Source organism: Gallinula chloropus (genome assembly GCF_964237585.1).
Source record: "Gallinula chloropus genome assembly, chromosome: 1".
Classification (NCBI taxonomy): Eukaryota; Metazoa; Chordata; class Aves; order Gruiformes; family Rallidae; genus Gallinula; species Gallinula chloropus.
The window spans coordinates 207,173,891-207,318,069 of record NC_140085.1 but is presented as its reverse complement, the minus strand read 5'-3'; the positions used below and the strand labels follow the sequence as shown (position 1 = coordinate 207,318,069).

The 144,179-nt window shown below is 41.8% G+C and overlaps 2 protein-coding genes across 2 annotated transcripts; one reads left to right on the top strand and one right to left on the bottom strand.

Annotated features, from left to right (window-relative positions):
* Positions 1 to 7,592: 7,592 nt before the first annotated feature.
* On the top strand, positions 7,593 to 9,125 carry GJA3 (gap junction protein alpha 3; the record flags this gene model as incomplete). Its single annotated transcript, XM_084266580.1, has 1 exon — positions 7,593 to 9,125. One exon carries the CDS (start codon positions 7,593 to 7,595, stop codon positions 9,123 to 9,125), a length of 1,533 nt encoding a protein of 510 aa, XP_084122706.1.
* A 37,857-nt stretch (positions 9,126 to 46,982) lies between these two features.
* Positions 46,983 to 142,620, bottom strand: ZMYM2 (zinc finger MYM-type containing 2). The gene is made up of 25 exons (XM_084262831.1): positions 142,536 to 142,620; positions 141,478 to 141,535; positions 119,993 to 120,128; positions 116,020 to 116,864; positions 109,755 to 110,040; positions 106,209 to 106,374; positions 105,181 to 105,393; positions 92,984 to 93,134; positions 92,020 to 92,135; positions 86,473 to 86,589; positions 85,719 to 85,869; positions 73,472 to 73,644; positions 67,525 to 67,690; positions 66,580 to 66,614; positions 64,796 to 64,925; positions 64,510 to 64,625; positions 62,916 to 63,087; positions 61,133 to 61,240; positions 58,047 to 58,141; positions 56,656 to 56,824; positions 55,636 to 55,787; positions 52,056 to 52,170; positions 50,718 to 50,969; positions 50,231 to 50,351; positions 46,983 to 47,855 (listed from the first exon to the last, which is right to left on the bottom strand). Exons 4-25 carry the CDS (start codon positions 116,852 to 116,854, stop codon positions 47,663 to 47,665), a joined length of 4,032 nt encoding a protein of 1,343 aa, XP_084118957.1. The 5' UTR covers positions 116,855 to 116,864; positions 119,993 to 120,128; positions 141,478 to 141,535; positions 142,536 to 142,620; the 3' UTR covers positions 46,983 to 47,662.
* Positions 142,621 to 144,179: the final 1,559 nt, after the last annotated feature.

Below are 144,179 nucleotides of genomic sequence, written 5' to 3'. Positions count from 1 at the left end.
GCTGTTCATGTCTCAGGAAATCCCACCCTGGTCCGTGAAGAAGGATGGGTTGTCCGCGCCCGGACAGCGTTTTAAAAGTTAGGGAGAGGAAGGCAAACGCCCCGGTCGCTCCGCTTAGAGCTTCCCGGGTGAGGAGACGGCGCTGCAGCCCCTCGGAAGGGGGTGCGTCCGACGCCGTGGGCTCTGCCCGCTGCGGGAGGCGGGCAAGGGGAGGGGAGAGAGGGAGGTACGGGTGCCCGGCGCCTACAGGGGAGGCCGTCAGAGGGCCCCTGCTGCAGGCGGGCTGTGTTCAGCCGCCCACCCGCCCGCCCGAGGGGCGCGTTGCCAGCCGAGTCAGCAGGGAGGGCGTTGGGCATCAGCCTCCCGGCGCATCCCGGCCCGCCCCTGCACCCTTCGCTGCTGCTTTTTTCTTTAGCTCGGGCACAGTTTGGGGGCTTTTTCCCCTCTTCCCCCCCAAATTATATGAGCTATGCGCCAACAGTGTCTGGGCTCGTCTGGACGAGTTAGGCTTTTGCTACTTAAAATAGCCTTGCTCCTGCAAAGCGTAAGTACAGCGGCCCTGGGCTGTGCCGCTCGGCCCCCGGCTCCAGGGCACGGGCCCGCAGCCTGGGGAGGGGGGCTCGGCCAAAGGGGACGTGGCGGCCGGCAGAGTCGGAGCCTGCGCTGCGGACGGGAGGCGGGGGCCTGCCTGGGGCCTCTGCCCGTTTGCCGTGCCCCTTGGCGCTGGGCTGGGCGCCGTGGAAGGGCAGGGCGAGGCTGAGTTCTGCGCATCGTGCTGAGGAGGAACGGATAGTAGAAAGGGGATTTACTGCTTTAAATACCCCTCTGAAGGACCCCGGTGTAGGTGTCCGCTGATCCTGCTCCAGGGAGGGAACCTGCCGCTCGCAGATGGGACTGATAACTGAGCCTGGCAGGGCAGGAGCAAGTGTCCCGGCCTCAGAAAATTGCAGTGGAGGGGCAAGCACCCCATACTGTTTGCATCCAGCATTGTTGCAGCTCTTGCTCACCCAAGTGTGTATCTAGGGCCGTGTAATTCCTTCCTTAAGGGCTGCCACTAACATTGAACGTTTATGTGCATTTCAAGCCAGTTCTATACTGGGAGTAAAGTTAAACCTTAAATATAAAGCTAGAGCTAGAATTGCTTTCACCATTGTAAGTGATGACGTACAGAATGATGGAATGAGTGTAGCCCAAGATGGTTCTGGGGTTTCTTGAAGTGAGCACAGAGTTATCTGGTCCTTACAAATACTTTTTTTTATTATTATTATTATTATTTTTAGTGGGAAGAATAGCTATGTGGCCTCCCTGCACTGACCAGGCTTTTACCTCACTCTGGTCACACCTTTGGCCTGAGAGTTACAAAAAACCCATGCCAATTACTTGTTCACTTAAGACTCACAAGGGATGCAAAGTATTTGAGATGAATAAATATTTGGAATTATTTAGAAGATATTTATAGCTTGAGTAGGCAAAAGTTTGTCAGTACTATAGGCAAGAAAAGTTTGTGGGTGGATTTTGATTTTTGGTATTTTTTTTTTCCTTTAGGTAAAAAGAGTACCAGAAAAGTATTTGGGTTCATCCCTGATTCACTGAGGAAACCTCATAAGACTAGGATGTTATTAAGAATCCTGAGTGTGTGTTGGGTCCTTAAGACATTAACACTGATATGAAGAACTGAACTGGGTAGCCAGAATTACTGGAGTTTCCCTTTAAGGGAAGTTTAAAGGAAAAAAGGTACATCCTACTGGAACATTTTAGAATTAAGCTAGAAAAGATTTAAATGGCTTCCATATGAATAAAAACTTAGGTTAAGAAATCTGAACAGGGTGTACTGGACTGTCTCCCTTACAATTACTGTAACTTGCCCCAAGTCCCCTCAGACTGATAACCTGTCTTTTGGGGTAACTGCTTCTCTGTTGTGAAAACAGGTCTGAAGTCTTTGAATGCCAGAAGGGCTCATCTTTCCTGTGTATATCTGGGGTGAGGGGCGGGACACTCCTTACTGTGCAGTTTTTAGATCTGTGTGGCTGATCGTATGTGGGCACCTGACAGATCTGTCTCATTCATGCTTCACTCACTTGGGATGTAGGGACTGTGTTTGACGGCTATTCTGTAGTCCCCTGGTAGCTCCACACCACACCTTTCAGAGCTTTATAGGTAAGTCACTGTCTTTTAGTTCCACTGTAGAGCTCTAAGATGGCATTGGAGTATTGTGGGGGAAAAGAGGGTTACTTTTTGTTCCTGTTTTTTCTCCTGGGAGTAGCAAATCAGAGCAAAGGTTTGTTATGGCAGGGAACAGAGGAGTTTAACAGGTGGGGTGTAGCTTTCTCCTGGCTTCAGCCCTGAGCTCTTGCGTTTTTCCTTTACTCAGGCCAAACGTTCACTCAGAGGTCAAGTGAAGTCAAGAAGTCATCAAGCGAAGTTTTGCCTGGGATTTAAGGAAGAGGCTTCATAGCAGTAAAGTGAGTTTAAGGTAATGACAAGATCATCTAAGGCATTAATTTTTATCAAGAGTTTAAAATAAAATGCAAGTGATAATAGATTTGTCTGAAAGTTTGACACTGTGAGCAAGAAGGAAGGTATTTTTCAAGTCCTCATTTAAACATCTGTTTAGAAAGCGAATTATGAAACCTCAACCATTGTGTTTCATATTTATGTACATGACCAAATATCACTAGATTTTGCTGGAAATTATAGTAGCTCACCTGTCCTTCCACATCTGTCAGTTCATCTGGAATGACATGGTCCTGTTGCAGGTTTTGTGCAGGGTGACTACTTTTATCAAATGTACATTAGCAGAGTTAAAAACTTGGCAATAATGGAGATGCTTGATTGTTTGGTAGGAAATACAGCAAGTTGTTTTCTCTTTTAACAGCATTTTTTTTTCTCATACTGGTTTATAAAACCTAGATAGTTTTGAAGATAAAAAACTAAATCCCAAGGTTTTAGAAATTGTGGACTGAATTTATGAAATCATATTCAGACAAGGATGTTACATTTAAAAATAATTGCAAGGGGTAATTTTTAATATATACCAGTATAATAAAATCATAAATATACCAGGTGTCAATCTGGTAATGTATGTAACATAGCTGTGCAGTTACTTATTTGTGTCTGTGTGTATGTGTATATAAATGCATAAACCTGTAAAGTTATAAATAAAACTATTCTAAGATTTTAAGAAAATCATACATCATTAAAATATTGTATTTCATACACTTAATACATAGGGATGAACCTCTTTGGTGACATCACCAGACATAGAAATAACTGTCACGTTTATAGATGCCAGATGATATTTTTCTCCTGTAGAGGGATATATATGACATCACAGCTTTGAAAATTTATTTGTGCTCGTTCTCTCTGTCACCTATGTGCAAGCACACACAGAGACGATCCACAAAGTGTATTTGGGCACGGACCAATCTTAGTAAATGGCACAACACTGATTCTTAAACAGAATGCAATGTCAGTTTTTATGAAATATTAAAATATTATTAATATTTTTCAATATTTGCCTCAGAGGAATGATTTTCTACGTGACAGAAAGCAATATACGACTCCCAGTTCCTATTAAATGATCCCAAGGCTCATGAAGTCTTTGCTTTTTATACTGTTGCATGGGAATGCTTTCTGAGACAGACTCTTGGTCATTCCCTGTGGGTGTTTCTGCGTTAATGTAATGAAATACAAAGATGTTTCATTTCTCAATCTGCATTTTTTCCTAGCACAGAAAGGAAAAAAGTCTCCCTTCACAATCCATATGTAAGATTAGGGCTTAAAAATTGCCTACCTCTACTTCAGCAGCACTTAGAAGAGTCCTGTACAGCTGAAGTTTGTAGAACAATACAAAAGCAAGCTTGGGGTTGTTCTCAGCTAAAACATTGAGCTGCAGCTGTTCAAATTTAGATTTAGGTATTTTATGGTTGAACTTAATGGTGACAACTCAAATATTCTGTGAGCCCTCTGGTTTTGTTTGATGTCACTTAATCATCAAGCAATCCCTTTAAAATTATTGATGTGGTTTTTGGAATAGTTACGTTGGCTTTAAGAATTACTCACTGGAGAATATATTGACATTGAAGAAAGATACAGGACCTGAGTTTCTGCGACCCTCCAGACAGTGGAGATACATATCTTTGCATAGTCCATGGAAATTACACCCTTCCCATGTTTATGTATTATGGATAATACACATTTGTAGTGAAGGCAGTGACTGCTGCAATTCGTGCTAAGAGGAACACTGAGGTTTTCACCTCTGTAAAGTTAAGGTGCTGTGAAGTATCTGCTTGCTGCTTAAATGCTTTGTGTACAGGATGAATTTTTCAGACTCTGATATACAGAAATAAATCTTTTAATTAATGTAAGCAGTAGAATAGCTTTTTAAACGATATCCTTTGAGAAATGTGTCCTGAAGTATCTCAGCCTGAGCATTGTTAGCCTGTAGTAAAAAACAGCCCAACATCTTCAGTAGTATCACTGAATGGAGAGTGACTGAGAATAAATTAGATCATATTATTGTCATCTTTCCTTTACTTTTTACAAATTGTTATTTTTTTCCTTCCACTAATCACTATTTTTCTTCACAAAACCCCCTACTTTCATTGTAGTCAGCATAGTCTGTTGATCTCAGGAGGAGATACACTAAGTGTGCTTGTAGGGGAAAAAAAGAGAAAGATTGCTACCTCTGTTCACCGTACAGTGCAGGGGTTATAACTGTTCAAGAGAACAGATGGACTTCATTTTTTGAAACACTGGAAGGTAATACCTCTCTTAATGCAGAACAGTGTGCAGTCTCTGTGCCACTGAAGCAAACAAGGGTAGAGGCAACCATATAGATGATGGAACATAATTAACGACTCAAAGAAGGTTTCACATGCTAACCTCGTACACTTTGTATTGCAACTATTAGTAACAAAGGAACAAACTGTAACTCTGACTACTCAGTATCTGAGCTGCCTATTTTGCTTGATCTGGGTAGAAATCTAAGTGAGGCAGAGAGAACTGAACTGAGGCACAGAATAATGCAGAGAAGTGAGATTTAGGATTATGCTAAACTTCTTTAATCCATCAAATATCACATTGTTAATTTTGTTTTTTCTACATAACAATCTTCACTACTCAAGATCAGAACATTCCCAAACAACATTTTAGTTTTGTCCAAAGATGGAACCAAATATTTCATTGAATGGTTTTGAGCAAAAAAGATACAAAATTAGTTCATTATTCCCTCAAAAATTAATACTTCTAAAGGTTAAAATTATTTCACCGTCCAAAATATTGTAAACATCAAAAATATAATTGAGGATTAAATTTTAAAATCATACAAACAAATTAGGGTTCTAAAGTATTCTAATAAAATTTATTCTGCTTTGGGTTACTATTTTAAGAGGATAAAAAATATGCCCCTTTAAAAAACTCTTCATATATTAAAAAAAAAAAGATTAAAATTTATTTTAGGACCAGGGACATTAGGACACAAAATCAGTACTTCATTGTTAATATTGTCATTTGCAGTTTATTGTGCTATGCTGGGAAAATTGTATTAAAGGAAATGTGATTTTGCAGAGCATCAAAGATTTATTTTTGTTGGGGATTTTTTTTGTTGTTGTTGAATTAGCTTTGAGGGGATAAAAAGTGAATTAGTCTTCTAGGATTTACAAAAGTGCAAAATACTTATGGGTGTGGTGTTGCTTTTTGTATGGAAGTACACTGCTCTGCAGTTACAGGTATTTCATTGCCTCATAGTAAAATCAAGATATGAAAAAGGTAACTGAAATAACTTAAATTTCTCTAATTACCTTAACTAAAAGCCTGAGAGAAGTTCAGTGCAGATTTTGGAAATGCTTCCTCTGGAAATCAGAGTACATACAATACTGAGAGCAGTGCCTTTTCTCAGTGGTAAATTCCTACCTGTAACAATGAACGCCTTTTCTTCTTGGGAGTTGTAAGACACGTGGGTATTTGGACAAAAAGTATAAAAATGAAAAGAGTGAAGTGTAATTCAATCACATTTATAAAATCTACTGAGATTTTTAAATAAGAGGGTAATCTGGTAGTGGTTTTTTGCATGCAGATTGTTAGATCTAAATTATAATTATGAGCAACCTGGTCTAGCATAGGCTATCCCTGCCCAGGGCAGCGGGTTAGAACTACATCATCTCTGAGGTCCCTTCCAACACAAACCATTCTATAATCTAAGTATCTCTGAAAGTATACTTCAGTAGCTGAAGTAAAGTTCTGTAGTTTGTTCTCAGTTGAAGGGTGACATGTAAAATACAGAACACTGCTTGTTATGAGACTGATCACAGAATCACAAGGTTGGAAGAGACCTTTGAAGATCATCAAGTCCAACTGTTCCCATCCTATGCTAAACCATATCCCTAAGTACCTCATCAACCCTTTTTTTGAACACATCCAGGGAAGGTGACTCAATCACCTGTACTTCTGACATATATTCCAGTTAGGATGTATTTCTGACATATATTCCAATTAGGAAAAGGACAAGGTTAACAGAAGTGATACCAGCAGATAATAGCTTGTTTCTCAGTTGAAGGCAGCTTGTGAGGAATCTGATCTTAAAAATATATTTTATACTTTAAGCCTTTCCAAGTCAGAAATTGTGTTGCTGCCTAGCACTGGACAGGGAAAGCCCATCCTACAGGATTTGGTGGAAACCACTGAGAATACATACTGGTTGATTATCATAGAAGGTCACAGGATGCAGTTTTATTTTTCCAAGAAAATCTCTTTACACAGTTGCTGAAGTGCCCTCAAGTTGTTTGTTTGTTTGTTTGTAAATAATGTTGCAGTACATGCAGTTCAGTGACACCAACTGGCAGGACAGTAGGGGAAATGCCATAGGAACCTTTCCACCATTCCTCAGAATTTCTAATTCTTTCCTGTATTTCAAGCTGTTCAAATAATTCTTTCTCTTCAGAAAGGAACAGGAGTAGGCTTTGTGAATATGCTTGTTGTTGGTGTACACCTTCCAAAATCAAATTGTAAATTCCATAGATTTTGAGTAATAATTTTTCTGTGTTTGTACAGTATGATAGTAGTAGAGACCTGGGATGTTACTGACCTCCTGATTGCTGGAGTAAGTAAGTCCTGATAACAATAGAATTATTAGAGTTAGGCAAACTTTGTATCACACTCTGATACAAATGCAGTTACATTAGTAGTAGGAATATTCAGTTTAATTGAACTAATTTCCATCTATTCTTTTCTTAAAAAAGGCAAGAACAGTTAGAGGCATCTCAGGTGGATGAAACAGAGAAATCATCTTTTTAAAATATTTAAATCATGTGGAAATTCTGGAGATGAATCTTTCTTGCCTGTCATTGTGTATAGTCACTTGAAGCTGTGTTAGCTAGGTGAGAGCACTAAGCATGCCATTTCTATGCTCACTGAAACCCATGGCTACATGGTCGCAGGGTTATGTAGCTCTTAACACAGGTGTGCAGTATGCTGCAAAAGGAAGTGCCAAATGTCATTTGTTGAGCGTGACTCTGTTCTGCCCTGGCATTGTGTAATTACCAGATTTTTAACGTTGCTCTAATGTTCTTATTGTAGGTTAGAGATCTGAAACAATGGGTGACTGGAGCTTTCTGGGGAGACTGTTAGAGAATGCGCAGGAGCACTCCACAGTTATTGGCAAGGTTTGGCTGACGGTACTGTTTATCTTCAGGATACTGGTGCTGGGGGCCGCTGCTGAGGAGGTCTGGGGAGACGAGCAGTCAGACTTTACATGCAACACTCAGCAACCTGGTTGTGAAAATGTTTGCTATGACAAAGCCTTCCCCATTTCTCACATCCGCTTCTGGGTGCTGCAGATCATTTTTGTCTCCACTCCAACCCTCATCTACTTGGGCCATGTGCTGCACATTGTACGCATGGAGGAGAAGAGGAAAGAGAAAGAAGAGCTGAAAAAGAAGGGAAGTGGCAAAGACAGCAGCTACCCAGGGGCAGCAGCGTCTGGCAGTGGTGCTGGAGGGTGCAACAATAGCATCAAAGATCCCCTTGGCAAAAAGGGGAAGGAGAAGCTCCCAATCCGTGATGAACGTGGTAGAATCCGTATGGGGGGTGCTCTGCTCCGTACCTACGTCTTCAACATAATTTTCAAGACACTGTTTGAGGTGGGCTTCATTGTAGGCCAATATTTCCTATATGGCTTTGAGCTAAAGCCAGTCTACCAGTGCAGCCGCTCACCTTGCCCACATACTGTGGACTGCTTCATCTCAAGGCCCACTGAGAAGACCATCTTCATCATCTTCATGTTGGTGGTGGCCTCTGTCTCCCTGCTGCTGAATATGCTTGAGATATATCACTTGGGGTGGAAGAAGCTTAAGCAGGGCATGACAAGCCGGTACAGCCTTGAGATGCCTGTTGCAACAATGACACCAGTCATGGTAACGGGGGAGTCTAAACCTGTTGCTCTGCCACCACCAGCACCACCAGTGGTGGTAACCACCGCCGCGCCTCCCCCTGTTCTGCCTGACACCCGTGCTGTCACACCACTGCTGGCCCCAGTGACCATGGCACCATATTATGCTACAGCTGCTCCAAGACCACGGCCCCCCTCCAACACAGCCTCCATGGCCAGTTACCCTGTTGCTCCATCAATTCCTGAGGAGAGGCGTCGTGCTGTGACTCCCACACCCATCTCCACGCCTGTCACCATCCCAACTCCCATCCCCACACCCACGCCAGCTGTCATCAACTACTTCAACAGCAACAGCCATGTCCTGGCAGCTGGGCAGAACTGGGTCAACATGGCAGCTGAGCAGCAGGGGAAGGTGCCCTCCAGCTCAACAGGCTCCACAACTCCCAGCAGTGTCCGGCATGCCCTTCCTGAGCAGGAATTGCCACTGGAGCAACTACTGCCACCCCCAGCTGGGCCTCCCATTGCTGTGGCCAACAGTGGCAGCAGCACCAGCCTGAGTGGGGCAAGTGGTGGCAAGTGGGATGTGGAGGGTGAGGAGCTGCCAGAGGAACGGCCCATCTCAGCTGCCTGCACCACCGTGGAGATGCATGAGCCACCGCTGCTTGTAGATACACGGCGCTTGAGCAGGGCCAGTAAGTCGAGCAGCTGCAGAGCCAGGTCAGATGACCTGGCCGTGTAGTGCGGTCACCTCTGCTCAGAGGAGCAGGTGACGGAAGGCAGAGTGGGCAGGGGAGCTGCCCAGGGAGGCCAGGCCTGGCGTGGGTGGGGAGGCCTGGGTTTCAAACTTTGACGCTTGCTGTTTTTGCACTCTGTGAGTTGTAGTGGGGAAAAATATCAACATTTTCTAATAGGTCAGGGGTGGCCGAAGCGCAGCCCGTGGGCCTGGGGACCAACCCCACTTTCCTTCGTGTCCATGGCAAATGTCCTGAGGGCAGCCATAGGAGAGGCCTGCACAGGTAACAGGTGGTGATGGCATCTGGTATTGTGCCCTGAGGCTGATTTTCATCTGAGAAAAATCTTAATATCCCTTGCCTTCACTTCCACCAAGCTCTGCATGAGTGGATATGATCTTACTTTCTTCCTCTTAAATCTCACATAGACCTATGGCAAACATCAGGGTGGCAGATTGTCTGTTGGCACTTTGCCATCTCTGCGGACCACCTTGCCATATTAAAGGTGACCCAGTCTCTTTCATATAACATGACTTAATGAAGCCTTTTTACTCATGGCAAATCACCAATGTGGTCCTCGGCTGGGCAAAGTTTAGGTAACCCCTGAAATAGCTTTTTGAGGTTCATCTTTCTATAATTTGTTTTTACTCTTGACCTGTTAGGAAGTGTTTGGTTTGACCTTCTATCCAGTGTTAGCCAACCATGATCACACCATGTTTTTAAAGCCACAAATGTTTGAGCATGTTTGATTATAATTTTAGATGACTTCTGAAATTACTTAGAGGAGGACAGGAATTTAAACCACACCTCAGAAATTATTACACAGAACAATTTCTCTTCAGAGAGCAAGGATTATGATTTCAATACATTGTGGCCCCATACATTGCCCATGGACAAACAATAGGATAAAGTACAGCTCTGCATTTTAGACTATTAGGTATCAGCTTAAGTTTGTTGGAAAAATGCTTTTTAGAAGTGAACTTGAGTGCATATTTTTTGAATATTTGGAGAATAATTTTGATCTGTAGGTTTAAAATTATTTGACTGTGTACTTAATTATTTTAGTTTTATCTTTGATCTTACAAGAAAATGCAAGGGGAAAGAAACTTACTAATTGTAAATTTCCCAAAGTGACATTATTTCCTGTTGTGTTCTACCCTTTCCTTTAACAGAAATCTGTACCGTCTTACAGGTCAGTGAAAACAGATTCAGGCAATATCGTTTTGCAGAAAAGGGGGCTAAAATATCTGGGCTACATGCAGTGGCTGAAGGGTCTATTCTGATCCCACTGAAGTCACTTGCAGAATTTCTATTCAGTTTAACAAGGAGCAAGATTTGGGGACGGATCTTGCAGTGCTTATTCAAGCAAAACCAACATTCACGTGGAGTTTGGGGAGCCAGAAGGAATACATAAAAACATTAAAATCATGGTTTTGAAAATTGTTTCACTTTAAAATGGTGGAGCAAAGCACTGGGTATTTTTTTCTGAGTTGCAGCTTTCCTTACAACTGGCTCTATCCTTCATTGATTTGTAACAAGTATTCTCACAGACATCAGTTAGAATTTTGAATGCCTGATAAGGCTCGGGAGAGTTTGGGTAGAACAGGAATGCAGGATTAGGCCCAACTTCTGTTCTAAGCAAAAGCTAAAAGAACTGAAGCTCAGTCAATCCTATTCCTGCTATTAATCTAAATTGAAAGTAGTGTAATTGGAGAGGAGCAGTTAAACATTCTGGGATAGCCCTTGGCATCTTCAAAGTATTTGGCTTGGCAGTGCGGTTCTTACTCAGGCAAAGCAGGGTCGCCCTGTAGCAAGTGGTTACCATTGCCAGTTATCTCTGCTGTTAAATGTTTTCCTGAATGTGTTTATTTTATGCAACAGTTAAAATATATTCCCACCACTCAAGATTAAACATTTAGTTTTACTGTTTTCTGAGTAGACACAAATTGTTTCTCATGATCGGTGGCACTGTTCTGCAACCCTTAGGCACGTTGTCTCATTACTTCCTTGACCTGCTTGAGGTGAACCAGGTGATGAGAAGTCTTTCAGCTGCCACTGATCTTGGGAGCAGACACTGCAATAAAAGTCAAAGTACACTAGTACAATAAAGATACTGACTATTAGATGTTCAGCTTCAGGCATGCTCTTGTGAATGTTCTATGTTATAAGCCATAAAAACACTTGCTGCAAGAAAGCTAAAAGCTAATTTCTGCTTTCTGTTGTGTTGTATCCATGCAACTATGCTGAACTTAGCTAAATTTGATGAAGTTGTTAACAAAGGCACAGTTTAACACTCCAAATGTTTAGATTTGCTAGCATCAGTAATAGTGGTTTTGTAAGTTTTGCTGAATGCCAAGTAATTATCTTGCTGAAATAATGCAATATGCATCTCTGTATTTTAGAACATCAAAATTGGTGACCTGTATTTTATTTTTATGCTTCTGAAGAATTAAGTCAGTGTCTCTGACTTAAGTTTTTTAATTAGTCATGGGACCACCTCCTCAGCTGATTCAAACTGTTGTATTCCACTGAGTTTACAGCAGAGCATTGAGCCCCCAGGTCTTTTTGTTTAATGCAGACACTAACACCTTGGATTTGAACAGGCTGGGTTTTGGTTTGTTTTTTTTAATTCCAAATGTTTTTGTTTCATTTACTTTGATTTTTCTTGTGAAAAGTGTGCTCTTGTAATTTTGATTTTCTGAAGTTTACATTCAGGTTTTGATTTCAGATTGCACAGTTGGATGAAATTAACTGTTTTCAAAGTTTACATTTGTACAAGAAGTAAAAGAATGACTTTGCCAATATGTTAAACCTAAGAGAGAAATGCCTTACTATAATACAGGAACTCTTCAGACATAAGGTAGTACCATTAAAGACAATTTAATCTAATCACTGATCTATGATACCAGTTTCCTCTGTATATTTATAATATGGGAGCTGGCTATATGGGGAGCACATTATAGAAAAAGATACTTTTCATCATGAAGTCAGTTATTACTGAGGAAATTAAGGCTTATTATTACCGATATGCTTTCTTGTGTGTTTAGAGGTTTGATGACAAAAACTAGCTGTGACATGTCCTTTAAGAGCTAAATTTACAGCCTGGTTTAAAATGCCAAACAAATTATTGTAAAGAAACACTGCACTGTTACACTGTAGAAGATTTGACAAAAGATAAATGTTTTGATTTCTAGCCAAAGATATGGTTCTGAGCCTGCAAATACAATTTCATGCAAGTTATTTTTACTCTTGCAAATAAGTCTATTAAAGCTAATGGGACTGTTTGCATAAGCAAAATCTAGTGGTGTGAAAATGAAACTTGTAGGTTTGCATTTGTAGTTTGTTGTAAGATGCCAACCAAATTCCAGAAGTTTCAGTCCTTGAAGAGTTATGCAAGATATGTGAACATATTTTAAAGTGGAGAATATATTCCTATTCCCATTCACACTGTTTCTCACAGTTAAAGGGTTGTAAAGCGTAAGACAGCTTGCTCCGAGCTTTCTTGTTACTTACCAGATGTTTGTCTTTTGCATGACAGAATCTGACAAGAAAAAAGAGTTTTCTGGGCCATTTGGAACTTTTAATAACAATAAAACCAGCTGAAGAACAGTTAAAAGTGCTGTCTCCAAAGAAGTGCCTTGTGTATTAAATGCTGTAAGAAACAAGTTGATGTAAACGTTAATTTACCTCATATGTTTACAAAATTGTGACTAAATAAACTTTTTGTACCACAGCATTGTCTCTTTTAGATTAAATTTTAGTGGTTGTGCAGATGGTCTTTTAAAATACGAATGCGACGCAACAGTTACACCGAAGTCAGTTAGTGCTCACCCTTTACTCAGCTGCTGCTTCCCTCCTTCGTATCACTCAGCTGCATCTGTTGGAAAAGTGGCTGTTGAAACCCATCTCCATACAGGTTTCACTCTTGGCTCTTCTTTTGCCACACAAGTTCATCTCATGCCATGTCATGTGGTGTTAATGGTGAGACCAATCTTTTCCCCCAGTGCTGACTCGCTGTCAGATTTATCTGTCTAGCTGATGTGCCTAATGAGACTCTTACCTGTAAATGCACAAAGGATCTGAAATTTGCTGATTTGCCCCTTCTAGGCAAAGTTCACAGTTTAGCCCATGGAAGTGTCACCCAATTTTGTACTGAAAATGTATTGTGTACAATCAGGTATGGTGTAGTCCTGTGAAGAGGCCATGTCCTGGTTTCCAAGAAGCTGTGAAAAGCAGCAGTGTGGGCAAGGCTAAGAGACTTCTGCAGAAGTCTTAGATGCTAAGTGTGAATGTCTTGTAAAACTTCCATTTCATACGCAGCACGTACATGGACCTGGCAGGGCAGGAGAGTTTTCTACTGTAGTACTGTTTGTCTGTCATGTGTTAGTACAGTCGAGTGTGGGTTTTTTGGTGCCTCCTGTGCTCAGGAAACGCTGTTTCTGCTTTACATGATGTATCCATATGCTAAACCAGACCATTCACTGTTGTGGAAGACTGAGCAAGGGTAAAGCAAGCTGGCAGGAGGATAATAAGGATAGTACTAAGATGATGAAGCAGTAATAAGCTAGAGAAGAAAGTGAATAACGTGGTTATGGTGATACCAGCTGTACTGCAAAGATAATTCACTTGCCAGTTGAAGAACAGACAGCCCAAGTACTCCCAAGAGAGCTGAGAGCATCAGCTGGTGCGGATGCAACTGTGCACTGGGGTGTCCCTCCTTGGGAAGAGCCTCAGTGCCATCACCTTGCCTCCACTGTCTCCTGAAGAACTTCTGGCTGGAGTATGAAAGATAAATGATGAATGTTGCTATGCTTGAACTCTGAAGGAGGAGTGATGGCATGGGTACGTTTTGCTACCACATTGAGCAAGACAGCTTGATGTGAGCTTGTAGAGGAAAGGTGAGAGGTGTCCCTGCTCATTCACAGCTGCACAGTTCCTGATGGTAATGGGGACAGGCATCCTGGGGGGATGGGGGTGTCTCTCTGACCTCCTCTAGTAAATCTCCTCTGTACAGTTGTGCTGAAAGCCAAATGAGGAGTGTCCCGTCCCCCCTTCCTCCCACTCCTGTACTGCTGCCATCTCCAGGGAATTGGCACAGGAACAATCCCCTGGGCTTTAGTAAGTGATGTCACTGTGACTGCCCAAAGAATGGCATTTAACCTCATCAGAGCTTTCACACTCTGTAGCAGGGGTAGCAATGAAGGCAACACACCTTGCCTCCCAAGGAAACGATGTCCAACAGTAGGGCTGGCACCTATAATTTCTGGCACCCGGGTGTGCATTAGATGTAGACATCTCTGTGTCTGTTTTCAGCTGACAATAGAATAAACAGATGCTCATCCAAAATCTCAAAAACCGAAGAGAGAGCCTTCTCATAAAGATGGTCTAGGAAGAATGTGTTATTCCTGGAGTGTCATAGTCCAGGAAAACAGGGTGTTTGAGGAAATACACATTTTAGCACTTACAGGTATGTCAAAGAATTTGTTATGCCAGAATTACAGGCAACTTTAAGTACTGCATTGATTTGAACAGTTGGATTGCATCAGCTGCACTTCACTGTGTAAGTTTTTCTCATTTTTAGAAAGGAGTGGTGTATTGCAACAAAACATTGGCCTTCATGGATAGCTACCTCGTTTTCTTTATCTTGAGGCAGGTGATGTGTGTGTCTTTGTGTCACTAGCAGTAGTACAGGGTCTATCAGGACTATTTTTAGTATCTCAAGAAGGATTTCCAGTGTGTGGGTTCTCCCATACGTTGTATTTAAGAGTGACCCTCAGTGCTTATCAAAGCGGCTACAGATGTGGCTAAGGTGCTTGGTGCCATGGGGAGCAGGGATGAGTATGCCAACACCAAGGTCACAAAGAGCTGCCTGGGCTCACTGTGTTTGACTGCATCACTAAGGTAGGCAGCTCTAACCTACATCCAGACCTCTGCATTTCTATGTAGCGTGAGACAGCTTTTTTGAGAGTTCCTGTGCTATCTAGAGAATAGTTTTGAAAATACAAAGGGCTGAGCCATTTCAAACTCTCAAAAAGACAATGCGTCCTTCTATGAGATACATTTTTCTTGTGTTTGCAAAAATCCACCCAAGTCAGTGGATACATGGAGTAACATGAAATAAAACCTTACTTTCTATGTGAGAATGTGGGTTGTGTTTCTACAGTTGTCAGGTAAATGAAAACTAAAAAGGAGGAGCAAATAGTTACCAGCTGTCATATATCTCACTTCCCAGTTTGAGAAGATTAAACTTTCTAAAGGTTTTTGCTTTAAGGAATGCTGTGGTCTTCTGAGCAGAGACTAAGGGATAATTATGGTTGAGCTGTCCAGCCACAGAGAGGAACCTACTGTTTGCTTATGGCTTATGTAACGGGGTTTGCTGTGTAAATTCTGCACACAATGCAGAACTAAGCAGCTGAGGATGGCTTGCCTGAGCAAACTCTTTCATGTTTGGATTGTAGATACTTTGAGGTGAAAGTACCTTCTGCATTACGAGGGAGGGAAGATGAGAAAAGGCAGAGGCATGGGGTGTAGCGTAGTTACATTTCTTTCCAGTTCTCGGTTGAGGTATTTAATGCTGAATTGTACCAGGTCTCTAGACCAGAGGTAGCTTTCATCCCCCCATGCACCATCTCCCCTTTCTGTCTCTGCTCTGTAAGAGGCACTTACATTTTTCTTTTTAAATAATTTAAATTTTTCTTTAAGTTGCTTCTGTCTTTCAGACTGCAAATATGCCCTTTAGGGCCTGGTAGATGACACCAAATAGTCCTGTGACTGGAATTTGAACAAAATCAGGCAACAGCAGGACTGACAGCATTAGTTAAACTTACATTAACCACATTTCAGGGTGGCTTAAGTTTTGTCATGAGTAGCTGTCGCAGAGCTGAATGGGATCTGTCCTAATTTATTGCGACTGTGAAGCTCTACTCATCACTGTCACATGTGGCAGAAGTGCTCACACATGGTTTGCTCAAACAAAACCTTGATTTTTTTTTGTAAACCACACCAACTGTTCTCTTAAGAAGTCAGTCTCTGCTGGTGTGAGCTGGACAGAACTGAGAAACACCTGCAGCAAAGCCAGCCTGGCTGGGTTACCAGAAGCACACATGGCTGACTCTCTGGCTTTTCAGCATCCTGGAGTCTTTTAAACTGTTTTCACAAGTAAAGTAGTAAAGCCCAGTGCTTTGAGAGCAAAATTCTTGGCCAAGAGTCTACAAAATAACACGTGCATTGGGGTTTCTTTCTAAAAGCTCTGGCCTTCATTGTTTATGCATGAGCAGACCCTTTTTTCAGCGTATCTCTGGCTGTAGGTAGAGTTGTGAGTGCCTGCCTGTTGACTGACAGGAAGCAGTCAGTCCTTCAGAGCAGCTTGTTGGCACATGCTGCTCCCAGTTCATCCATGCTGTGTGCCTTCAGACTAGGAAGAAATTCCTGTCTTCCTGTGTAAGAAACACAAATGCCTGGAGGTCACAGTCCTCTGCAGTGTGCTGCAATTGCAGCTTCTGGCCATGGTGTTTGTGACATTTCTTCAAAGGGCAACAATCATCTGATCAGTCCCAGCAAAACTGTAAATTACAATACTCCATGGTTGAAAATTAATAAGCAAATTGCTGCCTGCTCATCACGCTGTTTTCATCAAGCAGGATCTAAAAGAGTCCCTGTTTGTCATTCATGAGGTTACAGAACAATAAAAATAGCAAGCAAATCTTTCCAAGCCTGTAAAAAGAAAATCTACCAATATGTCTATTCCTGTACAAGTAGTGGTTTGCTTGAAAAGTGCATTTTGAACCGGGAAAAGCCTTTGTACACTACACACAACTCCATGAGTTTTCCTTCATTTGGAACTGAAGTTTCTGGATGAAGTGAAAGAAGACAAGCTCAATACTATATTGGTTGTGAGAAGGCAGCTGAAAGCAAACCCAATCTATATTTTGGGGCCACAGAACTAGAAACTAAAGCTGAATCTGATAAATGACAATTATTTTTTTTCCCTTTTAAAGAAAAGCCTTGGATGTGGAAAGATCACTAGGAGTTGACATTTCACCACCCTCCAAAATGGAGCAAATGGTTAGTGAGGAATAGAACAACCTGCAGCCCCAGTGCTGACAATGAGTTTCCCTCACCTGGCTTTGTTCTGCTACCTGTTACCTTTTTAAAAACTTTGTTCTCTTACAGAAAAAGTATAGGCCTTAGAAAAATGCTTTCAGGAAGAGGACTCCTCTGCTTCTGTTGGCCTGGTCTGTGAAATAAGAGCTCATCATTGTAAAATGATAGTTGCAACTAAGGTCTGTTGCATTCTGACATTCAGAATTTCCATTTCCCAAGGGATCCTGAGATTTCAAATCAGAATGCAATACATATTCATGTATTCTTCAGGAAGCCAAGCCTGAGAAATTTCCCCTAAAACATTTTGCAGATGATCATTTTGGAAGCAACGTGTCACTCTGAAATTTACTTCTTTTTTTCTATTTTATTTTATTCTAAAATTGTCTTGCAACACGTGAAGGGGAGCTGTGTCCCATGCAGCATCAAGCCAAGCAAAGCAGAGGTGCTGCTGATGAGGTGATTTCTGAGCTCTTCTTCCCTTTAGGCACCTAAATGCCATGTATAGTTGTGTTTTAGACGCTTCGTTGTTATTTTGAATCTTATCCCTTTATCCTTGAGTTCAAAGCTTTCAGACCCAGAGTGCTAAAGTGCCATCTCTGTAGATGATCCAGATGGGAAAAGAAGCCCATTGCTGCCCTGTGAAATGGAGAGAGCATGGACTGCTTGCCATCCATGCGGAATGGAAAAGCTTAAATGTTATTTGCTGGGATGTTGAAATCTGTTACAGCTAAAGCCATGACCTGACTTTCTAACAAAGTTTTGTGTATGGCTCTGAATTCCTTTTCCCTACTGCTGCTATAGTAAGTCATGCATGACACTGAAATGTGCATTACAAGTTTTTTGGTGTATAGGAGAAGTGCAGTGATCTGCATGTAATTTGGGCAGCTGTCTTTCTTTTCAGCTGAAAGAATTCTCTCAGTTGCAACAACGTAAATCCGGTATAACTCCACCACACTGCTGTGACACAGATAAGACTGTCTTTGTGTTTAAATGACTGCAGTGAACAAGATCAATTGCAGAAAGAATAGTTCTTTTTTAAAAAAAGATCTGCAAGTTTAGTACATAATGGGCCAAATTAATCTCTGCTGTAAGTACTCTCATTTCAGCGGTGTTGCAACAGGAATGAATTTAGCCCAAAGCAACTTTACAATAACTCATATATAAGCATGCACAACTAAGTGTATTACACTTTGAACAAACTCAGCACTGTCTGGAGCACGGTTGGTCTGCTGAACCTCTGAAGTTAGGAACTAGCCATTGTGTGTTGAGTTTGTTTAGACAGTACCACTTTTGTTCAATTGGCTACATCCGTGGTATTTTAGTGACAGCAGAAATGTTCCCTCAGTTACAGAGGGACATTATAGCTGTCAGACATGATTTTCATTCTAGGATGTGTGTGCCTTAACTCTTTTGTGCACTTCAAAATAAAATTAGAAACAAGTATACAGAAATAGTTTCACCTATTTTGGAATATTTGAGCTTAACTCTTTGAGTTACCTGTCACTGAAAAGGGGTTGAAATGTTCTACAGAGAAAACCTCACATGTGAGTCTTCTGGCCTGTTTTGAATTTCTTTCTATAAAAGTGGTGGAAAAGTTTTAGTGGTTTTGGGTTTTTTTTTTTTCTTTATTTTTTGTTTTGAGGACTAACAAGTGACAGCTACATACCCTTTATGTATGTGTACAGGGGAGGTTTAGGTGGGATATTAGGAAGAGGTTCTTTACCAAGAGGGTGGTTGGGCACTGGAACAGGCTCCCCAGGGCAGTGGTCACAGCACCGAGCTTGACTGAGGTCACAAAGTGTCTGAACGATGCCCTCAGCCCCATGCTCTGATTTGCCTGGGCCTGTGTGGAGCCAGGAGTTGGACTCCATGATCCTTATGGGTCTCTTCCAACTCAGGATGTTTTGTGATTCTATGATTCTATGTAGTAGAAAGAATAAAAAAGTGTGACTCAACCAAATCGGATGCAGAAAGAATACAGCTTTAGACAGGTTAATGTAACATTGTTTTTTTACTGATTAAAAGTAATATCAGACACTGCTACATTTGCTGAGTCCCAACAGAGTAGGGACAGGTGCTCAACTCTGTCAGATAGTGATTGCTTAAAACACATGCCTTTTACTTTTTCCTGGTTTTGTGTAAGGAGAGGAGACAACAAGTGTCATGCAATCATGGAAAATGCTGGTTGAAGGTGACCTCTGAAGATCTCTAATCCAACCTCCCACTACAAGTTGGAGCACAGGAAGTTCCGCACCAACATGGGGAAGAACTTTCACACAGTGAGGGTGCCAGAGCCCTGGGACAGGCTGCCCAGGGAGGTGGTGGAGTCTCCATATCTGGAGATATTCAAGACCCCTCTGGATGCCTATCTGTGTGGTCTGTCCTAAAAAGCCTGCTTTGGCAGGGGGGGTTGGACTTGATGATCTCTTGAGGTCTCTTCAACCCCTACAGTTCTGTGATTCTGTAATTGTCTGTTTTCATGCTCTATCAAATGTCCTGTGTCTCCTCTTGGTTTTATTGACTGTGTGTGGTGCTCAGATACCCAGTTGTCACCTCACCAGCTACAGAGATTCAGGTCTGGCTAAAGAGCTGATTATGATGATGTGAGGTCAAGTCCAGACCTGCCAATTCTGCCTTTGCCTTGATGGGGCGGGGACAGAGGAGGTAGCTGAAGAGTTTTCAGTAGAACAAGGGTGATTTCCACTTTTTTTTTAGTTGGCCACTCTAGGAAGAGCGAGGGTATGCTTATCACTTTGGATATTTATAGGGTTTCCTACAGCAACATGGTTTATAAATAACTAGGGATCTTGGGGCAGCTTTCAGTAGTGGAGAGAAAGGAAGTTTAGCCTTTTTTGAAGTTCAAGAAGTGCTGCTTGTGAAGCTTTTCTTCTGATTAGATGTCCTGTCATAGTGTCTGTAGTTCAGCAGATCTGTCCAGGCAACTTCCTCACCCCGCCTTTTTTTTAAAATACAATTAACTTTCAGATCCTTTTCAGCACCCTGAGACAATCTTGCCTGAGTCTCACCTTTGCAATGTCAGGTAGTATTGTCTTGGCAATTTTCAACCCTGCTTGCAGCAAGGTGAATGGCCTCACATATTAACATGTTGGAACTGAGCTGGATCTAGCTTCTGGCATGTCTGTGGCCTGGCAGGCTTCCTCCTGTACAGCTGCCATGACAGCCTGGAATTTAGGCAGGAAATAAAGTGCCGATGATTCTTGGGAGCTCAGCAATATTCTCTCACACATTTGGGGTTTGCCTGGGGTTTGCTAAAGAGGGTTGGTACTTTGGGAATACTCTCTTCAATCACAGAATCCCAGACTGGTTTGGGTTGGAAGGGAACTCAAAGCCCATCTAATTCCAACCCCCCTGCCATGGGCAGGGACACCCTCCACTAGACCAAGCTGCCCAAAGCCCCATCCAACCTGGCCTTGAACGCTGCCAGGGAGGGGGGCAGCCACAGATTCTTTGGGCAACCTGTGTCAGTGCCTCACCACCCTCACAGGGAAGAATTTTTTCACCATATCTAATTTAAATCTGCTCTCCTTCAGTTTAAAGCCATTGTCCCTTATCCTATCAGTACACTCCCTTGTAAACAGTCCCTCTCCAGTCAGGTGCTGGAAGGCTGCAAGAAGGTCCCCCCAAAGCCTCCTCTTCTCCAGGCTGAACAAGCCCAACTCTCTCACCCTGTCTTCATAGGAGAGGTGCTCCAGCTCTCTGATCATCTTCATGGCCCTTCTCTGGACTTGCTACAAAAGCTCTGTGTCTGTTTTGTACTGGGAACCCCAGACCTGGACACAATACTCCAGGTGGGGTCTCAGGAGAGCAGAGGGCCCAAATCACCTCCCTTGACCTGCTGGTCATGCTGGTTTTGACGCAGCCCATCATATGGTTGGCTTTCAGGGCTGCAAATGTGCATTTCTGGCTCACATTGAGCTTTCCATCAATCAACACCCCCAGTTCTTCTCCACAGGGTTACTCTCAACCCATTCTCTACCCAGCCTGTAGTTGTGCTTGGCATTGCCCAGCCCCTTGTGGAGGACATTGCACCTGGACTTGTTTAACTTCATGCAGTTTGCACAGGCCCACCTCCCAAGCTTGTCAAGATCCCTCTGGATGGCTCCCCTTCCCTACAGCATGTCAACCACACCAGACTTGGTGCCATTGGCAAGCTTGCTTAGGGTGCACTCAATCCCACTGTCCATGTCTCCAATGAAGATGTTAAGCAGTGCTCGGCCTAGTGCTCGGCCTAGTGCTCAGCCTAGACCCTGAGGAATGTCACTTATCACTGGTCTTGATTTGGACATTTTTGTCTTCTGCTCTCTCCTTCTAGTAATTCCATTTGCCCAAGTGGTCCATATCACCAGAGATGGTCTCCTTAAGACCTTGAGGGCTGTCACTGGGACATACCTATGCTTTGGAAAGGACTCTGGAGGTATCACTTCCTATGCCAGATGCTGGTGCTTATACATTGTAATCATTATAGCTACCTGAGAAGCAGGACTACTGCACCAGGTTCCTGGGCTTTGCTCACCCAGAGTGGGTTGGCAGCATCAGCTCTCTACCAACTTCTGCTTACTGTGCTGCCAAAAGTTAGACCCCATGAAGGTCCAGCAAGGACTATTCATGATAATGAGTGTTTCCCTGTTCTGACGAAAGTGTTGATTTCTGCTTCTGAACCATCTCCACCTTCTCAAAAGCTGCTTGTCAACACCTAAACATGGATACTTACAAAATTGAGACACAAGTTTCACTTAGGACTAGGTCTACTGGGACTTTGGACTATTCACCTTTTTTCTGGAACTAGCCTTCATATAAATGTGTCTACATATTGATTTAACTTAACTCCACTGTGAACCTTCCCTCAGCCTAATTTTAAGCAGTTTCATAGGTGATTTCTTGAGACACACTTAAAATATATCTTAAAAGATAACAGTCTTAAAAGATGCAAACTTTAAAGGTGCTGGGGTTGCCTCTATGAGGTCAGTCATGAAAAATGAAGCAGGGCCATGCATATTAAATATCACAGAGATAAACACACATCATGAAGAGATCCAGATGTAGAAACCTGCTTGGTTCTGGGACAGCTTCCAAGGACAAACAGAGAGCTCTGTCTGTAAAAATAAAATATTTTTTCCAATAGGTTGGCTAATGTCACCCAGACATGGCAGGCTTAAAGAATATTTTGTCTTCTTTGTGGCTCAGAATTATTACTGTTTTTTTCTTGAATGAAATGTTCCATCAAGTACTGAGTCCTTTAGTTGACTCTGGTTCTGGTCCTCAAGTTATTTCATGTAATGCTCTCAGGCATCTCTGCACTCTGCTGCAGTCAACAGTGTTGACATATCCCCCACCCACTGGAATCTGCTCACTTCGGGATGCCTATCTGCCTGTGGCAGAGCCCAGTTGCACTGAGACCCTGTGCAATGGTGTCTCTGGACAGATTTTCTGCTAACTTTATCATGAGGGGTCTTTCTGCATTCCCCCCCCCACCAGAGCAGCTGATTGTGGAGCAGATCAGTGGGTATGTTGCTGCCTCCCTCCCTGGACCAAAAAGGGCATATGCTCGCAGAAAACATCCATGTTTGACTTACTTATAAATATTTTGTACTAGAAAAATAACAAAGGGGTATCTGTGATATGCAACAGGAACTTGCTTATGTTTAACTGTTTCCAGATACTGACCAAGAATGATAACTTTTGGCTGCAGGGCATCCCAACCAGGCTCCTCACCTGGAATGTTCCTCTTCAACGTTGCAGACTGAGTCCTTTGTTGTGCATCATCCCCAGCACTTGGTTAGCTGGCTGGTCTTTCAGCCAGCAGTGGTCAACTGAATTTTTCTGGGCTCTGCCATTCAGGGAAAGATGCCCAATTTTTGTATGCAAGAAACTAAAAAAAATTAGTTGGCTGTCCTTATGTATGCACCAAAGATTGATGACCCTGAAGAGGAGAGCTAAGGGTTAAATCCAAAATGTAGTCACCAAGCAACTATTTTCCTTTCTGTACACAATGCTGTGTTATCATTGTGCTGCTCAGAGATAGGCGTGAATGACAAGGTAAAGTGGGCCTGGGAAGCATAATCAGCTTCACGTCCCTTACTCCTGCAAGCCTGGCTGGTCTGTTTAGAAGAGGAACTGCAAAGTACAGGACACCAAGCCAGAAAAACACATTCTGCATATCAAAAATCCAACTGATCTGTTTATTTGACTAGACATTTTTCAGTATCTCTGAGTTCATGTCAGAAAGGCGAGGAATGTGAACTGTCTGCGTGTGTCAGCTCAGCATTGCTGAGGAGGGCTGGCTGGCTGGAGTAACCTTCTCTCACAACGACCTCCTGCCAAGGCTGGCTTCCCACAGCAGCCAAGCGCTGGCACTCACTGCCCTTCTTTTGAACTAAGGGTAAGAGCTTACTTTTGTACCCACTCTTCTCCAGATGATCCCCCAGTATTTTAGTGCATTCTCTTTCTGCTCAGTGTTAATCCAACAGCTACAAAACCTCACTTCTCTTAGCAGTCCTTTGGTTTAACATCGAGAAAGTCCTGACACTGCTCAACACTTCCCTTTTCCCATTTGCAAGAGGGGAGGCATGACTTCCATCTGCTTGAAGAGGTGCTTTCATATCTGTAAATATCTTAAGTGTGGGATGCAAGGGGAAATGGCCAGCCCCTTTTCAGTGGTCTGTGGAGACAGAACAAGGGGCAATGGCTGCAAGTTGGAGCACAGGAAGTTCTGCACCAACATGCGGAAGAACTTTTCCCCAGTGAGGGTGCCAGAGCCCTGGGACAGGCTGCCCAGGGAGGTGGTGGAGTCTCCATCTCTGGAGATACTCCAGCCCCGTCTGGACGCCTGTCTGTGCAATATGAGCTGGGGAGCTGCTTTGGCAGGGGGTTGGACCCGATGAGCTCTCGAGGTCCCTTCCAACCCTTATGATTCTATGATCTGCAGATGAGAAAGTACTTTATGAAAGCAGTACTTTATGTTGTACAGAGATAATTTCAGCCATTGGAAAGGAGGCAAAATCTGAAGAACAGATGATGATAATTTGTATAAGCTTTTGCTTATATGCAAATATACCTCAATATTTAAAATTCAGAAAGTGTGATTTAGGAAATTGTATATGACAGGCAAAATACAAGTCATAACACTGCTGATTCTGATATCACATCATCCCTTCCTGCAGCTCTAAAAATCCCTGCCATGTTTCTTAGCTTCCCTAACTAGCTAAGGACATTTCAGACTATCCCATAGAGTTCCATGACAGTTTCTATAGATGACTTTCATCTGAATGATGTGCTCACAAGTCCTTAAGATACAAGCCAGAGTAAGTTTAGATGGAAGTCCCAGAATGAGGAAGAATATGAAGATCTGCCATGAGCAATGGATGTTCAGTGTAACATGGAAAGGACCAAAGCGTGACTGATGGGGATTTAAACAGTGTCATGTGGGGAAACGAGCAGAGAGGGGCAAACTCTGTGCATCTCCAGGCTCATTTTGTCCAGACAATCTTTCAGTGGAAAAATACCTGCCTATGGTTGGTTTCAGAAGACAATGGTAGTCTATATTTGGAGGGTCTCAGGAAGTGGAGAGCAAATGCTTGGGGGTAGGCCTTAACATGATCTAGATCTTGGACAGGATGGCAAGCAGACTGGCAGGAGCCTCTGGGCTGTGGATGTGACTCTATTCAGCCCACAGCAACAGAAACGGTGCCCAGCTGTCACCTCCCTGCTCCTGTGCAGATGTTGACACACTGTGAGCCACTGTCAAAAGACACAACTTGCTGACAGTGCCAGCAATGAGGTCAAGCGCCGAAAGTGCACCAGCACTCAGTCCTTCACTTGCTCTCTTTCCTTATGGTGGCACTTGAGATCCCAGTTGGAAGTACTCTGGACTAGTGTGGATGGGAGAGGGTGCTTCTGATTTGTTGAAGAGGGCTTCTTCATCATCAAATTGCTGTTTCACATAGGCAGTAACTTTCAGCTTTGACAGAAAACTTGAGGGAAAATGGTTAACACAAAGAGAGAGCTGAAATGCTTTCAGCATCTTGTTAGGAAATTAATTTGGCATAAGATTCAGACAGCGAAATATCACGTTTCCTTTGACCCTGTGCCACACAGAAGGGACTAGAGATGATTTCTTCCAGAATAAACCAGAAGTAGGTGCGAAGTGACACTGGTGTGCTGCAGCTCCAGGGCAACACTAGAGAAAAGATTCTAGAAGACAAAATTGATGCTGAGGGATGTGAGGACGGATGATACAAAGCCTGAGAGATACAAGGACACTGAGAGATGCAACGATGAGAGATGTAAAGACAAACCAAATGACAAACTGGATGCCAGCACGTGACGTTTGGAGGTTATGTTGTGGCTACTGCCTAGAAAAGAAGCTGTTGCTTTCAGTGTTACTTTGAAAAGATGAAGAATTATTTGAGTGAGATAAAAAGTGATGTAGCATTTCATCATTTACATACCTGAATCTCATTTAACATTACTGTGTTTCCTGACAGTGGCCTTACATGCAGGTTGTAAAATAAACATCTAAAACTGGCAAAGGCAAAGTAGATGAGGTCATTAAGGCAATTAGCTCAGGTTGCCCTGTCACTTTGTACTGATTTACTTAAACATCAACACCACCACCTTTTTGTTCATAGACCTTATACATTTGCTTCCAGGAAGATAGTCTAAGATGGAACAAATGTTGTGTCTTAGACACAATAAACGATACACGAAAGTACAATACCCTCCCCCTCCCCTTTCTTTTTTTATTAAATAATGTGGCCCCCTTTTTCTAAACTGTTGGTATTTTTCAATTTCTCAGTTGCCTCCCCCCCAGTATACTCTATAATGACAACCCCCAAACAAATCCCTAAATTCCTTTTTGCTTGAAGGAGCACATGAGGCCGTACACAGCTATTGCAGGGTTCCTGTGTCTCCATTCTGCACCAGCTGCATCCACTGTTGATGTGGAGTCACACCAACAACCTCCATTCAGAAAATGGTGACTCCTGTGGTCAGAAAGGAGAGTCAGGATATTGTAAGGAGGAAACTACACTTCCAGTCACTTTAATCACCTCACTGCAGCATTACTGAGCCATCAGTCCCATTTTTCTGTGTGAAGGGCAGAACAACATCTCATGCAGCATCAGTTCCCCAAGCTGGTCCATCCCATTCCAGCAGGCTCCTCCAGTAGGCAAGGGGGAGGCAGTGGTATATCCAGACACCAATTTACCCCTCAGCGCCTGCCCCAGAGACAGAGACTTTTGAGACCTCCTTCCTGCCATCTGAGCTGTTCATACTGCTTTTGCTAATCGCTGTCAAAGGCTGGAATTACACTGATATCACATAATGTCCATGCCCAATGTCCGCAAAATAGAGCTGCCAAGAGCAAACCCCATGGATGTGCAGGCCCTGGTCACTGTGTGGACATCCTTGTGAAGTTACCTACAGAGAAACGAGATGTTTTTCTCCAAGAAGAGTGTGCTGATGCAGGATGCCAATGTTTATTAATCAAGCCAGGCCCTTTTGTTTTCCCAGGGAGTATCTGGGTTTGTAAACTTCTACTCGCATGAAAAACATCTCTCTTGCTCTTGAGGAGGTAACAAGGATAAATAGCCAGGTGTTCTCTGAGGTTTCTCCTCCTCCAGCTTCAGAGCACACCACCTTACCTCGAATATCAATTCTCCTGGGAGCTTTGAAGGAAGACAGTGTTGTCTGCTGATTACCAGGTGAAGAACAAGCTGGTTTGTACTCTGAATGAACTTTGAGTTGCTTAGGGATTTTTTTCTGTAGCTCACACCTGGTCTGTCTAACACTGTGCTGCAGTCCCAGCATAAGGTCTTTCCAGTGTGCTTTTCCTTGGCTGATCTCTGGAGCTCCTTTAGCTCTTCAATATCATACTTTTAAATGTCAAAAACTCCCACTTTGGTCATTAGATGGGGCACTGTATTGCAAAGTTCTGGTGGTGGTGTCCAGTTCGGAGGAAAACTGTGCAGCTCCAGGAGATAGGAAACCATGGACATGATTTCTGGTAGCACACAGTAGTATTCCTTTCTTGTTGACCTTAATTTTCCTTTCCTTCCATCAGAGCTGTGTGAATGTTTCTGATCCAAAGGCCGTGTTTTGAACTCCTGCTGTGTCATCACTGCAAAGGAGACAGAAATCAATGGGGCAGAGGAAGTGCCGTGGGGGCAACAGTCAGCAGCTGCGCTCCTCATTCCACCTCCTCTTTGTGCAGTCCTGTCCCTCGTGCAGGACAGCAGGGCATGATCTTGCCAGGTATTCAGAGACTGGAGTAACAGCAGGAGGGGGTTCACATCAAGACAAAGCCTGTATGACAAAGGCAAGTGACACAGAGCTGACACGTGAATTGTCATTCCTGGCTGCACCCACCTGACTCTCAGGGCTATAGAAAATTATTTTCTGCTGTGTAGCCAGGTCTGTGTCCAGCTTCTCCAGTATTTCCTGTCTCACCATGGTCGTCAGCACTTTCTTGTCTCCAGGGAAGACAGTGTTTCTGGTCAATCTGTCCTAAGGAACTTGCTTTGTCAGGGGGGGTTGACCTCGATGATCTCTTGGGGTCCCTTCCTACCCCTACGATTCTGTGATTCTGTTTGCCTTGGATTTCAGTGATGTCCTCGGTGTATTTTGGCACACACAGCAATGGTAGTGAGGTGCAAACTTTGGAAATGCACGCTTAAAAGAATTTGATTGTAGACAGCATAGAGCCATCCTGCAGCAAGAACTCTGAAGAGCAGATTTTCCATATGTAAAGAGCATAAAAATTGTTTTATAGTTGAGGAACTAGAGGAAGACCAAGACACAGGTTTAGGCTCCAGCTTTGCTGCAGACTTCCTGTCCCACCTGGGCTTTGCCATTCACTCTTGGTCACTGGTTGGTGTTTGGAGATGTATGGAACTGACAGATCTTTCTTTCTCACTCTCCTGTTTTGTCCTGATTTCTCACGTTAGAAAAACCTTGACTTGCTAATTCCATTATTGCACTTTTGTAAAGCCTGAGCACGACTTGCTGAAGTGCAGCTTTATTACCCAGAATTGCTTTGTGACCCTTACTCTGTGCCTAACAAGGAAGTCCATGCTGCAGCATGCCTGGTTATACACTGGTTTGACTGGGCTGGTTTGTAGTTGTTCCACAGAAATAGCAGGAGCTGTCAGCAGCATGTAAACAAGATAAAAAGATCTTCTCCTGAGGATGTCAGCCCACCTTGTCTGCTGGAAGAAAAAGCTCTTGGCTTCAAGGGGAAGTCCTGCCTGAGCAATTTGACAAACCTTTATGATCGTGTGGCTTGCTAGGAGGGGGCACAGAGCCATGGATGTTGCCTAGACTTCAGCAAGGTTTTTGACACTGCCTCCTGTAAGTATGGGCTGGATGAGCAGGCAGTGAGGTGGAGTGAAAATGGGCTGAATGGCTGGACATAGACAGTGCTGATTAGTGGGACAAAAATCTAGTTGGAGGCCAGTAACTGGTGGTGTTACCCAGAGGTCAATAGTGGGGCCTATCCTGCTTAACATGTTCATTAATGATCTGGATGATGGGGCAGGGTGTACCTTCAGTGAGTTTGCCAATGACACGAAACTGGGAGGAGTGAGTGATACACAAGAGGGTCATGCTGCCATCCAGAGGGACCTTGACAGGCTGGAGAAATGGGCAACAGGAACCTCATGAAGTTCAACAAAGAGAAGTGCAAAGCCCTGCATCTGAGAAGGCACACATCAGGCAATGGCACATGCCATGGGCCAGCCAGTTGGAAAGAAACTTGGCTGAAAAGGACCTGGGGAATCCTGGTGGACACCAAGTTGAACATGAGCCAGCAATGTGTCCTTGTCTTAAATAAGGCTAGTGGTGTTCTGGGCAGCGTTTGACAGTGCTGCAGGCAGGTCAAGGGAGGTGATTCTTCCCACTACTCAGCACTGGTGAGAGCACATGTGGAGTGCTGTGTCCAGTGCTGACCTCTTCAGTACATGGAGTTACTGGAGAGCCCAACGAAGAGCCACAAAGATGATGAAGGGACTGGAGCACCTCTTCTATGAGGAAAGGCTGAGAGAGCTGGGACTGTTCATCCCAGAGAAAAGACGGCTCAAAGAGGATTTTATCAACAAATATATGCAGGGAAGGTGCAAAGGGTATGGAGCCAGAGTCTTCCCAGTGATGCCCAGGGACAGGACCAGAGGCAAATGGGCACTAACTGAAATGCAGATTTCTTCTGAACATCAGGAAACACTTTTTTACTGTGAGGGTGAGCAAGCATGAGCACAGATTGCTGAGAGAGAGGTTGTGAGGTCTCCATCACTGAAGCTATTCAGAAGTCACCTGGGCATGGTTTTGGGCAGCTCTAGGTGGCTGTGCTTGGGGAGGCGGTTGAACCAGGTGACCTCTGGAGGTTCCTTCAAGCCTCAACCCTTCTGTAACTCTGAAAAACTATGAGAAAAAGCAAACTCTGGTGATGTTTATACCACCCATCAACAAAGATCCTGTAACAACAAAGCCAGACAATTGAGGGCAGAGCTTTCAAAAACCAAAAATGTGGTCAAATGCCCCAAGAAAGTGCCTGTGCAGGAATGGGGCACATGCTCTTACTCATGACCCTGCAGTTCTGGTAATGGAAAAAACTCTTACACTCTGTCACTGCAGTGTTGTTCACCATAAGACATTCTGCCATGGAATAGCTCTTCCAAATCTCTATTTCCTAGTTCATACACTTGCTAAAACATTTATTGCAAAACTTTTTACAACCACAGTCATGAAGATTATTTTTTTGCCACTTTTTGTCTAATCAATGCATTTAAAACCTGTGAAACCAGTCATGTCCTGTTGCTGAGGGTCCAGTGATATACAGGGCCATGGAGAGTGGTTTACAACCAGTCTCCAGAACATTAGTGACACACAGCTTTGTAGTAATCTTCAGTTCAAATGTGGTGATTGTGGGGCAAGGTGATCAGATGAACAGTGTGGTTTCCTGCTTCATGAAGCTGAAGCTGCAGTGTGGAGGGGAGGCATGACAGTCTGGTTTGGGGTGGTAGAAGGCACTGGAAATTTTGGCAACTCCAAGTTTACCTGGTTGGTTGCAACTTAAGTGAGTGCTTCCCACTGATACTTACTCCCCACTGCCTGGAGTTACTGCCCTTTCCTAGCCCTGTCAGCTGAACTAGATTAGATAAGAAATGAAATGGTCATACAAGGCAGAATATGTTCAACAAATCAGCTCTAGGAGCTGGAGCAATGGGGATGGGTGGGCAGACCGTCCCCCACATTGCTGAAAGTGTTGCAGCCATTATTTGACATAGCACTGGAATGTCTCACCACATACCTTCCCCTCAGGTATGACACTTTCTGGCTGTCTTGAACACTGGAAATATTTTGTGATTATGTAACTAGAAGATTGGCTGGACAGTTGAAGATGTGTCAAAGCTGACATATGTGACAGCATTTCCAGACTTTTCCTCCTACATCTTGGCACAAAACAGTCTATAGCTGTAGAAAATTATCATTAAATAACCACTAGAAATAATTTTCAAACAGAATGGGAGTCAGACTTTTTATATTTACATTTTCAATAACACATTGTGAATTCATTATTTAAATTTTTGCCAATTTTTTTTTTTTAGCATAACAACCAAGTTTGGTTTTCACTTGAGCTCAGAGATGGAGGTGGATACTGACTGCACATCCCCTCTTCAGGGGGTAAATCCTGATGCCCTGAAAAGACACTTGTTTTAACTGAATCCAGCTGGAAATACTTGCACTTATTTTAACTTCAGTTTTTCCCTAGTTATCTAAAAAGATCACACTGTACTTGCTTAAACAAAAACATTTAAAAATGCAGTTGTCATCCATTCTATTCCTCTTGCAGCTGAACACTTTGTTGTTTTATAATAAACGGTGACATTAGTTCATATCATGTGATTAAAAAGGATTCATTGCACATTAGAGCCCATAATCGCAGCCTATAGTCTCATTTTAACATTTCTCACTGGCATATCCTACTTGACCCTGCTTACTGCAGCACTTCTATTATGCTGGCTAAAAGGACAAGAGGACTGAACAGAAACAAAAATGCAGGGGTGAACATTGCTTTCACCCTCATAGCTGTGTGTTCAGTACTGCCACAGCTCTAGATGAATAGAAAAAACCTGGAGTCTGGCCAACACCGCTTGATAGAAATCTCCATCTTCCCAAAAAAATGTCCTGATGTGTTTAAAATGGACTGAAAAGCTAAACCAGTGAGCAAGAACCTTCTTTCACAGAAATACAGGACGCTACTCAAGACAACCTGATGTAGTTTGGTACCAGCTTCCTGCTTTATGCACTACCAGTGGTGGTAACTTTCTGGTAACGTATGATGAGGATAAATATCAAAAGGTTGAAGGCTGCTGATTAGCTCTTTCTCTCTAGGTCTCTAGTAGGTAATGCAGCATTGATATATTGCTTTGTGAAGAAATCAAGCTACAGTAAAGCAAAAGCACACCTTCATGGTTCAGCCAAGATAACGCATGTCTGATATCCATACTGCCTCCTCATGGGCTCTGCCGCCCACCTCTCCATGTCAAACCTGCTTGAGACAGGGTTTGCTTAGAGCACTGTGGGCACTGTCTTCCTGGTGCCTCAGGGCTGGAGATTTGGTCTGGACTTCCTTTATTTAGCAGTTTTATAATGGGCTTTGAGAGCAGCAGGTCTGAATGAAAGGTTAGTGTTGGGGTGAGGCAGTAAATGTCCCTCTGTCCTCCTAAGGCTGCTCCTGAGCCCCAAACATGGCTACTGGCATGTTTCCGAGCTACACCTCTGGCTGAGCCAATTCAACTCAACTTCTGAACCCAATCTTCTCTGACTTTGCTGAAATCCAGGCGCTCAGTGATGGCTGGTGTCCACCTGACAGCACTTCCCCTTCCTGAGGAAAATAAATCCCACACACCTCAGTTTCTTCATTTGAAAATCCTGCTCCACAGTCCTTATTGCTCCTCTCTCAGTTGCTCAAATGTTCTTCTGGGATGAAGAAAGAGTCTTGTTCCAGTGACCTCTTATTTGTTTAGCAAAATCAAGCTACATTCCCCCAGTCTCTCACAGCCTTAAAAAAATCTTTGTGTACAAACTCCCATGCACAGAAAAAAATACATGAGATGTTCCACAGTCCAAAGTATTTTATATTCTCCCTGGGAGACTTTGCTCAGGTTTTCAAACTAAAAGGAAGTCTTCCCTGCTCATTTTGCAGAGGCTGGTTATCCTGGCTGGGACTTCTTTGCATTGTTTAACAGATTTTTCATTGTATATTCTGAAGTCCAGGTTTTGGGGCTGTCTTAAAGTGGATCTCTTATTCTCCCAGTGTGGTATCCTACTTGGCTTTCATGGTCCTATTGCATCTTGGCTCTCGTCCTACCTGGGTCCAGCCCCTTGAGCATCACTCAGCCACTGCCCCTTTTTGCTTGCTCATATACTGCAGAGCTCTAACATGTGACTAGGATCTGGTGTGGGTATCAGTGTTGAGCATTCGCACAGCTTTTTGGGGCTCCCTCCCCACAGGAAAGCAGCCAATTCTCCTCTCTTGCCCACCAAAACCAGATCATTTACTGGCTGCCACAAAAAAATCTTACACTCCTTCCAGAATCCATCCCCTGCTGGTGCTATTTTTACCACTGAATTTGCATTTATTCAGCAAAAGTAATAGTTAAATGCTCATTTCAAGCAGTATCTAAGTACTTACATGGTGGTAGTTATTGTAGCATCCAACCTCCTCAGACTCTGTAGCACCCAGGCAAGGAAGGGAAAATTTGTCAGGCAAAGGAGGGAAATTTTGTTACTTTGGTTGTCTGGTTTCTCGTTTGTTTGCCCACAGCCATACAGAAAAGCCACAGCACAGCCAGCTCAGGACACCCAACTTCACCTGGGCTATGACAGAAACCAGGTGTGACATGGCTATTAACACAGAAATATTACTCAAACACTCCTCTGTGACAGCACCTTGATTTTGACAGGTCAGGATACTATGTGCTTACATCTATTACATCTAGAAAATGAAGTAGATAAAGTAAAAGAAATAGAAACCCTGAAAGTTATTTGCATCATTTAAACACATTTGGGATGGGATTCAACTAATCTAAGTTCAGATGGAAGTAAATCCGGGTTCCTTTGGAGTCCACAGTGAGAGACAGGCACTTCTGCAGCATGTGATTCATCTGATTCGCTCCAGATGCCTGCACTAGGATTTGTGAGAGAGGGTTGTGCCCCAAAATTGCTTGTTTCCTTACTGAATTTGGAGGGAGACATGGGAGTATGCTGTGATGGAGACCCAAGCATCATGGGAGGGGTCTTCCCTCCTCACAGCCCTTAATGACTGCTCTGCGGGTGTGCTGGGGTTGTAAAAACTCTGAGCGATGCTCAACCTCTCTCCCTCAGAGTGACCACAGTGCTGCATTCTGGTGCAAAAAGCTGCAGTTGTTTTTCCATGCATCTTCCTTCTGAGCCCACAGAAAGCCTGGAGCAGGTAAGGCTGAACCCATGGGGTGGCTGCCAGCAGGCAGCAGAGCACCAGCTTTTAGAGTAATTTCTTAATTACATTACTTCAGAATGATTTTCTCTGGATGTTTCTTCAGCTTTCAATGTTTCAGACACCAGTGCCATAAGCTGTGCAGACAGCCCGAGGCACAGTTCCAGCTGGAGACCTCACTCCCTTCCCAGCCTCCCCCACATTCTTTTTCCCTAGTCAGTGGTTTGGGTGGTCCCAGACCACACCGTTCCTCACTGTTGTGGGTCACCCAGGACTTTCATCTTGACCTCTTCCCTTATCTTTATGTCTGAACGACCCTATTCCTCAGTTGTGCTGAGCATCTGCAGGGTTCAAGCAGAGACAACTGAAAGCCACAAATACCACACAGATCCAAGACTGATACCAGCAGCATACACTTTCTTCTCACTGTGGTATAGCTCTTCTCTCCTGATAAAAAACATTCCCTGCCAAGGTATGCCCTCCATAAAACATGGAAGGAAATGTGGCTAAGGCTTCCCCTGTTATGCAGACTTCACCTGCTCTGGGCTCCAGGGTGGTGGATGTGACCAGTTTAGGCCAGTAACTTCTCTTTGCAAGGGCACAACTGCTTTGTGTCCAAGGGGGATTGTGGTGCTGCTGTGTACGGGTCATCAGCACCCACCTCCAAACCTTTCCCAAAACTGTGGTAACCACAACTGTGGTCACCGCCTGGATCTGCTCACAATTTGCTCCTGCGTGCATGTGGCTCCCGTATTTGTGGTGTGTGCTCCTCAGCATGGTGTTGCTGCACACATGGCACCCTTGTGTCATGGGTCCATTGTCCTTACCATGGTGCTCCTGCAAGGTGGCACATGGTCCCCAGAGTGGTGCTTCTGTGTCTCTGCACAGGAGGAGAGCTCAGTCCCCCGTATGCGACTGCTCGTGAGGGAGGTGTCAGAAAATTGCAATAACTGTCACACGAGGTAGCAGAGCACTCCCCTTAAACTGTGACCTTTCCCATCTCAGACCCAGCCACCAGGATTCAGTGATGTCTCCCAACACTCCTCTGCCTACACTGGAGGCTCGGGGGAGACCTTATTGCTCTCCACAACCCCTGAAAGGAGGTTGTGGTGAGCTGGGGGTCAGCCTCTTCTCGGAGGTAAGTAGCAACAGGACAAGAGGGACTGGTTGCAAGTGGTGTCGGGGGAGGTTTGGGTTAGAAATGAGGAGAAATTCCTTCTGAGAAAGAGTGGTTGGGCATTGGAACCCATTGCCCAGGGAGGTGGTGGAGTGACTGTCCCTTGGGGTGTTCAAGGAAAGGTTGGGTGAACGGGTGAAATATTATTCACACATGGTTTAGTGAATAATATAGGTGGTAGGGGGACAGTTGGACTAGATGATCTTGAAGGTCTTTTCCAACCTTCCTGATTCTATAATTGTATGATTCTATGAGGGGGCCAGCTGTCAAATCATCACTGCCTGAATCCTCCAGGCCAGGTACCCACATGCCCCATGGCTGGTGGAGGCAGTGGGTCTCCTGCAGTGCTCTGCTACCTTGCTTCATTTCTCTCTTGTCAAACAGGAAAGAAGAGTGTGTGGTGTAAAATTCCACACTCCCTCCCAATTGCCTTTTAATCACACATTTATGTTTGCATTTGCCCTGCTTCACTGCAGCACAGCTGTACGCCTGGAAACCAGCAGCACTGCAACAGAAGAGAGGAGAAATCACATTACTGTCTCCACCCTCATTCTTAAATAAAATTGATTTTGTTGACACCTTTTGCTTGTTAGGAGTACTGCCTAATTACTGTAACAGGGAATGCTCCCAGACCTGCACTGTTCATGGCTGCTCACAGTCCTGAGTTTTCAGAGAGGGAACAAACTGCAGCAGCATCCAGCATCCAGCTTCCATTGTGTGTGGTGGCAGCTCTGCCCCAGGGGCTTTGTTAGGCCACCTCAGGCACCTCACACAATGGCATGAAAAGGTTCTCCTCTTGTCAGCAGCACCAGATTTGTTGAAAAAGAAAGGAAAAAGATTTCAAACAATTGCCTTTGGTTGCAAGAGCACAGATTGTAGTAGACAGCTCGGATGTGTCATTATTTTTTTAATGCAATTAATACAATATTAATTTAGGTGCTGACAGCATTGCTTATTACCTAAGGAACTGATTTTGATTGCTTGAATTTTTACTTTGAACTACATTTATCACCAACTGCCATGGACTTGTGGAAATCTGAGATTTCCTCACTCAGGTCTTGATCACACTCTCTTGGCTTGCTGGGAACGGGACCATGGCTGCAGCGTGACCTGCCTTCCCTCACCTACCACCAGCCGCTTTGCCTGGCACTGCTGAGGACGTTCCCACTTAGCCAGAGTATCCTTCACAACACCTGGAAGACTGAACAGCTGAAAATGATGATGAAGATGAGTACAAAGTATGGGGTGGTGTTATGCATGAGGTACTTGCCTACTAATGCATATTAGTTCTTCTTCTGAGGAGGAAACTGTTGAACCTCTTCTGCCCGAGGCAATGGAAGTCAAATCCAACTGAGACTACAGCAATATATAGTAAACAGAATTAATGTTCCCATCTGCAGACCCCCCCCCCCCCACCAAACCTTTTTTATGTCTTTACTGCAACTGAGAAATGTCATCACTGTAATATGTCCATTGAGCTATGTCCAAAGCTCATAGAAACCAAAGTCACTGCGTTCCTTTCCTGCAGCCACCACTGGATCAGGACCTTCTGGCAGCAGGCGATGCAGCTGCTATGAGATGAGCTTCGTACACAGGTTAAAAGATATTGTATTTTTGTATTAAACAAATACTGTTTAATGCTGTGGAAAATAAAATTATTATGCAAAATGCTTAGTACTAAACTAGTGTTATCAGAAAAAAAGTTATTTGTCTCCGGTATGTGACATGCTCTGAGATCACCAATGAACATGTTCTCAGTGGGAGAAACTGTTAAGAATCAAAGAATAGTTTGGGTTGGAAGGTTGAACTTTAAAGTTCACATAGTCCAACCCCCCACCTGCAATGAGCAGGGAAATCTTCAACTATGGGTTTGGTGGGTTGGGCAGGTTTAAAGGAAGTTCCTATGTCTGGAAGAACTCGTGCAAAGAAACCCGAGCAGCCCTGCAAACTGCCAGGCACCTGTGAAAGGGGACACTATTTGGCAAAATAGCTTTGGCTAGCAACTGCTTCATAGACCCCTTTTCTCCATGAGCTTAGGGTTAAGTCTTGGAGCTGCAAAAACATGCTCAGGTCCCTGCTCTGTGACAGCAGCCTTGGCCTGGAAAAGGTTCTGCGCGCCTCTGTCCTACCTCCTTTCTACTCTGGCCTCCCAGGGTTACACCATGCAGTAAAGTTGGTGGCAAAAATCTCTGTTGCACCAGCCAGCAACTGGTCTAGTCCTGAAGAGCACATCCAGGTGAACCTCAGTTCTGGTGGTAGTCCCCAGCCAGTCAATTTGTTTTCAAGCTAGGTGGGGCTGTTGCAAGGTGCATGGACCCTGTGCAGCAGCAGACTGGGTTCCACCCAAAATCTGCCTAAGCTGTGATGTTCCCGCATAGAAGAGGCAAAGAGGCTCTAGGACAGGTAGAGAAAGTGCAAAAGGAGCCCATCTGGGCTCCAAGCACCAAGGTAAAGGAGGGGAAAACTCGGCATTCTTCCCTGTCATGGCCACCACCTCTGGGCTACGTTCAGTAATGGTTTCACATGCCAATTCCAGAAGCCTTAAAACAGTTGTGTAACCATTTAGAGAAGTTTAGGTGTTTCTCTGGTTTGTTGGCTATTGGGTTCACACCACTGAAAACTCTTGCAGATGCCTTCTCTCAGAGGCTGTTCCTGGCCAGCGCAGCTCCAGGGAGGGATGTACACGTACAGAAACTGCCATGGAAACAACTCTAAAAGGAGACTCCTCACTTGATGAAGGATGCATTGTGCTCCTCTGAGCTTCATGCATCAATCATCAGGCTGCTGATGTAGAATTTGGTTTTTTTAACATGGTGTTGCAAATTATCTGCAGGACAGAAAAAAGAGATTCCTCCTTCAAAATCAGCATTCCTTTGCCTGGCTCTATCTCATTCACCTAAGACATACCTCAGTTTGGGGTGAGCCAAAAGGGCTGCCCTCTAAAAACATCATAAAAACCAGTATAACATCAGCTAAAGAAATCTGCTGCCTCTTACCCTTTCTAGAGGTGAAGTTTAAGATCAATTGCTGCAGAACAGCAGCACCTCTGGTGTTTCTTTGAAGAGGAGGAGGATGGGAGTTTCCTTCTGGGGAAATTGATCTTAGCAAGACTCTGAAATCAGATGCACATGCATTAGAGTCTGCCATTGGGTGAGACACCCCCTCACAATGACATCTATTGCCTGGTACGCCTGGTAGGAACCAGCTTTCACTCAGGAGCTCTGTATGACCGAACCCAGTTGCTCATGGACTGGAAGTGACACCTGTACAGACCTTCTCTGTAGTCCAAACCATGACTTCTTGTAGTCCATGACTGCAATTTGCAGAGCCAGTAAAGCTGTTTCTCAAGCCTTTGCTACTGTGTTAGTTCCCATTCTGAAACAAGAAGCTCGGATCTATTATTTCCTCCAGCAATGGTTCAGCAAAGCCATTGCCATGACCTAGAAAGGATGGGCTATAAATACTCACCTTAAAAACCTTTTCAAATTGAAAGCAACCCAGGCCCTTAAAGGATCCCCAGCACTCTCTTTGGCACCAGCACGTTCTGTAAGATATGGTTGGGTAAGTTGGTTGCTGATTTCCCCCCAAACTTGAGAAACACACAAAAATGGGTTGCAGCAGAGCTTCCAGAGCTGCATTGATGAGCCAGACTCCCTGTCCCCCCATGCGCTGTAGGCCGTACGATGAACACTGCCATTAGGGTTGCTGGCAAGCTTCCATGGGAGATGTAAAGACCAGGAGTTCCCAGGCATGGCTGGGGTGTGTGTGGCTACCCAATGCAGGACACATTCATAAAGAACATTTTGCTTTCATTGTTTTGCTCCTTTGACATTAGGATACAACTCTGTCATGCACCACAATGTGAGTGAGACATCACAGCAGGTTCTGGATGGATATACCTTCAGACTCTGCTGTCATAAACCACCAGAACCCAGCCAGGGCCAGTATGTCCCAGGACTGCAAGGCTAAGGCAGAACACTTTCTGCAACTAACCCAAGAGGAGAGCAATGTATATATGCTATAGCTTGCTGTCTTCAGCTCTCAATCTGAGTAACCCATTAACATCTGGGCTATTTCAACATGAACGTGGAGCAATATCCAAACATACCCCTGGGGATTTTGGAAGAAGGTCACACACTACTCACTCTCCCAGACCTGTGGGGTTATGTGATTCCCACCACAAGCCCTGCAAGATCTGTGATGAGGTGAGTCTCCTGGGGGTTGCTTCCTCCACGGGAACCCTGTGGCACCAGGGTGGAGCTGCCACTGCTTTGTCCCTTGCAAGCAGGGACCTTTTCCAGCAGGAATGACTGCATTAGTGAGAAGGCACCAAGACAGGAGCAGCCAGAATGAACATGAGATAGGGCTGGAAAGGCATTTCCCAGGACAGGCACCTCCAACACCTCCAGCAAAACAGTGCCTCAGCTCCCAGCTTCCTCCACCACACCAAACACAGACCCCATTGGTGCACCTCTAGCCCATGGTTTCAAGTGAGGATGCCAGTGGCACCAAGACATCTTTTTCCTCCTGGTAACTCATCACAGAAGATGACAGCAGCCTGAAACTGCTCTCCCTTGACTCAGGAACCTCCTTCCTGTCCTGGGAACAGTCGTGCCTTCAGGAAGGCAGAGCACAAAACAACTCAGAATCACAGAATCACAGAATTATCAAGGTTGGAAAAGACCTAAAAGATCATCCAGTCCAACCATTCACCTATTACTACTAGCTCCCACTAAACCATGTCCCTCAATACAACATCCAGTCTAGTTTCTCTGGGGACCTTTTGCTCACCTGTTTCTCCTTGCACTGCACAAATCTGTCCCGAGGTGCTGCTGAAGGAGTAGGAACTTGGGATACTTGCTTAAAAAAAACCCCACAACAGGGAAGGGGTTTCACTTTCACATTGCTATTGCTCTTTTCTTGTTAATTTTGAATTCTTTTCCTCAACACCTTGCAGTTGACATCCCTCATTATTCACTTCCTCCCTACTGGGCCTAAATAGTCCGTATCATTCCATCTTTCTCCCAGAAAATGCTTTCACAACTTTGCTAGGCTCTGATCCTTACAATGTTCAATAGCTGCAGTACAAATTGCACCTTTATTAAACTGACTGGAGAGCTGCCAAGGAATTTTATAGGATTGTCTCTTATTCTGGCACTTCCCTCCTCTAAGCTAATGCCCGTGGTTCTGGGGATTTAGCTGATGTGAGGACTTACCTGCTGCTCTGAACCTTCTCCTCTCTTTCTTTGTGGGGTTCTCCAGTTGAGGCTGGAGTAGAAACCACATAGTATCTTGTGATGAGACACCAGTGACAGAAAGACAAGAATGTTCTCCCTTGGGGATGGGCACACCTTTTAAAAGCATGTGAAAATACACCTTGGACATGGCCTAGGGGATGAGGTGGAATTATGGGAAACATTTTTTGCCTGAAGGGCAGAGATGACTGCTTCAGTGAAATGTGGTCATCTCACTGGATGAGAAGCATCTCACTTCAAGTACATCAGCTGCAGGAGCTGTGCAAGACACAAGAACATGTATACAAACAACCCGGGCTCCCATCTCCAACCAACCTGAACTGAACGAACACAGGGGTGGAGAGTTCAAATTGTTTCCTCTTCAGTTCCCTCAGCTGACATTAAGCCCATCAAAGCCTGCTCTTCTTCCCATTCTTTTTCAAAACTTACTTTTTATTAAAAACTTTTCACCTTTAATCCCAATAAGGGCACTGATACTGCCAGAACTCATCAGAAGAAAGAAAGAAAAAAACAAAAAAAAAACCCCCTTTATTTCTTAAATTAATGGAAATACTTATTCTTTTGACTACCACCAACAGTTGTTCTGTACTCATGTGGATGTCATGTCTGGGACTACAGAAAGGACAAAGAGAAAACGGTTTTATAAGTAGCAGGGCAGGGATACTTCTGGGATTACTTTTTTCCAGAGGTACCAAGGCTGATCATTTTGCAATGATGGTGGGCCCCTTCCTTTGCCTCAACGACACAACTTTCTCCTGAGCTGAAAAGCTAACTCTTTACTTCTGAGTATTAAAAAATATTAACTGAAGACTAGAAGTGCAAATACACATTTATGTTGCCCTGCATAACGCATGCTCAAAGTGGAAACCATCTTCATGACTGGAGGAAGCATACTGTTTACTAAGCAAACATACTAAGAAATAACATCACATTTCATGTTTTAAACCAGTAAAAGGCTTTCAGTGCTTTGGCACAAATGAAATGTTAGCAGTTTAAACTACACAGCTGACAAGGATGTTCCTGCTAATTTCCCAGAAAGGACTCAAGGCTTCATGTTTTATGAGCCAGAATCTTAGTGTTAAAAACCAAACAGAGGACTTACAAGTATTTAAGCACGTGGTACATGACAACCCACTAATGCTTTGAACAATTCCTTTCCCTGTGACTGTGAACAAGGAACAACTATTTAAATAAACAAACAAAAAGGAAGAAAATGCTAAAAAACCCTACCTGTCCTGGTACAGGGGAGAAGACCTTGCGTTCTTCTGGGAGAAACCAAGCAAGACTACCTGTGTTTGCAAAGAACCAGCTACTGAAGCATGTTTGTTATTATTTTTTAATGTGTACAAACTCAAACTTGGGTATCAGCCACAGCCCAAAGAAGAATCACAAAATCACAGAATCATAGGGGTTGGGGAAGGGACCTCAGGAGGTCCAACCCCCCCTGCCAGAGCAGGTTCCTCAGGACAGATCGCACAGGTAGGCATCCAGATGGGTCTTAAATATCTCTAGAGGAGGAGACTCCACAACCCCCCTGGGCAGCCTGTCCCAGGGCTCTGTCACCCTCACTGTGTAAAAGTTCTGCATATTGGTGCGGAACTTCCTGTGCTCCAACTTGCAGCCATTGCCCCTTGTCCTGTCCCCACAGGCCATTGAAAAGAGGGTGGCTCTTTCCCCTTGTGTCCCACACTTGAGATACTTACAAACATTTATAGGATCCCCTCTCAGCCTTCTTTTCTCAAGGCTTATGAAGCTGGCTTAATACTAGTGGTTTTTCTTTCCAGACCTCTGAAGTGCAAGCTGCGAGCCCCCTGCTCAGCACCAGCAGGCCTTGCACTCCAAAGCTTTCACCTCCTGCACAGCTGCAAGCACCAGGTGAAAGGGACCCTTGTTTTCAGTATCCACCTTTCTGCCACTCACCAATTTGGGTCAAGGCAGGTAAAACCAGGGCAATAAAGATTTAAACTTGGGGAACAATTCCGTGAAGCTTTCAGCACTCCACATCAGGAAAGGAAGAAGGATCTTTGCTGCTGCTTTGGCATTTTGTGAACATCTGCTAAAAAGTGTTCCCAGGACTGCCACCAGTGCCTGGGTAAAACCACACTTTGTGAGGGGAGCAAGAGAGTCTGGGCAGCTTTTCACAGCTCTGACAAACAGGAGGGCTACCCCGCGGCTCCTCACGCATAGCCAGCTCTTGCATCCTCAGGCCAGCAACAGAGCAAACAACCAACGGTGTCACTGAAGGACTTTTTAAAGGACCTGGGTATCTTCAGATACTTTCTCCTTTTCTTACACAAAACTACCAAAAAAAAGACACTACAGAGAGAAAAAGACTCGACCGAACAATTAGCTGAAATGCCGTGATGCCTCACCAGTTGCTGGGAAACAATACAGGGATTTAATTCTTTCCCTACTCAACTTACACCCTTGTAAATGTTCCATGGCTGCTCTATCAGTGGCTTTACTCCACAAAGACGACGAGTTCTTGGGTGAGAAGATATTCACCAACATAACAGTATCCTGGAAATACAGGTAGCTAGGCTTGGCCCTTTTAAATACATACCTCATTTCCACAGCCACTGATGTCACACAGCAGTGGCTGGGTGGAATCCTTGGAGCCAGGCTATATGCGAAGTTGGAACAGGTGACAGGAGCTTGAAAGGGATCAGGGAATGTGAACCCATGCACTCCTAAACCCCACTTAGGTGTTCAAAATGTATACAATCTTTTCTGTCCCTTCTCCCTGAGCATTTGCTCACTCCCCTTGCCCATCAGTCACCATCCCATCTCTCTCTCTCTCGCCCCCACCTGAAAGCTCTTTACCACACTAGTGTCTCACCCATCTCCCTTCTGGTATTTTGCCTAGGAGAGCTGGGCTGAGGGAAGAGTGTCTTTTGTAAAGGTAACATTACACTGCAACTACCCCTATTAAGGATGAGGAAGAGATGAACTTACCATTTCAGCTCCTTCCCTGCCCAAGACTTCTGTTATACCCAGTCATGAACAGATGCATATCTTCCATTACAGACCAACAGCAAGGAACTCTGAAGTAAGGAGGAGGTCTCTGATTGCAAAGGGAAGAGCATGAGAGGCCCCATGCAGGGTGCAGGTACCGCCCTGCCCATGGGCAGGAGAGGGGAAGCGCTGCCCATCAGCACCTGCAGCGAGCTGGGGCCCTGCCAAGGCAGAGCTGCTTGCCTGAGGCTGCCAGCTCTGACCAGAGTAGCATGACACAACAAGCAGGCACTAATCAATAACGTGCATTATGAGAACCTGTGGTCCTCATGGGTGTCCAAAGAGATGGCTAATTAATTAGTGTCCCAGACAGTAACACCAGCTGAAGTTTGGAAGCATGTGCCCCATTACATGCTGGTTTCAAGCACCTGTGCCACGGCTCATGTGTTGAGGCTTTCGGGTTTCAACACTTCAAATCTAAAAGCTGCCAGAGGAAAGATCTTTCACTTGAGAAACTGGAAACCCCCTTAACCAAGCCCCTGGGGTCGGCGTGTCCTGTGCTGCAGCCACAGTCACAGCTCTCGGGAGACCCACACAAACCCTACGGTTCGCTCTACCCTAAGCAAAGGGTATCTCAAATCAATGCTTCCAAAACTGCATTAGCAGTTGCTGGTATCACCCAGAGACTCTTGTTTTGTGTTTGATTATCAAGCACCCTGTTAAATCTTGGTAAGTTCTTGGCCTTGCATGGGTTGCATTTCAGTTTCGCTGAGAGTCCCCACAGACCTCGGAGCGAGCGGAACCAAAAAGCTGTCGCTCGACTCACTCTCCATCATACACAGTCCTACACATAACACGTGTCACAGTGCACAACATGAGCACGACAAAACAAAACACCAGTGTTCACAAAAAGTGGAAATTGGAGGATGTAACTGCCATTCACTCCAAACAGTAACGCAACCCAGACAGCTTAACAGAAAAAACCTTCTACAGAATACAAAAGAGTCAGTGAAAACGGGAATGGGGTGAGTGCCTACTTCTTCCTTTCAGGGCTGCAAGGTTTACTGGCCACCTCTCTTTCTTTCTCCACCTATCCACAAAGCCTCTCACAGGACAGAGTCATAGGTACTAAGAAAACAAATTTTGCTGCATTATAGAGACATACTGTGAGCATTTTAAAGGTAATTAATATTGTACATGTTTAATCCAAACCCCCAACCTTCTGTTCAATAAAATCACCTGTCAATTTATGCTTAGGTCAGTATTTACAAAAAGAAGCATTTTCCTCAATGACTGAATACAATTATTTCTAGAAGAAAAGATGACTAATAAAGCAGATTTGTTCTCAAAAAATTGCATGAATTTTCCACTAATTCTCACACTGAACCGTGTTTTCCCATCTAATTTTCTTTTGGTCTTGAGGCTCCTACTTCACCTGTGAATGGTTCAAAACTAGTTCTCAAACTGAAGAGAGAGATGTAGAGCAGATACTGGCATGACCTGAAAAGTTTGGAAAAATCCCATGGACTGCATTGCCCACACCATTGGCAGGGCTCTGGGCTGGCAGGGCACTACAGTCCCCAGGCTGGATTTCTCCAGAGAGCAGAGCGTGAGCTCACAGGGATGTCTGGAATGGCCAGGATGCCACTTCACACACTCACTTAGACCTTTTCCTAAGGCAAAAGCGAGGGCATGTTCCTGGTACGTACCATTAACTCGGGAGCTGAGCGTAGAACGTGGCATCACACACTTCCCTGCACAGCAACCTGCAGGTAACTCTATGGCCACAACCCGATCTAGTCCAGTGGCTGACAGTTCTTACAGAGAAAATGCATTTGCCCTGAACTCCTCATTATTCTAAAACTCCATGTCCTGATTTTTTCAGGACTGAGGCCTTTTACTGCATTTTGCATCACCATTCCTACACACAGTGCATACATTGAGCCACAATTCCTTCTTGTCTGCAATATGACAGTCAAGCTCCTTAAAACATTCAAGCTATACACAGTTAAACACTTGAAAAACATTACTGCTGATGATGGAATAGCTCCATCTTCTGGAATTAAAGTTGTTTTCTTGACACCCATCTTTCTATTTCCAACAAGGGTCTATGTGCACAAGTCACTGTCTCAAAACCTAATGAGTATTTTTAGTTTTATGGAAGATGAATCCTGGGTAAAGAACAGGAGGAATTTAAGATAATAATATGATCTCTGATAAACTTCAGGGAGCATGCCCTATTTTCCAGTGACACCGAAAATGCATGTCTGCTGCACACCCTGCCATAGCAAAACCTGATATTATTTAAGAAATAGTTGCTCATTTCATTTTGAGAATACGAATTTAAACACTGTTTCAGACTAAACATGCTACATACATGTATGTAATGCAAACACATACATACCTAAACTTTAGTCTTGGTTTATAGGGTGCTTTAAGCTTCACCTTAAAAGTCTGTAGTTTTACAAGAGTGTGTTTGCAGTTAAAACACTGTCCTGAACAGGGAGTGATTAAATCCCTGCTGAAATATGTGAGGTCTGAACTATAGAGAAGGAGCTATATGTGATCTTTATTGCTATTTATCAAAAAACCTGAAATGTATGCTTAAATTAAGTTCTTCCAATTAAACCCATGATGCATTTTAGGAAGATTAAATAATAATGATTCCCATGTATAAAATACAATTTATGGTCAAGTCAGGTGTTCGGCTGGTGAGGCCAGAACAAAACCACGATTACAAGATCTGATTTTATCACTTTGTTTAGGTACTGTGGGCACATTCTATGGCTGTTGCTTGAAAAACCCAGTGTTAACAAACTAAGTTCTTACGTACTCACTGAGAAAGGGAAAAGAGCACTGAAGCTGTTAGTGATCTACTGACTGCTGCTGTGTAGCATTTCTTGATTTCACAGGAAGGGCAGAGCCACCAGGAAGGGAAAAAAAAATAAAAAGGAAAAATTTAACACCTCTGTCTACTTCTGAAACAGTGGTATACCTAAAGTTAATACATACCCACGGACACACAAGAAGAGCAGAACTTTAAATAAACTTGCTTAACAAAACAAAGCAACTGAAACTTTATTTCTCTATATAGGAAGAGGTGTCCCTACGTGCATTCTTTTTAAGCTAAGGAAAATGAAAAAGCCATGCAGCCCTTGCAAGAAATAAATCCTAAGGTGGTAATAGATATACATAGCAGGTTTCCCCATTAGTAGTTGGTTCTTCTCAACAGATGCAGAGTGTCATTTAAGAGAGCCAAAATTCTGACTTTATAGTAGAATATTCTACTACAATTTTTTCAGTACAATAGCAAAACCATTGCATGGAGTGCCACGCTGCTCACAGCAGTTAAGCAAGAGCAAGTAACAAAACTTAAGCAGCTAAACGTGTACCAAACTCCTTCTGCAAAGTAAACAACGAAAAGAGAGAAAAAATGCAAAGGGCTGTTCTTTCAAAAAGTTCTCTTGTGACGTTCTGCAACTTCACGTCTCATATGGCTTTTGAATGGAGGCAGCATTAGTTCAAAAAATCTTCCCACCCAGAGTCAAGTATTGACTGCATTGAAATACAGGGATGCAAGGAGAAATGGGAGTTAAAAATTTAGCATACCATATTACACTTTATGTAATAGAGCATTAAAATCCCTTTTGCTAAGGCTACAAAGGACAAATTTACAGTAATATGAGGTACCAGCATTTATGGTCAGAGAAGTAAAGATGGAAAAGAATTACATAGCATTGTCATCAGACATTTCTCTTTCTTGTTTGGGGTTTTTTTTGGGGGGGGATGGTTTTGTATTTTAGAAAATACATGTCTTGATGACCACATGCTTTAAGCTTATATTCATTTATTTTATATATATATATATTATTTGTAGGGGCAATTGAGAGAGAGTCACAAAATAAGGAAAGGACACTAAGGTTTTAATAAGGGCAACAAAAAATGTTTCACCAGAATAGATTCACATTACAGTACACCAATATTGACAGCATTCTCTTTTGTCTATTTTTGGTACATAAGATGGAATCTCTCTACATAACCTTATAAGGCTTCAGTAACTAAAAAGTAAAAAACCTATTAGTTTACAATTTATTTAAAAATTCTGAAAGACACAGCAAGTTCTAAACTTTAGTACTGCTACCCATACACAACCATTCGGTTTCAGAACCCATTAAAAGGGCTTCCTTTCAAGGGAGCTTCCAACAGCAGAGTTGTGCAATATAGATGTCTCTCACTACAAGGGGTGGGGGAAAAATTACACATGGCACATTCTCATTCATATTTTGCAATGTAAAAAGTTACAAACATACCTAATCAAATAAATAATAATAATAAAAAAAAAAGAATCTGAAATGTGTTTGTTATGTATCCTAAAACCACTATGCAGAATAATGGAAACTTTCACTCACAGACTATTTACATGGTAATACCCAGGTGAGGGTACACACTGCTACAAAACTCATAAAACAAAGGGTAAACTTGAAATGTTTTCCATAGTAAAGGTCTAGCAGCATGACTCTATCTAATGCTGTTTGTTTTCTTGATGGTTTTTGGAAGTTTGTTTCAATCTATGTCTTCATCCAGTTCGTAATTGTCTTTATCATAAATATCTTTTACTAGAAGAACCCGTACGAGCATGTTTTCCAAAGTGTTGCGGTCCAGGGAAGTGGCAGTGTACCAGATGGGGCTGTCGGCGGAGACAGAGCACTCTGGCTGCAGATAGAACATGTCTGTCCTCTGGTTCAGATTCTGTGGGCTACGAGGTGGGGCAAAAATGAAAGGAAATGAAAAAATAAAATAGAAGAGGGGTTAGAGAAACAGGCTCGCAGGATAAAGCAGTGCATCAGCACCTCTGACATCCTCCACACACAAAGCTCTAACTGCACTTAGGCGAGTTACAGAAAGAAGATGACTGGGAAGAAATGCAAGCTTGTTCACAGAAGGAGCTGTGATGGACCTGGCCCAAGCCCAGCCAGTCCTGCATCATCAGAGCAGCCAAAAGCCTGTGACTGAGTGAGCATACCACAGATTATTCCAGCCTCCAAAAAACCACAGCTCTTGGACTTGCTAAACCAGAAAGTACCTTCTATCTATTTAGGACCCTGACTGAAAGATCTGTGAAGAGGCCCAACACTGACACCAGTAACTGCCTGCACCACTGCCTGATGGAGCTATCTCTAAACACCGAGCCTGGGGTTCCCTTGAAAGTCAAGAATTCTGAGATGCACAGAAATATAACAAGCTAAAATTCCTCCTCCTCCTCTTTTACTTAAAAGGTTGGTCACCTAAAGTCTTCAAATCTTTCACTTTCTGACCTGTGGTATTTTGGAGTCTGTATAGGTGCTTGATCCAGCTCAGACACAGCCTCCAAGCCACCACATTGCCCAGAGAGGTAGTGGAGGCCCCATTCCTGGAGATATTCAAGGTCAGGCTTGATGGGGCTCTGAGTGACCTGATCTAGTGAAGATGTCCCTGCTTGCTCCAGGAGGTTGGACTAGATGGCCTCTAAAGGTCCCTTCCAACCTAACGCATTCTATGATTCTATACAGTCTCTTCACCTGCTGGAATGAATGTTGGCTTGTTTTGCTCTCACATAAATCAGATTAAGAGCCAGACAAAAGGCCCAAATGTGACAGTTTAAAATGTTCTAAGAAGTTAAATATTTTAACCCCCTTCCTACTTTGTTGACAAACTGGTATTTCTGTAGGAACAAGCACTGACACAGTGCTGTGAATGAGGGTCCTGGCATTTCACTGCAACTGTTCACTGATTGCCAAGTATATTTCAAACTGCTTGCATTACCTTAAATATTACATTAGTTTTACAATATTGCCTTAAATTACAATATTACCTTAAATTTTACAATAGCTTTTAAAGTGTTAAATATTTTCTTAAAATTATTTCATCAAAGATGTAAGGTGTATGTTATTGGAAATGGAACCAGGAGCAGCAAGCAGTCTGCTGCTCTAGTTGGCAATGTTGACCAGTATCTGTAAGACAGCAGGGCTTGAAACCACACCATGAACAATGATCCAAATGGGCTTAAGTGCATTGTTTTCCCCAGAATTGAGATGTTTCTAAAGAAAAATAACTTATTTGTTCTTTCCCCTCTACTTGCTGTGTAACTCAGTTCAAAAATCCAGCTTCAACTTTCAACAACACAACATTCTCCAAACTGACAGTGGATAGTGTGAAGGCAAAAAAAAAAAAAAAAAAGAAAAAACCAAACCAAACCAAAAAAATCCAACCAAAAGACCTACAACAGTTGGAATTAGCTGAGTTTATGAAAAGCAGGTGCTTGCATTACCTGACCACAACTTACTCTTGACGTGTTTCTAACATCAAATACTTGCTCTTCTGCCTAAATTGCATATGAGCTCTTTCTTCACTTTTAAGAATAAGCTGCTGTTTCCTAACACACTGGGTCTCATACATCATTTATTGTATTGTATATATGATGTGATTTCACCTCGAGTTACATAGGATCAACATTTAAATCAGTCCCTTGAATGGCTGTTCCATTTAAAGAAAAGTACTTCCCATGAAATCCTGTTTTCAAACACTTCCAAAACACTCATCTGCTAATTTCTTTTTAAAGTTGGCTAAGCTTTTCTTTTTAATATATTAATTTATGTGCAGATCAGAAGGAAACAATCTCTTTCTAAATGCTGGGTTACTGTCAGCAGTGGTTTTTTCCTACTACAAAGTATTTTAAACATGCTTTCACACTACGCATCTCAAAAGCATCTACTTTTCAAACTTTGGATAACTTAACATTAAGCAAATTCATTGTCACAGCTCTCACTGAAGAGACAGGGACCTCACAAACAGATCCCCCACTAGTAATTCTCTGCAGAGATACTTGGTGTTTCCAAGTAAGAAAACTTAATCATACAGTCACTCCCTGATGGAGTCCTTGGCAATTAACATGCAAGTACTCTGCTGCTTCCACACTTTCTGCACATCTTGTCTAGATATGGAACTGGAAACACCAATGCCTTCATTTAGGTGTTTTTCACAAGGCCTCAATCCATTCCCTGTGCTCGACTGTATTTCATGTTGCATCAAAACTTTACACTTTGTACCTGGTCAACTCCAGGCTGTTTCTGTATTAACCTGTATCATACTCACCTTTTAGACAGGTAGCACTCAAACATTTTCACAGGACATCTAGCTGGATCAGATGTGTTTTCAATTTGTTCAAATACTGGTTCATCATCTTCGTGTTTCCTTTTTCCAGTAGTAATTTTATCTTTAAGAAGAAAACAACATCTAAGCCAGAACTTTTAGCTATTTCACCTTTTCCAGTAACCTTCCCAGAGGGGACAGCCCACCAAGCACCACCATGCAGTTGTTACACACATCTGCCATCTGAAAACGCAACCTGCAGCCACAACAAAGCCACAGTATTTAAGCCTGGAGACCAGTGGGCTCAAAGAGATCATTTAATGCAGAGACCCTGGAGTCTCCATGGACCACACACTCCAATTAAAGACCTAGGAGCTGCTAAACTTTATGCATAAGCAGACCTCCAGCTTGTGGCAAGGTGCCTGGATGTCCCTCAGAGGAGCCCAGTGTGGATGCTCCTGCAATACTTATTTTGGAACTGCCATAGTACCTTCACTATCGGCTCGGCACAGGGAAGACACTTGATACCGAAGACAAGCTTTACTTTCCATCGTTAGAGGATTTTTTTTCCACTGTCTAAAAACAGTGCCAAAAGAAAGTCTTAAGTGCTGCTCCACTGTTTTCAGGCCAAAATATTTAGTGTTGAAGTAGAACAGAGTATTCAGAAGGGCAACTGGTGAATGTGATCCTAGCTGTTTAATCCTCCAAAGGTAATCTTCTTCAACTCGAGAGAATATCGACCCTTCAAAGAAAGAGTATTAGAGAAAAATCAATGGACTAGCTCATAAACTTCACAAGCATAAAAGAATCAAGTTTCTGTTTGCCACAAAATTTAACAAAATGCTCATTACAGAAGCCTCTAATAAATATATTTAATTGTTTGCCCACACCCCCAAAACCACCCTGTAAAGACACAGACGCTCAATGTCCGGAGGAGACAGTCCATGGGCAGTATCAGCACAGGCCTTTCCACAGAGAGCACATTTTCATTTCATTCCTTTGACAGCGCTGCTTACATGCAGCATTACTACATAAAGAACAAATGTTCATGGGGCTCATCTTAACAGCTTCATAAAAAGCTAATTTTGAGTTTGTTTCACTCTGCTCAGGCAAGGCCTCCAAACAGCGATACCTTCTTCCTATGGCTAATGGCCACCTCAGTTGGGAAGAACTCCTCCTAGGTTGTGCTGGAGGATAGGGAGGGCCACACGTAGAGGCCTTCCAGAGCTACAGAGAAAAAAAGACACTATCAAGAAGAGAGAAGAAAAGGGCTGGTAGGGTCTTCCTCACTTGAGAGGACTGTGACAGATGGAAGAACAGTGGATTCCACAGTTCAGCATCAATATCAATCTGCTGGGGAAAATTCTTGGGTTTTCCACAAACTGAGGATCCTCTGAAGCAGAAGGCTCATAGCAGAGACCTCTCCCAACGCAGCCAAGAAAGACTAAATACATAGCTCGTGAGCCCTACTCACACAGGCCAGTGCCTGCATGCCTGCTTCCCATCTGAGAACTCGGGTGGGCAAAAAACTCAGCTCAGGCAAAAAGTACAGGTCCAAAAGCCACTGTTTGTTAAAACCCTCTCTCCTGAAAATGGATAGTCAATTTAAGATCAACAGGTGATGGCAAAAATCAGCCCTTGCAACATGGGTTACCAAGAAACAACAACGTAAGAACAGCTACAGTCTTAATTGAACTCTTAGACGACATCGTCATGATTTTTAATCAACTACTACCACAATGCTTAAAATGTTCGTATACATCTACATGCTTAAGGACACAGAACTATTAAGAGATTAAAAACATACATGACCAAAAAAGAAAATTACCATCTGGAAGTATGCTTGGTTGCCAACTTCTAAGGATTTTGTTTAATTCCTGTTCGAACATCTGGTAGATGGGATCAATAAATATGTTGTCTTTTCGATTACTTCCATATAAATACTATAGGGAAGAGAAGGACAGAGAATATGTACAATTCCAGATTAGAACAAATCCTGTGCTACAGGGTTCTTTTTCAGTACAATGGTTGCACTTTCATAAAAATCTAAAGTGTCTAAAAATAAAGGAGTGACACTATACTGATATTCAGCATTTAGAAGGTACCCCCAATACAATGTATGTGGTAAATTTCTAATTGGATATGAATCAGAGCTTAATAACAACTCTAACATTTTTGTATAAAATGTTCTTGTGTGCAAGAACCTGTTGATTTAAATATGGATACTGACAATGCATCTTCAACACTGAAGCCTGAGGAAAAAGCCTACCCTGTGTATTTGTGGCAAAGATATGCAACAGTGCAAGAAAAGTGACAGGTTGGTGCAAGGCGCCCACCTAGTCTGCAATCTAATAACCTTAACCCTCTTGACCTTACAGACAGAAGCTCTTTTGAACTTTTACCAAGAATTACTGGCTGAGGATATGACCTTATCCTCTCTGGAGGCATTTCTAAGAAACAGAGGTTAGGCTTCTCAAATTTTCCACTGCAGTGCTAACTTGGCATGACCAAGCCTGTTGTTAGCAAACACAGCAGAGGTGACAGACACAGAAAAAGAACTCGCTTCTGGCAATGGCACCTATTTCTGAACACACACTTGAAATACAATTAAACACCATACTCATTCGTGCTGGGCAGTTCAGCATTATCTTGACTTATCTTTGTGCTTATTTTTATAAGGAAAAAATGAATGAATGTGCTTCCTAGAAGTCTCTGACACAGCATCTTCATTTAGATAACTATTTTATACAATATGTTTAGCGAATTCTTAAAAGCACAATACTCCTCAAAACATGCTTCTTTCTACATGTATCAGTCTGGATCTTATAAAGCAATTCTAAACCAGACAATACAGCTTACTATAAGCTTCACAGGGTTTGCCCCTCTGTTCCCTGGCATGTTGTCCTTCCACAAACTATTTTGCTCTGATTCGCATTAAACAGTCAGACCACACCTTGTCAGGGACACTGAAATCAAACTGGAAACTGGTTCAAAACCAATTCCTATACAAGCCTGTGGGAGCTCAACTAAAAATACTTGTTTCCTGGTTCAGAGTAAGTGTTTGGTTAAACCCTGACATCCCCAGTAGAAACTTGTGAAGCACCCTGGACCATTGGCAAGTGCAGGGTCTACAGAAGCATGATGTCATGCTGCAGACTTCTCTACTACACAATACCCAATGTGATTAGAGGGCTTGAGCACCTCCCCTATGAAGAGAGGTTGAAGGAGCTGGGCTTGTTCAGCCTAGAGAAGAGAAGGCTGTGTGGGGACCTCACTGCAGCCTTCCGTACCTGAAGGGAGCAGATAAACCTTTGACAAGGGTAGACAATGACAGGACAAGGGGGAATGGATTGAAGCTAAAGGAGAGAAGGTTTAGATTAGATATTAGGAGGAAGTTCTTTACAGGGTGAGTGGTTTGGTGCTGGAACAGGCTGCCCAGAGAGGTGGTAGATGCCCCATCCCTGGAGGTGTTCAAGGCCAGGTTGGATGGGGCCATGGGCAACCTTGTCTAGATCATGCCTGGAGGTTGGTGATCCTGCCTGTGGCAGGGGGGTTGGTACTCTGTGATCCTTGGGGTCCCTTCCAACCCAGACCAGTCTATGATTCTGTGATCTGCAGACCTCCCCATCCACACCATAACAGTGTGCTCTGCTACTCTACAAACCCTGGAGGGGGCAGGATGAGCATAAGCAGTTTCCAGCTGAGATGAGCTCTACCGAAACCGCAGGGAATGAGAGGGAATATGACATACCTCTGAATTACATAGTGGAGCACAGGCTGAATCACTGCCACAGCGCTTTCAGACAAACATCCACCAAGCTCCATCAGTCTCAGTTTTGCCCAAACCATCCCATTATTACATGTGCAAAAAAAACCCCCAAAGCCAACAAAGTCCCCAGTCTGTACTGGGACAATGAATGATGGGCACAATGCTGCAGGGGAGCAAGGCAGGCTAACATTTTCTTGGTGAATCCTTTCCACTACATGCCTGCCTGACCATGCAACAACCTTTACTTTTACGGGTGCTATTTCTCAGCACCAGTGCTTCAGATTCACCAAAACCATTATTGTTCTGCTTCCAGCCAGAAATGGTTCAATTTCAGCTGCAAATAAACCCAAACAGAGAGAAGGTACTGGTTTGATTCTGGGAGTAGTTTGTTGGAACAATGGTGTGGTTTTGTGTGTCTGGGTTCTGGTGGAGAAGGGGGGCTGTAGGGGTGGCTTCTGCAAGAAGCAGCCAGAAGCTCTCTGCAGGCCCCACAGAGCAAACACCAGCCGGCTCAAGGCTGGACCTGTCACTGACCAAGGCCAAGCCCATGAGCTACATACACTGTGTGTATTGCTACCCTGAGCTTAACGTATTTCCAATTCAAGGGGAAGAGACAGAGACTGTAGATCATGCAAGTGCAGCAGCAACAAGCTGGATCTGAAATATGCTTTGTAGGAATATTGACCAAAATGCCAAACAACAAACACCCGCTTCTCAATACAGAAAAAATAGTGGAATACTATTTATTTTAGGATCTTGAATAAAAGGTTTGTTACTTGATTCAAGTCCACTTTACTGTAAGAAAAAGTTAAGCAGGATTGCAAAGCCTGTGGCACAGCTTCCTCTCCACATCACATACATTTTTTGTGCTGCCTTTTAAATTGAATGAAATTTGTTGTGTTCTCAGCTCTGAAAATTGCTGATTTTAGCTACAATATGCTTTATGTACCAAAAATTAAGACATCCTCTGCTTAAAAGAAGCTGTAGAATAACATTTCTAATTATCTATTGCCTTCATGAACAATACATCTAAACTCAATCCCTTCTGCTTTGAAATACAATGCAACTGGATGTTGGGGGCAGAGGCATGTGTGTAGTGCAGAAAATAGAGTGGGAGTTTCCTGCACTCTACAGAAGTCTGACTGCCCACAAGATGCAATATTCAATGAAAGAGACTTCCCCAAAAGAGACACTTCAAATAGCCTGTTTCCACTACATGCTATGTAACTGCATTAAGAAAACCTTTACAGATTACTCCTTGTTGCATCCTGCTTTTACATCAAGCCACCTTTAGCAAATACAATGAAGCACAGCATTTGGAAAAACTCTGTAACTAGTAACTCTGTTAGTCTGTCATTTTGACTACAAATTCCTTCCTTTAACCCAGCAAGAAGCTTAAAATTATTACAATATACCAGTTTTCTATTTGAGTTTTCAGAATGGGTCTGCACACTCATTTTTCTATGCAGTTAGCTTTCTACAATGTGATTTACCCAGCAGCCCCTCTGTGTTCCAGATTATAGCCATTATACTAAGAGTAGCTCCTAGCCAATAAATCCACATTATCGCCATTCTTCCACTAAAATGGGTTAGAGGCAAATCAGCAGCTCTGCTTCCCGTCTCTACCACCTCTACTAACCTCCTGAATCCCGAGACACAGATAATAGATGCTGTCAGGTGCATAGTTCTCTCCATTTGGCCTTCGAATTTCATTGACAAAATGTGTCAACCCATAGTTCAACTCAGCTGAAGTATGTGATAATAAATCTTCCTTTAATTTCACAGATTTTGCTGTAAGATAAAGACAAAAAAAGCTACATTATACAACAGTATTGTTACATGGGGAGGGTGGGAATGGGTATTTCTGGACTGGAGAGTGGGAAACTGGCTTGATGTCCTCTCCACTAACCAATGAATGAGCTTAAATGTACCAAATGCTTTAAATGTTAGGTCTGTATTAAAATAATCAAAGCCACCAGGGTGAAGTCTAACTAATGAAATGCAGTATCACCCCCTGACACAGTGTCATGTCACGCACAGCTGAGGATGACTCACAAGTGGCCCAGGACGCTGAAGTGAACACAGCGCTGTAGAGGGAGATGATGAGGGAAAGGGCAGTTTCCAAAGATCCAACAGCATAATGCAAAGGTGCCAAGACACACATTGGAGCTGAAGAAGGGCAGGAGTAGCAGCCACCCCCCTTTTCCCTCACAGTACAAATGTACACACACAGGAGTGTTGCAGAAAGAGCAGCAAGACTCCATGGGAGCGAAGGTCACCTTCTATCAGCTCCACAGCCACGTAACACCAGCCCCAGAGGAAGATCGCTTTCCAGGACGAAGAGCAGGGTGTCTCTCCTTTGTAATTTAGAATGTGGCCAGAAAAGGTGTGAATTCCAAGGTGAGTTAGAATACAAAATAAAAATAGGATTTTTTTTTTTTTTTTTTTTTTTTAAAAAAGAGGTGACAAGAAGTCAGAGAAACCACAGAAGTGCTGTCCTGGCTTGCACATGTCGTGCCTTTTGAACCATGTAGGGAAAAGGGCTTTAATGGGGGGGAAGGTGGTGGTGGTAGTGGTGGGGGAAGCTGACAACCAGAGGGGTACAGCAGTTCTCCCAACCAAACACAAATCTGTACGTCAGGTTTTTGGCAATACTTACTTGATTTCAGTTCCTCTAGTTCTGGAAGCTCTTCCACTAAATGCCGTGACTTCACCCAGTGCTTCCATGCGTTTACGCCATAGGCGTACTTGAACGGGAAACTACACTCGGAGTTTTCCGAGCTGTCATCATGAGACTGGTACCCTGACACCGCTTTCCTCTTCACCCCCTGCCATCGAAACACAGTGGTTAACAACCCCACAGCTGCTGGCAGCAGCGACACCAAAGCTGGTCAGTATAAGCCAAGCTGCAGGCCGAATGACAAACTGAAGGCTCGTCATGAAGAAACAGATGCTTCATTCAGTAGGTAGTTGCTGTGCTGAACGTACTTCTAAGGACAGAATTTACTTCAGCTGACTGATGGTTCCAATTCCTCTTTCAAACTGGTTCCTAACACATGCAGGATGATTCTTGACAGTGCCATAGTGGTTGCATCGTATCATGCAACACGCACAGATGCACCAAAGAATTCAGTGTATTTGTAAGATTTTAGTTGTCTTAATGTGCAGAAAGTGAAAGGTCCTATAGATCTCTGCCAGAAGGTCAACTTTTAGGCTGCTCGAGTGACCCCATCAATGGAAAAGCCAGAACTGGGGCCAAAGTAAAGCATATCTAACAGTGGGTATATACAGATAATGTCCAGAGGACAATACTAAGAGAGTTTAGACTCCAAATTTAAAACTAGAAAGACACATTCATTCTTAGAAAGTTTTTTTTTGGAAGTTGGCTTGTTTTTTAAAGCTGCAATATCTACTGCAGTTATTGCAACAAAACTTCCAGCTTTGTGCCAGGCACCAGAAACTCTATTTCCTGTTGGTTTCCTTCCAAATAAAAGAATCTGGCTGATTTATTTTCAATGTCTAAACTCAGATTTTTGACTGAAAATAAAATCTTGGAAAATTACAAGCAAATATTATTTTTTAAAACTATTTTACATAGGAGATGCTGTAACTCCCATTTTAAGCCAAGGTAATGTCAACATTCTTCCACATTATGATTGAATTAAACCAAGAAAGCTTTGTTCAATGTATAAGGCAGAGAAGCATTACTAAGGAAAAATATATACACACTAGCACACTAAGGAAAAATATATACACACTAGCACGTTACATCAACAGTTTTACAAATTTGAAGCAAATATGGGACGAGAATTTAGAATTCACACTCCTATTAAATCCAAAAGTTAACTGCAACAAACATAGGACTCAGATTTTATTATTTGAAGTACACCACTTTACATAGTAACAGCAGGATATTAGGTATGAACAGGCAGTAGTAATGTGTTTTATAGCAATGTAAGAATGGGAACTGCATCCCCTGCCCACCCGCCCTCCATATCTTTGCCTACTTAAATTTTGTGTTTGAATTTTTTAATAGCATGAAAAAATTACCTTCTTTTTGGATCGAGGCCTTGGCTGTTCCTCATATTCTTCCCCAAAAACAGGAGGTAATAAAAACTCATTTTCTGTATCGAGCTCCTCAGTTGCTGAAAACAAATTAACAGAAACTGATTCCTAAACAACTTCTAGATAATATTGGTTTAAAAAACACAATGAGCTATATGAGTGTGCATTAACATAAGGGGTCCACAAAGCACACACAGAAACGTTACCAAAGACTGGATTTGGCAAAGAATCCCAGACTGGTTTGGGTTCAAAGGGACCACAAAGACCATCCGGTTCCAACCCCCTGCCAGGGGCAGGGACACCCTCCACTAGCCCAGGCTGCCCAAAGCCCCATCCAATGTGGCCTTGAACACTGCCAGGGAGGGGGCAGCCACAGCTTCTCTGGGCAGCCTGTGCCAGGGCCTCAGCACACTCACTGGGAAGAATTTCTTCCTTACATCTAATCTAGAATATCACAGAATATTGCAGAATATCCTGAGTTGGAAGAGACCCATGGCTCCACACAGGACTCCTGGCTCCACACAGGGCCAGCCAAGTCAGAGCATGGGACTGAGGGCATCGTCCATGCACTTCTTGAACTCAGTCAAGCTCAGTGCTGTGACCACTTCCCTGGGGAGCCTGTTCCAGTGCCTGACCACCCTGTCAGTAAAGAACCTCTTCCTAACATCCAATCTCAACCTCCCCTGCCATAAGAGATCTAAATCTCCCCTCTTTCAGTTTCAAGCCTTGTCCTGTCCCTACATGCCCTTGTAAACACTCCCTCTCCAGCTTTCATTTCAGTAATAGGAGATAAACCTATCCTTATTTTGAAAGTAAGGTAAAGCTATCAAAATGTTTATTTCTAAATAAATTGTAAAGGATCCAATGCTCAGCATTTTCAAGCACCATCTCAAGTCATAGACTTATATACTAGGTTGGGTTGGGTTGGAAGGGACCTCAAAGATCATCTAGTTCCAACCTGCTGCTACAAGCATGGACACTCTCCACTAGACCAAGTCACTAAGGCAAGATTTCTTAGTACAAACTCTTACACAGTTTTTCATGCCCAGGCAGTCTTTATTATTAAGAAGTTTAAGTTATGAGAATGAGCAGCTAAGAGTGGAAAAGATACAAACTAACTTACTACGTGTACTTTTGTCCACACATTTTTGTCATTGCTACTAATATTTTATATAGCACATTACACTTGGTTAAAAACATTAAGAATTGGAATGCAAACTCTCTCAGAGAAACTGGCTTTAGTCCGTATTTGTACAAGTGGTGGAGGTCTAGGTCACGATGGTTATTACAGTAATTCTGGTAAACAGATAGATGGTAACATGTCAAAATACTATTTATTTAACATTTCAGGGGTAGGATGAGAGACTATTTCAGGCAACACAGCAGAATGAGAATATGAATGCATTTAATGTTGCAAGTTCCACCTTTATTTGCTGTACTGAAGATGGTTCATCCCTCATTTATCCATCAGTGTCTTCATCCAAAACTGAATGATCTTCTGACAGTCTGATTTCACCACATCACTACTCAAGACACCAAACCGGTCCCGATTCAACAGCCTGACATGCAATGACTTAAGAACTCTGCCCCAGACTAAACACCAGTCCTCCTCCAACTACCATGAAGAATCTCATCTCAGAACTTCAGTGCAATCAATGTCTATTACAAACTGCTACTGTTTACTACTCCACTTGGGTTTTTTTTCTTCCATAGCTTTTTCTTTGTCATGTATCAACCCTCACTTACAAAGAGGGTTAAAAATCTCGTGTGCATCTGACTAAACTTCTTTAGACTAACCCCTAGACTTGATCTTTAAATTAGACATACAGAAAACTGAGAAACCCAGGTTGGGCATCTAGTGTAGATATCTATGGCACAAGGCAGGAGATTTTCCCCATCAGATATAAAAGCTATCCAGGGGAGGTATGAGTGACATGTCCAAGAGATGTTATGTCAAGAGAGAGACTAGCTACAGGCAGGATCCAGGAGCTTTCTTGGATCTCGGATTGATTAGGACAACGTGCAAGGAAACAAACAGCATTGCCTGCATTCTGTAGCATGGTAGAAACTGTAACACATGAACCCAAGACCTTCTTTCAAGAAAGGTCTTCAGGTAGTGATTGATATTCCTGCTAATACCCCTAATAACCTAATAACCCTTCCTTTTTCAAATACAGGCATGGACGCTAACAAGAGACTAAAAGATAACCAGGGGATGTGCAGGATGCCAGCAGTTTTCTAACAAACTTAAGTTGGAAATTTGCCCTTTTGCAATTTCTGGTCAAAACCACTGCTGTCCATGGAAACACCTGGTGTCTGAAGAATGCATTCATGTCCTGGTTCCGCTCAGGACCGACTTCACTTTTGCAAAGAGCCAGCTCAGCTCATCCAAGGGTGTTTCCATACCATGTGACATCATGCCCCCATAATGGGGCTGGTCAGGGAGGGGCAGGTCTGCGTGGCTCTGGGACAGTCTGAGTGCTGCCAGTAGTCAGGTCGGGTCCTTAAGTCAATCTGAGTGCATTCATAGGGTTGGTAAAGTTCTGTGTGTTATCACCCTGTGTGTGTTCTGTCACAGGGCTCTGTTGTGGTTGTTCCCCAATCCCTGTGCTGTGTCAGTAAATGTCGTTCTCCCAACCCATGGGGCTTTGCCTGTTTCTCCTCCCATGGGAGGGGTGAGCAAATGAGCAAGCAGCTTGTGGTGCTAAGCCGCTGCCTGGGGCTGAATCATGACAATTACTGTTTTCCATGACACATGCCATCTCAGCCTCTGAGCCTTCAAAATGGCATCCCTAAATCCATGTCCAAACCCAAGCGACACAGCCAAGTTTGTTTGTGGAATGTTAATTCCCCTTTTCTTTGCATCGTTTCAAATACCATATTTAGAAAGATGGAGGAACTGATTCAGAAGCCCCCAGTCTTGCAAAGGCATGGCAAAGGTCTACCTAACACAGTCAGTCATGCGAGTCTTGCAATCACATTAAGTTTCTCTGAAAGGATGAAGAATCAAGACACAGTGGCTGCCCACAATGTCTATTTCACAATATACATTCAAATGACAGAAAAAATACCTCTGGGAAAGTCTATTTCAATATCAAGGTCTGGTTCATATGGAACATCAGGCAAGCTTGTTCGTGCCTCTGATTCTGAGTTTAGTAGACTTGACTCAACTACCGCACCTGTAAATAAACAAATTTTTTTTAGTAAGGTAAATCTCTCATAGTTTAACCAACAGATGGATTAGCCAAAACAGGGCAGATTTAGAACACTGGAAGCTGAGTGGTTACAAAGCTGCTTGTTCTCATCACCATCCTAGGTTTCGTTTTTGGGTTCTCAGACGTACTTCGCCAATCTGATTTCCTTCAAACAGAAGAGACACTTCCTAGCCCATCTGTCCTCATGAAGATGAATCAGCAAAGCACTTGTATAGAAAATGAAGTACAGGGAAATCAGGGTACCAGTCAATCACAGAACTCAAACAAGACTGACAAACTTAACTATTTTTCTACAAGATTCTGCCCACAACAGAACAGGCTTTCAAGCCTGAGGGAGAGATCCTCCAAAAGCAAACAAGGCAGGCAGACAGAGAGAAACAGAAGCTCAACCTCTTTCTAGCTTCTGGCAATGACAGATTTCTCCAAATTCAGTTCTCTGCAAATGAGCAAGCTCTGATCCCCTACATCTAATCATTCAGCCAGCAGTACTTCGCAGACAGGAGCAAGGAACTGCAAATGACAGTCTTGTAGCACTACTGAAATGTTCGGCTTCAGTCAGGAAATGGCAACAGTTTGGAGAACTCTAAGCCTCCTGGGACTGCAGCACTGCTTGCCCCCTATATACCAGACACAAAGCGTAAGATCATGTCATTTATCAACACCCTTTAAGAGGCCTGTTGAAATAACTTGGAAAAAAACCCCCAAATTTCACCCAAGTAATGGAAAAACCTTAAAAATCTACATTTTGGAAGAGAAGGCAAGTTCTCCTTAGAAGGTACAAGAAGTGACTTGTGAATTTTCACAGGCAGAGACAGAAAAGAGGGGCAAAGAGGTATGTGCACTGCAAAAATATCATCACAGGATATGCAGGATTTTTGATCATCAGCTATAAAGTTGTCCCAGACAGTTCTCTCCTTTCAGGTAAGCTGCTGGCATGACAACCCATTTCAGCACCACAACCACAATGATCTATCAGCTGATGCATTACTATCTTCAAAGAAATGATACTTGCAGGTCAGGATCAATCAAGAGTGAAAGCATCATTAGGTCACCTGGTTTTGCTGACCTCAGTTCCAGTTTTAATAGTCCCTGATTCCCCAATCCCAATGTAAAATCTGCCTAAAGTGTTCCTACAAAGAGATCCGATCTCTGTCCTATCCCACCTTGTTCAGAGAGAGTTGTGTTCACACCTGTAAGACAGATACAAAGATCACTTCTGCTAAACTTTTGACTTGAGTTTTCCTGGGAGGAAGAATGGATTGGGTTTTGGCTTGGTTTGAGTTATGCTGAGAGGAAAACACGTGTGTGCAGTCTTGGATGGTTGGCTGCTGCCAGCCAAGGAGCTGGGGCAAGCAAAGGTAATGCCTGTGCTTTTAAAGACAAAGGTCTGGTACAGCACACCGAAATCATGCTACAGACTTCACAAAATTCTCCATATTTCCAATATTTCTGTATTCCTAAAATTACCTTTCAAAATGTTGAAATAAGTAAGACTTCAACTTAATACAAGAACTCAGTAATAGCACTGTTGTTCTCCAAGTCTCTTTCCCTAAGAGAAACCTCCACTTTGACCCCTCTCTCGATTCACACACATCTACCCCAGCACTCTAGAGAGTAAAAAAGTCAGTAGAAAACTCACCAGCCATGTCAGAAGCTTCAGCTTTTCCATCATGTTCAGGCACCATCCCTGACAAGTTCAGTAGCTCAGTTTCCAGAGGATTTGAGGGCACTTTTTCCCTCAGCTCTTCTATTGCTGCAAGGGTTTTCTCACTGCTCTCCAGAGGGGTGGGCACGAAAACTGGTACTGGCACCTATGCAGGCAGGAAGAGAGGTAATTATAAAAGAAAAAACAAAACCAAACCCCAGCGCTGCATCCACAGCAGTCAACACAGAACCTCACTCTACACCCCTCTTCTAAAAGACAGAGTTAATAGATTAGAAACATACCACTTCAGTGTGATGTTGACATGTTAAAAAATTCAATATAAACGATTGTGAACAGATGGGAAAGCAGGAAAGGGTACAGGATATAAAAAAACCCACCCAAGCCCTAAACATGACAAAATCCAGTGGATGAAAGAAAGAACAGAAGGGACTCTGAAGCTTCAAACCTGACTAACTTCAGACTAACAGTCTGGATAAATCAACATCCTCTTTTAGTCATTTGCTTGTGGCACAAAATTTTCAGCATGCAGGATTCAGTTCCACCATTTCGATGAGATTTGCTACATAAGCAGTAACAAATTTAACTTGGACTTTGTTTTGCTGGAATAAGGTTCAGGTTTTTTCTGCTTTTCTTTTAGTAGGTCAAGAGAGGTCCTTCTCCCCCTCTACTCTGCCCTGGTGAGACCACACCTAGAATATTGTGTCCAGTTCTGGGCCCCTCAGATCAAAAAGGACACAGAACTCCTTGAAGGAGTCCAGCACAGGGCCACTAAAGTGATTAAGAGAGTGGAACATCTTCCTTGTGAGTACAGGCTGAGAGAGCTGAGCCTCTTTAGCATGGAGAAGAGGAGACTGAGGGGTGACTTTGTTAATATTTATAATTACGTAAAGGGTGAGAGTCAGGAGGATGGAGCCAGACTCTTCTCAGCGATGGCCAGTGATAGGACAAGGGGCAAGGGGTGTAAGCTGGAGCATAGGAAGTTCCATGTGAATATAAGGAGGAACTTTTTCAGTCTCAGGGTGATGGAGTACTGGAACAGGCTGCCCAGGGGGGGTTGTGGAGTCTCCTTCTCTGGAGACATTCAAACCCCACCTGGATGTGTGCCGATTTAGTCTGGGTGATCCTGCTCTGGCAGAGGGTTGGACTAGATGATCTTTCGAGGTCCCTTCTAACTCCTAACATCCTGTGGTTCTGTGTGATTCTGTGATTCTTCCTTCTGTTTATCCCACACAACCACCCTTCCCCAACAAAACCTTTCAGTTTCCCTGCTACCCAAACATATCTTGCTGCTTAACCCTTATTCAGCAAACTCAGCATCTTTCAGAACTATTCCTAAAAATTTCAGCAGCACAAGATTTTCCCATGGAAAAGCAGACAGATAGGACCTAAGGAATGATCAAGAAATTAAATGCTACTGTCAGATTTCAAATGCTTTTTCAAGAAATAGCAGTGCCACAAGCTGCAATCCTTTAAATGGACCAGACTGACAGCAGTCAACACCAAAAAGCAGTCCCACACATGCATTTGAATTGATGCTAATTATAAATGAAGCTAAAATCTCACTTACAGGAATAGGAATCGTTGTAGGAACAGGAATATTTTGACTATACATGTTCATAGGCACCGGAACATAGACAGGTACAGGAATAGGCACTGGGACATACTCTTTTTTCCAATCATCTTCTATTAAAAGAAAAAAGAAAAAGGCAAACACTGCCAGGTACTTAAATATATTTTACACCTGCAGTTTAGGGAAAAAAAATCAGAGTATTTGCAATATGTTCCAAGGCAGTAACAGTTAACAAAAATCTGCAATGAAGAAATGAGCAGCTGCAGTAGAGTTCAAGAGTTACCTGTCTGGCAAGACTTTGTCTGCATATGAGGTTTACAGTAGGTGGCTTTCGTCATTGTCAAAGGCTTGCAAAGAACTGCCTTGTTCTTCATTTCTCTGTTTGGTGTTGGAGAAGGTGGTGGTGCTGAGCCCTACAGAGAGGCAAATAAAAGAGAAAGTGCTGCTGCATCACACTGACTTCAGCACAAAGCTCTTGATTTAAGGTATCAGTCAATACTTCCCATATAGGAGATACCAAAGAGAAGCTCACAACAAGATAGTGCAACAGCACCAACTATAATCCTGCATTTCTAGTAATGAGCTGTCATGACCAGGAAGGTAACAGTTGTATTTTGCTCCATCAGGGCTAATACCTTATAGCTCCTTTTTCTTTTTTAGATTTCAGATACTCTTAAGATATTATATTTTTTTATTGTGCAATTTAAAAAGTGCAATTTTAAAGTGCAATTTAAACTCTTACATAACTGAAAAGATACTTTTAGCTGTAAAAAGAATTCACTGTAAGTAGAATATCAAATTTTTGGCTCAAGGGCTAACCTTCTTGAATTATGCTGTGATCCAAAGATCACGTTTTTAAAAACCACCCTTATTTCTAGAGAAAATAGTACCTCTAAACACTTTTTGACTGCAAAGTATGCGCATCATGAACTTGGAGCTCCCTCTGCTGGCCCTAGGATACTAACAACCAACACCTGGGAACATCAGGGAATGCTCAAACTGCATCCTTACAGCCAACAGGTAAAGCCCCTCTTGTGCCAGACATGGGCTTTGTTCACTGGCACCTGTTTTGGAACTTGATTTAAGAAACAGGCTGGCACTTCTCTTTGGTCAGATGCAGTAAGACCAGCTCCACATTTCCTTTTAAATATGAAAAGAAAGCCAAGTTCGAAGAACAGCATATGCTTTCCAAAATGTATTTTAAAAAAGCTTTATCATAAGCAGCTTTTATATGATCTTTAAAATTGTATGGGCTGAATTAACATCACTGGAAGCTATCAAACATAAAATATGAGACTCTAGTTACCTGAGAAACCTTGCTGCCTTTTTCATTAATGTATTTTGTAACACCATCAAAATACTTTCACTTAAATCTAAGTTTTACCTTACAGGTGTCAATTTGCATTAAAAAGGCGAGTCAATTTTTTCCATGGAAAAATAGGCACTGCTGAGACCTTCCATGCGACAAACAAATCAAAACAAAACTCAGTTTCAAATAAAATACATTAACTGTAAAAATTATTATTAATAATACTTTTAACAAGCCAAAAAAGCCTGAAAATCAGACTTAAGGCTGCTGCTCCACTCATGATCCCAACCCTCCCAGGCAGCAATCCTGCAGAGGGTTATGCTTCTCTATTTGGTTACCTGCAGCGAAGTCAATCAGACTGGGAATTACAACTGAAGATCTGAGGGTTTATTTTCAGCTTTTCAAAGCTGAGATGCACCCTTAATATTCTAAGCTACCCGTGAAATTCTCTTCCCTTTCTACACTCAGTAAATCCACCTCTTCAGTCTAAACTTGTGACTAAGGTACACATAGGCTGCGGATTAACTTTTAAGCAACACTTCCATGCCCTACAGATGTAAAATGGATTGCTGATGATTTGGTTTCCCAGAACACACTGGAAAGATTAAATTTTGAAAAGACTAAAAAAGCCTCAATAAATTTAGCTTCGCACCGTTCAAAGACACTATTTTTTTAACAGCATCCCTTCTAAGCCACCAGGATTTCACATTTTATATACACATAATTATGTTGTAGGTATGTTAAATATATGTACTTACTGTTATTTTTGTTCGGGGGGTTTGACAGCCCTGATCTAAAAATGTAAGAAAACATTTTTAGAAAACTTTTTTGCATTTTCAGAATGAAAGCAAATTTCAATCAGCAACTCAGACAACATCTACCTGCAGGATAATATTAAATTAACAGCCCTGATTACTTAGGGAGAGAAGTGCATACAAGACTTGTCACTCACTGGCACCTTACTACTCTGGCACTGAACCTTATACAAAGGTAAATGCTACATCAATGCTCTGTCCAAATGAGAATATAGTCTCTCAGAAAAATAAATAAATACCAAGATGTTTAAATGTGGAAACAGCTGTGCAGAGAAGCTGTGTTGCTACAATTAATTAAAAACCTGATTTATTTAAACTTTGCCTGACTTGCCAAATAAACCACATAAACAAACACGCATTCGGTCCCCATCAGTAAATGTACATGGTACCTGTTGCCAACAACAAAAAATCCAATGTCTTCCTGTTATCTAGATACTTTAATTCCATTATCATTTAGTTTCAATTTAATTTATTTCCTTTTAATTCCATTTTTTTCATTCTTAGTGCATTGATCTGTTCTTTGTGACCAAAACCCATTTTGAGAAGTGTTTCCACAGAGCAAGTAATGACAAACCAGAGCGCGAGAGACAAACTTCTGCTGTCCCCATAAAGATGCAACACTGAAATTACACCGAACCTGAAAAGATTTGTTTTTAAAAAAGCGATTGCAAAGCTGTTTGATTACCTGACAACGTTTCAGTGCTTGAAAAAGCAATAAAATAAAGAGCTAAGATAAAAGCCAGCAAGCAGCTCCATGGTGCCTCTATAATAAGAAGGGTAATCCCAAGCACGGTTTATTACAACAAATCAATAATTCATGCAACTTCACATTTTTCATTTAAAGGAAGCATCTTGTTTGCTGCTCAGCAGCCACGAAGCAGCACGTACCATAGTGTAGGTTCTCTGGTCCTTTCTGGGTTGCCAGATTGGGTTCGTTTTGCTGACAGTAGAAACGCAGCAAACAGTGCTGATCACAGAAGTGTTTCATTTCTCCACGCCACTGCACTTTCTCTTTGAGGGTTCCTTGCGACTTACAACAGTCACACCGGGCAGCCTTAATGCAAAGGAAGATTTGGACATTTTTGAACAAGACTTGGAAAAATAGGGTTTTTTTTCTACTTTTTAAAAGCTTCTGTTTTTAAGAGGACTGAAGAATCGTTACCACTACACAGTTATGTCTCGCTCATGTAGGCTCTATGAGTTTACATTACTAACTGGTGAATGAATACAGGCACATCTGTCACTATTCTCAATTGTTTGCTGGGTATTAACACTCAGAACAATTCTGCTTTGTTTTACTATGTCTTTAAAAATTGCTCATTTCTAGACAGCAAAAAATTAGTTTTATGGCATCAATTGTAATTAATTCCACTGAAGCATTCTGCGAAACGAGCAGAAAGCAAGTGAGACTCCTTAAAGATCCTCCTGAACAAGGACAAATAAACTTGGGGTTTTTTCCCCAAAACAAAAAGTTTGGGTGGTTATTTTTAATTCACAAACAGAATCACTTCTCTAGGTATCAAATCAGAACCCTTTTAGCATACGTAACTTTTATGTTTCCTTAGTACTCTGACAATCATTTTAGATTCCAATTATTTAGCCAATCAAAATTTTTCCTAGGATTTATAGACAACAGCTCTCAAACTAAGGAGCTTTCCACAAAATCTACCTATCACGTAACTTGAAACTCAGACCTTTGCTCTTTCATACCCCTAGCTAAACATTAAGTAACACACCTTTCACTAGCCTATATACTAATTTCAGGAGGCATCACTAAGACATTGTTTTTCTTCAAAATAGATTCCACTGAATCTAATTAGCCACACTATAAATTATTATCTGCACAGCAGAGGCTCCAGTTTCAGATTTTCAGTAAGCAAAGAAATGTTTGCACTACCGCTTGATATTGTTTACAACCTCCATCCTAAAGCTGTCTTTATAAAGCACAGAGCCTTTATGGATGCTCAGGAATCCAAAATAAGCCAACCTAGTAATACAGCCAGGAGAGGAAGAGGGAAGTTATGACAATATGCAACATAAAACATTAATACGTAAAACCATACACAACATTGCAGTTATGCACAAGGCTCTGATGGCTAAAAAAAACTAATATAAATGATCCAACTGCAGTTATTGCAACTCCAAAAAAAATATCAACAGGCCAATTAGTTCAAATTTTAAAAAGTATTTAAATGTTGAGCTCCTTTTCTGCACTTGGAGAGTCTGGCACCACCCTCTGGGAACGCAGGAAGCTCAGCGCTCAGCTGCAGTTTTCGAATATTCAAGACAATAGAGACACACTTGATTCTAACAGTATAACCAGCTTAAAAATATTCCACAACATCCCCTTTAGATGTGTTAGTGGGCCTGGGTGCAGTTGAAGCTGTGGCTTTGGGCTGCCCCCGCCCTCCCTGGCAAGACAAGTGCCCCTTCCCCTGCTCTGCGCCCGTGTCAGCAGCAGTGCTACACACAGAGACCCAGCAGCACTCCCTCAATCTTCTGCTGGTCTGACCCACAGCTCATTTTGCAGCAGAGACGTTCTCACAGGGACAAAAGAGGAAGGTTTTTTCTCCGGAGGGTGCAGGGAAGATGAAGAAGTGTGGAGTGTTGCCAAAAGAGCCTACATTTACCAGTTCAGAGCAACTGTGAATTCACACCTTTGATGCAAATGCAGCTTCCAAAGCCATCAGAAGGCAGAAATACCAGCAGGACAGTCAAATTTTAAATCTCAAGCCCACCTAACACTATTGAGAATGACAGCTGACCCAGGAACAGAAAATCCCACCTATTCTGACCTGCTAGCGCTCTGCTGACTACCAAAGCAGCACTTTCTGCTCAATTTTCTCTCTCCATCAAAGCAAGAAAAAGGTGATAAATCTTGTCAAATGCAGCAAACTGCAGCCTTCCTGCAATTGTTTCCTTCCTCTCCAGGTTCTGCTCTTTCATTTATGCCTTTGAGTAAGTGTATTACTGTCTCTCCTGGGCTCCTACTAAGGGCTTCCACACAGAAATTATTACTCCTTAGTCAGCCCAAGCTCCTTTCACAAGGATGCTTCAGTACTCAACCCTACACGTGGTGGACTTGGCAGTGCTAGGTTTATGGTTGGACTCAATGATGTTAAAGATATTTTCCAACCTAAACAATCCTATTTACCACACCATAATTCCATTATTTCTGTAACTCTGCTTGCAGTCAGTATGATGCACCCTTCCCTGCACTGGAGCTTCTCACCACCTTCTTGCTCTCCCCACCACACTGATCATTAACAGAAAGCAGAATTGTGAATTCACGATTTTCTGCTCCTTTCCTCCTTCCTCCCTCTTTCCATTTGGTTTTATTTGGGACACTGGCACTACACGTTATTTCATTCTCTAAAACACCTACCTTCAAGTTTGCTCTCTCTCTGTGTTTCCATAAAGTCCATCTATACTTTATACTCTAATTCTTTACCACTTCATGACTGCTTTGGATCCAGTTCTTTTCCCAGGTCCAACTTCAACACGTTCAAATGGGCATAGAGCCTTGTATAAATCACTGATGTTTGCCCCAAACTTGGTTTAAAAAACAAAGTTTTCACATGTGGAGCTTTTACTTACGTTTTTTATCCTGCAGTGACCTGTTCCTAATGTTCTCTGATGATTTGGACTGGTACTAATTTGACCTAATCTCAGCCATCTATTCTGAGTTCAATCCACAGCGAGTAAGAAACGAGAGATGTTTCCAGAGCATGAGTGATTGGAAGAGAAGAGAAGGTCAACAGTTCTGAAACAGTACCTGCTCGAAACGGAGATGCCTAACTACACAATGGCTGAATTCAGACAAGAGAAATTCCCCAAGGTTGTCTTGCTGCCTCTGCCATTAAGATTAATGCTGGCGCTGTCGTTTCGAGTTTCAGCACTGCTGACATTGCTATCTGAGCTCAGCAGCCACAACAATTTTTCTATGCCTTGGACTGTAGTTGCCCACCTCCTACTCAGTCTTTGCTAAAGACACCTGACCTCCACTGAGTACGCAGCCATCACCACACATTCTAATCAATACTCCACCGTAGCCCCGAATGACCTGTGAGCGCACTTCAGCTCCAGTATTTTCAGCAGTGTTTCACAGTGTGTATTTAAAGGAATAGACTTCTGTTCTCAGAACTGTATATTCTTTTTCAAGGTACTTTCAATGCTCTAGTATAAAGAGCATCAAATGATTGAAACTGTCATCAAACATCGGGCTACTAAAATATTTATATTCAAATTTCCCAGGTATTTTTCAGATCAACATCCAAACCATGGCATGCAACTCAAGTTTACAGAAGGAGCTTTAATAACAGGGAGCTAACCTCAAAACACTGAAAGTTTTCTCTCTCATTTTAGAGGTGTGCAGACAACACAGAGTAGAAATTTCCTCAGAACTCAGCACCATCTGGTAACTGCAGCTATCACCCAACAGATGATCTGGACCAAACTATTCTCCCACGTTTCAAACCCTTCTACTGGGTTTGAGGAACACTTCTACCTAAGTCTGATGTGCTTCTAATACTTCTAGGTAACAGTCTGTTGTGCTTCTACTCTTGTTTCTGGCTTTATGAGAAGAGAATTCTGTCATTCAGGGAAGCTCTCTCATAATCCTTAATGATTTTTAGAAGTGAAGATGTTTTCCAGATAACACTACATGAGAAAGATGTGTCCATAAAAAAAAGTAGACAAAGAAGATGGAGACAAACATTTGTTTAATGAACAGAATGCTGGTGTTAAAACATTACTAGGTAATTACTACTTATTTCTCTTCATGTATACATCCATTAAAACTCAAAAATAACACTGGACATTGCATTAATGAGACAAAGCTCATACATATGTAACTATTCTTTTGAGTAGCTAATAGACAAAACAGCATATGAAGTACAAATTCGGGGAGGGATCAGTATCTATTCTGTCTTCCTATATTTTGATCATTATCTATTTATGGCTAGGTCAGAACATTAGCTAAGAACATACTACCAAATCTGAGATATCTGGAGTGACCTTTATAATGAGGGAGAAGTTACCAGCAAGGATGTAAAGGGTGTGGGAGAGAACAATTTTAGCAAAACACATGACTTCCCAAAACCTATTACGTGTGTTCCCCATGTAATAAATCCCAAACTTTTATAACCAGAACTGAATTAGGGAAAGGCTTTAAGAAACATTTGGAAAAAAATAACCAACAATTCAGTATCATGTAATGGTACTTCCATTAGCAAGCATAAGATTCAAAAAGCAAAACCATCTAACACTTCAATATCATCAAAAGAACCAAAATTCACTAGTTACCAGCATGTCTGTTTGGATTACATTGCCTTTTCACGGCATCGTGTCTAACTCTCCTGTACCACAGTACCACCAGCATTTCTTAAGCAGACTTAATGGGCCAGTTAAGTTACTGTCTTCTCCCACAGATCAGAAAAATAACCAACCTCAAGTCGGTTTTCAAGTGTTTCTCAAACCTGAATGAGAGGTACAAGCTTCTGTATAAGTCTATATATATGCAATTAGTTTGCTACACACACCATCCCCCTGCCCATATTCTTTCTTGAATCACCAAGAGATTTGTAAAGCACGCCAAAGCTTTATTAGGCACTCTATGAGAAGGCACTTTTTATGCAGGGATCTATTTCACCCCATTCCCCAAGTTTTATGGCATAGAGATTAAGTATTACTCTATGAAGTTAACGTTTAGTAAGTTTTAAGAACTTGGCAGTCAAGCTTTGTCACCCTATTTTCACATGAGTTGGAAGGAACATTCTGGTCTTCAGCAGTTCTCTTTCAGGAATATCTAACAGGACCCTGCGTACATTATCCAAAAGAAAGACTTCACAGAGTTTGGCTCTAATACTTCTGCAACCAGCCATTTCAAAATATCAGATATGTCTTCAGATTCAGTTCTTTAATAGTAGGTAGATCATCTTGAATTACAGGACTTGTATCTAGATCTCTAAACATTTCAGGCTTTTTACTGCCTTCCAGACTGTGTACAGAGTTTGGTAAGGTGATGAATTTTGTACAATTGCATCCATAAGTGTAGTTCTTGTTCTGACATTATCAGTGTAGCTTTCCAGGTTGTTCACACCAGAGATCAAATATTTTATCCATGGCACTAAGCGCAGGCTAAACCCAGCTTCAAATTCACCTTTATTTCTTTCAAAAAAATGAAACAAAAAAAGCCCTCTTAATGTGAACTCTTTGCTGGTTGTGCTTCACAAGGTAGTTAAGCTTCCAGAGATTTAGGAATAGATGCCATCTGTTTGATTTAAACTTTTATTAGAGATCCATTTGGTCTTGCTTTTCCCTTTGGCATCCTTTCCACTGGGAAATACTGAACAATCAAAGCCTCTGCAGTTCAAACTGGGGGAGAAGGGAAAAGGCAAAAAAGGAGGCAAAAACAGGAACAAGAAAAACTCCGCTAACCTAGTTCATTGTCACTTAAATCAAGGTATCATCCAGTTGCTATTAACAGTGTTTTCAACATTCTGAATACACATTTATGAAGCTTTGACAAGAAAAATATAGTAGCAATTGAGGAGAAAAAGATGGAATTGTAAAGTAACAAATATACAATAGTAGTTCCTTGTTTTTCTGTAGCTCAACACTTCCTCACCAAACAAGTTAATCAATCTGATGGTAGAAATGCTGCTCTAAGATCTAAGAAAACTCAAATGATGAAATTACATACATTTGCTTATTGTCTAGCAAATGCTCTGCTGAAGTAAGACGTATTTGCTGCACAGTCCTTGAGATATCCTCACATGTGCATTTTTGTTTTTTTTAACTGTGGAGCTCTCATCAAAAATTCTGAGTTACTTGCCTTGTAGTACCAGTCCTGAAATTTTTTACAGCACTCTTCACTGCAGAAATCTCTCACTACACCATCAAGTTCCTTAGTTGCTCCCTTTTTGCACAGCTGTGAGCAGTAATTACAAGTAACACATCTCAGTCCTAACCGTCTTGCAAAGTCTTGTTTATATAGCAGCTTGCAGCCTGGAAACAGATTTTAAACATTAGGAACAGAGTAATTTTTACAGAGAGATATCACAGTTAAGAGTTAAATATTGAAAATTAAATGAATACAACAACAGCTAGCAATTGGGGCTTCAGAAAAATTCAGGTTGCATAACAGACTACAATTAAAGACATTTTTACCTGAATACTTTTTCCTGCACAACTCTATGGTTTCATGTGATATCTGCAACTTTTTCAAAACACTACACTTGCATTTGTGCTTATCAAACCCCCAAATAAGCAGTCAAAAAAAAAATACATAATTTTTCTTTTCACACAGCCCCATGCAAAAGCGTTAACTTGGAATTACGTTGCTCAGTTATACATCCTCATGCCAGATATCTACACAATGCCAAGCAGAAATTTTAAGCTAGACAACATTAGCCACTAAAACAATACCTATCTTCAAGGATCAACTCATTTCTATTACTGCTTTCATTCATATTAACACAGCAAACCGCTTAAGACAACTCATTAATTTTTGAGAACACTATGAGGTATAAGATGACCCAAGAACTGAGAAGCTTCTTAAAAAACACAACTATGAGGTAAGTGGTGATCAGTACTGAAAACCATTATGCAATGATAGGAGTTACATATGAAATTTGTGTAGGATTTGTATGCAGTGAATTAATTTTTTTTCTTTTCACATCAGGTGTGTTGGGTTTTTTTGTAATTGAATTTTCTATGCAGTCATCATTTTAAGTGACTATGTGAGCTATAGTCTCCAAAAACCTGATCCTCTCTCAAGCAAATTAGAAAAGACATTCTAACGTATTAAATGCATTAAAAGATGAATACTGAAGCTATTACAAAGGCTATTTTGAGAATATAATGTATTTAAACTACCTCAAATCTACTGTCTATTCAGCTGATACCGAAATAATACACCATATAGCTCTGTAATTGTGCTAATTTTACAGAAGAGAACAGCATGAGAAGATGAAGTAACTGTCTACATTGAACAGTGGAGGGACAAGGTAACATCTACACAGACCTTTAATCTAAGGTACTGCACCAGTTTTTATGATGTCCCAAACATCACAGTACCAAGTACAGAAATCAGGTCTTCTGAGTGCCCACTCTGCTAGGCCATATAATCTGACAGAGACAGACTCCTGTGCTTCTCCTAAGCTATGAACCTCAGTATGCAACAAACCTCCTCTGGCATACAGAATATAGAAATACTTTAATTATAATGTACTCAGTGATTTTAATTAAGCGATTTGCGCTGTTGACTATCAGGGTAGAATTTCATATGTGTAAAACTGAGATACTGTTTTAAAATCACTGAAAGCACAAGAACACAAGTGGACACTGCAGCAGATTGCATCTTCCAAGCCCAAGAGTTTTCACTTGCAGCACTACAAGCTGTGCTAACAAACTAGATTGGCTAGCAATGTCAAAACCAGACAATTACAGAATACAAGCAAGACACTGGGTGTAATAACTGGTTTTCTACTCTGGTTTTAGTTATGTGTCTGATTCTTTAACAGCAGAATAAAGAAAATTACTAACACACAAGACAGGCAGTGCAAAAGGAAAGTGAGAAATCGAGCAATTGTCGGTACAGTGCAACTAATTTGATATTAAATACACTGCTCTGAAGGAAACAATAATCCTGAAGACATCAGTGTGCAAACTTTTAGTTAAAAGTACCCATTAACACACTGAAAATTTCTTGCCAGTGTTCTTTCCTGCTGGCTCTCTCATTATCGTATGGGACATCAGATTCTTTCCATTTCTTTACAATTCCAGATATAGCTCAGCACCACAATGTATCCTCCTCCTCTCCTGCTGTGCCTTACAAGAGGCATTCAATGCTGCACCAGCCTTTCAAGACTACAGATGAGTAGCAGCACACTCCATTACCACACAGGTAAGCTGCATGCTGCTGGCTAAACAGTCGACAAAAAGGAATGGACAAAGTTGACATTTTTCTTGGCTCCTAAACTATAGGGAGTAAAATTGAAGATGACACCACTGTTCGATTAAGAAAAGTTACCAGGTATGAAATTTGCCATTCTACAGTCAAACATCTCCCTCTGTGACTCACAGAAAATAATGAGCAGTGAACGTTAAGTAAGGAGAAACAAGAAGTCCAAAATTCCTGCCCTTAAGACAAAATGCCCGAAAAGCAGAGTGATTTTTTTTATATAAATCACTGACTGCAGGGCTTCTTGCTGAAGGAGACCTCTACAGAAGATAGAAAATCCGTCTTTATAAAACTTCTGATGTTGAAAGAAGATTTTTAGAACCCCACAGACTTCTAAAACAAAAAGTACAGGGTTTTCAATCTGCAAGATCATGACAAAAAAATCTTCAGATTTGTCTGATACTTTGTGTCTTTGAAATAATCCACCTATCCAGGGAGCATCTGGTAGCCTCAAGATCTCATCACTTCAAATAAAGGGAAAACAAAATGCCTTTGCTTTTTACAGGATGTGTTCTAAACAGGTCCTTGGTACTCTGTACGTATCCAGGATGTAAATTTTTATTATGGTTTTGATTGGAATGGGAAGACTTTCCTGGAAGTATGGAAAAAGGTACTCAACTTTTGGTAAAACAGACTCTGAGGTCAAACAACTTGGTGTTCAAGTGCCCAACAGAAATCCCAAATCACCAGAGCAGTAGCATCCATGCTGGCTTGGCACGTGTGAAGGAGTGGGCTTTAACTGACAGCACACCGTGGATGAGTGATGCAGAAAGCACTGGTTGTCTGATCTTTCCAACACCAACACTAAAACCCTGAGGGTTTGGCCACCTGACTCCCCTGAGGATTGACAGTTCATTAGTGTAAGCACCACCTAAGCATCAACATTTTGAACAAATGAGTAAAATCCTAAACTCTCCAGCATTTCTGCTGTAACACCAGACACATAAGTTACAGTGTGACCAGACAGAAATCTCTGGTGCCTTAACTGATTCTAAGAGAAAATAGCTCTTAATAATTTCAAAGAAAACCAGAAGTGCAAGTCATTTGGTTGAAGCCACACAGGTCAGCAGATTCAAGCTACGCAAGTCATCTGTTATGTTCTTTAGCAAAGTTCTAACAGAAGACCATCCCACAAGTCAACTACCTCAGAGAGACCATTAAAGAGCATTTTCAGACAAAATATTTCCAACTCAAAATTGAACCAGGCAAAAAAAGAAGTAGCCAAGTATCTGCTAAATACACATAACATATCCTTAATTGCACTCAGAATTCTGGCTTCCAGTCAAAACCTAACACAAAACCCACCACTTTTAACAGCCCTGAACTTTCATTTCCCAGATAAACTGTGTAGGAGGATAAGCATCCAAACAAATGAAACAGGCTTACTGACAGGACAACACACAGAAGTTCCTCCAAACCTTTTATTTCTGGCATGTTCCATCTCAAGAGAACTTCCTTTCTCTTGGCAGTCCCAAGAACTGCTAGGGCCAGCCTCAAAGAGCCACCCATGGTAGGAAACATGATTCACCTGGCTGTTTCAGCACAAGCAAGCTACTAAGAACCTGATCTTACTCTACCAGTCTACCTGAATTTCAGGAAGTTCAGGGCATTGACACTTCAAGCAGCTGTGAAAAAAAGGAATGCTGAACTAGAAACACTTCCCAAGTCTTCAACACCTGTCTCTACCCCAGAGAATAACATCTTTTACAGAAAGTAATTGTTTCATTCTCAAAGCACTTAGTTCTCTACCTCTGACAGGTTGTGCTTACTAGATCTCCTTCAAGCTACGTACAAGACTTGCTGCTTTCTCATCCTGTAATAACCTCAACTGTTCTCCTGTAGTATCAAGCCTGTAGCATCACAAGCAATGTCTTCTGGAACTGTGTTGCATCCACATCTTTCTGCTGCCTTCTACTGTCTTCCCCTGTATTCAATTGAATGGAAAAGCCACCTCTTCCACAGCCACATTCCTATATCCATTGTCTCTAGCTTTGCAATCAATGAACATCAGTATCTTAGGAAAACAGACTCAGAGCATCCAATTTTGGGTCCTTCTTGGATTATGATTAAAATAGACCCCATCCTCCCTGAGTAACAGAGGCTGTGCATCTCAATTCCTTGTCTTCTGCTTAAGAACCTTTTATTATATTATTCAACTCAACTTTTATACATCTTCAGTTTATCCTGCTATATCCTGATACTAGATCCTACCTCATCCCTTTCTCCTCTCACTTCCATCCAGTCACTTTCTGCGTGTCCTTAAATCTTTTTAAAGTTGATAATTCTTTCAGGTTAATAATCACCTTTATAAACTTTCTTCTAGCAATGCTCACAATCTCGGCACCTTAAATTGTCATCACCTGTTATCTGCAACAGCCAGTGCTGTCTTTAAAGAACTGTCTCAAACCTCTTCAAAAACACAGCAATGGAATTAACATTGAAGAACTACAAGTTAACAAGCACCACTGTAGTCAAACAATGCAGTTTTCCACTTGCTATTCTTTATGATGCTAGGTATTAGTTCTCCATACGTGAAAAACCTCAAGATTCAGCACAACTCAAAATACAAATGCCATTACTGTATCAGTATCAGTGTTCTCCCTCTACAGAGAGAGGGAAAATAAACATACAATCTCTTCCACAGCGTAGTTCTGTCTTTGAACTTTTCCAAGTACAATAACACTGCCAGATGTATTAAAATCCATTTAACAAGTTAAAAAAATTGAAGTCCTTCCAGAAGATACGCATTCGAGAAGCACTGACTGTAAACTAGGTTTACACAAATCAGACTCTCCCACTTGTAGAATACCACAAAAACCAACTCTCCAGCTTTTCCATGTACACGGGTCAGTGCTTTCCATCAGCACAGCCAAGAGCCTTCACTTAGTGCTTCGGCAGCAAGGGAGCTTGTTAGGCATTCCATAAGGGATTTTCTGATTGGAATATGCTGTCTGTTTTTACCTTGACTCACTTTATCAGCAGAAACCTAGCTTCCAGATTTTACAGTAACAAAATCTGTTTGGAATATTCATCTGCAGCTGTAAAATTTAATACCAGACTACTGTGACATGGTCCAAACAACTGCATTGTGCCAACCTGAGCTGTCCAACAAACACTGCCGTGGCTCAGACTGATGACAGGGTGTCACAGTTTTGCGTAGCTGGGTGCTGAGAGAGAGAGAGGCCAGGGGCTGCAGAAAATGGCTGCTGGAATGCTCTGCCAGGCCCCAAAAATGTAAACATCAGGCAATTCAAGGCCAAAGTCACTCTGAGCAGGGCTGAGCCAATCAGAGATAGATTCATAGCACCTCTGAGAATCACATATAGGAGAAAACAACCCAGAAGCAGCTGCATTTTTGCCACCAGAGGACAGAGTGAAAAGATGTAGTGAGCTGTGCAGACACCAAGGCCGGGAGAGGGTGGGGGAGGAGGCGGCCCAGGTGCGGGAAAGAAAGATGTCCCTTGCAGCCTCTGGAGAAACCCATGGAAAAGGCTGAGACCCCACCTGTAGCCTGTGGAGGGGCTCCATGCTGGATGGAGCAGGTGGAGACATAGAGAAGATGCTGTGACCCTACGTTGGAATAAGCCCTTGCCAGCACTTGCAGCCATGAGGAGAATCAGAGACACAGAGATGAGAGATATTTGCGTTGGAACAGATTTGCTGGGGGGAGCATTGGAACCCCATGGAGGACTGGGACTGAGAGACATTGTGATAAAAAGATAAAGCCCTGTGGGAAAGGATTCACGTTGGAGAAGTTCGTGGAGGACTGTCTCCTGTGGGTGAGACCCCACGGTGCAGCAGGGGGAGGGTGTGGAATGAATGTCCCCCACCCCCTTCCCCAGCCAAGAAGGAAACCAACTCGCAAGGGACTGACCGAAGCCCCCATCTCCCAGTCCCTGCCCCCTGTGCTGTGATCGGGGGGAAGAAGGGAGTGAAACCATGACTAGAGTGAAGTCTGCCCAGAAGGGAGCAGGGGCAGAGATTAGAGGTGTTTTAAGATCTGGAAAACAGCTCATGAAGAAGTAACTGAGAACCCCATTTTTTCCCAGTCCCTGCTGCCCTGTACTTTGAGCAGGGGGAAGAAGGGAGTGAAATCATGACTAAAGGGAAATCCACTTAGAATGGAGGGGTGGGGGGAAGGTGCTACCGAGAACCCCGTTTTCCCCAGTCCCTGCCCCCCTGCACTGCGAGTGGGGGGAAGAAGGGAACAAAATTCTGACTAAAGTCTGCTAAGAAGGGAGTGGTGAGGGGAAAGTGTTTTAAGATCTGGTTGCATTTGTTTTACAATTTGGTCTCACTCCCAACTCCAGTTTTCACTGTTCTTTGTAGTATAGTGTAATAAATTAGACAGTTTTCCATCTTCACTTTGTGTTGAATCTCTTTTGCCCATGTCATTGCTGACAGAATAATCTCTCCCTGGCCTTATTTTGACTCCTGAGCCTCTTAATACCTATTTTTCTCTCCTGTCCAACTAAGAAGGGGAGTAATAGACTGACTTTGGTGGGCATCTGGCCTCCAGCCAGGGCTAAACCACCACACAGGGTCATCCCATTGTAAATTTTATCCACAACAGTCAAAGCAACTTGTATTCTCTCAGAATAACTCTGGAAACTCAAAATCCCTCTGAAGTTCACTTCCACTTTTCTACTAACCCAAGTTGTAGGAAAGCAATAGCTTCCCTCAGTAACAATATGACTTCTGCAACTGTGAAAGAGAATTTTTACAGATCACACACTTTCCACTTTTTAAGACACATGTTGCTTTTCATTTGTCCCCCTTTCCCAAGATCATCACCAAATAAACCTTCAAAAGAAAGTCACAAGGAAGTGATAGAATTTATCTTAGAGGGTCACTAAAAATAAAATAATATAAAAATAATATAAGTTAAAAAAAATGAACTAACATGGTAGGCTTAAGTTGAAAAGGCACTGTTGCAAGCACAAGTTATTTTAACATGGTAGGTTACTTTGAGAGATGCAGAGTGAGATAACAGCTCTGTCACGCACAAACCTAAGAACTTATAAGATTTTTATTATGCAAAAGTTATGTGATATAAAATCTTATAATATATTAAACATTTTCCCCCTGTAACTACATCCTGTACTACTTACCAACCCTTGATAGCTTCATGAGCTCCTACTGCCAAGTCACGTGCAGTTAGGAAGTTACAGTTATGCCATAACATTTCTCACTAAAACGGATGTTTAACTACTGTTTTCAAAAATTGCTGTACACTAGCCCAAATTCTATACCTTTAAGATTGTGTATCAGTGTCTCTAAAAATAGTTAATAAACTAAAAATAGCTGTGTGTAAGCAGTTTCTGTAGCTCTCAGGTTTAACACTAATGAAACCAAACATCAGGAACGAAGAGGTTCAAGCAGGCTTGGTGGCAACCCTCCTTCACCTACGGGAATACAGCTCACCTCAGCACAACCAGCATCCCAAATTTCCTCAGCATAGATCTTCCCCTGTCACAAAAGCCCAGCAACTGCAAGTTTTGGCAACACTTCATATCAAAAACCTCTTCTGAAACCCAGTTGCTAATGTTTCTAGCAACAACAGGAATTGCTCTGAATTTCAAGTAATATCTTAATTGCTAGTGAAATACTGTCCTGGTTTTGAATGGGATAGTTAATTTTCTTCCTAGCAGCTGATGCAGGTCTGTGGTTTGGATTTAGTATGAAAATGTTAACACACTAATGTTTTAGATGTTGATAAGCAGAGTTTACAATTAAGTTTATGACTTTTAAGAACACTGGATTGTTGGAGCAAGTCCAAAGAAGGTCATGAATATGATGAAATGGCCAGAACACCCCTCCTATGAAGACAGGCTCAGAGAGTTGGGCTTGTTCAGCCTGGAGAAGAAAAGGCTCCAGGGTGACCTTATTGCAGCCTTCCATTTCCTGAAGGGGCCTACAGGAAAGCTGGAGGGGGACCTTTTAGAAGAGCATGGAGTGATAGGATGAGGGGGAATGGCTTTAAACTGAAGGAAGGGAGATTTAGATCAGATATGATAAAGAAATCCTTCACTGAAAGGGTGGTGAGGCCCTGGCACAGGCTGCCCAGAGAAGCTGTGGCTGCCCCCTCCCTGGCAGTGTTCAAGGCCACGTTGGATGGGGCTTTGGGCACCCTGGGCTAGTGGAGGGTGTCCCTGCCCATGGCAGGGGGATGGAACTAGACAGTCTTTGAGGTCTTATTCAACCCAAACCAGTCTCTGATTCGGTGACTCTTCAGCTTTCCAGGACCTGCCAGTAAGGAGGCATAAGCTCTCCACAGGAGGTACACTTCAAAACTGGGATGGGACATGGCCAGGGCAACTGGCCCAAACACATATTCTATTCTGCATGATGTCACCTTCAATGTATAAAGCTAGGGGAAATTGGCATGGGAACATCATGACTTGGAAACTAGCTGGGTATTAGTCAGCTGCTGGTGAGCAACTGTGCCATACATTGTAATTTATTATTATTTATAACATTATTAATATTATTATATAAAAGTATACTTTACTGAACAATCCACTGCACAGCAATGGTTGGAAAAATGCCACTCTAAAATCTACAACTTTTAAACTAAATATACATCTTTCCTATATGTACTCAGCTCTGAGTTCACTTAATTTCCTCTATTTCTTTTTCCACCTGTCAGCTCTGCAGTATTTCAAAAGGAGTTATCTCTATTTAGATGAAACATCAGAATTGTTTATGCTGACTTTAATTCACAAAATCCAAAACTCCCAGAAAATTATTAGTATACTGTCAAGGTGATAGTAGGGTTGCTAGTGTCACAGCTGTCCTTTATCTACATTATGTTTGAAAGGACCTCCCAAGCATCAGGTAAATTAGTTACTCCACAGCTTACTGACCTTCCCCTTCCAAACAGCAGACTACTGGATATGAATCAATGTTATTAAAATTCACATTATAAAATTATTACAAAGCCTGTGTTACTTAAATTGTAACACTTTGTTCTATTGAAAAAATGAATTAAATGCTAAATAAGTCTACGAGTAAAAAAGTTATGGTGATACTCATCTTAAAATAGTTACATTGCTGGATTGCCAAAGATTGACTTGTGCTCCTAGACCCTCAGAAGGGACATCTATTAAAAACCCACCCCAAACTCAGTAACTTTAAGATTTCCTCAAGATTAAGAACTCATCCTCCGTTGTCACTCATGAAGCTAGACATACAAAAAAAATCCACAAGCAACTCCAATCATCTTGCTTTAGCATATACAATACACTTCTTATTTTAGATACCAGTATTTTGGAATGAGGCATTCTAGTGGCAAACCACCAGGACAATTCAGTTTACAAAGTCTCAGCACCAAGGGAACAGATTTCCACTAGTCTGTTCAGGTTGTTCTTCCTCCATATACCATCAGAGTTTTGGACAGAAAAAGCATCCTGTACTCCAGAAAAGAAGCAATAACCATCTTTAGAACCAATGGCAGGTCAGTTCTAATTATACAGTATTGCAATGGAAGTTTGAGCTGGCCACTGTGTGTATTTTTGAGCATCTCAAAAGAAACATATAAAGAAACAAGAGTTGGAATGAAACTGCAAAGAAATACTGAGCCCTGAGACTTTAATGTGGTGCCTGGGTCTCTGTGTGAATATATACATATATGTATGGGTCAAAAAAACCCCAAAACCAAACAAAAGCAACTCAGGTATGATGTAAGCAGAGGACTGACATCTTCAGAACTCCAGCAAGGTAGGCATAAGCAGTCAATGGGTATTTGGGGTTGATCTCATATATGCTTTCCCATCAGTTTGTTTGAAGATGAACAAAAAAGCCCCCTTGCTGAAATTTCAACACCTGTTTAACTTCTGTTGGGTTTATGTAGGAGCCTTCTTCTATAAATACACACATGAAATTTTCCACTCTTTTCCCCTGAGACTTCAATTTCTTCCAAAAACGCCAGTAGCTTCTGTGACTGAGCATCTTAGGCTATTTCTTCTCAAACTGTAATACACTGTCTTCTGGTGAAGCATAACTGCATGCTCAACAAAACCACCTATGCTGGGGAAGTTTCCTGAACGCTTTATTGTATCAAAACCAGCATGGCCTCAATATCCAACACGTTTATTTGGTTCACCTACTAGTTTTTCTATTTTACAAACAGTTGGACCTATTTCTGGGAAAAGGTTATGGCATCAATGAAAGACTGCTAGTGTTTGGGTCCCTAGAAAAGCAGGAAGAGAAATCTATCATCTCTGCTGATGGAACTTCTATTTGCTGACATCCACTCAGTCCACATAAAGACCTGACCCTCTCCTCCCCATTTCAGATCCAAACACTGTTAACTCTTGGATTCCACTTTTTCTGCAGTAGTTTCATTTAAAATACAAGGCTTGGGTTGTTTTAACAGAGCTTCTGTCAGGTCAGCAGTTTATTTGCATCAGGTAATACAGCTTTTTCCACATGCATCACAAAGTGGACCTTAGCTACAGCTAGCAGATGTGTGCCATATTTATTCAAGTTACATTCTACTTAATGGTGCTTTAGAGTTATCTTCTCTCTGTCACTCACTGATTCAGATCATGACAATAAACTGATCGATTTCACTTTAATGATAACATTTGGCACATTCATCCTCATAAAGATCATCCTTGCTCTTAAGCTGTAAGTCCAACACATGGAAACTCACAACCCACACTAAAATGTCCCACAATGGATTCCCCTCATTTAGTAACTGTATTCATGCAGGAGGGAGTGTTTTCATTTCTTTCCTTCCTCAAATTTTCCAATAGGAAATACAAGTCCTCACTTACTTCAAGCCTTCTCATACAGAAATGTACCCATGGAAGCACCAGTATGATGTAGCTTACATTATGAATCTTAACTGATTTCACTGTGACCACCACCAGGCTTTAAAATTAAGGAGTCTCAAGTATTCATAGTACCACCATCATATACTGTAATCTCCAGGGCAAAAATGTTTGCTCTTGTCTTAGAATATAGTGGGTGGAATTGTTAATTCACAGGAACAATTTCTAGCTAGATGTTACTGAGCACTGCACCAATACACTTCAAAACTGGGCCTTGCTTTGTAGTTTTTTCCTCTCCAGCTATCACTCTGTAGCCCAGAACACAAGAAAGTAATCATGGCAAAGAACTTAAGCCACCTCACCCCATTCATTGGACACAGAAGACTGCAGCGTCCACAAGGGATGGGGGTAGAGGGAAGACTGCCTCCAGCTCTGCATTTCACCTCTCTTCCAGGTTAACATGATCCTGCTACAAGTAAAATTGCATACCTGCTGTTTAATCTGCCTGAAAGCAGAGAATCTTCAGCAAGGTTTATCAAGTGATAGTGAAAGTGGTGTAACTAAAGAAAAAACATAATCACTACATCCTCCAGAGATTTACCTGAAACACAGGTAAATGGCTAACATCAGGATTAACTAGCAGTATGAAAGGGCAGCTCACTGGAAGTGGAAAGGATACCCTCTTATTAAGAATGCATTTTGCCATTTCTATTAAAACAATCAATATTTCAATGCAACTTAAAAGAATCCTATGCCTATATATCTGCCTTTTATGCTGTCTTCTTTCTTTCTAAAAGTCCAAACCATTAGTTAGGAAGATTGTAATGACACTGGTCACATACATCAACAGGCAAACTATTACTTGAAAACTATTCTAAGCCAGTGTAGAAAGACTTTCCACTGCTGTACTTAGTTTTGAAAATACAAAAAGAAAGCTTGGTATTCCCCAATGCATTTAATGTTGGTACAGGCTCTGCTGCATAAAATTAAAGTAGTAATTTATGGGGGTTTTTTGAGCACAGGTACATATGCACGTGCATGCAGATGTGTGTGTCTTTATAAAGACAGACAACGGGGGTTGCTCTTCCTTAACCTGAAGTAAATGCTGAGAAACTCATCAAAAGAACATAAACTCATCAAAAGAACTTAAACCCAGCCCAGATAAACTAACAGCTAGATGTCCTTCATTAGTAATAATGAAGAAACTTTTATTTCAGCCTTAAGTACGAAAGAATTAGTGGCTACCTTATATTTTAACATTAAATGTTTACCACAGTAAGTCAACTGCAGTAAAACCACAATTACCAACACCTCAAGGAAAAACTGAAGTACACACATACCTTCACTACAGAACGGTCTTTTGATGCCAGAGAAATTCACTGTCTCGTGCAGCGTTTTCTCCTCCTGACAGTATTCACAGTATGTAACGATGCAGTGCAGTTTCTTATAATCATCAGAACATGCTCTGCTGCAGAACTGAAACACTTTGTTCTAAAGGCAAAGTGGCAAAGTATCATCAATCGGGTTAATGGATAAAACCTTAAGATTTGGAGAGTGAAATTTTAAATAACAGTTTGCTATTAAGACGTAGCTTCAATATGCAAAGTAAACAGAAGTGCAAACACAATTAGGGCATGACTTCTAATGCTAAAAATTAACAGTTCTCACTCAAGCTGACAGCAAGAGCTACAAATAACTCATCATTTTGTATTAAAATGCTAAACACAAAACATGCCAATCGTTCTTGGCATACTTTAACAAACATACCTCATCCAGTATTTCTCTCAGTTCATAAAAAGCATAACAATGGCCCACCATATCTACAGTCACATATTAACTGAATATGAAAGCAGATTTCAAACCTATGGCTGATCTGAGAAATTACATTTTTCTTTTAATTCCATATATGATTTTTAACTTATTTATGAACAATGACTTCTGCTTTTATTCATACCTATGTTAAATGACATTCTACAGAACCAGGTGTATTTAAAAGGTATCGAAGCTTAAAAATTATCTAGCAAAATTGTATTGGGAGTTACAGATTTAAATTTTAAACACTTTGTTCAGACAAGAACACCAATATCCCCTTACCTCCCATTCCAGTAGTTCTGGCTTTGAACAAAAAGAACTTTTGCAATAATTACATTTCAACTGAATATCACTGGGAGAGACAAACTGACCATTTGTTGAAGATTGCACACTGAGAGTCTGAAAAACATAAATATATATATATACACATATAATTAAAAAAAGAAAGTTACTTTTAAAATGTGTCTTTTCAATTAAACCTATAGCATTTGGGAATTTTATTTCTGAGATTAAACTCAGAAACATCTCTGTAAAAAGCACAAGAGGTTAGTCTTTTCTCTTAATTCTTTTTCCCTTGTCATGTTAAGGTTTTCCAGTCCCAAATCTTGCTTCCACCATAATTATTCATATTATTTTACCTTACCTTTTTAATGTCTGTTATTTAAGGGTAATTACAAATTGAAAAAACCCAAACCCAACAACACAATCTCCCAAAACGAACACCTGTTAATCACAAAACGTGTACTGTCAGGTAAGCATATTTCACAGCTTTGGCCACAGCAATTCAAACAAAAAGCTACAAACAAGTATTTTCAAATCCAAACCTCACTAAGGCAGATTATCAATGCTTTTCCTAAGCACACTGCTTGAAAAGACAAACAGTAAAGTAAAAAGCTTTCAGTGAGACAACCTGCACCTAGAGAGAAAACTACCTGGAAGCCCTATCTGTCCTCAATCACAATGGCAGGGAGATGCAATCATTTAAACAGCCAGCATCTAAACAATTAAGGGTTTTCTGATTGAGTAAAACACTATGGATTGCACGTGTATGTATGAGAGTTCAATTCTGTAGCAGAATAATTCACTTAATGCATTTTTGAGGCAATCAGTTCAGAATCCAATTTCACAGTATCTTTAGTCTTCCAGCAGTTCTTGTATACCTACAGAACATCGCCTTCTGCGCTACAGCACGCAACACATGTGACATCCAAGGAAAAATCTGAATCAGTGGTGACTGCAGACACTTGAAGAAACCAGATGATTTTTTTAATCCACTTTCTCAAACCTCCCCATGCCATTTGTAACAAGACAAATATACTTAAAGACAACAAATTCTCTTCAGACAGATGCAGTACTACCTTTCCACCTCGTAACAGTGAAAATGTAAAATATTTCTGTTGCTTTGCTTCCAAACTCCTATGTTACTAAGAGTTTGCCTACATTAAAAAAAAAAAAAAAAGACTGATTACTGATATTCATAAGGGGAACACTGTCATTTTTCCCACTATATCCAACAAATGTCCCTGTGGTTCAGAGAGATTTGTTAGACCTTGGCTACTCTAAATAGGTAGCTGAACACTTGTGCTAGGATGGAAGCCACAAATGCATTTCAAGCCCACAGTCCAATGTGTGCATTCCTGCATTTGCAGGTTTCCTCACAAAGCAAACACCATGGTCAACATGTGCTCCCATATGGGTCACGAAAACACAATGGAAGCTCTGGTTGAAAACAAAGAGAAATCAAGAAGCGAGTACGCCCACCACGTCCAGTACAGGAATGAAGGAAATATTAAAGAACTAGCAGATAGGACAACTTGTATAGAAACACTCAGAGGGACTTCTGGCCTCCTCATGTATGGCACCATAGCTTCTTTTCTTTCTTTTCCCCAGGGTTTGCTCTAGTAGAAATTCAGGCCCTACATAGTCTAAGCGGCTGGTAGGTAAACACTGGCAAAAGCTAGAGATGCAAGAACAATGGAGTTTGAGACTGTTCTTGTTTTAAAGAATATTTACATCTAACTGTAGATAAAAAATAAATAACAAAGCATTACTGCTTCTAAAATAAAACTAATGTTTTTATCATAAATGCCTGTGTTTTCCTGCAGAAATCAGCAAAGAACTGGATTTATGCTCCTGAAATCTCTAAAAGAAGATGGCTGTAAATCCAACAGTTAATAACAACATGATTTTCATATGCTTTGAAGCTTCTATTATCCTGCTTACAATTAATTGCTTCTGTATAGTGTTTTAATGAGTCAAGATAACATGCACGTAGTATTTTCATCACCTTGCTTTGCCTCTAACTTACAAAGTGCTTAGAATAGAGAATATCCTTAGGAGTTACTTGGGAACATTATTACACATAAAGACTAATGCAGCAAAAAGACAATGAATTCATTGAAATCTTCTATGTGTCATCACAAGCAACAAGGTTTTATTGATGTTTTGCTTTATCCAAGACATCTTTGAAATAATATATATATGCATACCCTTCTGAATATCTTAAAGTCAAGCAAAAAAGTTACATTTAATCTGACTGTTCTTGAGCCTGCTGTTAGCAGCAAAACTATGGAAAGTGCCAAACAAAGTAAAAATCATTGTAAAGCCCTTTTCAGGCTTCCTTGCAACCACCTCTAAGTGCTCTAAGCTGCCAAATTACTAATGAAGAGCAGGCAGACACAGCCTTGGACTCTTCAGAAAAGACCAGGCCTGCAGCACAGCTTCAGGCCTGCCCCTGCCACCTCAGTGCAATGATAGAGGGGTTATCCTTGCTCACAGCAACACAAAATTCAATTTGTAGAACCATTTATGTATGTAAATGTTTCATGGAAGGGCGAAGAGGGAGCCTGACTCTGGCTAGTTTTTTCCCTAGTTGAAAAAAAGCCAACCCAACTTTGAAAGAATCAAGGTGTTCAAGTGAAAAAAAGAAGCCGTATGTAGGAAGAGCATTTTACATATGGTCATTCCTGGGGACTGTTACACAAGAAAAATCAGGGTACTAAATTAAATGGGGAAGAAACCAAACACTCCCCTTTACATTCATGCACAGACAAAGCTTCCAGCCTCAATTCTTTTTATTATGATCAAATTGGAATAGTATTTCTGTGACAAGCAGACTGAGCTTCCCCCATGCTACCTGCTGCAATGCACTTTTTAAAAATAAATGTATGCGTGTGCACACCAGAGAGAGAGAGAGAGATAAGGTATGTAACAGAGAACTCACATACACCATAATGATGGTGAAAGAACACAAGACTAGTGAATAACCTGAGTGCACAACCTGCTAAAACCCATTATAATTCTTATATATATTGGTCCTACAGCTCCCCAGATGCCTCCATAAATTAAAACCAAACCAAAACAAAACCCCAAGGCTTTAGCATGAGTTTTCGGGGGTTGGACCCGATGATCTCTCGAGGTCCCGTCCAACCCCTATGATTCTATGATTCCAAATATTTTGCAGAGACTCGTGTTTTGCAAGACAGCTTGTACTTTAAGGCACTCACACAGTTGCTAACTTTGGGAAGACGCTGGTACTACAGCCTCCATGTTCACAATAAATAAATTAGCAGTTTATTTTTCCTTAAGAGACAAGATCAGAGCAAGATCTTCAACTGACCCAGTAAAGGTAGCGATAGCAAACCTGGCTTAAGCAAATAAATCTTTGGAACAGTTCTGTCCTCAACTCCGCAATAACATCCTTCAAGACAGCATGAAAGAAGACAAGATACAGTTGTGCTATTCTACCACCAACCACCAAACAAATAAAGAATCTCTTAGAAGGATGAATGCCCTTGCAAGATGTTGGTACAAAGGAGAGTATAGATCTGGACAGGGGTTGCACAACAAGCAGCTCAACTGAACCTTTCAAATATTTTAATACATTAAAACATCAGTCAGCTGGAAACAAAAGTTAATTCATAAAATGACAACCAACCCTGAAGTACTGTAAACAAAATGGGAATTTAAATATTCTGACCCATTTGTAAACCAGTACCAAAATTTTTGCAGAAGGGAGACCCAGACCTGAAACAGCTGCTATGTTGTTCTGAGAAGAGTAATCCCTAACAAAGAAAAACACATAGGAAGAATAGATGCAGGAAGACAAAAGGATTAATATAATGGCAGAAAATTTAAACAAGATTTATACACGTTCATAGACTGTGAAAAATGTGAAGCATTACAGCAAATCAGCCATTTTTTTCAGAAATAATTCCAGAAAATATTCCAATTGTCTGAATGGATTAAACATCTTCTCAACTTTGTTCAATCCCTTACGTGTCACTTCTGTATAAAAAAGGCCTTAAAGGAACACTTACAGTCCGATGCTCACATTGTGGTACACTGTCCTTTCCATTAAATACTAAGGAACAGAACAAAGCAGCTGTTCTCATACAATCAAATCATCTAACAGTGAACACATTTTATTCTTCTAGACAGTGAAAGCATGAAAACTATCCAAAGTTAGAATCCAACAGAAATGTCTGAGCAAACTAACTGTAAGAAAGGCACTGCCTACCCCTTCATGATCTTTACTGGAAACTTACAGACTGTATGGCTGCTTTAATTAAACTCCACCACAACACTAAAGAGAGAGACTACATGTAGCACTGAAAATGCAACAGAAGCATCAGCTAGGTCTCAGTAAGGTCAGAAACCTACAACAAGCATCCACTGTTCCAACAGTTGTATTCAACAATATTGCTTAATGTTGACTTATCTGCAAATCCAAGACGGCCCAGGCTATATTTGTCATTTATTAGCTTTATTTTTCTCACTCACATAGAAGAAAGATTTTGCTCTGAGAGCTCTTAGGGCTACAAATCAATTTTAAGACCACATTGAGTACAACAGATCTCAAACAAGCTTGCAAGAAGCATTACAGATCTGTCATTACATACTAACAATCTGCATCTATTTCCTTAATCAGTTTCACTGACAAGACATCTAGCAAATTGGTTTGGATGGAAACGCAGAACAAGGCTACATGATGGAGATCCTAACCAGGGTGTATTAAGGAAGCAATTAAGAGATTGATTTGCTTCTGAGTTGGCAGAAAACAGTTTAATGACCAATGGGAAAACCCTGTACGGGTGTAACTGTACAACACATGAGCAGGAAATTATCAATTATACAGCGCACACCTGGGAAAACGCTTTCTACATACAAAACCTGAAATACTTCTTTAAAAATGTTCTTTGATCATCTAGAGATTAATCACTACATCACATTTTACATATGCTTTAACCATAAGCCACATTAAAAAGATGACATTTTCAACAAGCACAGCAGCCTCTTCCAAGTGTGCCTATCGTTAGGCTGCAACTCTTTGGTTTCTGGACATAATTTAAACAGCTAGTTTCATCCATAAGTGTTCCTAGGACTTTGGCTCAAACCTTTGATTTCAGAGACAGTCACTATTCCCCATGCCATGCCTTTGTTAGTACAACATTCAACATGAGAATTTTGTTAATGTTTCATATAAAAGAGAGGAAATTTGTTGCTCTTGAGTGCAAAACAGTGAAGCTCATCTCCGTGAAGAGGCTGGGGTGGTAAAAATAAGATGAGCAGCAATATCGCCTTGCGTTTTCTCACAGTATCAAGGAGAAATGGGTCACTGTTATCCAATTTTATGAGTTTAAGATAGCAGCTAGTGCTATCATTATGAAACAGAATTTTGATCAAATAAATTACAAGCCAGAAGCATCTGCTGCGTTAATTCTAACTCAAACCTGTATGTACAAGCAAGTTAGTTTTATATGCAGATACTTAACACAAACACAGGCACACACATATTTAGGGAGGAAAAGACTTAACACAACAGCTAACCTGAAATTTAGCTACACAACTGGAACTGCAAAAGTTGTACAGTTTTCCATCAGGCATTGTGGCTTGATACTGAGGTAAAGAGTTTCGGTTACAAAAGTGGCAAATAATTCCCAAACCTAAAAGAAAAACGCAGTTTACAAACAAAATAAACACAAAATGGTAGTGCAAAAATTACTGGATTACAGGTCTGTTCTTCCCAGCCTTTAAATGTTAGAAGCTAAGATCTGTCTGTTTTCCAGTCAGCTTCTACAAGTCACATAAAATCCAGATGCTTTGCAGAATTCTTCCATCAAAGATCTGCATTAAACATGGAACAGCACCTGCTTCTATAAAATGCACTAGACCACTTTCAACTCTGAGTTTGCTGAATTGTGATCTATGCCTACTTCACATACTGAAGAACATGATTTGAGTTATTTACCAGTTTTCTTCACCTAGATTAAAAACTTTACCTAGAGAATATCCATATACCTTTTAACTACCTCTATCCTTCTCCAGCTGTTGCCTGAGGAGATACAGTGGGATGGAGTTGGATCACAAATACCAATTCGTATGCACATCATTCTGTGACAGAGCACATTCACAGAATCACAGACAGGTTTGGGTTGGAAGGGACCTCAAAGCCCATCTAGTTCCAGCTGCCTGCCATGGGCAGGAACACCCTCCACTGGCCCAGGTTGCCCATTATGTCTCAACATTTTTTTCCTGGAAGCCTTAAGACAGTTAAAAACTGTTTCAACACCAAGAAAAAAGGCCAGTGGAGAAAATGATCCCTCATAAGGTCCATTTACTAATGTTGAGTAAAAGATGGGGGTCTTTTTCCCCTTCTTCCTTTTTTTAAGTTTGGAAACCTATAAAGGTGCATAGGGTAGTTCTTACACAAAAAAAACCCCACCCCCAGTGTTAAAAGAAAAATAAATTCTACTGTTATCAGTGATGAAAATCCATCATCCTTTTCACTTACATTGTGATTTTGCATATTCTGATTTGTGTGTGTTCATGCATGCAGTTGAGCAGTATGGCTCCATATATCCATTAGGTCCTATGCACTGAGTCATGTCAAAAAACCTGCACTGAGCTCTGCAGCCAGTACAAGATGTTAATTTGCCATATTTCTAAAACATAAAACAAAGCAAAACAATGCATTAGTTAAAACTATGTTTGGCTTTTGGTTTTAAATTATGGTATAAGAGACAGAGGAAAATTAAGTTATTTACTTCTGCAATTTGCTTCCCATCAGAACCTTCCTATATTAACTAACTCTTGTGAGTATCCTATCAAGAGCATTCAGCGCTACAACTGGGTGTCTTGCTCCTGGGGAAACCTGTCTAGAACTAAACAACTTCTGTGTAAAGAGAAAACACAAACACATATCCCTCAAAGAACCCCAAACATGCCAAACTCCACAATCCATGAACTGTGTTAGGAGTACACAGCACATCATGCTGAGCTGGAAAGTTTGAAACAACTCTGTTCCTCTCTCCCTGTTAATGGAGCATTGATTGTAAGAAAGGAAACAGAGTCTGAGGTGAGAAAGATGAAGGGTATAGAATAATGCTAAACTGAAAAAAAATATTGCACTCTCCAAATGATAGCCTCCTTAATATAATCATGTATGAATTAGGTGTAGGAGTTTCTTGGTCACAGCATTGTTAGGAGAGTCTCTTAACTTCACAGCTCTCCTAGTTCCAGTGCTCCAGGCAGGAGAAACACACTACTGAGTTCCTATGCTCCTCACTGGATCCAGTGAGGAACTGTGACACCACGAACCTGGTAACTGACTCAATTTTGACATCTCTCAACACACCAGTCAGTCAATCAACAGCTTTCCACAGAAGAGAACAAGGGTGCTATAAAAAGCACGGGAAGTCACACCAAGCAGAAGCACCAATGACACAGTTAACACACAAAATCGATAGTTCTGATCTGCTACACGTATCACACCCTTCAGCACAAGGCAATTTCACAAGCACCATAAAGCAGGTTTCAGGAAGAAAACATCTGGACACTTTCCCTGCTCAGAGAAGCAGTGTCACGGTTTTGACAGCGATCGTTCCTCATCTGAACAGCGAAGAGTCTCCTGTCAGGCAGACTCTCACCTTCCTGAGTATTCGGGAGCACCCTACTGACACTGAGGCACTTAGGATTTCTTCCCTTCTGCTGATGAATGTAGCACCATCACCCTCTCCCTTTTCTCCAGGACTGAAGGGGGAAAGAAAGCCAAGCCTGTTTCAGAGGTGCTTTACTGTGTTCAAAGTAACAGATGCCTGAGTGGGTGTCTTTGCTCTTCCCATCTTTACCTACCTACATTTGAAAACTAGCTAAACCCATTCTTACAGCCAGGCAGAGATGGAATTTAAGGGTTTATAAGATGTTATCTTCCCTGTATTAAAATCATGTACATAACAATATACAAATACACATCCTCTGCCACTATTAGGTGTGGCACCTTGCAGAGACCAGCCAAATTTCAAAGTGCCACACAACTTGACCATTTCCACATGCCACTTAAATGAAACCTTTGCTGTAGGTTTCCTCCAAAAAGAATTGTGTTAAGGTATCAAGCTCCTACCTACAGGTGAGTATTTTATACGACTCCAGCATCCTTCCTTCCAATCTTGCTTCATTTTTTTTTCCTTTAACATTAGAAGTTTTATCCAGCACCTAATAATCTTCCTAATGAGCCAGAAAATTCACAACATTCACATTAAGTACCAAGACCAAAATTCAGCAATTATACTGTTCTGTATGTTGGAGTTATTCTGCCAATACACACACTCATCTCTTCTGACAGGCCAACTGACAAAAGCAGGGCATCAAGAATACTTTAAGTTGTATTACAAATGAGAATACAGGAAGTCACCATTTGCAAAGGACTTGACTTCTTTGAACAAGCTTAATAGACAGCCACCATCAAAAAAATCTGCATGCACAAATAGCTGTGGTACCTCTAGAATAAACCAGAGTGTTAAATCTACAAGAACTGATGCAAATGTTCTGGCAAACAGCTTAAGGAGCCTTCAGAAATATTATCAGAAAACAACATACAGGTCAAGCTTTCTGAAAGAAAAATCAAGTTGAGGCCATGATGACCTGAAGAAGCAGCAAGATGTAAAGTAAAGGTTATAATAAATGAATTTATAGTAAGTTGATCAGAATCAGAGCATAATCAGGAAAACATTGTGTCAACAGACTGCATGTTTCAACAAAAATCGCTTGAACTAGATTTTTCTAACCAGCATTTCAAACATCTCATTATTTAACTGATGTCAAGAAAGGATCATACACAAAGTACAGCGCAACAACATATCCATTGCCTCTAAATTTCATCCTCATAATAGTGAATTTGCTTCATGATTTGACCCTAGATCTTTCAGACTTAAAAGCAACAAGAATATTAATTATTAATATCTAGTAATAACATAGCAAACCTAGATCTGAGTTATCAAGACCACAAAGAACATCAATTTCATAAAAATCTATCAAGGATGCAGAAGATTCTGTGGGTAGAAGCAACAGCTAATCTCTCACTTTAATCTTGTCATAGCAACTAAGAAAAGGGTTTGAGTATTTCTGCATTATTAGAAGTTTAAACATGTTTCACAAGTGAAGAAGACAGGACACTAGTGAAGAAAGAAAATAAAAATTCAAATGCCCCAAACCCTTCATATTTATTGCTCCCAAAATCCCATCATCATCATCTCCAAGTTCTATTCTCTTCCTGCATTTTTACCACTCTTGCCAGCGCTCCCTGAACTTGTAAATTTGTATATTTAACCTATTCAAAAAACCCAAGGAATACAACACCATGACAAAAAAGATTAAAACATACCTTAAACTATTAATGAAACATGTGCTTTTAAATCCTCTAACTCAAAGGCTTCCTCCATCGACATCAACAGAGAACCTCATACTGCATCACCCAAATGTTTTTACGTAACCATAATGCAAACCAAGAGTTTTCTCTAGATGACACCGTCTTTTCTCGGGGTCCTCAAGTAACTTACAGTTCTACTCTCACAATCCTCACAACAAGTTATCTTTCACCTCTAAGAACTGATTAATTTCACTCTGCAGAAGCAGTATCAGTTGCGAATCCTTTCCCTAGAAGTGCCCTTCCAGCTGGAATAAACAAACAGAAGAGTCACTACAACTAAGGAGACGCATCAGGTCAAACAGCATTCTTATGAGGTAAGGATTTTTGGCCTGGAAACAAGGCAACTTAAAAAGCATGTCAGAACCAAAAATGGTATAGTGTAGGGCATCATGGATTAACTGTTCCATTGTCTTTTCTAGTAACAACAATGGGGAAATCACAGGAGCATCAAGAGAAGTAGTTTCAAAACAAACAACAGGAAGCGGCTCCTCACATAACAGCAGCTCAGCAGAAACCCTCACCAAAGAGTGTCACGGATGGAAAAACTGTTTATAAGTGTTCACAAGGAGACTGGACAAGCACTGATTACAGTGATCAGCTAAAGATAGCCCACAGAAACCTTGCATATGTCTGAAGAGATCCCCTGACTTCTGGGGAGTCAGCAGGCAAGAATGCTCAGGGGAAAAAAGCTGAAATACCCATCCTGTTCTTACCCCTCCCTGCCTGCCCCCGTACATACACTGCAGGAGTGTCAGTCCCCCATGTGAACCAGAACTGTTCTCATGTAAATGAGTATTTTAACAATCCTCAAGGAACAATGGATATTCAGAAAACGAATTAAAGAAAATGCTGTATCACTGCTGCTATTTCACAGTCAGGAGACAAAAGCAAGAACTTCACTGGTAGAGAGAAAAAAACACAACAAAGAATACTTCCTAATGAACATTTTGGTAAAGAGGGAAGAAACTTCTTGACTCTCTGTAAAAAAAACCAGAACAGCAGTAAAGAAAAACCAAAAAAACCTGCTTCGTTCTTTGTTTCAGAAGTACAGAATAACGTAGATTAGAGGAGACCTCAAAAGGTCAGCTGCAACCTCCTGCTGAAACTGGGTCCAGAGCTGGTTGCTCAGGATCTTGTCCAGTTCAATCCCAGCATCTCCAAAGATAAGCGTTCAAAACCCCTCTGGAGTATTTCACTGTCCTCACAAAAAAGCTTTTGCTTCTATTTAATTCAAGTTCCCCCTTTTTCAACTTGTGCCTGTTGCCTCTCACCCTTCCACAGTGCACTTCTTGGATGATTCCAACTTTGTCCTCTATATACCCTACCACTAGACGACTGATCCCCCTGCAGTCTTCTCTAGCTGGAACAAGCCACCGCTTCCTAAGCCTGCCCTCCTGTCACATGCTCCAGCCTTCTAAACATCTTGGTAGCTCTCCACTGACCTTGCATTGGTACATCAACATCTTTCAACCTGCAGAGTCCAAAACTGGACACAGTGCTCCGGATGCAGTCTCAGAAGTGCAGAAGGACTGTGGGCAGGGAGGGGTGGAAATCACTTCCCTTGACCTGCCAGCTGCACTTCTGCTAATACAGCAACGGTTTTCCCAGAGAGGCTGCAGAGTCCCCATCCTTGAAGTTATTCCGAACTCAAATGGACAGACTCCAGAATGACCTGCTCAAGTCCCTTTTGACATCGAGCATTCTGTGATATAACCCAGGATGCATTGGGCATCTTGGCTGCAAGGGCACACTACTACCTCCTGTTCAACTTACTATATCCACCAGGCCAACCAAATCCTTTTCTCCAAAGATGCTTTCTTGGCAGTTATATTCCATTCCAGGTCAAGCACTGGCTTCACCTTACACTCCCCATGATACTTCAGTGGTAGGTGAAAGTGATTATAGACAAAACCCTGCACCTGCACACTCAAAATAGTATCAGTTTTAAGTTTCCTTCAAAGATGGAGTTAATTCAGAACTAATCCACAAGTAACAAGCATTTTCCCTTCCATGCACCACTTTTGGTAAATTCAAATCTATGGTGCTTTATGAAAATATATGCAAGTTTAAGAACTGAAATTTTAAGGAAAATTTTAAGTAAAAACAGTGCTATCAAATTAGTAAAGAAAAACTGCAGCAATTAGCTTACTAAGTACAAAACCCCCTAGAGTTAATCCAGAAGCAAAATTTCTACAGAATAATGGCCCAGTGCCCTCTGAGAGAAACTTAATGCAAAGTAGGGTAGGGAGGGATAGGTGTAGTCCCACTATCTAGATTCTGCACTGAAACAGCCTAATTTTAGTTAAATCCCTTCCTTATCTGACCTCTTTTAAAGCATGAAGTCCAAGGTAAATGCAGAAGCCTGAATATGACTTATATTTGATTCTAAACACACATCCTTTCGTAACTTCTTTGTATCCCCTATCAGAGACTTAATCCTAGAAATCCAACCTACTTCATGGTAGAATGAAGACTCACAGACAACTGAGAAAAAGACACATTTTAAAACACTTCATGCAATGTGAAAACTCTTACGAGTTACTAGATCTATACACACTTAACATCTTCATTCTGCTCACTAGGACAGTGTGTAACTCAAACTGGCAACTACAGAAGTGCAAGACAAAACAGATGAATGGGATATATGCCAGAAATACAAGTACTGTTGCAACATAAATCAAAATTCCTGGAAATAAATTCACTTGGAGGTTTCCTGAGGAGGTTTTATTCTTGCCATTATGTGCAATGATCATTTCAGGAGTCTTAAATCTCCCTTTGCATCTTACTGAAACAAATCATGAAAGCTGGAGTCTAGAACTCTTGTATATATCCTACTAAGAAAGACCAAGCCCAAAATAAAAAAATCAGACCAATACTGTAATTTCATGGTATTTCAGAAGTAAACCCCCCTTCTGTTTGCAACTGAAACTAATGAAAGTCTCGTTCTTGGACTTTCTGGCTGCACGAGCAGTTCAATGAATCTATTAGTGCCTTGGACCACAGCATGTGTGCCACTTACTCATGATCAAAAAAAAGCCTTCAGGATGAAGAGCAGGATGAACAGGCTGCACCATGTGAGAGCATGTTCTCACGACTACTCTTCCTGTGCCAGGGCCAGCCCACTGTGACACCAGAAGATCAGCTGATTTCTACAAGGCTTTGTAGCAGACCAAAGATTTGTTTCCAATATAAGGAAATGCTTTGCAGTTAAACTCTTATAGCCCATGGTAAAACAGATTAGTACACACTCCTTAATCCAGGCAAACCTCTCTCTGATAGCTTTACAGTCTATCAGCTTGGAACCAGAAAGATAAATACAGAGAAAGCTCCTAGAAAAGAATATTCTGGGACAGAAACAGAGTCAGACTGTGTTTGAATAGAAAGGTAAAGGAGAAAGAAAATAGAAAAACTAAGTAGAAAAGCAGAGATACTAACTACATGGAATTCTACGTTAACTGTATGGTAACACAGCAGAGATCCATTAGTAAAGCAATAAAGAAAACAGCAGCTAAACTACTTCAGATTGATGTGAAAGAATGGCCCAGATGGATTCAGAAGCAAGACGCATGTTTGAGAAAAGAACCAGATGTCAGCAGAATCTGTAGCAGCAAGGACAGAAACCACATTATTTAGTCATTCGTTTGAAATACTACACTCAAATCATCTCTCCCCCAAGATAAACAATTGTAAACTCTTCCCTGATCCAAAAGAAGAGACTAAGATGACCAACACCTCAAAAGCATTTGCCCATCTTAGGAGCAAAAGCTGAAGTAATTGCTTTTGTAGCCCTTGAACACCAAGTGATTTCTGTTTACAGTCCCATCAGCTGAACTCTGCAAACACCCAAATCAGTAACTTGCCCAGTAATTTTCTTCACTATATCCAACTGCCAGCACTCCTTTTTGCCAGTTTTGTTCCCGCTCCCAAGACACTTGCCTTCATGCCTTCAAGTAAAGCAGAACTGAAAACCCCTTCTTCCCCTACCTCAAACAGCAAGTTACTTCTATATTAACCAAAGGTTTCAGCTGTTTTACTACTTCTTCCTCTTCCCCTCAACCCTGCCTAATTTTTCCTGGCACAGCAGTGCACAGATGTGGTTATATCCATCCAAACTCTGATACCTGCAGTTAACACCTCCTCGCTTCCTCTTCCTGGGAATTTCTGTGCTGCCTCCCAGATGACACCAATTTTGACTGCTGCAAGTACTTTTCTTCAGAACTACAAAGCTGTTTTTGCATCACTGATGCACCCATGGCACCTTATCTTCTGAAGGATCGACAAAACATCCTGAACACTCCCTACAAATCATATTCATGTGCCCAAAGACATCTGTTTGTATAGTTTATTGAAGAGCAGCAAATCCTACAGTTGAAGACAGATATTTGAAGCAGAAATGGCAAAAATAACTGGTTCCAGAAAAGAGGAGTCAGTAGAAGATAGGAGTCTGTCATTTAGCCATGACAGATTAGGTAAAAAAGCACCTGGCTATCTCCATTTCTTGATGGGTACATAGTATTAGACGTCAGTATTATCAGAGATCACTTAATACCAAACTATTACCTGAAATGAGGCAGAAGTGGTTTACCAAATGAGGAAGACTCTCCACTATCAAACCACAGTTTGAACTGGCTGAAACCACAGAACCTTTCCATAGAAGTGACCAGAAACTTCAGAGAGAAGGGTAAGGGGAAAACAGGAAAACCCAGTATTTCTGTTACAAGTCACACCATGATGGGTTTTGTCAGCAGTATTTACAGTGCTGGAAACAAGAGTTTACAAAGCAGTAACAGCAGCAAAAAGCAGGACTCCTAGAAAGGACAGGTTAGTTTTAATAGAAAAGCAGCACAGAAGAACAGAAGCTGCACTGGGACAAGGCAGAAGATGAAAACCCTGGATGTGACCCCTGAATTATTACTTGACAAGACATTGTAGTATAGTGCTCAGCGAGATTTAAAACAGTACAAAAACTTGTGAGACTAAACCCCATGTGAGAAATGAATGATAAAGTTGCAGAACCAATGTGCATGTTATGAACAGTGAAGGCTCCTAAACCACTGCCCACAGGTACAACAGGCAAAATGAGTTTTAAGAGTTTGACAAAAGCACTTGTTTGGCAAGAAACAGAATTGAAAACAAGGAAGCACAACTGCTTAGGTTGGTGTTGGCTTTTTGTTGCTCATAAGCCAAGGGCTAATAGGGATGGTATAGCCTGATTAGTCTTGAAGCACATTCAGCAGTAAGTCTTGATCTAATCAAGAAGTCAAACATGCTTTTATTCAGTACAGAGGAAAATTTTCACTAGATGAAGAGACTGCAAGCATCCTCTCCAACTAGGAAAATACCAATTCACCTTGCATTCACTCTGCACTCACTTCAAGCCTATGAAGAAATAGCTAGAGGTCCTTTCCCCTTTTTTCGACGGCATATTAAGACCATCACTTCTAAGAAGCACCCAAGGCAAGCAGATCCCAGGTCCATGTTCTAAGACAAGTTCTTTTACTTCAGGAAATAAAGCAGAAAAAAGTAAAGGAACATTTTAAACTAGTAAAGCATTAAATGCTTTCACAGCAGAGTCAAGAGCACTGTGGACTGATCAGACCAGTAAGCAAAGCGTAGACTGTATTTTTAAAAGTAGACACAGACTCAAGTTTCTGTTTAATTGAAGAGTTGAAAATTAAAGGGTATGGTTGCTTGCACAAGCCAAGATGCAGAATTCACTTGTTTCTTAGAGCAAGACTGTCAAGCCTGTACCCAAATCCAGCAAAACAGAACACAAACAACATTGTGAAGGCAGTTGACTAGTTCTGTAGAGACAGAAAATATGCAGTAGCATCAGAAACACTGAAACAACACATGTATGTGCTTTTGGTTAGTTGTCTCCATGGCAGGTCTGGTTCAATTTGTTGCATAGACACTAATTTTTAAATTAATCACTAAAGTAATTTAAAAAATTAAGTTCTCCTTTTAGTTCTATGAGATGTCTACTGAAAGATAGGATTTCAGCATTTGCACTATTACATAGACAATCCATCTCCTTGTCAGACACAAGCTCATTCTCTTCTAGTCTTTGTTTTGTTTAGTGTCCTTCAAGACCCTCTTGCCTTTCTACAGGTGAAGAGTTTGAACCTCCATGCAACACATACAGAATCTGTGATCTAGAAGTAGTAGTCTCCTCCAGGTTTTAAGAAAATGCCACTTCCAGTAAGGGTTTTGTTTTGATGTTTTATCCTAAGTTTTTACAGACAGGATTTTATCATCCTTTTCTCATTTTTTTAAAAAAAAATCTTGACTTGCACTTAGTTGTCTTCGTGAATGGCAGCTGTGCCACCAGGAATTAACCGTGCTCTTGCATATAACCAAAATGAGCATTAGTTAGGCTATGTCTATTCACTGATTTTACGAATTATTACATGATTTAGTAGTCTATTTTTCATAGCTTAGATATGAAAGAACCCTAAGCTCTAGAATGACTTCAGTTTTAGGTAAGAAACAACAGCCATCACCTCTCAGAAATGCCAAACAGAGGATGCAATATTCTAGATTATTTCTGCCTCAGTTTCCACGCACAGAAAGTGAAATGCATCCATCATCTTGAAAGGTGACTTAGGCACTTCAGGAAAAAAACCCTCCCCGTTCCAGGAATACCACTGTCTCCTACTCCCACCAACAGCCTAAGGCAGAGGAACAAAAACCTTTCGTAGCTGATGGATTATTTGAACTCAGTGGCCATTCTGAGCGCCACAGTAATTTTTAACCACCACAATTTTAATATTTTTTTTTCATTCCAGGAAGAAAAAATGTCCATGATAAGATATTGAAATTTTTTTGTTGAAGTCAGTGTAATATTTATTTAAGAAGATGGGAATGAAATATATAGATAGGTACAAATAATATGAGGAACTTTTCATTTATTACTACTACAAATGTATAGCATATTGATAGGTGTGTAACATTTACAATATAAACTGCTTAATACAGAGCTTATTCCAGTAAGACCTATGTATTTTACAACTGTTTGTAAGAAAACATTTGCTAAAACTGTTATGTAACAAACAATTGGTTGTACAACAAAATGCTGAAATGAACACATCAACTTCTCCTAGATTACTGATTCCATTGAGTTTATTTCAGTATGTAATAGCAACCTTCCCACTTCTCTCCTTCACTGCTTCTCCTTTAAAAGCAAGATCTAACAAAAAACATTCCAAGAAAACATTATTATGACTGAATAAACCAATCTACAATTTACCAACTGTGGCCCAATGAGTTGGCAGTGATATTTTTTCCAAAGTCAAACTTCCTTATATAAAACCAAATTCTGTGAATGTGATCAGGTAAAAAAAACACCTTAATGCAAATGGAAATTAAAACCTAAATAAATCCTGCTAAACAACTAAGTGTTATAAAAAAATTGTGTCCTGAGCAACTCTGACACCTACAACAACACTAAAAAAATCTCCTCATTTTAAAGAGTTTCTCTTTATATCAAAAATGCCCCCAAAACCCCAGAACATTTGCATCCTACCAGTACAGAACTAACTACCACTCAAAACTGGAAGCACATGAGCGCTAGAATTGAGTTTCTCACAGCCTATTACAGACCCCACTACAAAATATTTCTAAAAAAGAATCGAGATCTTGCTTGAATAAAGTCTGCTGTGAGAACTGAATGCCCTAAAACAATGCATCTCAATTTTAAAGGTTCTCTTAGGGACCCCTCACAACAGTGCACAATGCTTGACACTACTTGTGAATGTTCCTGGTACTGCAAACTCCTCCTCCTCCCCAAATCAATCCAGACCATACAACTCACTAGCCATATCCTCCTGGTTCTCAAATACATCTCTAAACACAAAAGAGAAGAACATCTGAACAAAGAGTACAGTCTGTAGTGATTTTAGTACAAATTTATCATTCCACCTCTCAAAATTCCACGTTCCTTTCATAATTCCATGTGCAGTGCATGTTATATTGGTTGTGTGGGAATATCTCAAGTTCAAAGTTAATCTCATGCCTTTTTGTTTCTTCGAGAGACAGAATTCAACGTTTCTTCAAGTCTTTCCATGGCTTCTGGGCATGCCTATGCTTTTAGTATCTTGGAAACCTATCCTGTCCCTTTTCGTACAGCTGTGACAAAAGAATAACGCTTATGTTATGTTTTCAGTTATGCTGTTTACAAACCCATGTTTTCCAAATTTGCTGTTTGCAGGTTGCATACACACAAGAACAGCCATCCCCAAAAGTATCAAAACTGAATGTCCACAGAGAAAATAGAAACATGATGCAACATTAAAAGAACTTAAAACACATTCAGCACTGTGCTTCCTCTTCTCTGGTTTCTTAAAAATGGAAAGAGATGAAGAACCCAGCCAGAGCCATGTACAGCACTGGGGCCACTCAATATATTCAAGTGTGAACTTCAAAAATCAGATAAAGGAATTTCTTGCTAGTAAAATAGTACTTTAATATTTCATAACACTATCCATACAAACTCAGCAGAACATACCAAGCAAAATAAAACCAAAGAAAAAAAAAATCCCCTAATCTCATATCCTGCCCCAAAACATTTGTGATTTCCTATTATACTATAAATACTACGATTAACATGTACACCTTCCAGCCAGCAGCATTAGGAATGGTTCAGAGCTACGCTGGCTCCGTAATATTTAATGGATACCAGTTTCTGATTTCTTGATTTGTAATTCTTTTAAAGCACAATTACTATCTTAACAGTCTTAAGGATAAATAAAAATCAAACCAAGAAAAGAAAATTAAAGCACAAAATGTAATATGGGAAAGGGTGAAGGTAACAAATCTATGCAACACAGTGAAGGTGATGAGCCATAGCATGGGTACATGCCAATGTACAGTAAGTTAGAGCATTCTCACACCACTGTCCAATCTGTATTCTCTGCAGGTTTTTTAGTGTTTTAATTGCATATAAACAAGCTTTTGTATATAAAAAAGTTCATGACTTAAGAACCAAGAAGCTTGTGTGTCAGGCTTGGAGTTAATATATTTGTGATACGCTCATTAGAAAGACATAGAAATTATTCATTGAAAGTTTAATTTCAGCGATATTTTCATGAATAACAAACGGGTATTGCTATTAGAGCAACATCAAAAAAAGTCAGTAGCAAAAGGTCCATTCTGGCTAGTTTGCCTTCACTGGCATTATTTCATCTTAGAATTCTTTGTTACCTAATAAGAAGCAAAACCTTGTTAGGAGTAACAGGATACATTTAAGGAGTATTTATGTAATTTATAGGTTAAAAAGTAATTACCTGCTTGTATTCACCAACGCAGTTTTGACAGCAGAATCTCTTCTGCTGACCATCGATAGTAAGAATATTGTTTCCAGCTCCTTTACTGGGCAAATACTCCCCACAATGCTCACAACAATTCATTATTAAACCATTTGCCATCCTGTATCTATTGAAGCAATGGTCACTGCACAGCTTATGAGTCATATTTTTAAAGCTAACTTCATGACGAATCTAAAAAATAAAAATAACAACAGTATCCTATCACCAAACAAGCGTGAAGTTGCCTGAAACTACTAGACAAGCTCGAAGTCTTACATTCAAGTACAGTAACTAAACCCAGATTATACCAGCTCATTATCCAAGAACAGAGATGCTTGAAACAACCATGAAATACAGCAACTTGTTTCTGTTATCCCTACAGTTCTAGAAAAAAACATCCTCTTGGACCCATTTGATCTTGTAACCTAGAAGCAAAGATCAGACAAGGCTGTAATAGTTACATTTTAGAGCAGATGGTCAATTTATGCAATTGTATAAAATACCCAATTTGCCGACTAACAACATGACATACGTGTCTAACCAGTCTTCATGTGCTCTGTAAAGCAGCAGCTTAACTGAGGCAGGCCCATTAATGCCATCAAAAGTAACTTAATACACTGATGAAAATTCAAAGTTATGTGTATTCTATATGTCTTAAAAATCATTTGCATAATCTTTCAAAATATACAGTAAAAAATACACTAAATCTTGTGTTTTCTCAACAGCCATTCTTCTACATGGAAAGTCTGGGTTATAATTACAAAATTCTACACCTAATCAAACTGTCAACAGTAGATACCAGCAAAAGGTACTTCATGTTCCTGAAACAAAAAAATCAAATATTAACCTCTCTGAATTCTTCCTCCCATCAGATGCTTTCATGAATATTAAGCCTGTATATCTCAATGCATATGAAAATACTGAATCATATTTTCAAGTCCCCTATTTTCAGAAGTTATTATTATTGTCATTACTGAGAAAGGTAAGAGAAAAAACAGTCACCAGACCTCAGTTAGTTTACCGCAAATAGTGCATCTTGATTTATTCAAAACTCCTTTTGAGGGATTCTGTTTATCTTCATAGAAGGCTAAACATGATGTACTGCAAAACTCCTGGAAGGACTCACTTGAATCAACTTGAGCAACAATGGTACCTTTCATTGTTGTTATATCTCTGAAAGACAAAAAACCACAACCTATAGTGTGCTTGTGTTTTTAAACAAGAACACTTTACATCTTTTAAGAGTCATTCTCCCTCTTAATGCTTACATAGCAAACAGGTTTTCTGTCTATACAATTGTTAGTCACCTGTCAAACATCAAGAAGTTTAAGTGCTGCACGTACAATGTCTTTTCTGTGTAAAACCCTATTTTTTGTTTGGATTGTTTTTGGTTTTTTTCACCATTACATTATTCCAGAACTGAATACCATTAATGCACCATTAGGTACCAGCTGTGGAAAACTCAACCTTATACAAAACATTAACACAGCAAATCTAAGCTAGCCCCTTTGCAACTTTACAAAAAAGCTCTACTTGTGTCATATGAAAAATTCAGGTTTAGAGTAAAAGGCAAGAAATGGTCTTTATTTTCATATTACTCCAGCATTTCTGGTGTTAATCTCTAGACAAGATGTGGAGAGAAGGTTGTTTTCTCATATTTACAAATATAACCCAAACGCTCAAAACTCTACCATGAAGTTGCCTACAAGTTTTAACTTAAAATAGGTCATTTCCATCTTACTTCAACCTTTCAAAGGACCTGAACAGTTCATGCAGCTACTCATGAAACTGCAGCAATTTAATGCATTAAACCAGTCAAGCAACCATCGGTAAAGCTTGAAATAGAACAAGCCTTCTTCTAATCAAACTGACTTGCACTGGTTTTCACTCAAGTTAATTCTAGACTTGCATGACCTTCAATTGTTTGCTGTGGGCATTTGCAAACAGGAGAGTTGGTAACACCATGCTTGTCAGTGCACCTTTGTAATTGGAGTCTCCCAAACTTCTGTGGTAACGTCTTAGGTATTTGCACTCTTAATCCCAAACTATCACGTAACATAAATTAGAAGCAGCAAGGAGAAGAACTATGTCTCCCTCTTTGTCCTCTCAGCAAGTAAAGTATTACTGACATACAGGAAATACTACTGGGCATAATAAATAAAAAGCTGACTGGGCCCATCTGGTTCTCTATCAAGAACACAGTGGATCAGCAGTTGGAAAAGACGTGCCCCATACACTCATACCTAGAAGCCCTGAAACTACTGTGAGTGGAAAACACTGGAAAAATGCTGTATGCTTCCCCAGACAGACTCCCTTGAAAAGAAGCTTGTACCACCCCTGGTTATTAACACTTGCAAAACTCCCTTCTGCCATCAAAGGGAAGTCAGTGGAATTTAGCTTAGAAATCCCCACCAGTTTGCCAAAAGGTGTTGGGGAGTGTTATCGCTTCTGTTCTGCGGAACAAAACCAGAGCTCCTGCCCTGAGGAGCTTACTGGTTTTGGAGGGATTCCACAAGGACTTATACACACTATTAACTTCTATCAGAGGACACAAGTGTAGAGTTAAAAAAAGGAAAGAAAATAGAAGACATCAATAAAAATTAACACCATTAAGGAAAATGCCAGAGATTCCCTACACTTTCTTTCTTATAATAATTCCTATGCTATTTGTGTACTTGCAGAGGTTCAGGAACGCACTAGAAAAAAGTAGTTTATGATAAAAATAAGTAAGAATTCAGACTCTTCAGATGCGTTTATACAATTTCCTTTTTAAAGTTAGCATAGGCTTCACTTTTCCCACTTAAAGTAATCTACACATTTAAAGATAAATCTGAGCATTACCTCTGAAAGTCTGAGCTATGACTTACAGACTATGATCATCACATTTAAAGTCTTCTGGATTTTGCTAGTTTCCTTATCCTTTCACTGAACTGCAATCTGAGAATATTGTGTCTCCTTTAGTAGGAAAAGAACACTGAAGCAAGTATGTAGCAAAGAGCACCTAGCTTGCTACCACTAGGTAGCAAAAATCTGGCAGTAAGGCAAAAAAAGGCTGTGTAAATTTGGGCTTCAGAGCAAAGCCATGCTAGAGAGCAACAATTTCATGCATATACTGCCTTCTAATGGCACTTTGAATGAGTAAGCAACTGCATACTAGTAGAAGAGCAAAGACCACACTTCAAAAATTACCAAAGGCGAATTCGAAGAGGTTCCCTTGAAATCAAACACACTAAAACTATTTTAAGTAACCCCTCATAATAAGAAAATAAAGCTTTTTCATTTAGGGCAGTTTCCTATGTGGCCTCTTACAATACATAGACAAGTATCTCCAAAGTTGCAGAAGTGTACAGATTTAGCCATGAGTTTTCAAGACTTCAGTCAAGAAGTAAAATGGTTAGTCGCATCTACATCTTTATATTCAATACAGCTAGTTGAACATGGTAGTCAGCCAACAGAAAGAGTGTTTTTAACTAACTGTAGAGGCAAAAGCTGACACAATTTGATCTTTAACAGGTATTTTTAAAAAGGTAAAATATATTTAAACCACAATGTTTACAGTGTACCAAGGTACAAATACACAGGACATTGATACTTTGCATATATTTCTACTGAGTCTCAGGAAAAAAACCCCAGCTCTGAACAGCAGCTCGTATCTGAAAACATTGATCCATTGCACACTGAGGTAAAACATTTTCACTAGTTCAAATCTGTGATTGAACAAAGATCAGCCTCTCTAAAACATACAAAACCAAAGTCTTTACTACAAGCCTTCTTTGGTTCTGCAAGAGTTCATTGTTTAACCAGTGTCACTGTGGGGTGCACTGGATTGAGACTTAACTGAAAAAATACAAAAAAGTCCCAGTGTCTTAGTAATCAAGTTGTATTTTGTACACCTAACATCACAATAGTGCAGTTACGGAAGGTATCTCTCTGGTAATTTTAAGTTCAGGAAATAATGAAAAGCTTCAAGTCAAACCTAAGAAAGAATTTAGATTAAGCCACTCAAAGGTATGCTCCTCACTCCTGTGCTGCTCACTTAAGACATCTTCAACATAGAATGTTCCCACAGTTGCCCCTAACTATGGGGAAAGTCTCAGGCTTCTACTCTCTGTGGTTTCCCAAGGTATCAGTTTCTCATCTTTCTAAGGTTCCTGATTTTCTACCTTTAGCTATCAAAACGAGTGTTTTCTATACAACACAAGGTCTACTCTTCTCATAAAGGGCTCTACCTATAAAGAATGAAGCTTGTCACAGGATAATATTGTAACTCAAACAGCTTGTCTTTAAAAAAACCCAACCCAGTAATTTTTAGCGTATTTGCTTTCTTAGAAACAACCTCCCAAAGTCTGAGATCAAAAGCTGGTAGAGTTTTTAATTTGTTATAGCAGACACAACAAACTCAATGTTTCAAAACAACACTAAAGCAACACTGTATGAAGTACTTGCTACAGTCAGATTTTATGTCCTCAATAAAGCAATTCTCATACACGCATGAGAATCAAGTATTATTGGATTTAGTCGCTAATGTGAAATGAAATTTAAAAATCTCTTACTTTCTGCACATAACACAAAGTTTCTTTGGAGTGGGTTTGTGTGAGAAGGACGACAGGCAGGTAGTGGAACAGAACAGGTGAGCGGATCCTTTTCGTTGATATGCCGTCTGTCCCTTCTGTAAAGGTTTTTTGCAGTTTGCACATGTGACTTTAACCTGTTTAGAAGGCTGCTGCTGGGCAGAAGGCTGGAAAATCTGTTTGGGAAGCGATGCTACAGGTGACAAGGAATCCACGCCTGATTGCTTCTGATTCCTGGGGAAGGAAGCTGACTGGGATATCCAAGAATCTTGAAGACACAAAAAACAAAACAAACAAAACAAAAAAGGAAAAAAACAAACCAAAATAAAACACAAAAAACCAAATATAAAACTGAGTGAGCAGATATGTACATACATATAGAATATTCACAGCTATGTGATCATAAAGTAATTTTTCTTTTGTAACTGACAATTGACAGAAGATCCTATACTAAAAATTCAGGTTTAAAGGAAAATCCTGTTTGATGGTACCACTTTCCATTGTTACAAAGCTTCTGATCAACAAATTTCAGTATAGTCCCACATCTTACATCTAGTGACAAGTTTTGCACATCAATTCACTTGTACTGGGTTTGCAAACTGGCAATTTCATCTTCAAACACAATTTCAATTACCAACTGCAATTAAAAACAAAAGACACCAACCAAGAACATGTCATTTCTGAACTAAGGTTTGAGATGTAAACTCCACAAATTCATAAGAACATGAAATCTTAGATTTTGATTAGATATTTAGTTGTAAAGCTTTAGTAAGTATCTGGAAAGGTTCGTAAGTCTGACCTCATTGATAAGCCCTAAAGCTGGTGTTCCCCATACTAGTTTCCTAGACTACCTTGCAGCCAGAGAACCATACTGCAGTTAAAGCAAAGCACAGCTTGTCTGCAGCTGGATCTGCATCTGTGCCACTGACTCCTGAAAGAGTTCCTGGTTTTCTCAGTAACCTTTTCAATGCAATGAACACCACTTAATGTGTAAACTGGCAAAGGCATGACAGTTCCCAGCCTTCATTAGTAGAGACCAATGAACCTAGAAAACAGCATTTCATTAAGTTCTAGCAGTACAAAAATCCATGTCCTTGTGTTCCATCTCCACTAGTCCTCCATCTGTAGTTTTGGACAACAAAGTACTATAAAACTAGGTCATCTTTGCCTAATCTTTTGTAGCACAACATGCTACAAAGTAACCTGCATAACATGAACTTAAATAAAGCTTTTTGTCAAACAGAAATACATCCAGAAAGACCAGATCCTACTGTTAAATTACACAGCAGGGTATCTTGGTTTGGAGCAGTATATACAGTTCTGGGAAAGAAAAAAAACACACAAAAAACACTATAAAACGTATTTTCTAGGATTTTCTCTGGAATTTAAGCTTTCATTTTGAATAATTATCACCAGAATTTAGGAACACTGAGCTTCTGAAGAACGCCAAGAATTATATATTACTTAAGCATGAATTAAAACCTGAATAGAAACTCTACTGCATTATACAAAACATCCACACACATTTTTCAACAGCATGTGTCAGCTATTTCAAATACTGTCACAGCACTTGGGACTTACCTTCCAAGCTTTTTATTTCCAGCATCTAGAACAGTACTGCACTGTTGCTTACTGAATAAACACCTGTATAAATACTACTGTGGTTACCAGTACTTGCACTACTACTTTTAAGTAAACACAGCATTGACTGTATACTAAATAAAAATGCTAAAGCCTTGAAGGTCTCACTGCAGTAACTCAGGATATTCCTGGAGGTTATTTTAAATTCTGTAACTTCAGAAAACAAAAACTTTAGCCGATAGATACCAGCAACTGCCCATACTTTATGAATATGGGACATTACCTTGGTCCATAATCATTCAATAAACAGAAGGCACCCTCATACAATTTTCTCAAGTCTTCTCTGTCCTGAAGAAGGTTTTATGAACAACATATTCTGCTGCATAGTTTTAAAATTAGTTTTAGGGACAAAGTTCCAAGAACCGTTGTTAACAGCAACAAATAACACTCTTTAGCAAGTAGAAGATCATTTACCAGTGTGACTTTGTAGCCATCAAGGATGTCCTATTTCTCAGACATCTAAGAAAAGTTGGAAATTCACCCATTGTAATGCTGGAGGGTAAATAGAAGAGTTGGAACAAAGAGGTGAGGGGAAGAGGGAAAGGAACAGAACAAAAACACATCCCTCCCTAAACCATTACATGAAGTTTACCTTTGAAGACATCATTATACAAATTGACAAACTGATGTCACCACAGTTTTTGAAGTTAAATTCACTTGAGCACTCTCTAGAGAGCTTTTCTACACCATCTACTACCTCAGGTGTATTTTTATTCTGATATGACTCTGACATCCCAAAATATGTGGAGATTCTCCTCTTTTCTCATAGCTTTCCAGTGGGAACATACTGCATCTCTTATCAGAAATACGAAGCATGTGCAGGGAAGTTACACATGCTTGTAATTCCAGTAGTGCTCAACTGCCACTCAGGAAAACTTCAGCTGGGCTCACTGGGGGTTGAAACTTTTGCCATGACTTCCTCATACCTCATCATTTCTTTAGTATCTTGAAGCTTCAGACAGCCTTCCTTAATCTAAACTTGTGTAAACGTCCTTCCACAAACATATCACAAGAACATCTAAAAATCTTGTCTTTTTTTTTTGTGCTTTCACTTCTTCCATGTCACACATTCATTGACATTAGTTTTTATATCGTTGGGTTGGTCCTCAGACACTGTTTAATTCAGGGTAAAATTTCCTAATGTGCTTTGCTAACAGCTCTGCTTTTGACAAAGCGCTGAAAGACTGATAAAGAGGAAACAACCCACCCCAGCAGGTGCCAGAGCTGAGGCACTGCCAGAGAGGCCCCAAGTCAACAAAATTTGGCAGTAATGAGGGAAAAGGGGAAGGTGGCAGGCAGGGGGAGATCATGACCACCCACCCAATTCAAGGACCACGCACACCACACACCTTCAAGGAGCATACATGCTAATCCGAATATACTTGACAAATAGAAGACGATGTGCTAATTACTAACCAATTAGTGTAAATTTGGGAGGGTTTTTCTAATCCTGTAGCAAGGTAACTAGAATGCACACTCTGTATGCACTTTGTGGAGTGACCACCCAGCACCCATCTCTGCACAGTCCTGGAGTAAGTCAAATACCTCTGCTCTGTGTGTGTACTGGCACACTGCACACTGGGTAATGAACCCACTTTTGGGACAACATTGTGACCTTTCTTCACATGTCAATTTTAACTATGCTACCTCATATTCTCTAGTGGGGAGAAGATACCAACTCCACCTGGCTACAACGTCCTTTCAGGTAGCTGTAGAGAACAATAAGGTCTCCCCTCAGCCTCCTGTTCCCCAGACTAAACAAGCCCAGTTCTTCTTCGTAAGACTTGTGCTCTAGACCCTTCAACAGCTTTGTTGCCCTTTGGTTATGTTCCAGCATCTCAATGTCTTTTAGTGAAGAGTTCAAAACTGAACACAGCACTTGAGATGCAGCCTCACCAGTGCTGAGTAGAGAGGCACAATCCCTTCCCTAGTCCTGCTGGACACACTATTTCTGACACAAATATCTATAATGGATTTGCCAAAGTCTCACTATCAACAATTCTGATCTGCTGTTTTTCAGACAACATGTAGATGTCACATGTCCTGATTCTTTTCTTGCTAGGGGAAAAAATAATTGCCCAGAAACCGTACATGTTTGCATCTTCAAGGCTTCAAATCTTCTATATAGAAAGCAAACAGAAATAATAGGTCTTACCCAAGATGCAAGCTAGAATGTCTGTAGGTAACAGACTAGTCCTGAGACTTGTAAAACTGCTCTTTAAAATCAATGTAGTAAGTTCTCCCCCAAGGTTTTGACATTCAACAAATGCTAACTAACATATCCCTAAAGTAAGTTGTGGTATCTGAAAACAGTTTGGTACCCAACTTCATAAATCCCGTATCTGAACTATAAGCAGTGTTTTTCAATCTTGTATCTTTAGCTTAGAAATAGTTTAGAAATCTGGAAATCAGAACAGATGGAACACCACTGATCCAGAAAAGATTAATCTATCTTTAGCAATCTTAAACTAGAATTGTGTAGAACAGATTAAGTGTTATTTAAGAACAAATGCTTTCTGTCATATCACCTAAGTTTCTAACAGGCAGGGTTCACATCTACCAGCAAGATTTTCTAGAAGAAAAGGAGGTAGCTTCCAGAGAAAAAAGAACAAAATTGAAACTTCTATCTTGAAATCCTTTCCTTTGCATCTTTCTAAATACAGTAACCGTAAATAATCCACAGCTCCTGTGTTTCAGGGTTTTTCTTGTGTAAAACCCATTTCCACCACTGCTGTCTTCCCCCTTCCTCCTCTTGTATCTTCTTCTCATGTTCTTGATCAATTTTCTAATTCCTCTTTCTTTCCAGTATTTTTCTCCTTCCCTTTTACCTGTGGCAGCCCTTCCTGCTCCCTTTTGAACCTCCTGCTCTTATTTTTCACATAAAAAGACCACAGCCATAAAAAAATCCTAATGCTGATGAAAAAAATCTCATACCACTTGTAAACTTATCTTTCCCTCCCTTCTGAGTTAAGTCTTTTTCATGAAGTCCCTAAAAGGACTCCCCGAGCCACTAATTGTGCCTTTGAACTCAATCTCAATACTCTTATGGTCTCAGCTTAACAAATTTCGTATCAGCAAAATGCTGATGAGTCTCTGTTAATTACACCAAAAATGAAAGTCCAGTAGTTTAAGGAAAAGCACGTGCTGATATTTCTAACATGTTCTCTCCCCAAGAAATGCACTGCTTTAAGGTAACAAATACTTCTAACTCTTATCCATGACTACTTGACCAGCTGTGATAAACAAGGGGTATGATTATTGTGTTAAAGGATCAACTAGCAGGAGTGGGAATAATAGTTTTAAAAGATTAGGACCCGAACTTCTAAATTATTCAGCAAGACTTTCAGACTACAAAAAACTTCCCAGCTTTCAACTTCAAAAGTCAAATTTTGAAGTCAGTTTCAAAATTAGCACAAAAAGCCCACAACCAACAATTAACACCCAAATAAAAGCTTAGCTTCATACTGCCATTTCCATAATAATAAAACTTGTGTCAAAATACACTTGATAATTTATGACCAAACTGAAGAACTGTGCTGTTTAAATATTAACTGGAAGAAAAAAAAACCACAAAACCAACAGGTAAAAAATCCATGTTGCATAGGAACAACTTGAGAAACAGCACATTAGCAAGTGCCTACTGCACCTAGATTCTAACTTTTAAGTTTTCCTTTTAAAAATTGTCAGAATCACAGGGGTTGGAAGGGACCTCAAAAGATCATTGCGTCCCTAACTAAACCTGTGGCAAAACTGGTAATTTGGCTTCCTTGCCCCGCTATTTTTAGCCTAACAGAGCAGCAGAGTACCAGTATATGTCAGAACTTGCAAGGTTTTAAGTTACTTATGCAAAAGCTTAAATTCTGCAGAACAGCAGTTCCAGAAGACCATCCGTGCCTGCTCCATTTGGCCTTTAGCAATACCTGATACTTGCTATATCAGGAGAGAATACACAGCTATTTACACAGATATATAGAACACAATCAGCCAATTCAAACTGATGACTATTGTATGATATCAATATGCATTATCACAAGCAATTAAACAGCAGTTATAAAGTGTGCATAACTTACTGCAGGAATATGAAGTCCAGAAGTAACTTGGCACCCATTTTGTTAAGCATTGTCCAGGCAATGTGTATGCAATGAATTATGAAAGCTAGCTACTTACAATTTCAGAGCTTCAAATTCAGGTTTTCTGCATGTCAAATTATACTCAGATGGTAAGACAACACATCAGTAAAATAGTACTTACCTTTGATTCATTATACTAATCACAGAACTCCACAGAATGGTACAAAAGTTACATAGATACACTTTTCTCCGTGTCAATTAAAGGGGTACAATGAAGTGAGAAAGAATACTTTGCTTTAGATACAAGTACTTGTGTATCAAAATGTATGAAGATATCGCTGAGGGCTAAACCAGGATAGTTTACCTAAAACCTTGTGTCACTAAGTGTATTTTAATAGACAGTTAAGGCTGTGATAGGGATGAAGGAAATCAAAATCTTCCATGCAAATTAAGCATGGCAGTGTCATTGTCAAAAATATCTTAATCAAACATCTTATTTTCAGCTTTATAAAGAGGTGTTCAGAATTGCAACTTACCAGGGTTATGATGAGTCGCAGATTCTCCATTCTGAAATACATCACCAGCCACATTCATTCTACCAGGATTGAAAGGTCCTACACCAGGCTTGGTCTGTTGAGTCAAAGATGGGGTGTATGTTTGCATATTAACACTAAAATTACTTGACTGCAGTCCATTAGATACATCTCCCAAGTTGGAATTCTGCAGTGATGTTACATGTGTAATCATTAAGTTCATGTCACGCCCTTCAGCATTTTCTAAATGACCATCACTCACAGAGCTCACAGCACCTGTTTCTAATGTAGTAACATTAGCAATCTGAATTTCCGAGTCTGGTTCTGTGGATATACAACTATTACCTATTCCTGGATTTACCTTACTTCTTGAAAAACTGGAAGCTGAGAATTCCATATTGTTGGTTCTATTTTTACACTCTGGAAGTCTTCGCTCATTAAAACTGGAAGCATTCTTCTCTTGGTTTGTTTCAATGTCTTCTTCATCATCAATAATAATAGTTTCACTTATACTCCCCTTTTGAGAATTTAAGTCTTTTGGAGGAGGAAGCATTTTGCAATCATTCCCTTGAAGTTCATCATTTTTTGATGATGTAAAGGCAGCGTTCCTTTGATCCGCTATCAGCGACGCGGAGTTTTGCGGAGGTTGTACAGGTTCAATGAAAACGACATCATCGTCATCTTCTACAGGTGAGTTCTGGAATTTATTAGGTCTAGAAACTAAAGAACTTGGCGGACCTCCGAACGTATTTCCTACATTTGCAAAGCCTGCTGCCATGGTGAGCAGACCAGGAGAATGTTCAGACAGTTTTAATCCTCCCAGGGGACTCGTGTCCATCCCAGATCTGCTGTTTAAAAGAAAAAGCGAGAAAACAAAACAAAACAAAAAAACACAAAAAAACAACACCCAACTTCAGAGTATGACACAACTTTCCGGTAAGAGCTCTTAAAAATAACTAGAGATTTAATAGTTCCAGCTTTTACTTTGTTTTCTTCCCAAAATCACTCAAAGGAAACACAAAGTTTCATGCTTTTCTTTGAATAGCTTGACATTCATTTACTTTGTCATCATACACTACCAAAAATATACTGCATCCCAAACATTTCCCACACAATAGCTACACATCGTTATCTTTAGCAATAGATACAAAGGAAACAGAATTCGTTATGTTATTTATTATACAATCCTGATTTCTCACTCCCTTTCCCATTCAAATATGCACACAATGATCCTGTAACACTCTTTTTGCTAGACTGCAAAGTTAGATGTGCAGAAAGAAAATCTGAACTCCTATAATATTTCATTCCTTTTAGAAATTTTAGAGATTTATATCAATACACTTACACAATAAGACTGAAGTGTATATCCAAGTGCCTAGGGGAAAATAATCCATTTTGCATATTAACTTTGAAATTTGACTGATTTTCCCCCAACCCCACTCTGCCAAAGCTCCTTAGGCAGCCCAAATATAACAGAGGTGGGCAAGAGAGAGATGGAACTGCCAAACATGAGAACAGACACACTATTGAGCAGTGGAAGGTGCACAGCAACCTCTCATTTCTAGCAATTACCAGAGGCAGCTTATTTGAGGTTGTGACTTACTACCTCATGTTCCACTGCAGCTTTCAACGACTTCGTTAAACTTTTATCTCTTTTAACACCAAGTGCCATTTCTCCAGGCTCCTTCCCAACAGCTACACCATCTGGAGGTTTCTGTTTGCTTTTAGCAATTGTTTGGGGAATCCATTGTTCATTAATTGTCAGTTCTACCATGAATATAAACTAACACATACAGGGCAACCTGGATATACAGTTTCTGTATGTGTAATTCCAAACCGGTATATAATCACAGAATGTCAGGGGTTGGAAGGGACCTCCAAAGATCATCTAGTCCAATCCCCCTGCAAGAGCAGGATCACCCAGACTACATCAGGCAGGAACACAGCCAGGCAGGTTCTGAATTGCGTCCAGAGAAGGAACCTCCACAACCTCTCTGGGCAGCCTGTCCCAGTGCTCTGTCACCCTCAGAGTGAATAAGTTTTTCCTTACATTCACATGGAACCTCCCATGCTCCAGCTTGCACCCACTGCCCCTTGTCCTATCACTGGCCATCACTGAGAAGAGCCTGGCTCCATCCTCCTGACTCTCACCCTTTACATAATTATAAACATTAAAAAGGTCACCCCTCGTTCTCCTCTGCTCCAGGCTAAAGAGGCCCAGCCCCCTCAGCCTGTCCTCACAAGGAAGATGTTCTACTCTCTCAATAGTTTTAGTGGCCCTGTGCTGGACTCTTTCAAGTACCTCCCTGTTCTTCTGAACTGGACAGCCCCGAACTGGACACAATATGTCAGATGCAGTCTCACTAGGGCAGAATAGAGGGGAAGGAGAACCTCTCTTGACCTACTACCACACCCCGTCTAATACACCCCAGGATGCCACTGGCCTTCTTGACCATGAGGGTACATTGCTAGTTCATGGTCATACTGCTGTCCATCAGGACGCCCAGGTCCCTCTCACCCATGCTGCTCTCCAACAGGCAGGTACCCAAACTATACTGGTACCTGGGGATGTTCTTCCTTAGATGCAAGACCCTACACTTGCCCTTGTTCTATTTCATTAATTTCTCCCCACCCAACTCCCCAGCCTGTCCAGATCTCGCTGAATGGCAGCAGAAGCCTTCTGGTGTGTCAGCCACTCCTCCCAGTTCTGTGCTGTCAGCAAACCTGCTGACAGTGCACTCTGTTCCCTCATCCAGGTTGTTCAATGTATTGAATAGTACTGGTCCCAGCATTGACCCCTGAGGGCCTCCACTAGACACAGGCCTCCAGCTAGACTCTGTCCCATTGACGACAACTCTGACTTCTTTCCTTCAATGAGTTCACAATCCACCTCACTATCCAATTCTCCAGACCTCACTTCCCCAGTTTAGCTGCAAGGATGCTGTGGGGGACGGTGTCAAATGCTTTACTGAAACCAAGGTAAGCCACATGCACTGCCCTACTGCCATCTAGCCACCTGGTTATGTATTCATCAAAGGGTATTACATTGATGAAACATGACTTCTTGGTAAAACCATGTTGGTTGCTCCTATCAGCCAAGGTAGCCAATGGCATCTTGGCTTGTATCAGGAACAGCATGACCAGCAGATCCAGGGAAGTGATCTGTACCCCTGTACTCAGCACTGGTGAGGCCGCAACTCGAATACTGTGTTCAGTTTTGGGCCATTCACTACAAGACAGACACTGAGGTACTGCAGAGAAGGGCCACGGGGCTGGTGAAGGGGCTGGAGAACAAATCTTATGAGGAGCAGCTGAGGGCAATAGGGTTGTGTAGCTTGGAGAAAAGGAGGCTGAGAGGAGACCTTATCACTGCCTACAACTACCTGAAAGGAGGCTGCTGAGAGCTGGGTGTTGGTCTCTTTGCGCGAGTGAACGTGTGATAGGATGAGGGGGAATGGCCTCCAGCTGCACCAGGGCAGGTTCAGATTAGGCATCAGGAAAAAGTTCTTCACTGAAAGGGTTATCAGGCATTGGAACAGGCTGGCCAGGGAGGTGGTTGAGTTACCAACCCTGGATGTATTTAAAAGACAGGTAGATGAGGTGCTCAGGGATATGGTTTAGTAGTAGACAGGTATGGTTGGACTAAATGATCTCAAGAGTCTTTTCCAACCTAGTGATTCTATGATTCTACTGACCTTCTTACCCTAATCACTGCTAAAGAACCTAAGATCTCTCTAAAAAAAAAAAATCTGTACTGAAAGTAAGTTTAGATTGATCTTAATAAACACGAGAAAAATACAGACATTATGTGATATTTGGGTGTGTCCTGGAGTACATACTAATGTGTGACATCACTGAGATTTTGTGAAAGACTAAAAGTAGCCTTCTATGGTTTTTTAATAAATTATTTATTAAAAAGGAAGCTAAGTAGATGGTAAACAGAGGAAGTAAAAATATCCTGCTCATTGATACTTACCCATCCAGAAATCCACTGCTACCTGTTTACCTGAAGTTGCTCCAAGAGCTTTTTTTTTTTATTTTCCCCCTCTCTTTCCTGTGAGGAACCTGCTCTTCTTGTATTAACTGGCTGCCCTCCACAAAAGCAGTGTGTTCTAAAACAGAGTTAGAACAAACATTAGATATCAAAAAGATTTTCTTCATTTCAAGCCTCTTCTACCAACCCTATTCATTAGACTGACTACTTTCTAAATTTGCAGTTCAAAGTTGACTTTTAGCAGTATCATCCTACAACATTAAAGACAGTGTCAGTCTATACAATCACTGCCATGAGTAAAGCAGCAACAGTACTGTTTATTCTAGATTTTCTACTCTGTCACATCCCATTTCCAGAATTCTCTGTTTGACACTATAGATAGATGAAAAAAATACAATGCTGGGGAAGAGACAGACAGACATAACTGCAATTAAGTAATCAAATACTGGAATTAGGAAGCATATCTGTAATAGAATATTAAGGAAATAAATGCTTCAACTCAACTGAGCTATTGAGAAGTGAAACCTTAGTGAGGAAAAAAGCCTTAGTAATTACACTTCTTTGCTTTTTAGTGTTAAATTCTTTGATGCTTGCAGCAAAATACACTATCCTAAAACTAAAATATAGCAAAGCGAAAATTACAGAACATATATAATCAGTCAGGCTTACAATGCAATATAAACCTTACACTGCTAAATAATTTTTAGATTGTATGTATTAATATACATTTCAGTGACACTTCACACAGGTTCAGGCATCCATAGCTTATGTTAACACGTGATCATTCACAGGAGACAGAAAACGTTCAAAGTTCAAGCCTATATTTATTCTTTAGGTTTTATAACAGTCATTAGGTTTTGCAGACTTGGCAGCATTTTTAAAATTGAGAATATCAACTTGTGTAGTTATCTACTGTTTGAGGACAGCCCTTAAAATCCCCAGACAGTAAAGAGGCCCAGAGGAATGAAGATCAAATATTCTTCTACACATTTACAACACTATACAAGGCTTCTTGTCCATTAACTGAAGGGGAGCTGTGGGAGGGAAGGAGGACAACAACCAAACAGCAAAGCTGTGAACCAGACTAATCTTAGAAGAGAGGCGACCACCTTTTAATTCCTTCATATGTTAGCCTCACAGTCAAATGCCATTATGTAAGAACATTTGTACCACAATAAAGGTAACTCTCAATTGGAATGAAAGAGGTTTTCCAATTAAAAAAAAAAAAGTATTATCAACGCAGTTGGCTTGTACCTCCCTGAAAATCAGTCAGTTACACTGAAGATTAATTTAATCCAATATTCTCTTTTACCTATCATGTTTTTCCCTCTAGGGCTGAATAATTCAAAGGTTGATTCCCCTACATCTCAGCTTCTGCTGAAAAGATTTAATTCAGCTCACTGATTCTTAAGTTTCCCAGGTTTATTCCATGTATTTTCTTTCTCTACAATGACAAAAGCATCACAAGCACATAAAGCTTTTAATGAAGTTTTATATATACCTGGAAAGATGGGAGCAAAGAATGAGACTAATGCCAAGTATATGCTCCAGGCCTGACTCAAACCCTTGATATTCTTATTTTTACAGATCCTTAGTAGAAAGACACACTTGGGCTGTATTACAGTACACGTGCATAATCTGTAGGAAAGGCAAGACCCAAAGCATCTATCCTTTTGCCTAAATATATTTATTTTTCTAGAAAGTCTCTTAAAGGGTTTTAATGACCTGTATTAAGTATGATATAAAAATAAAAGCTTGTGTTTAACTCAGTGCATGGTCATAAAGAGAATCTGCATGTGCCTCTCAAGTACCAGCTCCTAGCTCTCCAAGAGCCAGCAACAAAATTACACCAAAAAAATCAGATCCTCAACCCCTCTCCCTCAAAATGGCAAAATTAGGTAGCTCACAAAAAATGCTAGTACCAAGCAGAAACACAAAAACTTCATAGGCAATGTCACAGACAGTAGTTAAAAACCTTGTCTGTAGATAACACATGTTCTGTGCTACTGCAGAATGAGCTCAAAGCTTTGTCATAGCACATGGGCACCGAAGTTACAGACGGATGGAAGCAGAGCCACTACCAATAAACAACAGCCCATCCTAAACCAGGCTTTGTGTGTCTTCCTTTTAAATTGAGGTACATCACTCATCTGTATTAGTCTTCCCACTGAAATAGATTATAATCCCATAGCTACATTTGTGGCTTAATTGCTGAAAGAAATAAAAGGCAAAACACAGGCCTGTTTCTTGAAGGACGGCATATACTACAGCCAGCTAGGTAATGCCACATTGGCCAAGTCTTAACTTAGGTACTGAATTGTAAAAGAGAATTTCAATTTATCATGAATTGCAGAAATTGAGGTGGGGTGTGTGTCTACCTAAAAAAATAAATCAACTACACCGTAACAGAAGGGGACTGTAGAAAGTCCCCACAGTGGGCATGAAGAATATGCCAGGGAAAAAAGCTTGGGTGAGCCCTGTTTCAGCAAAAGGTTAACTCATTTGTGGACTAGCTTTTGCTCAAAGACCTGGGTGCACTTGGAGAAATGAGATATGCACCCCAAGGGAAATCTGATTTTGGGTTACAATAGCCAATAAATTATGATTTATATGATGTTAATTGCTAAATTACCCAGCCATTGTACCTTCTCATTGCTACAACTCCTATATACTGTATCAACAGTACTAGAGTAAGACTCATGCAAATTAATGAAGGACAAGTGCTGCAACGATGGAACTTGAACTCGCCTCAGCAACTGTCATCTGCTACTTCTTTGAAATCAAAGCCTTCAACCTGCAGACTTAAGCATGGACCACAACAGATACACCAGCCATGAGCGCTGGATGCAGCACGCAACAATTCAATGGCATACATCATCACTCCTGCCTTGAGAGATTGTTATGACAGATGGAGGCAAAAGTCACAGATATTTCAGAGGGATGGCCTGTAGACTAAAGGAATTGTAACTCTGTGTGTATACATGTATATATACATGCAGGGAAAAATGACAGTGCTGAAGGGAACTGTTGGATCTGGGCATGACATAAATGACACAGAATAGGGTGGACAATGTCCTGGTTTCAGCTGGAATAGAGCTAATTTTCTTTCTAGTAGCTGGTGTAGTGCTCTGTTTGGGAGTTGGGAGGAGAACAATGGTGATAACACACTGATGTTTTTAGTTGTTACCAAGCAGTCACAGACTTTTCAGCTTCTCATACTGCCCTGCTAATGAGGTGGGATGGGTCTGAGCTGTATGGTTGAGTGGTGCAGTTCAGTGAGAAACAGTATTGCATATCACCAGTTCTGTATATTCTGTTATAAGTCTTGTTATTTCTCCCTCCTTTTGCTGTCCCAGTAAACTGTCCTCATCCCAACATACAAAGTTTGCCTTTGTCTTCCCATTCTCATCCCCTGACGTGGGGAGGAGGAATAAGCAAGCAGCTCAGTACTGCTCAGCTGCTTGCACTGGATGAACAAAATTCAAGAGTCAGTATTATACTAAGGTACAGACATAGGAACAAGAGAGTGATTGATTTGCCCCAGTGAAGGAGTACTACATTCTGCTAGGAAAGCACAGCATTCTAAATTATTTCTCTTAACAGGTACCGTGCAGCATTTAGATTTCATACCCAAACTAGTATTAATGGTATACTATCAATCACTTCCACTCAACAGTAACAGCACGTGTGAAGTAAGGGAATCAGAGACACTGCAAAGTATACACTGAGACTTCAACTACCGTTGTGCAGACTAGGGGAAGAGGGCAGACAGGAGAAAAAAACAAGTCAGACACCAAAAACCACACAAAAAACCCACAACCCACCACTTAAGGATGGGGCCGAATTCTTACAACACAGCCAAGTGCAACCAGCTAAAAGACTAATAGAAGGAAAACCAACTCCTGATACAATTGTGAGCCACACAACGTAGTACAAGATGTAGTTATTGACAACGCTTGAGAAAAAGCATATTTAAACTCCCAGGGGAATAAAAAAATCCCAGTTTTTTAAAAAATTACTCAAAATTTTGACTTAAAAGAGAACAACCAAGCGAAGAATCCAGTTGAAGGGAAACTAAATAAAGCGACTAGAACAAAAACCTTCTTGAGAACACAGCCTTCAAATATATAAGGATGTAGTAAGTACACAACCAATGACAACACAAAAAAAAAAGCCCCACAAAGACTACTATCAGGACGACTTATGAGCTAGATGCTGGAATTGTACTAGGAGCCAGTTTTACACACATTTGCCCTGTTCTTTACGTTTTCCTAGGCATGGTTCAAGACTCTGCAGCTTGTCTAAAATGGCAATTCTTGCCCATTTCACAAACAGTTCCATTTTCATAGAAGTAAAAAGTACCCAAGAAGCCTGAGCCACAGCAGAAACTATGGAATCAACTCTTTGCATTGATGTTCAGTAAGGAAAAGATCAGGGAAGACCACATCTGAGCTCTCTTTCTAGGGGTCAAGTCAGAGAAAAATGTTGTATTAAAGTTCTAATAGAAGAACCACGTCACTGGGGCCACATGGCATTCACTTAAGATTTCTAAAGACAGATAGTGATTCTGTATTTCAGTATCTATAACCAATACCTTAAGCAGAAGGTGGTAACAATTACCCAATTACAGACTACAATCCTATCTCCATCACTAAACACAGTGATAGAAACTATAGCTGAATAAATCTACAGAAGAAATAATAGGGAGATAACGAACATGGATTTTGCAAAGAGAAGGTAGTGCCTCACGTTACCACTGGAAAGATCATCTGAAGGGTTCACATACTTGTTGACCAGCCCTGACTAAACTGGTATACAGCACTTTAGACTTCCAAAAGTCATTCAAACACATTCCTCACTGAAGACTATGGTGGAAATGTCCATTACAAGGTTTAATAAAGTGTTCTCTGGGGGATTTAAAATTATTTAAAAGAGAAAAATATCATGTGTTTTTCACTGTGATCACAATAAAGAAAAGTTACCAGAGGTGTTCCAAAGTAAAATTATATAGGTTAATACACATGTATCAACCCTAAGAGACACTGACTACCAAAGTGCCAGTTTCCTAATCATACAAAATTATTCAGAGCAGATGAAAACAGAAACTAGTTATGAAGAACTATACAGAAGGATATCATAGAACTGAATGCTCAAGACAGCACAGAAGGCAAAATCACTAGTGATAAACCCAAGGTAATGAGCAGGGAGAAAAGAGTAAATACATTCCTGACAGCTCCTCCAAAGTGGAAACTTAAGATCCAAGTTACACCACTTTCGAGCCTTTAAAACAAAGGTATTAATCATCAACAACCAAAGAGGAAAAACAATACGGAAGAACCTGATGTTTTTTATCACAATATGTTCAGGTCACCCTCTTTTCAGAGAAAGGGGAAAAAACCAGGTGAGCTACATGAACTATACATTAAAGGAAAAGTCTTCTTGTTGGAAAAGAAAGACAACTCAATGAAGATGATTTAATTGCAAGGAACATCCCCGCCCACCCCCACCAAAACAGAAAAACCAACACAAAGAAGGCAGCCCTGGTCTTGGGCTGAGAGGGACACAGCCAGGTCTTTTCACAAGAAACTGGGAGGGGACACAGCAAGGACGGCTAACCCAAACAAGCCAAAGGAATATTCCCTATCATAATGATGTCATGCTCAGTATATAAAGGAGGCTGGTCAGGAGGAAGGGCTTGCTAAAGGACCAGCTGGGCATCAGGCTACAGGTGATGAGCAAAGTGCATTGTCTTTCACCTGCTTTCTATATCCTTTTATTAGTATTGTTGTCATTTTCCTCTTTATTTGCTGTCCTAGTAAACTCTCCTAATCCCAACCCAGAAGTTTCATACCTTTTTTCTCCAATTCTTCTCCCCATCCCATCGGGATGGGAAGCACTCCTGCTGGAGTCCTTTCCAGCCAGATCAGTTCCCCAAAACAAAAATCTGTGTGCACCAGGATCACAGACTGCTGTGCCTGACACAACAGGGTTGGTATTATGGCTCTGAAGCTCCATATAGACAGCGTTTTAGCAGACAGGATAGTAGTGACAAATGGATAGCCACAGCCTGAAGTGCACTACCCTGGCAGCAAATACCACGTAAAACACTCCAAAATGCCTGTGCTAAATGACAATGAAGTAAAGCCGAGACAGACTGAGTATTAAAACCCACGTGTATCTGCTGGTCACAATCAGTAGGGTACCTGAAACTTGTAAGGCTTTAAGCAAACCTAACATACTACATTAAGGCCACAATGACACAGCTATTTCATCAGTCTACCAGCTTCACACACAAATCATGATGGTGAGTTCAACAAAGTAAAATAAGGGCATTTCTTAAAATATTATACAAGTTAATTCTAAATATTAACCAAGAATCTGAGTAACATTTAACACCCATCAATGTATTCAGACTGCTGGGTTTTAGAACACAAGCAAGAGATTTCAGGAACAGGATACTAAGTTTGGGTCAACAAATCTACTCTATTAGTTGAGTAGCATCATTATAAAAGTCTTGTTAAGTTAGCCAGAGACACTACTCCAGAATCGCTGTGGTTCAGGCCCAGGCAGTGGCTGAGCACCATGCACACTCCACCCCTCCCACAGGAAGACAAACAAAGTCCCACAGGTTGGGACAAGGACAGTTACTGACACAGCACCTTGAAGGGAAGAACATCAGAGCCCAGGACAGAACACACACAGGGTGGTAACACAGACAGCGCTCAGACTGTCTCAGAGACACGAGGACCTGCCCCTCCCTTACCAGCCCCTTTTATGGGGGCCTGATGTGTGGAAACACCGTTGACCAGCTCACTCACCTGTGCTGGCTGCTTAAGGAAGTTAACACTGGCCTGGCCAGAACCAGGTCAAGAATTTATTTATTCCTCACAGAAATTTATTTTCCAAGAGGTTTGGAGCTGCTTCAAATTTCATTCTTTCCCCAGATTTTCAAAGCAGTTGTATGGATCAAAGAAATCAGCTTACTAGTATAGGAAGTACCCCAAAAGTGTGTGCCTCTCAGATTTCAGGAAATTTAAGAGAAAAGCATATGCATGTAAGTCCTGTAATCCAGCAAAGTCAGCAACTAAGCACAGTAAAAAAAGCAAGATCTAAGTAAGGGAAGAAACATTTTGGAGCAGTTGTGTCAGTAAGGTTTGGTTTTATTAAAAAAAAACAACAACAACAAAACCACTTTTACACACAGACTAAAGCTTCCTGCAATGTGAAAACTTTGGTATCTCCTGAGCATCTTTAATGCACTGCAGCCACCAGCGTTACATGTGAATCACACAATCACTGGGGTTGGAAAGGGCCTCTAGAGATTATCTAATCCAACCCCCCCTAATGTTGCAGGTTCATCTAGGGCATGTCACACAGAACACATCCAGGTGCGTTCTGAATGTCTCCAGAGGAGGAGACTCCACAAGCCCCCCGGGCAGCCTGTTCCAGTGCTGCCTCCCTCACAGTGAGGAAATTTTTCCTTGAGGAAACAGCTGAGGTGACACTTCCTATGTTCCAATTTATGTACATTGCCCCTCATCCTATCACTTGGCATCGGTGAAAAAAGACTGACCCCATCTTCTTGAACCTGCTCTTCATGTATTTATACACATAATTCAGATCTCCACTCAGCCTTCTCCAGGCTGAACACTCAGGCCCCTCAGCCTTTCCATGTAAAAGAGATGCTCCATTTTCTCAATCATGGTTATAGACTTTTGTTGGACTCTCTTGCTATTTCCTTCCCTCTCTTGAACTGGGGAACGCCGACATCTGTTTTCCAACCGATGCTTCCAGGAACATCTGAACACTTAATACAGCCTCTTCCTTGGGTCTTCCTACTCAACCGGCGCTAAGAATTGCTCCCCTGCATGCATGAACAGAATCAAAATTCTAGGTCAACCTTGTATGCAAGCACATCCACACCAAGCCCCTATCAGTTTCAAGATTACTCATAGTGGAGTAAGCAGCATTTGTTATAGCAATTCATGGCGGATCAAAATCATCATGTTTACTAACTATGTCTAAGTCTTAGGGCAGGCACACTTGTCATGTATATCACCCACCCTTATACAAACACACTTTGAATGTGTTTCATGGGTGTTTAATCATGAAAAGGTGCTGATCTGATCAGCAAGAATGCGGCACCACCCCAGCCTTAAAAGCCATTATGCGTAAGGTGGCAGACATTAAACCTACCCATTCACTGCTCAAGCAGCAACACACTGGTTAAGGATATCCTCTACTACAAATGGAATAGAAAGGGGAAACAAGGCAAAGAAGCAAAGGACCCACAGAAGTTATACCTATATGGTTATCTATTACTTATATCCAAATGCATATCTATTTCCAGGAAAGTAGGTAACACTAGACCACAGCAGCCAACTTGAAAGATGACCCAAGTGGAAAGGGAGCAGTACAGTAACAGTAGAGAAACACTATGCTAAAGATATGAAAATAGGAAAAGGGCAAGTAAACCACTGGGAGAAAAAAAAAACCCACAGAAATAGGAGAAAACGGCCTTGGTACAGCATGCAGAGAAGCCATGCTGCCATTTGATGTATCTTAATTTTTAAAAATATAACACCTAGTAAGAAAAATGCATACTGAATAGCTAGATCAGAAACAGACCTGAGAATTGTAAAGTTATTTAGAAGTCTGGACTGGGCAATGGAATACAGGCCACTCATAACTGAAATGTGTACTGTGGCCCATTGACAAAAACAGGCCTTGCTCTTTTCTCTACAGGGGCCAACAGAGATTAACTGACAACTCAAATCTATGAAGTCCCTAGCTTTTGCTAGCATTCAAGAAATAGAGATAGTTACACACAAAATGCATAATCCCTTTAAAACAGCATTATTACAGGTTCTAGGAAACAGGGTTGGAAGTACTGTTAACAGGTGTATTACAGTGAGTGCTACAAATCCAGTATAGATAGTAATGAGAAACGGTTCTGTAACTAAGCAAATATTCCTTTTCTCTTTTGTAAGGGGTTTACTGCATTAGCTATACTTATGATACAACTGTACCATGATTATAGTGATTATATTAATCTGCGAGCACCGAATACATGCAGGTAGCATGCAATCTTTTCAAATTTGTAAAGTTAAATGAAACTGGAGGTACAGCCAATCACACTGAAACCAATCAAATCTGAAAAACAACCAGACAGGAAAAAGGGATAGAAACTTCAAGTGTGAGCATATGAGATCTACTAGATCTAACACGTCCTATAGAAGCTACATGTTGAGAAGCAGACCAATTTACTAACCACAGTAATGCTGATCCCATTTAGTTAACCTTCGCTGTAAAATACACATTTTTTCATGCCACTGCATTTAAGGTACTTTTAAGAAGCTTTTTTTAAACAATATTTCATACATGTACATTTTAAAATAATTTTACACAAACAGCCCAATTATTTTTCTTTTTGTTGTTGGGAGAAGGAAGGGCAGGGGATGGAGGAAAGTGGTCAAATTAACTGCTGTGGTTTAACATGGCCAGCAGCTAGAAAACCCACACAGCCATTTACTCACAAACTTCCCCCAGTGGAATGGGGGAGAGAATTAAAGAAAAAAAGTTAAACTTGTAGTAGGTTGAGATGAAAACACTTTAATAGGACAGAAAAGGAAGACAATGACAATAATTATAATTAAATAAATATACAAAGCAAGCGATGCAGAGCACAATTTCTCATCACCCAGAACCAATACTCAGCTAGTTCCCAAGTGTCCCTACCTCAAAGCCAACTCCTGATTATACCCAGAATCACAGACTGGTTTGGGTTGGAAGGGACCTTAAAGATCATCAAGTTCCAAACCCCCACCACGGGCAGGGACACCTCTCACTAGACCAGGTTGCTCAAGGCCCCATCTAACCTGGTCATGAAACACCTCCAGAGATAGGGCAGCTACAGCTTCTGTAGGCAACCTGTGCCAGTGTCTCAGCACTCTCACAAGGAAGAATTTCTTCCTTACATCCAATCTAAATCTACCCCCTTCCAATTTGAAACCATTCCCCCTCATCCTGTCACTACACGTCCTTCTAAAAAGTCCCTCCTCAGCTTTCTTGTAGGCCACTTGAGGAACTGGAAGGCCGCTGTAAGATCTCCACAAAACCCCAGGCTGAACAAGCCCAACTCTCTCAGTCTGTCTTCATAGAAGAGGTGCTCCAGCCCTCTAATCATCTTCGTGGTCCTCCTCTGGACCTGTTCCAACAGTTCCATGTCCTACTTATGCTGGGAACTCCAGAACTGGTTGCAATACTCCAGGGCGGGTCTCAGGAATCACCTCCGTTGACTTGCTGGCCACATTCCTTTTGATGCAGCCCAAGAGGCATTACTGGCTCATCTCAAGCACAATGTCATAGGGTATGGAATATACCTTTGACCAGTTTGGGTCACCTGTCCTGGCTGTGTCCCCTCCCAGCTTCCTGTGCACCCCTGCTTTCTTCTTGACAGGCCAGTATGAGAAGCTGAAGAGTCCCTGACTGCTTTGCACCAACCAGAATATTCAGCAGTTATCTCATCCTAAATACAAAGCACAGCAGTATGGCAGCAACTTAGAAGAAAATTAACTCTATCCCTGCCAAAACCATGTTATTTACCCACAGCAAAGCACTGTATGTAGTAACAACGGAGAGCATCTTCCTGGTTACTAAATAATATCAAACTTAGTATAAACACTGCAAGTGTAACAGAACTGATGTCAGAAGGGACTTCTGGGTATTACCTTATCAAATCCACTCCAATTCAGAGCAGTGACAAATTAGAAACACCCATCTTTGAAGTTATCAGGTTGGCAGGGTCATAACCAACAGCACTTTGAATATTTATAAGGATACAGATTCCCAGCCTCTCTGGACACCTCTTCCAGTGTTTGATTATCTTTGCTATTTTGAATTTCCTGATGGAATTTATGCCCATTACCTGCTCTTCTATCAACGTGCATCTCTGAAAAGAGCTTGGCTTCATCTTCTCTATACTTTCACGTAATAAATTGAAGACAGCAGTAACACGTCCTTCCAGCCTTCTCTTTAGGCTAAACACATCCATCCCTCTCAGCTTTTCCTTATCTGCCCCAGCCCACTTAACTGGTGAGCCCGCACTGGGCTCTCTTCAGTCTGTCAGTATCTTTATTATAACAGGCTCTACCCAAAACTGGACTAAACGCTGTAGATGTGGGTCTCCCAAGTATCAAACAGTGTGAACAACCACTTCTCTCAAAATGCTGGCTACAGTCTTGGTTAATTCAGCCCAGTATGCCGTTTGCATTCATCCCTGCAAAGGTGCATTATTCACGTTCAGTCTGCTGTCTACTAGAACTACCTGAAGCTCCCTTCTAGCCTATCAGTGGCCAGCCTGTACTATTACCATGTATTTTGGAAATGAAAACATTATACTTATTGTCAATAAGGAGTTTTAATGTAATTCATCATTAGTGCTTCCTCTTGTTTGTCTGGGGTGGGCTTTTTTCCCCCAAATTTTATTTTAAGCTGGCATGCAGTCTACCCTTGTATAAATACCTCCCTTAAAACAAGTAAGCCCACATGGGTAACTTGTAACTGCCATGCCTCATGGCACATCTAGTATCTCAGTACCAGACTGCACAAATCTTTTTTTTACTAATGCTTTAGAAATCTTTCATTTTACTTTCGCATGTGCCTAGAAAGAAGAGAAACTGTCATGTCATAGTTCATAAATGAACAAGAAGGTTGTAGACAATTTTCCTTGTCTCTAATAGTAACTAACCGCAGCTTGGAGTCTCAATCAAGATTTTTAATCTCTGAAAAATACCTGAGTATTTTATATACTAGCTACCTAGTATTTTTGGCCCTGTATAGATGCTTCTTCAAGACAATTTACCTGCAATGATAAGCAGCCATTGCATCCACACTGAATTAGAGCATATTTAACACCATTCTACATAGAGGAGGGAAACCCACGTAGGCTATGACCAAATAAACAACCAATGAAGCTACAGAATAGCAAAGGAAGAAAATATTAACATCAGAAACAAAATGAGATGAAAAAGAAAGGGGAAGAAAAGAAAAATCAGCCACAAAATAGTTCAAGTTCTATGCCAAGGTAAGGCTGATGGGAAATGAGATCCAAGGGGAGAATTAATATGGTCGGCAAGGCAAGTATGACAGGTTTTCACAGCTGCAGTCGCTGGCTGGCTGCAGTTACATTATGCAATCAAGACTCCGGTTTGATAAACTCGTTTTAGAAAGGAAAAGGTAGCTTTATTGCTAACAACAAGATGCATATAGTATCTGATAAAGCTGCAGTTCCACAACAATAAACCACACTGGTCTACGACAGGACTGCTGTGGTTTTGAAGTCACATTCCTCCCTCCCACTTTCTCCAGCACCAATTTCCCTAGCTGGTTATGGGTCCTAGTAGCCAGTTCACCACGGGAGCTAATGTAGCTGATACAAAAACCAAACAACCAACCCAACAAAAAAACGCAGTGCCAATACCTACACAGCTTCCCCCAAAATAAACTGTGATGGTTCATGGAGCTAAACTAGTTCTGAAGAAAAGGAAACAGAAAAGGCCAGCATTGGTACAAAGAAGAGAGAACACTGACAAGCCAAAGTTAGTCTGGTTTAAATAGTGCAACCAAGTATATACGCTTATTAGAATATAACACAATTAAAAATACACTATATAGACTTCATTCTAAGCCAATATTTTGTTTTTTAAGTCCAGACCTGCAACTGGAATAGACCTGCAGAACACAGTATATTCCATGCCTAAAAACAAAAACAAAACCCAAACAAAATCCAAACAAAACACTCACAAAACACCAGCTCTCTTTAACTTTACAGAAGATTTTGAAAAGCTCCCCGCTAGCATACCTTTGCCTAATGAGAAGCAGCACCTCAGTAAATTATCCCAACTCTTAGTTACCCTACCTGATAAAAGGCTACATGCTGTTGTTCCCTGTCTGAATCTGTATTACTTAAGCAATAATCGGCACTCAAAAATTAAACTCATAACATTAGGGGAGTGTGGGAAAAGCCCCCTATTATCTACTATGTTACTGGGTGCATCATAGCCCCTTAGACCAGCATCAAGTCACACCCTAATCTATTATCTTTTAATTGGGTAATAGACTGAGTCTGCCAACAGAAAGCATGTTTTCCATGCCTTCTTAAGATCTTCCTGTAGGTCTTCTCCAAACTCTCACATTCTTTTCAATTATTAAAATATGCTGGGCTTAGTTCAGATCATAATTGCCGTACTACACACAATGTTAGTCAGACCACTTCTGTAATTCCTTGGATAGAATTTTACATAATGATGGCCAAACACAGTGACAATGGCAACAATTCCAAGATACAGCCAACATTGTACTCTCTTATTTTCTATCATTTCTAAACCGCATTTTTTTATTATATATATTACAGAGAACTTCTTACATGGTCTTTCTAGATACCACGTGGCTTCCTTAATGAGGCACCATCTACCAGAACAAAACCTCACCTTCTGAATGAACATCTTTCAGAAATAAGACACCACCACCCACTAACAAGACATCCCCAAAACCAATGCAAACAGAAATACTAGCTATTCATTCCAAAGATGACTGGTACATTCTTTGAGTTTGGTAAGAATTGTTAAATGTGCATAGGTTGGCATATTAATAATCAATTCCTGCTCTACGAGAAACATGAAATTGTCAGGTATAACTGGACACTAGGTCTTTCCCTTTACACACACATTATAAAAGAAAATGTAAAAAGATAAAAGAAAAAAAACAATACTGATATCACACCCATACACTGCAACTCCTATCACAGGCTCCTAGGAGCCACAGTGATGGACCACGTCACAAAACAAGACTGTTCAAAGAGCAAACAACCTAAACATAAGGGACAACAGATGGAGAAAGACAAAAAGGAGAATACAAAGAAACAGCACCACCATAAACAACAGTCAGATTTAGTTCTTGTTCCAGGGATGGTTTGAGTCCCAGGTGACAGCAAAGGTGGTAGTTTGGTTTTTCTTTTAGCAGGCTTTGTTACCTAAAGTGAGCTTATTTTGCATTATGAGGTTGCAACTGCTTTGAAAGGGTGCCCACAGAGAATTTCTCCAAGCATGAGAAGCATCACAGGACAATGTACAGAAGTGTTTAACCACTCATGATGTCCCTTTCTAAACAGCACTTAGAATTTCATTAGCAACAAAAAGATGGATAGTATCCTTCACACCTAAACCCCAACTTTAATTAACTGGTTACTTGCCTTTAACTTTTACAACCATAAAACAAAATGCCAAAACAATCCCAGATAATCAAAGCACAAGACAAAGAAAGCACTCTTGTTAAGAATTCAGAATCCCTAACAGCAGAGCGGGATTATTTTTACCACAACTGTAAAAAAACCTGTTACCACAAAATACAAAGATCAAAGGCCAGTAAGCAATTTAGTAATTTGATTTATTAACACAACTAAGTAACACATACTTAATTGTTTATTAATGAGACAGCTAACTACAAAGACATTTACAGTCTGTTAGAAGACTAACATGTGCCATGTCTGAAACCAGGGCTAGATTACCAGCTTAAACCAGAGGTCTCATGACAATGCTGTCCAGAAGTGACGGACAGTTTTCCTTTGGGGAAGGAAGGATTGACTTTGCAATAGTAGCCTGAGCTAAAAGTCAGACATCTACAAAGAGAAGTCAGAAGCACACACTGAGATTTAGCTGGTAAAGAAAGCAGCAAATACAGGAGAGAGACAGACTTGAAGGTCATCCACAGAGACACGATAGCTGAGGTTATGAATGAGATTAACAAAGTAACTTTTAGAGAAATCTGAGGTAGTACTAGGGGTAAATGCCAAACTAGAGAGGTCTTACAGGGATCAAAAGAACAGGAACTCCAGGAAGAAGTATGGCTTTCACCAAGGTTAAACTTTCAAGGAGAGAAGGGGGGAAAAGATAGTTGCATCATGTCTTTGTTTAAAGTTCAGTACACCTGTGCTGCATTGGTGACGAACAAAAAGAACCCAAGATACCAACATGCTTCCAACAAAAGCCTACAGGAGGAAAACAAACAAGTCCATGTTTCTAGGAGTGACTATAAACCGTTACAGGCCTAAATCAGAAAACTGTGCATGCACATAGTTATTCTATGGATATGACAAACTTTACCATCTTCTTCCAATACCATTTTTCACAACAAAAGACTCGAGGAAACCGCACATAGAAACCAACATAAACTCCACTATAATGGCACTGTCCTCTCAATCAGCTTTCTTTGCCACCTCTCCAAGTTTGCTTGGTAATCTATGGAACAAGTATCTAAGCAGCTGTCCTATCAGTTAACAGCACATGTGACCAAAGTGTACATCACTATGCTGTACAATCTATTAAACAGGGCAAAAGTGGAAATTAAGTTGACATCTTGGCAAGTGTCAGTGTGATGGCTTGACCCTGGCTGGAAGCCAGATGCCCACCAAAGTTGCTCAATCACTCCTCTTCAGACAGGGAGAGAGAAAACATGTATCAAGAGCCTCAGGAGTCGAGATAAGGACAGGGAGAGATCATTCCACAATTAGTGCCACGGGCAAAAAAAGACTCAACATGGAACAAAAAACCCTAACTAATTTATTACACACACACACAATGAAACCAGAGTAGCATAATGAGAAGTAAAAACAGATCTTAAAACACCTTTCCTCATCCCTTCCTTCTTCATAGGAGCAACTTCACTTATGGTTTCTCTTCCTTCTCCCTCAGGTGTCACAGGGAGGGAACTGAGATTTTGGTCAGTTCCACAGGAGTTGTTTCCCTCCTTGGGGGAGGGAGGTGTGGGGGTGGTGCATTCCTCACACTCTTCCCCTGCTCCAGCATGGGGCCCCTCTCACAGGAGACAGTCCTTCATGAACTACAACATGAGTCCTTTCCCATGGGGCTTCACTAGCTGCCCAGCGTGGGTCATTTCTATGGGGTGCAGTCATAAATCATAGAATGTCTCTCAGGCCCAGACTGCTCCAACCTGGTCTCCCATGGAGTCACAAGTCCCACTAGCAAGACTGCTACAGCATGGGCCTCTATCTCCACAGGCTGCAGGTCCTGCCAGGGGCTTACTCCAACATGGGTCACAGTGTCTTCCATATGTCTCAACCCGCTCTGATGTGGGGTCCTCCACAGGCTGCAGGCGGGGTCTCTGCTGTCATTTCCCATGGGATGCAGGTGGGCAAACTGCTCCGCTATGGTCTTCTCCATGGGCTGCAGGGCAATCTCTCTGGTGCCTGGAGCACCTCCTCCCTCACCTTCTTCACTGACCTTGGTGTCTGCAGAGTTTCTCACATCTTCTCACTCCCTTCTCTCATGGCTAAAAGTGGCTGCTTGGGTTTTTTTTCATTCTTAAATATGTTAACACAGCGGTGCTATGACCAGCACTGACTGGCTCAGCCTTGGACAGCAGCAGGTCCAGCCTTGAGCCGGCTGGCGTTTGCTCTGTTGAACCTAGGGGAATCTTCTAGCTGCTTCTTGTAGAAGCCACCCCTGCAGCTCCCCCTTCCCCAAACCTTGCCAGGCATACCCACACCAGTCAATCAGTATTCAAACTAGTGAGTAGAGACTACACCTTGACAGCCTTGGTTTACAAATTTAGGTATCATGGCTTTTGAAAGTTACAGTGATACAAACTGAAGGGTTCTGATAGTAAGAGTAAGGAAAAAAATTAGTGAACCTTATTGTAAAGTTAACTACATAGTGTCTAATTCATTTATTTTATGTAAAGATTTAGCATACTGTGTTAAGTGTTTTAGAGACCTAGAACTATCATTTCTGCACAACAGCAGTGCACAATTAAGTAGTCTCATCCAGACAAATTTAAACAAACAAAAACCCCACCACAATCCTCTTGTGGCAGTGACAGTACAGCTGGGGAGAGCACTGGTAACGCCTGAGTACATTACTGCAGCTACTCTGTTCAGAGCACTAAACACTTAAAACTCCTGTGGCCCTTGTCTGAGTGATGAATCCCTCTCACCCCCCACCCTTCCAGTAGATTATTCTCCTGTGGCTGACGGTGGAAAGGGCAGAGAAGGAAGTAATGGTGAAGGTAGCTCCAAAAAGCTTGGGCGACACAGGAGAAAGATGGGAGTGGTTAAGTATGAGGACAATCTTACAAAGCATAAATACCCTCTGAACAAAGAGCAGCTTGAAAAATACACTGGTAGCAATCATGTCACTGGAGATGCTTCACTGACCACAAAAATGAATAATCCGTTAACTTCTATTATGTTGGAGTAGTAAAATCAGAATTTGTCACCTGTATTACAACCACTGATTGAAATAATATTGTTCCAATAGCAAACTGTAGTTAGGAAAACAACATTCATCATGGACCTGTCCAATCCATGAGCTACTTCAGGTGAAGGCATGAAAATCCCTCAGTTGACAGTTATTGCCTTACCTATCTATAAAGGAGCATTGTCGATCTTACCTAATGCAATTGCTGATGTGCTCACCCATACAAACAGGTAATCATATTTTCTGGGTGTGTGAATCCCACTGACCACTAATGGCACAGAGTTCTATAGAATGAATGATTTTTGCCTTAAAAACGGTTAATTTCTGAAAACCAACAGAAGACAAAAACCTTGACTTGCCAAAACAATTTAAGAGAAGTTGAAAATATAGGATCATTGAGATTGGGAAAGACCTTAAAGATTATTAAATCCAACTATAAACCTAAAACTCCCAAGCCTCACTAAACCATGCCCCTAAGCACCATATTTGAACATCTATTAAATACCTCCAGGGATGGTGACTCTACTACTTCCCTGGACAGCCTGTTCCAGTAACTGACAACCCTTTCAGTCCCAAAATTCTTTTCCTAACATCCAATCTAGACTTCTCCCAGCACAACTTGAGGCCATTTCCTCTTGTCCTATCACTTGTTACTTGGGAGAAGAGACCAACCCCACCTGACTACAACCTCCTTTCAGGTAGCTGTAGAGCAGTAAGGTCTCCCCTTAGCCTCCTCCAGGCTGAACAATCCCATTCCCTCAGCCAATTCTCATTAAGACTTGTGCTACAGACCCATCACCATGCTTCACTGCCCTTCCTTGGTCACGCTCCACTACCTCAGTGTCCTTCTTGCAGTGAGGGACCCAAAACTGAACATGGTACTCAAGGTGCAGCCTCAGCAGTGCCAGGTTCAGGAGGACAATCACTTCCCTTGGCCTGCTGTATTTCTGATACAAACCAGAATGCTGCTGGCCTTCTTGGCCACCTGGGCACACTGCCAGCTCGTTCAGTCAAGCCAAGCAGGAGCAGCCAGCAATGCTCCTCAGCCATTTCTGTGGCGAAAGGGAGGGAGATCTGAAGACACAATGCCTGTTGGTACGTTACAGGTCAAAGCAGCACCTGAAAGCAGGCATCTAAGAATTAGGGCTTCTCCCCCAAAGAAGGAAGCAGGATCAATAGCCCAATTAACCACACCTACACCACTGCAAGCAGCACGGGCAACAAAAAGGAGTTGGAAACCTTTGTGCAGCTGGAAAACTGATATTGGGTCAAGTAGCCAAAGTGTTAACTGAAGAAAACATACCTTGCAACTGTGTTCAGTAAGTCTCACGCTGTTCCATTCTACCTAAAATTTCTCCTAGAAGCACAGAACACTATCTGACAAACCTTGATCTGAAATAAAGCACATCGTTCCTATACCAAGTTAGTATGCACCGTCAGCTGTATCTGCCAGCAGCATGCAGGGCAGACCACAAATATGGAAGAAAACCTAAAGATTCCTCTGAACGCTTATCTTTCAGAAACCCAGTTATCCTCCTGTTAAATTCAACAATTGCAGCATACAACAAACCTTCCATAGTATACAGGGCTTTAAGAACCTTATGAGGCAATTATCATCTCACATTTCTCAGAATGGACAGCTTACTAGTCTTTTAAACTCTTCTGAACTGCAAATTTCAAGCCCTTTCTATAGCTACATTGAGCTCAGTTGTTTGTGATGTACACATCTTCTGGAAAAAAGAAATAGTTCTCCATGATCAGGGGACTAATAACAATACTCAATAAAAATTCTTCACAGAACTCCTCATTCTGCTTTTGTTGCACAGAGTATCAATTGGTTACAAACTCACACACAAGGTAACAGAACTTCAATAATTCTGCATTTAGTCCTCAAAACAGAAATAAAAGCTACTGTAAAAATGCAAGACTGCTCATGATGATACTGGACAAAAAGAAAACAAGTAAAAAACTTAAAGATATTTGGGACCAAAGTTGGTACAACCCCACAGCTTACTTGAGCAAGCTCTGTAGAAGACAAAGAAACTTGCTTTCACTTTTTCCACTGGTATCCATACATTCTTGCTGATTCAAATCCCTCTTAGCGTATTATTCCAGTGTAAGCAACAGTAGAATGCAGTAACATACTTGGGGTCAAAGAGGATTAATAATAATAATAAAAAGCACATTTGTTAGATACTCTAATTAAGATAGTGTTCTATTAAAACAAGTTACCTAGTTTAACCAGCTAGTCAAGTCCCATCATCACTTTCATTCCACATACGTGTGGCTAAGGAGTTTGGTTCCTAGAGCTGATTCTAGAGACTGTGCAGCAGTACGCACTCAACACATTCCTTCACACAATAGCATGGCCTGTCATGTGCCATAAGATACACTTTTTACCTCAGCATGTGCTGCTGGAGCAAAGGTTGTACCACCACCACCACCACCGCTGGAGAAGGACAGCGCACCATCTAGTAGGATGCTTTTGTGCAAGATGTTAGTGTAACTCACAAACCAGCTGGCAACTGCTTATTGAGGTTTACTGATTCTTAGCTATACAGCTGTTCTTGGCTGTATCCTCATCTTTTCATACACAGCCACACAAGGCTGCAGTAATTTTTTTCAACCCAGCTCCAGCACACAACATCCTTTTTCACTCCCTTCCAACACAACAGCCTCCCTCTTCCCAAAGCCTTATTTGCCTTGATTGCTCTTAGAAGTAAGTAAAGCAGAACAGCTGTTAGATTGAAATGTATAATGAATCAGCAATAAAAGTAGATGGTGGCCTTACACCCAAGACACTGCAAGAGTTAAAAAATTACAATTAAAATAAAAATATTACAGTAGCATGCCAAGGTTGAGAACAGACCACTTGATTAATGGTAGCAGGCCATACAAACTTCTAGTGTCTTTCATGAGGTTAGTAATTTTAGAAGCTCAGAGTAAATCCAAATCTGATGCCTTCCTCCTAAGCAGTGAGGTTCTGCAGGGAACTGCTCATTCTTTGTATATATGTAAGCCACCAAAAAGTGACAAAGAAAGTTGCAGGCTACGCAAACCAGGGAAACCTACTACACAGGGCGGCAAAAGGTAACAAGTGGCGGGCAAGAGCACACCACCTGAATCCCTGCTGCGCCCAAGGGAAGAACCCAGAGAGCGCAAGCCAGGCGCTGCCTTTTTGTTTTGTTCTCCGGCTGCACGTTACCCACCAGACCTGCCGGGGCCGGCTGCGTTTTCCGCGGCGGCCTCTACCGGCGACAGCCCGCGGTCGGCGGCTGCAGCCAAACTCAGGAGCTCCCCAAACCTCTCTCCCCAGGCGCACACGGCCTTACCCTCTCCTTTGCTACACTGCTCCGTGATTCCAGGAAAGAAAGAAAATTATGAGAAGAGGCGCAAACCAGAGCCAAGCTACACCCCAATCCTACAGGCGGGGACCAGCAATCAGCCCCTCCTCAGCCAACCTAACACCCAATAGAGACCACAGTCTGCTTTGAAAATCCCACACAGGTGAAACACAGAAAATACTCGCTATTAGGAAGCTGTAGGTTTTTCCTAGTGACCTCTGGCTTTTTGGGGAAAGGACAAAGCTAAGTCTTAGAGCCCTGTCAAGGCATACAAAACTGCCAAAGACACCCAACAAAACCACCCAAGCAAATTCTTCAGGCGCAAAGAACCAGCCAAAATGCACAAAGGAGAGACGCTGGAGTATTCTCCCCAAATTGCTGCGTTATTTTACACCTCTCCTTCCTCCTCTTAGCTTCAAGATATGCAGAAGATTGCATATGATTGGAGAAAGGGGGGGGGGGAAAAAATTCAAGATGGCTAAAGGTGTCTCGTCACGGATTTTAATACACGCTCTGAAACTCTAGAGGGCACCCGAAATCTGCCCTCCCCCTCCCTCCTGAGCCGGGTAACGTGAGCAGCGACAGCAGCCCGTCGTCTGCTTGCCGGAGTTGGTATTGCAGGAGCGATGTCTGCAGCAGCAGCGCCCACCCCGAGGAGGAGCCGCCTCACAGCCATTACTGGGGCTTCGCCCCAGGGCGGCAGCTGCTGGACCCAGGAATTTCCCCACCCAACGCTGGAGGCCCCTCCTTCTACCCCTGCCCCCAGAGAATATGGGGGCTTGGGGGTGGGTCAAGCCCTCCCTAAGCAGGTCTAGCAGAGGCAGAAATAGATCACATAAATAGCACTCACAATGGAGCTCCCTCTCCTTGTTGGTCTCTGCCAAGGCTGCACCAAACTGGGCTGGAGCCTAAGGGAAAGACACGGGGTTAACATGGGGCAGCCAGACCAGGCAGCGCCCCCAAGCAGCGTTTCCTTTGCCTGGCCAGGGCAGGTACCGCCTGTATCGCCCACCACTTCCTTTTAATCCCAATCCTTCAAATAAATAAATAAATATGAACTGCCCTCGCCGGGGGCTGTGGGCTACTGCTCCACGCCGCCCGTCTCCGCTGGAGGCGGGGGGTAAAGAAGCCACCCCAGGCTCATCTCCGCACCAGGGGCTTCTCCGCGCGAGTGCGTGGGGGAAGGCAGCGGCAGCACCCACGGCGGGGAGCAAATAATACCTGCTAACTTGCCTAAGCAGCCTTGAACCGGCACCCCGGGGGGTCGCGGGGCCCTCAGCGGCGGCACCTCGGCGCCTGGCGACCGCCTCGGCCCCCCGCACGCTCCCGCGGCAGTTGCCCCCGGTCTCGGGTTTGCCCCCCTGCAGTCGGCCAGCAGCACTGCCGCCTCCTGTCCGCCATTAGAGAGACCCAGCCAAACAATACGGGAGGGGAGCAGCGACGGCGGCAGGATCCGCGGAGCGCCGGGCAGGGGAGGGGTGGGAGGCACCCGCGGGGGGGCGGCGAGGGCGGTGGGTGGGGGAGGCACCGGGGCAGAACAACAGCCGAGGGCCCGGAGGGGAAGGGAGGGAGTTAAAATAGGAGGTGCTAAGACAGACCCGGCCCTTCCCCCAAATACCCCCGTGTCCCCCCCCCACCCCCCCGCTAAAGGCTGCCCCCGGGCGTCCCCTATTCGCCCCCGGCGCCTACCCCCGGGCCACGATGGTTATCAGCAGGTCTGTCCCCGGCGCTGCCCGCGCCCCGCCGCGAGAGGTGGCGGCGCGACAGCGACGACACTGTGGGGTACTTAGCCCGGGTAGCTCGGAGGCACCGCGGCTGCTCTCCCATCCCCGCCCTGGGGGCAGTTCCGCGCCACCAGCCGCCCGCCAGCCCACCCCTGAGGCGCAGCACCCCGCGCCCCCACCTTACCCGGCTCCCCACCGCGCGCAGGCACGGACCTTCCCCCTCCCCGCGGGGGACGCACGCACTCTGCGCTACTCCTCCTGCGTCTCAACTCTAACTCGGTCCAGTCCCGGGCGAAGCGCAGCTGCTAACGAAGGGGAGGAGGAACCGGGCCAAGCGAGCTCGGGGGAGATCCGCCTCCCTGCCCCACCATTGGCTGCCCCAGGGGGCGGGCTCTAGCGCCGGGCTAGCGGAGTGGGTGGGCCGCCCGTCCATCAGAGTCGCCCGCAGCCGGTTGACCCTATAAACTGCCAATCTTCCTCCTGGCCATGCCCGGGGTTCTTCCCACTTAGATCCATCAGGTTTGAGGAACCCGGATCGTTGCCCATCGGCCCGTTACCCGCGTCCGAAGGTTGCGCTGGCGTTCCCTGCGCAGCACTTTGACGGCAGCAACTTGCAGAAGTTTGCGCTGCCGCCGGGCCGGCCGCGCTCTGCCGGCGGGGAGGTTGCGCTGCCCATCCCAGCCTTGCGCCCCGTCCCTGTGGGCGCCACAGCCCCGGCAGTGGGGCAAGGGCTCACTTCTGCCTTGCCGCCGCCCGCCGCCGAGCGTAAGGGCTGGTAGGACTCCTCTGTGGCCCTCTGAGAGGTCCCGCCCCACTGCTTCCCTCAGCCGGGCTGGGAACCTAGGGCTATTTCCATGAGGGACAGAGCGTGGATAATGGAAGCGCTCCCACAGGGGAAAGGGAGAGAGCGCACGCATCCCAGGGAGGGCGCCTTGCCCGCCGCCTGCCCAGCCGAGCAGCGCCTCTTCGCCGCCCTCGCCCTAGGACGCCCTCCTGTCCCCACCCGCTGCGGGGGAGGGCGCCATGTCAGCTGCCGACATGGCTCCTGGAGGAGCTGCTGGTGGTGGTGGTGGTGGTGGTGGTAGCAGTGGTGGCGTCCTCCATTTTGTCGGAAGCTGCTGCGGGGAGCTTGGGACCAATTCGAACCAACGTGAGGCGCAGCGGGGCGACCATCTGAAAAGCGCCTCTGTCCGGCTCCCTGCGGGAAGGGGAGCCGGGTGCCTCGGGCAGTGCCGCGGGGTGGGGAGGAGTGCTTCGGGCAGCGGCCAGGCGCCGGGAGCCAAGCTCTCCGCCCGCCCTCCGCCAAAATGGAGGATGCGCACGTCCCTTGCGCGGCTCCTTCCCCCCGCGCTGGCCATGGCACTCACGCCCGCTCCTTCGAGGACCTTGGGCGCTCAGCCTCCCCTCTGGCGCGCCGGTCCCGCTATGCCCCATTTACTCAACTTTCTCCGCCCAGAAGAGGGAGAGAGAGCGAGCAACCCCCGCCCTGCCTCCTCTAACTGGTATCAATTCGTGTCAAACACGCGGCGCGGTGTCTCCTGGAGAGAGGCTCTTGCGTGCGCAAGGAGCCGGGTTCAAGCCGCTGGCGCCATTTCCAGCCCAGAGCTGGGAGCCTCCCGCGGGATCCGCCTGGGAAGCCCGCGGAGCAGCCTTGCTCTTGAGCGGCAGAAGTCGCTTAAGGGCTGGCTCCTTCCTCTTCCACCACCCTTGATGTGTTCGGTTAATAATTTTCATGTGTGAGAGAGACCAGAAATTTTCTATCTTCTATTGTCACAACAGTACATCTAATTTCTTCCTAATGGTCCCAGTCGGAGACACAAGCTCAAGA

Bases quoted from the DNA above. Each gene is read 5' to 3' on its own strand.
- ZMYM2 (XM_084262831.1), bottom strand. From the start codon at position 116,854: ATGGACACGAGTCCCCTGGGAGGATTAAAACTGTCTGAACATTCTCCT. The intron at 93,135-105,180 runs GTAATTACTTTT...TTTATGTTTTAG, and splicing joins GCGTTGGTGAATACAAGCAG to AAATATGGCAAATTAACATC. The intron at 63,088-64,509 runs GTAAGTGAGATT...CTGCCTGCATAG, and splicing joins CTACAACGATTCCTATTCCT to GTGCCAGTACCAGTTTTCGT.